Raw genomic sequence first — 144,179 nt, 5'->3', positions numbered from 1 at the left:
CATTCCTAAGAAATTTCTTGGGAACATTTGTTGAGTTAAAAGTGCTGCATAAATGTAAGTTAACATATTGATTCTTTAACTCTGTAGAACCAAAAATTGTATAATAGAGTAGCCAAGGGGCCATATTGTCATCCTGATCATCTGGGCAGTAATCTCAAGAATAAACAATAGCCCTTTATAGATATTAGTCACAAAACAAAACATAGGAGGTGAGGTGGAAATTTTATTTCACTTAGTTTTGGGTCATAAATAACAAGAAAAGCAATGGACATATCTTCCACTGTTAACATTCCAACAAAAATTTGTACCCATTAACCAGAGAGTTTATGAAGAACAGTGTAAGGATTGTTGGGATTGGCCAGCAAGCTAACAAATCAAAAATAGTTAACACTTTAAACTAAACAGTTGAGGGAGGGGACAGTTCTGGTGTGCAGAAATTTAAAATGTGCATAGCAGCAAAATGTTATGTATGCAGAAGAAAGAAAGAGTAATGGCACAAATACAAAATAAGTGGGTATTATCCAATAGCCATTACAGAGTGGATGTAAAATGATCAAGGTTATTTAAATACTCCAGGATACATAGCTTTTAGAGGATATATGTAACAAAGGAAAGGGAGAGGAATATCTCTGGAGAGGGTGGATGTGGAGAGGCTGGTTCCTATGGTGGGGATATGCAGAACTAGAGGGCACAGTCTCAGAATTGAGGGGCAACCTTTTAGAACAGAGGTAAGGAGGAACTCTTTTAGCCAGAGAGTGGTGAATCTGTAGAATGCTCTGCCACAGACTGTGATAGAGGCCAAGAGGAAGTTGATGGTTTCCTGATCGGTCAGGGCGTCAAAGAATATGGCAAGAAGTCAGGTGTATGGGGTTGAATGGGATCTGGGATCAGCCATGATAGAATGGCGGAGCAGACTCGATGGGCTGAATGGTCTAATTCTGCTCCTATGTCTTATGATCTCATAATAGAGGCAGTACAGAGAAAGGATCTTAGGTCATAAAATCAAAGTCAAATTTCCACAGGTATATGTATGCACTGGTGTAATGAAAAGTTTACTTGTAGCAACATCACAGACACATTGCACATATAAGCATCACTTACAAGAAAAGCATAAAGTAAACATAATTTTTACAAGAAAGGGAGGATAGGCAGGTGATAGAGAAGGGACGTGCTCAGACTGATGGTTTGAGTTGTGTCTATTTTAATGTGAGGAATAAAGCATTTTTAATTATGAATAAAGCGTATGAGCTTAGAGTGTGGATCAGCACTTGGAACTACACTGTTGTGGCCATTACAGAGACTTGGATGGCGCAGCGGCAGGAATGGTTACTTCAAGTGCCAGGCTTTAGATGTTTCAGAAAGGATAGGGAGGGAGGCAAAAGAGGTGGGGGCATGGCACTGTTCATTAGAGATAGTGTCACGTTTGCAGAAAAGGAGGAAGCCATGGAGGGGTTGTCTATGGAGTCTCTGTGGGTGGAAGTTAGGAATAGGAAGGGGTCAATAACATTACTGGGTGTTTTTTATAGACCACCCAATAGTAACAGGGACACTGAAGAGCAGATAGGGAGACAGATTCTGGAAAGGAGTAATAATAACAAGGCTGTTGTGGTGGGAGATTTTAATTTCCCAAATATTGATTGGCATCTCCCTAGAGTGGGGGGTTCTGATGGGGTAGAGTTTGTTAAGTGTGCTCAGGAAGGTTTCCTGACACAATATGTAGATAAGCCTACAAGAGGAGAGGCTGTACTTGATCTGGTATTGGGAAATGAACCTGGTCAGGTGTCAGATCTCTCAGTGGGAGTTTATTTTGGAGATGGCACAATTCTATCTCCTTTACCATAACATTGGAGAGGGATAGGAACAGACAAGTTAAGAAAGCGTTTAATTGGAGTAAGGGGAAATATGAGGCTATCAGGCAGGAACTTGGAAGCATAAATTGGAAACATATGGAAGAAAAATGGCATATGTTCAGGGGATATTTGCGTGCAGTTCTGAGTAGGTATGTTCCAAAGAGACATGGAAAGGATGGTAGGGTACAAGATCTGTGGTGCACAAAGGCTGTTGTAAATCTAGTCAAGAAGAAAAGAAGAGCTTATGAAAGGTTCAAAAAACTAGGTAATTATAGGAACCTAGAACATTATAAGGTTAGCAGGAAGGAGCTTAAGAATGAAATTAGGAGAGCCAGAAGGGGCCATGAGAAGCCCTTAGCAGACAGGATAAAGGAAAGCATTCTACAAGTATGTGCAGAGCAAGAGGATAAGATGTGAGTGAATAGGACCAAGCAAGTGTGACAGTGGAAAAGCGTGTATGGAACTGGAGAAAGTAGCAGAGGTACTTAATGAATACTTTGCTCAGTATTCACTATGGAAAAGGAACTTGGTGATTGTAGTGATGACTTGCAGCATGTAGATATTAAGGAAGAGGATGTGCTGGAGCTTTTGGAAAGCATCAAGTTGGATAAGTCATCGGGACTGGTCAGGATGTACCCCAGGCTACTCAGGGAAGCGAGGGAGAAGATTGCTAGGCCTCTGGCAATGATGTTTGCATCATCAATGGGGACGAAAAAGGTTCCAGAGGATTGGAGGGTTCCGGAAGTTGTTTGCTTATTCAAGAAAGGGAGTAGGGATAGCCCAGGAAATTATAGGCCAATGAGTCTTACTTCAGTGGTTGGTAGGTTGATGGAGAAGATCCTGAGAGGCAGGATTTATGAACATTTGGAGAGGCATAATATGATTAGGAATAGTCAGCATGGCTTTGTCAAAGGCAGGTTGTGCCTTACGAGCCTGATGAATTTTTTGAGGATGTGACTAAACACATTGATGAAGGTAGAGTAGTAGATGTAGTGTATATGGATTTTAGCAAGGTATTTGATAATGTACCCCATGCAAGGCTTATTGAGAAAGTAAGGAGGCATGGGATCCAAGGGGAAATTGCTTTGTGGATCAAGAACTGGCTTGCCCACAGAAGGCAAAGGGTGGTTGTAGAGGGGTCATATTCTGCATGGAGGCTAGTGACCAGTGATGTGCCTCAGGGATCTGTTCTGGGACCCCTACTCTTTGTGATTTTTATAGGTGACCTGGATGAGGAAATGAAGGAATGGGTTAGTAAATTTGCTGATGACACAAAGGTTGGGGGTGTTGTGGATAGTGTGGAGGGCTGTCAGAGGTTACAGTGGGACATTGATAGGATGCAAAACTGGGCTGAGAAGTGGCAGATGGAGTTCAACCCAGATAAGTGTGAGGTGGTTCATTTTGGTAGGTCAAATATGATGGCAGAATATAGCATTAATGGTAAGACTCTTGGCAGGATCAGAGGGTTCTTGGGGTCCGAGTCCATAGGACACTCAAAGCTGCTGCACAGGTTGACTCTGTGGTTAAGAAGGCATACGGTGCATTGGACTTCATCAATCATGGGATTGAATTTAGGAGCTGAGAGGTAATGTTGCACCTATAAAGGACCCTGGTCAGATCCCACTTGGAGTACCGTGCTCAATTCTGGTCGCCTCACTACAGGAAGGACATGGAAACCATAGAAAGGGTCAGAGGAGATTTACAAGGATGTTGCCTGGATTGGGAGCATGCCTTTTGAGAATAGGTTGAGTGATCTCAGCCTTTTCTTCTTGGAGCGATGGAGGATGAGAGGTGACCTGATAGAGGTGTATAAGATAATGAGAGGCATTGATCGTGTGGATAGTCAGAGGCTTTTCCCCAGGGATGAAATGGCTAGCACAAGAGGGCATAGTTTTAAGGTGCTTGGAAGTAGGTACAGAAGAGATGTCAGGGATAAGTTTTTTTACGCAGAGAGTGGTGATGTGTAGAATGGGCTGCTGGTTACAGTGGTGGAGGCGGATATGATAGGGTCATTTAAGAGACTCCTGGATGGCTACATGGAGCTTAGAAAAATAGAGGGCTATGGGTAAAGCCTAGGTAGTTCTAAGATAGGGACATGTTCGGCACAGCTTTGTGGGCTGAAGGACTTGTATTGTGCTGTAGGTTTTCTATGTTTCTATGTTTCCAGAGAACTCAATTAGAACAAAGTGACTAAAAGTGGTCAGTGTTACTAAACTATAGTGATTAGTGTTATGCTGGTTAGTTCAATAACCAAATGGCTGAAGGGAAGTAGCTGTTCTTGAGCTTGGTGGTGTGGGACATTAGGCTTCTGTACCCCCTTTCCCAATGATAGCTGTGAAAAAATGGCACGCCCTGAAATGGCATCACCTTTGTGATGAATATTGCATTCTTGAGGAAGTGCTTCCTGGAGATCCTATCTATGAAAGAAGTGGAGTTAAAAAGATATTAGCTGGGTGTGTGTGGGTCGAGAGGGCGATGCTAAGAACTCTCAGGAGTTTACAGAGAGGTGAAGGAAATGAGTAAGGACATGATAGATTATAATGTGGAGAATGTAAGCTTGTGCACTTGGGCAATCAAATTCTATTGAACTTCAAAGAATGAGAAGATCTTGTTGAAACATTATAAATTCTTATGAGTCTTGATAGGATAAGTGTAAGAACGATGTTATTGTGACATATAAAATAAAGGGGTTAATTACTTTCAACTGAAATGTTAAGAAACTTGCTCATTTTGGAGATAGTGGGTCCATGGGATTCTCTGTCCAAGAGGTAGTTCAGTTGGTGAGTAAATTGAAGGCAGAGACTGACCAATATTTTGAATCACCGGATGTGTATTTTTGAGTTTAAAGATCAGTCATTATCTTCTGGAATTATTGAGCAATGCAAGGGACCAAATGGCTTGCTCTTGTTCTAGTCACTTATGCTGAGAAAGTAAGGAGGCATGGGATCCAAGGGGACATTGCTATGTGGATCCAGAACTGGCTTGCCCACAGAAGGCAAAGAGTGGTTGTAGACGGGTCATATTCTGCATGGAGGTTGGTCACCAGTGGAGTGCCTCAGGGAGCTGTTCTGGGACCCTTACTCTTTGTGATTTTTATAAATGACCTGGATGAGGAAGTGGAGGGATGGATTGGTAAATTTGCTGATGACACAAAGGTTGGGGGTGTTATGGATAGTGTGGAGGGCTGTCAGAGGTTACAGTGGGATATTGATAGGATGCAAAACTGGACTGAGATGTGGCAGATGGAGTTCAACCCAGAGAAGTGTGAAGTGGTTCATTTTGGTAGGTCAAATATGATGGCAGAATATAGTATTAATGGTAAGACTCTTGGCAGTGTGGAGGATCAGAGGGATCTTGGGGTCCGAGTCTATAGGACGCTCAAAGCAGCTGCGCAGGTTGACTCTGTGGTTAAGAAGGCGTATGGTGTATTGGCCTTCATCAATCGTGGAATTGAATTTAAGAGCAGAGAGGTAATGTTGCAGCTATATAGGACCCTGGTCAGACCCCACTTGGAGTACTGTGATCAGTTCTGGTCGCCTCCCTACAGGAAGGATGTGGAAACCATAGAAAGGGTGCAGAGGAGATTTACAATGATGTTGCCTGGATTGGGGAGCATGCCTTATGAGAATAGGTTGAGTGAACTCGGCCTTTTCTCCTTGGAGCAACAGAGTATGAGAAGTGACCTGATAGAGGTGTACAAGATGATGAGAGGCATTGGTCATGTGGATAGTCAGAGGCTTTTTCTCAGGGCTGAAATGGTTGCCAAAAGAGGACACAGGTTCAAGGTGCTTGGAAGTAGGTACAGAAGAGGTGTCAGGGGTAAGTTTTTTACTCGGAGAATGGTGAGCGCATGAAATGGGCTGCCGACAACGGTGGTGGAGGCAGATACGATAGGGTCTTTTAAGAGACTTTTGGATAGATACATGGAGCTTAGTAAAATAGAGGGCTATGGGTAAGCCTGGTAATTTCTAAGGTAGGGACATGTTTGGCACAACTTTGTGGGCCGAAGGGCCTGTATTGTGCTGTAGGTTTTCTATGTTTCTATACTTCTTATATTCTTATGTCTTTCTTGCAACATTTAGTCCCAGTATCTAAATCACTTCTGAATGAAAACATGCAACTTGTTCTCCACAATATGTTAACTATTGTTATCGAAGAGTGAACACAGAATGGTTACTTATTGATGAAACAATATCCACAGCATTCTTAAGAGTTACAAAAAAATCTAGGATGAGCAGCTAAGTGATAAAGTTGCACCAACAAGTGGGGTTGTGATCTTAATGGTCTTAGTAAAGCATACCAATATTTTCATACTGCAGCATTACAGGTCCGGGAACTAATGGAGTTCGGTAAGTACGTGGGAGATGAGTGAATGGGATTTTGATATGAACAGAGTGCATGCAGCACTTTAGGATGTTCTCAAAAATTATGGAGGTAAATTGATAAGTTGATTTATTATTGTCACATGTACCAAAGCACAGTGAAAAACTCTGTTTTGCATGCCATTCATACAGATTGATTCAGCACATCAGTACAAGAGAAAAGAAGAATAAGAGAGTGCAGATAAAGTGTTACAACACCACAGAGAAGGTGCAATGTAAACAGACAATAAGGAATCTTGGAATCAAGCAGGATGTTGATGTTTCACTGGTCTGATTTAGCTTCATGTAGAGATCAGGAGTAATGATGGGGTTGATATCTTGGGAATGATTTTATCTACTCAATATGTAATAGAACAATGTTTCTGCCTATCTGAAACTAGATGTCAGACTAGCAGCAAGAAAATCATAACCAGCGAAGTGATCATTCTTGCCTTGAAGTGGTTTTGGGTGTCATTATTGTGCATGATGCAAGGTATCATGTTGGTTGAAAACCGGAAGCTGTCCAAGGATAGATATTTGGGGACTTGAGAGATATTGGTAAGGATATGGGTGCTCCGAACAGGGCAAAGAATAGGCTTACATATACTAGTTGACAAAATGTAACAAGTGATGTTTCACAAGGATTGGTGATGGGGACCTCAACATTTTACAATTTATATAAATGACTTGGATGATGGCACCAATAATATGATTGCTAAATTTGCTAATGGCAGGAAAATAGGTATGTGTAGAAGTTACGAGAAGGACGAAGGTAGTCTGCAGGGGGATCTAGATAGATTAACTTGGCAAAGGTATAATGATCATCATTAGGTGCCATGCCCAGTTTGAGCTTTGATTGCCATGGCCCACACACTCCTGTTTCGGGTCAAGTGGATCAATTCATTGGTATTCATTTCCAGTTCTCTGGCTGCTGTCTCCATCATCATTTGTCTTTGCCTTCCTCTTGCTTTCTTCCCTTCAATCTTTCCCATAATTACCGTGCATACTAACTCCTCTTTCCTAATCACATGTCCAATGAAGTCACGTTGCCTTTTCATGATCTCATACATTATTTCTCTTTTTGTGCTTGCTGTGTTCATGACATCCGCGTTAGATATTCGTTTCATCCATTATATTCTTTGCATCCTCCTCAAAAACCACATCTCTGCTGCTTCAATTCGTTTCCTCATGTTACTAGATATTGTCCAGCATTCTGATCCATATAACATAACTGGATAAATGTAACATTCCAGTACTCTGATGCGGTTTGTCATGTCTAGTTTAGTGTTGGTCAGTATATTCTTCATTCTCGTAAAGGTGTCTTTTGCCATCCCTATTCTTCTTTTGATGTCCATGTCGCACCTGCCATCTGATGTCACCCAGCTTCCTAAGTAGCAAAAGTTCTGTACTTGTTTTATGTCTTCCCCGTTTATTCTCAGCCTGCAGAAAGGATTCTCCTTCTTTTTGGATGTCACCATACATTCTGTCTTTTTGCAATTGATAGATAGACCTATTTTTGCACTTTCTTCAACAACTGTATCAATTATGTTTTGTAATTCTTTCTCCGTACTTGAAATTAACAGTGTCATCCGCATATCTGAAATTATTGATGTTTTCACCACCAATTTGGATTCCCAAGATGTCTCTTATTTTTTGTAATATTGTTTCACTGTACACATCAAACAAATCAGGGGAGAAAACATACCTTTGTCTAACGCCTCTCTTGATTTTCGTAAACTGACTCACTTCTCCATCTATTCTTACAGCAGCAGTTTGTTCCCAGTACAGATTTTTGATTAGGCAAAGGTCTTTCAAATCTAGATCTAGAGTTTCCTGTAATGTTTCAAATAACTTATTGTGCTTCACTTTATCAAATACTTTTGTGTAGTCATTAAAACAAACAAATCTTTTTGCACTTGAATAGCTCATTCTGATAGTATCCTTAACATCAATATCGTGTTTCTTGTACCTTTGTCTTTCACAAAACCACAGCTTGTATCTTACTGTTAACTCTTGTCATCAAAATTCTTAGAAGTATCTTAGTGATATGACTCATTAAACTTCTGGTCCTATGTAATTCACATTCTATTACTCCAGGTTTCTTAGGAAGAGTGATAAATACTGACTTTTCATCTCTTCTGGTATTATTCCAGTCTCATAAATGTCATTGATTAAATCAGTAAGTTTTTCAATTCCATAATCTTCAAGGGTGATAATTTGTTCTATTACTAATTCATCAGGACCTGCTGCCTTTCCTTTCTTCATCGTATTTATTGCATTACGAACTTAAGATTTTAAAATACTTGGACCTTCAATATTCTTCTTAATTTCTGGTTTTTCGCCTCGATCGTCTTCAAACAATTCCTGAATATACTCAGTCCATCTGTTCATAATCTCATCTTTTTCCATGATAATGGTACCATCTTTTGCTTTCAAACATCCAGCTGAAGAACAGAGGGGCTTTTTACCAGATATTTTCTTGATTTGTTGATGTACCCTTTTTGGATCAGTAATAGGGATTCTTTCTAGTTGCTCACATTCCTGGTTTAACCATTCTTCTTTGGCTTTTTGACATAAGCTTTTAACTTTTTTATCAAGAACTTATATTCTATAGGATTTGCTTTCTTCAGTCTCTTCCATTAGATTTTTGATTTCATCTGTCATCCATTTATTCTTTGTGCTTTTTTCTTTTTTAGGAATCACTGACTTTGCTGATTCTACCATGGCATCCTTTAGGGAGTTAAACTTCATTTCTACATGATTACTATCATCTTCAACAGATTCTATTTCTAGACTTTGAAATCCATTCCTTATTTCATTTGTAAATTTTTGTCTTAGGTTTTCTTCTTTAATTAATTGCGAGTAGTCAAGGGATTGTTCAGGATTTTGCTTTAGTTTTTTAAGTTTTACTTTTACATGACATGTTACTGGGTTACGGTCACTATTACAGTCTGCACCTGGATATGTTCTGCATTGAGTCACTGAGTTTCTAAATCTTTGGTTTATAGTAATAAAGTCAATTTGATTTCTGGTATTATCACCTGGACTTTTCCAGGTCCACAAGCGTCTTGGATGGTTTTTAAGGAAGGTATTCATAATGACCTGATTATTCATCTTGCACCATTCTACCCACTTCTCAGCTCTTTCATTTCTTTCCCCTAGTCCAAATTTTCCTATGGTGTTTCCACCTTGTCCTACTTTAGCATTTAGATTTCCCACGACAATAACAAGATCTTGAGATTTGCATCCATTCTTTGCTTGTTCAAGCTCTTCATAGAATTTATCTATATCCTCATTTGTTCCATCTGTTGTTGGTGCATATACCTGTACAATTGCTAAATCAAATGGTTGTCCTCTGAATCTAACAAGGAGCACTCTTTCTGATATTGCCCAATATCCTAAAACACTTTGTGCCATGTTTTCATACATAAGAATTCCTACTCCATTAGTATGGGATGTTCCACAAGAATAAATTAGTGTTTTATTTCTAATCTGACATGTTCCAGAACCTGGCCAATGAACTTCGCTAATTCCCATGTCTTTCCATTTCATTTATCACATTGTCCAATCTTCCTGCTTGATATAGGGTTCTTACATTCCAAGTGGCAATAATTTTCTTTTGATGACGGTCGAGGATCCCCTGCTGCTCAGAATCAACCCTACCGAGCGAAGTATCTTCAGAATTGTCTTGAAGATCCTCTTGACGCTGTTGTTGTGCGATACATTTTGTGAGTTTGGCCATGGTTTTCTTAGCGAATAGATTCTAGGAAACCTAGAATCTAGCAACAGTGGTTTGCTTTTGCCTTCCGATGGGCGAACTAAAGAAATGGCCATTTCTCTTCCCAAATGTTCATCCGCCTGTACTATAGCCATTGTCATTTGAGGTCGTAGCTCATCCGCCTTCTCCGTCATAAGTTCAGTTACTGAATCTGCGGGATCTGCCATTGGCTTTCGCTCGTATCCTGAGCAGGAAGAGGGAAAATGTAAGAGGGAACATGGTTAAAGCATATGACATCCTACAAGATCTTGATAAAGTAGGTATGATGAGGAATTCTTTTCACCTGTGGTAAATTTAAAACTTGGAGCCACTGTTTTAAAATAAAGGGCTGTAGCGGTGTGCTACACGCAGCGCTAAAATAACGACACGGAGTCGGTAAACTGCAATTAAAGATGATTTTATTCGAACTTCACAGCCTTTCTTTAAAGCCTCCCTCATCCTGCCCTCCCCGGGCGCGGATGCTGTAAGGGACACGTATTCACAAACCCCCGCAGGCTTTTTCCCTTTGTTGCAGACCTGGCCTTCGTGCCTGCACGCTGGCTATTTGTGAGCCGGTTCGAGTGCGCTAGGAAGTGGGTCGCCACATAACCCCCCCCCCCCCCCAGAACCGGCGATACACCCCCCAATGTCCACAGTCTGGGCCGGACCCTGTTTGGGAGGTCGGCCTCTGCGCCGCGGTGCCGGAAACTCGACTGGTTGCGCCAGGTCCACATGGGCCGGTTTGAGTCGGTCCACCGTGAAAACCTCCTCTCTCCCCCCAACGTCCAGCACGAACGTGGACCCGTTGTTCCTGAGCACTGTAAATGGCCCCTCGTAGGGCCATTGCAGTGGTGGCCGATGTCCGCCCCGTTGTACAAACACAAACTTACAGTTTTGCAGGTCTTTGGGTATGCAGGTCGGGTTCTGCCCATGCTGCGAAGTGGGTATGGGGGCCAGGTCACCGAGCCTCTCGCATAGTCTGCCCAGGACTGCTGCGGGTTCTTCCTCGTGCCCCCGTGGGGCTGGTATGAACTCCCTGGGGACGACCAGGGGTGCGCCGTACACCAACCCGGCCGACGAGGCGTGCAGATCGTCTTTGGGTGCCGTGCAGATGCCGAGTAGGACCCAGGGAAGCTCGTCCGCCCAGTTAGCTCCTCTCAGGCAGGCCATGAGAGCCGACTTTAGGTGACGGTGGAAACGCTCCACTAGTCCGTTCGACTGTGGGTGGTAGGCAGTTGTGTGGTGCAGCTGTGTCCCCAAAAGGCTGGCCATAGCAGACCACAGGCTGGAGGTGAACTGTGCGCCTGTGTCGGAGGTAATTTGGGCCGGTACACCAAAGCAAGATACCCAGGTTGCAATCAGTGCTTGGGCGCAAGATTTGGAGGTGGTGTCCGTGAGCGGGATCGCCTCTGGCCATCTTGTGAACCGGTCCACGATAGTCAGGAGGTGCCGTGCTCCTCGCGACACTGGCAGGGGGCCCATGATATCCACATGAATGTGGTCGAAACGCCGGTGGGTGGGGTGGAACTGCTGCGGCAGGGCTTTGGTGTGTCGCTGCACCTTGGCTGTTTGGCAGTGCATGCACGTTCTGGCCCATTCACTGACCTGCTTGCGGAATCCATGCCAAACGAACCTGTTGGCTACCAGCCGGACAGTTGACCTGATGGAGGGGTGCGCTAAGTTATGAATGGAGTTAAAAACGCGCCGCCGCCAGGTTGCCGGGACGACGGGACGGGGTTGGCCGGTGGCGACGTCACAGAGTAGGGTCCTCTCACCTGGGCCTACGGGGAGGTCCTGGAGCTGAAAGCCGGAGACTGCAGTCCTGTAACTCGGGATCTCTTCATCTGCCTGCTGTGCCTCTGCCAGTGCCTCAAAGTCTACCCCTTGGGAAAGGGCATGAATGTTAGGGCGAGAGAGCACGTCCGCCACGACATTGTCCTTACCCGAGACGTGCCGGACATCCGTCGTGTATTCAGAGATGTAGGACGGATGGCGCTGCTGGCGGGACGACCAGGGATCAGACACCTTCGTGAACGTAAAGGTAAGCGGTTTGTGGTCCGTGAACGCGGTGAAGGGCCTACCTTCTAAGAAGTACCTGAAATGCCGGATTGCCAGGTATAGCGCCAACAGTTCCCGGTCGAAAGCACTGTATTTGAGCTCGGGTGGCCGCAGGTGTTTGCTGAAAAACGCCAGGGGTTGCCAGCGACCCTCAATGAGTTGTTCCAGCACTCCACCGACTGCTGTGTTAGATGCGTCCACTGTGAGGGCGGTAGGGACGTCCATTCTGGGGTGCACTAGCATCGCGGCGTTCGCCAAGGCTTCCTTCATTTGAATGAAAGCAGCGGCGGACTCCTCGTCCCAGGTAATGTCCTTGCCCGGACCCGACAGCAAGGCGAACAGGGGGCGCATGATCCGGGCAGCTGAAGGGAGGAAGCGGTGGTAGAAATTGACCATACCTACGAATTCCTGAAGGCCTTTGATCGTGGTGGGTCGGGGGAAATGGCGGACCGCATCTACCTTAGCGGGCAGAGGAGTTGCCCCGTCTGTGGTAATCCTGTGGCCCAGGAAGTCAATGGTGTCGAGCCCGAACTGGCATTTGGCCAGGTTGATTGTTAGACCGTAGTCACTCAGCCGGGCATAGAGTTGTCGGAGGTGGGACAGATGCTCCAGACGACTGCTGCTGGCTATGAGGATGTCGTCCAAATAGATGAATGCGAAGTCCAGGTCGCGTCCCACTGCATCCATTAACCGCTGAAACGTCTGTGCGGCATTCTTCAGGCCGAACGGCATGCGGAGGAACTCGAAAAGGCCGAATGGGGTGATGAGAGCCGTTTTGGGGACGTCGTCCGGATGCATCGGGATTTGATGGTATCCCCGGACGAGGTCTACCTTGGAGAAGATCCGTGCGCCGTGCAGGTTTGCTGCAAGGTCCTGAATGTGCAGCACAGGGTAGCGGTCTGGTGTTGTAGCCTCGTTCAGCCTGCGGTAGTCGCCGCACGGTCTCCAGCCCCCTGTCGCTTTAGGCATCATGTGCAGGGGGGAGGCCCATGGGCTGTCAGACCGCCGTATGATCCCCAATTCCTCCATCCTCTTGAACTCCTCCTTCGCCAGTCGGAGCTTGTCCGGGGGAAGCCGCCAAGCGCGGGCGTGGAGGGGTGGTTCTTGTGTCGGCATGTGGTGCTGTACGCCGTGTCGGGGCATGGCTGCCGTGAACTGCGGTGCCAGAACCGATGGGAAATCCGCCAGGACCCTGGTGAAGTCGTTGTCGGACAGCGTGATGGAGTCGAGGTGTGGGGCTGGCAACTGGGCTGCACGCAGGGAGAACGTCTGAAAGGTCTCGGCGTGGACCAGTCTCTGCCTCGGCAGGTCGACCAGCAGGCTGTGAGACCGCAAAAAATCCGCACCCAGAAGCGGTTGGGCTATGGCAGCCAGAGTGAAGTCCCACGTGAACCGGCTGGAGCCGAACTGTAGCTGCACCGTATGGGTGCCATAGGTCCTTACTGTGCTGCTGTTCACGGCCCTCAGGGTGGGACCCGGTGCCCTGTTGCGGGTGTCGTAACTTGTCGGAGGTAAGACGCTGATCTCGGCTCCGGTGTCGACCAAAAAGCGACGTCCCGACCTCTTGTCCCACACATACAGGAGGCTATCCCGATGGCCAGCCGCTGTAGCCATCAGCGACGGCTGGCCCTGGCGTTTCCCGGGAACTTGCAGGGCGGGCGATAGCGGCGGGCTTCTGCGCCCCACCGCTGGTGGTAGAAACACCAGTGTTCGTTGGTCTCCCCACCCCTGCCTCTGGGTTTAGCGGGCTCTGCGGCCGGGCCTGGACTGGTTTGCTGCTGGGAGCGTGGCCCGTTGATCTGTGCAATGGACGCCTCACTCACCTTCTTGGCGTTCCACAGCAAGTCCGCCTGGGTTGCCACCTTCCGGGGGTCGCTGAAATCCGCGTTGGACAGCAGCAGGCGTATGTCCTCAGGCAGCTACTCCAGGAATGCCTGCTCAAACATGAGGCAGGGTGTGTGTCTGCCGGCCAAAGACAACATCTCATTCATTAAAGCCGATGGAGGTCTGTCTCCCAAACCATCCAGGTGCAGTAAGCGGGCAGCCCGCTCACGCCGTGAGAGCCCGAAAGTCCTTAGGAGCTGGGCTTTGAATTCCGTGTACTTGCCGTCCGCCGGGGGAGACTGTACGAACTCCGCAACCTGGGCCGCTGTGTCCTAGTCGAGGGAGCTCACCACGTAGTAGTAACGTGTGTCCTCTGAGGTTATCTGCCGAACGTGGAATTGGGCTTCTGCTTGCTGGAACCATAGGTGAGGTCGCAGCATCCAGAAGCTTGGCAGTTTCAACGAAACCGCATGAGCAGATGTGGCGTCGGTCATCTCCGGTCCAAAAATCGTTTGGACCGTCGGGGTCACCAATTGTAGCGGTGTGCTACATGCAGCGCTAAACTAACAACACGGAGTCGATAAACTGCAATTAAAGATGATTTTATTCGAACTTCACAGCCTTGCTTTAAAGCCTCCCTCATCCTGCCCTCCCCGGGCACGGATGCTCTAAGGGACACGTACTCACAAACCCCCGCAGGCTTTTATCCTTTGTTGCGGACCTGGCCTTTGTGCCTGCGCGCTGGCTATTTGTGAGCCGGTTCGAGTGCGCTAGGAAGTGGGTCGCCACAGGGCCACCATTTAAGATAGGCAAGGTGAAATAATTTAGTTTCAGGGCGTTATGAATATTTAGAAGTCTGTCACTCATAGGGCAGAGAAAGAAGGGTGTTTGAATACTTTTGAGGCAGAGGTAGATAGGTCCTAAATAAGGTTGTGAAAGGTTACCACAGATAAACAGGAGTGCAAAATTGAGACTATGATCAGATAAGGCACATTCTCATTAAGTGGAAGAGTGGATTTCAGGCCAAATGTTCAACTTCTGCTCTTAATTGGAATGTTTGTAAGGAAAGCCATTCCAGGCAACTAGATAAATAAAGTATATAACTAGTTGTTCAGTTAACAAAGGATGACATAGGAGAGGTTTTTGAGGAGGATAATGTTGTTGCGTGAATGAAATCACCGGGGAGAGTTACTGGTCGATACAAAGCAGCTTCTTTATTTGACACAACAAGGTACAGCAAACATCATATGGAGGTGCTTTCAGTGGAAAGTTCTGCTGGTCCAATGTGGGACTCAATATTTATTTGCTAAACGCAAAGGACAATTCCATATTTACAAAGTATAGACAATGTTTACTTTTGAAACTACATACAAACTTCACACCTTCAGATTCGCATCCATCCCACAGATGCCAGCAGCATCTGGACTGGGATCCACAACTTCTAGGAAAAACGTTGTTCCAAATTAAATCCACAATACATTATCAAGAAACAGAAGACTAGTAGCCAAAACCATTTGCTAAATGTAAATGACCTAAAGCCATAAATCACTATAACTATTAATATGGTCAATTGTGTCTAATTCTGCAGACAAGTCAGTAGTTTATCCTGATCACAGTAGCAAATCAATTAATAATTTTTCCTGATCACAGTCACAAAGGTTATTATTTGAAGTGAGGAACACTTCAACATTGAAGGAAGTTTGGAAAAATAAGCATGTATTTGAAAGTTGGCAACATGCTCAAGATCTTGAAGAGGGATGGGAAGTTGAAGATGGGATGGTTGGTAAAGACTAAAGAATCAAGGTTTTTTTTAACAAGAAAATAAGTGATGTCAGATATTTAAAGGGGAAGGAGATGGCCTCTGAAGGGAGAGAAGCATTAAGTCCTGTCAAAGGGTCTCGGCTTGAAATGTGACTGTTTACTCCTCTTCAAATATGCTGCCTAACTTACTGAGTTCTTCCAGCATTTTGACTGTTGCAAAACATTAACAAATTAGCTAACATAAGACTTAGGATGGGAAATTAAATGATAAGCAGTTAGATGGGAATTTAATCAATGGAGCAGTAAATATGTAAGATGAACTCAAAAGAGCAGTAGAATTAATATTGAAGTATCAGGAATATAACAAGTCGAATGTGTAGAAACATAAGAAGCTGCAGAGTGTATTGGATTCAGCCCAATATATCATGGGAATGTCCATCCCCACCATTAGTAGGACATACAAGAATGCAATATACATCATCAGTGGTCCCCACCGTTCAGGCAATGCCATCTTCTCACAGCTACCATGGGGCAGGAGATACAGAAGTCTGAAGCCCCACACCACCTGGTTTAAAACAGCTACCCTTCAACCATTTGGTTCTTGAACCAACTGGCAAAACCCTAATTGCTATGGTTTATCAACACAATGACACTTTGATCACTTTGCACTAAAACTGATTTTGCTTTTGTTCTGTTCTAATTGTGTCCTTTCTCATAAATAATTCATGTTTGATTTATGCCTTTCTTCTGAATGGTGCTTATGTTTCCTTGATGCGGCTGCAAGTAGGTTCCTCATTGCACATTGTGTACATGTACTTGTGCATATGACAATAAACTCAGCTTTCTTTCTCGTTTTGGTGGGGCGTGGACTTAAGGAAAGGAAATCAAAAAGCTGTAGGTGCTGGAAATTTGATCTCTAAACAGGAAGTACTGGAAACACTTGGCAGGGTCTGGTTCAGGTGTGGAAAGAGAAGCATTTCACGTTTCTAACTTTGGACCCTTCAAGTGAAGGGAAGTATCCTTAGGGGAAGCTTAACAACTTTAATGCCCCAGTGAATGCATAACATCTGCTGTTTTGTAGAAATTGATTGCATTGTGAACCTTCGTCAGCACGAGTAGAATCACAGTATGCTTTCTGATTTTATATCTTTGAATGTTTTGCTCCTGAAGCCCAGGGATCTGTTCTTTTTTGAATGGATGTGTTTGCTAGAAGAGTTTGTTCTGTACAATGTGTTCCAAATCTGCTTGCTTCCTCAGGCTGTTATAATTCAACTGAGACTTTGCAGATTGCCAGTGTTAATAACAAAATTCCTGACATTTCATCCTCTTGCATAAACAGACTGAAGTTTGAGCAAGATACATGAAGTTATTTCTATCCTGTGGTCAACAATGCTTTCCTGGTTATTCCTTAACAATGTTTTTCTGTGTATTATTTAGATGAATTATGAATAATGGAAATATGAACCCAAGTAACTGGCAAAAATTTCATAGTCTATTGGATTCCAATAATCCCTGCCCTGTTTTATGCATTTGGGACTCAGGCCAACTGGAACAGCAACTCAAGGCACTGTCTGTGTAAAATCCTCCAAATTCACTAGAGGGAGAAGTGAACCAATATCAGTGGCTTATCCCGTACCAGCAGTCCAACACTGAGATCCTCTGCACACTCAGTGATCTCTGTAGTGCAGGCCATGTCATTCATGTGCTCGGTACCAAACTTTCAAAATATTCTCAGATCATTAATGGGAAGAAATTAATAGGTGGTCATAGGAAAAGATTGAAGTCCTCCTTGACAATGTGAAATATTCCCACTGAGCCCTGGGAATTTTTGTCCCATGACCGCTCAAAGTGGAGAAGGAGCATTCTCACAAACTACACACCCATCCCATCAGGCATTTTCTGGAAGAATCTATAGTTACCAGGGTAGCCATCAGTCATCTCCGAACCCTCGAAACTGGAACAAAGGTCATCCTTAATCCGAAGGGACTCCCTGAGCGGAAGTGCTGCGAAAGTTCTGAGGAAATTTATTGTCATCTGTTGATGACTGGTCATTTCCCTTACTTGGGGCAAGTATGTCTTTTGGCTAATACTTGTGCAGAAATTCAAATGGAAAAGTAAATCCAATTCATTCAATGAGGCTTCATTGTACTGAGTGACTGAGAGAACCAAATGCATAACCCCGCTTGTATTGCCACAGCTTTTCCTTTACAATGGTGATAATTATGATGCAGATTTGAAATATTTGAATGAAAAACAATTATTTGAATAGGACATGCATAAACACAGTTGTACTCACATACATGGATTAATGCATTGAGGTAGATAATTTAAATTTCGTTGTGTATGTATATATATACACACACACACACACACACACACACACACACACACACACACACACACACACACACACACACACACACACACACACACACACACACACACACACACACACACACACACACACATATAAACCCATAGTAACAAAGAGTCTAGGGAATCAAAAGCATAGAGATCATCAGAAGAAAGAGCTATTTGGTCCTCTGTTAAACCAAGATGTGTGGGGGAGGAATATGCAAATAGCCTTGAGATGAGATGATCCCAAATTAATTCAAATTTCAATAGCATAACTAGAGATAAAGATTCAACAAAGAAGATTGAATTTCTTTGATCATTGCTACCCTGCTGGTTGCATGCTGACAGGGTCTCAGAAGCAAGCAGGTTCTATGATTTGCATCTATTGTTTATATAATCTCCATATTAATGACTGTAATTTGCCAAGAGCCAATATGGAGATACTAACCATAGAAAACACCTTAAAGCAGCAGAACAGTAAGCAGTAGGTGAATTATATAAACCACAAAGCATATTGGTGCAGTTCATTTGCTCAAATGCAAACCATTTCTATTCTTACTCTTTCAATGCCACTTCAGTTTCTACTATGCATTTCTGACAAAATCTAATTCACGTATTTAGTACACATAAAACTGGTGCATAGAGTGAAAGAGCTAGATTTCTTTGAAAGCCTGTCTATTCAAAGAACAACATAGGGTAGGCATTAAGTAGCTGAGATCTTCAGCATGGTGAAGTTAATAACAATTATTCAAGAGAAGAACACACCTTCAGCTGCAGAAATGGTGCCAACTGATTTGGCTTGCTAATGTATTCTCTTGAATATTAACACATCCCTTTCATCTGACGTACCTGTAGATCTTGTGACAGCTGTTCACACAATGGTTGATTCAGTTACAGATGAGCTGAAATGTTGCTTTCTTACTGACTGGTGTGAGTTGGATCTCACTGTGTGGCTTGAGCCAATTATCAAGTCGGCACTCCAAACCCTGAATTGATTAGCCACCTGGGACTGCCCCTGCTTTTGCCTGGTGGTAACTATTATAATAAGGCTGTTTTTTCTGTATCATTGTATATAGGCCTGTGTTATTAAAAAATGTACTGACAATGAGGCTTGATGCTTTTATCAGCTGACTGCAGCAGAATAATGATGTGTGTCAACTCAACATGACACTGTCTCTCTATAGATCACTATTTAAAATTTACTATTGGACTATTGGACTATTTAAATTGGACTATTTAAAAATATCATTATTTGGACAGAAACAAGGTGATTTAATTATATTTCTAAAATTATATCATCTGTTTGATGCTGTAAAGAAGAGAAACAGCTTTTTGCAGAATTGGATGCTTTGACCCTGTATCCAGCTCTTTTATGATATGCCTTTATGGAAAGTGACACCCAACAATATGCATTTATATGACCCTTTAATGATGCACTCAAAGTGTTGAACACAAGAATTATCAGACAAACTCAAACCCTGGAGAGCATTGTTGGACAGGTGACCAAAAATGTGACAAATGAGACTGCATATCATTGAGTGAATTTACAGCTCTGGATCCAGGCTGATGTAAATTGAAAGAATGTGTGGCAAAGGAAAATTACAGAGGGAAAGGATGAGTCCAGTGAGGCTTTACAGAACAAGGCACACACTGATTTCCAATATGTTTGAGGAGATTTGGTATGTCATCACAAAGACTCCTACAAATTTCTCTAGATGTAATGTGGAAAACATTCTGGTGGGCTGCAGCCTGGTATAGAGTCGCGAATGCTCAAAATCACAAGAGGCTGCAGAGGGTTATAGACTTGGCCAGTTCCATCACAGGCACAACCTTTCCCATTTTGAGGGACAGTGCCTCAAAAACGACCCTCACCTTCTGGGATATACCCTTTTCCCATTACTATCATCAGGAAGGAGATACTGGAGCCTGATGACTCACACTCATAGATTCAGTAACAGCTTCTTTCCCTTCAGATTGCTGAATGGTAATGAACCCATGAGCACCAGCTCATTATTCCTCTTTATTGCACTATTTATTTACTGTTTATGGTAACTTATAATTTTTTATGTCTTTGCACTGTTGTGTAGTGGATGAAATACATGATACAAATTATTTGGATAGCATAGTTTTGAGTAGGTTTATGTGTGCTAATAAAATACTCACCCTTGGCTTTTGTTTCCTTGAAATATAATGACTCCAGTGCTGCAGGTTTTCCATTGTCCATTCTACATTTTTGCTCTTGTAAAGCTCTGCTGTCCATCTCTTAAATATTACACCACATCAGTCCTGTGCATCTATTAGACTTGTACTTTGGTGATCTTTACGCTTTAAATTTAATACCCACATTATTGCATGCTTGTTTTCAAATCTCTTATGGACTTGTCTCTCCTTATTTCTAAAACCTCTACCAGTCTTACAAGTTTCTATCTTGTCTTTTGAACATTGGGTAGCTTTGACCCTAAGTCTGGAGTTCACTGTCTAAATCTTTTCACTTTTTTAACTCCTATTCCCATTTTATAGCATATTAAAATTCATCTCTGGCTCCATAATTTTGGTTTTCTGTCCTAATACATTTTTCTATGGCTCATTGTCATATGTTCTGATGATATTGCTATTTGACATTAAACTATTATAAATGTAGGTTGTTTTAAAATCAATAATTTACTTGAACTTCTTATAGTTTCCTGCATTCATTCCCCACGATTTGATCTTATTTGAATTGGGAAGGCCAACCCCAAATTAGACATCAGCTTGTTGAATAGTCTTTTAGAATCAGAACCTCTGCTCACAGATTGGGTTAGTTCTCTACCTCACTGCCCTTCTGACATCTTTCTTTTACTTTTCTTCTGACACTTAAGTAATGAAACTGAATGGAAACACTGGGAGCAACATATTAACAATTAATTATGTATTTTATAATCTCTAAGGATCAACTCTAAATTTGGCAATTTCAGATCAGCAATTTTCAGATAACAGCTGCTGGTAGTGATTCTGCTGTTGTCATTAATATCTTTGTTAGGTTCACCTTCTGTTTTTTTTCATTTGTTCAACCCTATTAACATTGTTTTTTGTTGTACCATCATCCTATTTGTTAATTAGACTTCTGTCGCTTCCTCCCACTGATACCTCCTTTTGATCTCCTCCCCTCTCTGCTTTGCATGTTTCTCTAGTTTAAAATCTATGCTACATCTAGCTTTTTCTATATCTGCTGAGATACTGACTATGTTTCACTCTGTCCAACTATTGATTAACCTTCTAAGGATTTTTATCGTTTCATGATTCTTTAAAATTCCCAGCATCCATAGTACAGCATTTTAATTTTACCATTTAATATATTTCCTATAAGGTCAATGATCCTCACAGCTCAGAAAAAAACAGGAATGATGCTGCATTTGGTAGTATCTGCATATATTTTGCATTTATTAACCTATGGAAGGAAAAGCAGAAACTAATAACGACAAAGTTGAATGGGAAATTGCAGGAACAGCTCCTGCCCTGATTTGTGCAGTGGTGAGAAGAACATTTCATCATCGTTGTGCCTCAAGTGCATTGAAACACTAGAAGAGATTTAAAGCGACCTTAGTTGATCAAGGGAAGAGAAAAGCAACAAGCTGGACTCTGAAGTATTTACATGTACTGCTTAAGATCTAGCTGTAATAGAGTGTACAGCATACTTTTCAGGATGGCAACCAAATTATGAATAATTACTACTTACCAGATTGTTGGAAATAGATTTCAGTGTTCCAATTTATGGACGCTTACTTGTTTTAAAATTGGTGGATGTTTAAATTCCCTTCTAGTTTACACTGTTATTGTACTAAAAGTATTTTAGTGTTAGTAATCAATCCAAAAGCTTTTTTTTGCTGCATTGCAAATAGCATCCTTTCATGCTTCATCCTCAATTGCTTCTTTGAAGAATGCAGTGGATACAATATCCTTCTAATTTGGGTGCTACCGAAGTTATTTTGTATCCCAATTTTCTATAATTTTGACAAATAACAACAAAACATTGGACATGCCGTATTTTGAAAATTGAAGGTATTGATAGTGAATAGAGTTAGCTTAGATTACACAAACTGGTAGGATGGCAGGTTCAGGATCAGAATCAGGTTTAATATCACCAGCATATGTCGTGAAATTTGTTAACTTAGCAGCAGCAGAACAATGCAATACCTGATAATATAGGAAAAAAATAAATAAATCGATTACAATAAGTGTGTGTGTGTGTGTGTGTGTGTGTGTGTGTGTGTGTGTGTGTGTGTGTGTGTGTGTGTGTGTGTGTGTGTGTGTGTGTGTGTGTGTGTGTGTGTGTGTGTGTGCATTAAATAGTTAAATTGAAAATAGTGCAAAAACAAATAATAAAGTGAAGTTGTGCTCAAGGGTTCAATGCCCATTTAGGGATCGGATGGCAGAGAGAAAGAAGCTGTTCCTGAATTGCTGAGTGTGTGCCTTCAGGCTTCTGTATCTCCTACGTGATGGTAACAGTGAGGAGAGGACATATCCTGGGTGATGAATGTCCTTAATGATGGACACCACTTTTCTGAGACACTGCGCCTTGAAGATGTCTTGGATACTTGGGTATCTTGAGACTGGTACCCAAGATGGTGCCGACTAATTTTAGAACTTGAATTAGGTTCTGATTTAGTTTTGAAGTAATAGCATTTTGGAGGGGTCTAATAAGGGTCGAACATTCAGTATACCATGAATGATAATGTTCGAGGGCATTTGAACAGCTTGGTGTACAAGTCCAAAGATATCTGATGGTGACAGGATAGGTAGATGGTATGGTGAATGAGACGAACAGGATGTCTGGACATAGAATATGACAGCATGGAATGCTGATAGGATAGGCCATAGATGCAGTACTGCATTCATTTCTGGTCACCAGATTACAGGAAGTGCATGTGCATGTCGTGGGCAAAGGACTGGAGAGTTTAACATCGGTAGCTGAGCGAAGGGCGCTGAGTAGGCTACGGTCAATTATGGATAACTCTGAACATCCTCTACATAGCACCATCCAGAGACAGAGAAGCAGTTTCAGCGACAGGTTACTATCGATGCAATGCTCCTCAGACAGGATGAAGAGGTCAATACTCCCCAATGCCATTAGGCTTTACAATTCGACCGCCAGGACTTAAGAACTTTTTAAAAGCTATTATTAATGCTTTTTGAGATAGTGATTTAGATGCATATCTTATTTTTTTACTGAGTTAAGTATTGTATGTAATTAGTTTTGCTACAACATGTACAATGTATGGGACATTGGAAAAAAGTTGAATTTCCCCATGGGGATGAATAAAGTATCTATCTATCTATCTATGTTGGATCTAGAGAGGGTACAGAGGCAATTCACCAGGATGTTGCCTGGTATGGAACATTTGAGTTATGCCGAGGGATTGGATAAGCTAGATTTGTTTGCCTTGGAGCAGAAGAGGCTGAGGGGGAACCTGACAGATGTACAGAACACAGTAGGTTTGGTTTTGGTTTACAATTGTCACATGTACCAAGGTTCAGTTCATAACTGTCCATACATATCAAATCATTACACAGTGCATTGAGGTAAAACAATAACAATACAGAATAAAGTCTAAAATCCACAGAAAACTTGCACTGCAGGTAAACTAAAAAGTGGAAGATTATGACAAGGTAGATTGTGATATCAAGAGACCATCTTATCATATCTGTTCAAGGGTTTGATAGCAGCAGGGTAGAAGCTGTCCTTGTACGTGGTGGTACATGCTTTCAAGCTGTCATTTCTTCTGCCCGATTGGAGAGGGGAGAAGAGAGAAGCCCGGGGGTGGGGGTGCAGGCCTTTCATTATGCTGTCTGCTTTACTGAGGCAGCAATAAGTATAGACAGTCCTTAGAGCAGGGGGTTCCCAACCTTTATTATGCCATGAACCAACACCATTAAGTAAGCAGTCTGTGGACCCCAGGTTGGGAATCTCTGCCTTAGAGGTAGGCTGGTTGCCATGGTGTTCAGAGCTGTGTCTACAACTCTCTGTAGTTTCTTGCAGTCACTTACAGAGCCGTTGCCGTATAGTGTTGTGATGCGTTCAGACAGAATGCCTTCTCACGTGCATCAGTAAAAATTGGTCAGGGTTGACAGGAACATGCCATATTTCTTTTGCCTCCTGGGGATGTAGAGGCTTTGGTGAGCTTTTTTGACCGTGACATCAATGAAATTGGACTAGGACAGACTATTGGTGAGGTTCATGCCAAGGAACTTGAAGCTGTCAATCACCTTAGCCTCATTAACTGTGTAAAACATGAAAAGGGTAGATAGTCAGAAACTTTTCCCCATGGTAGAAGTATCTAAGACAGATTTATGATGAGGAGTTTGAGGTTTAGAGGGAATATGAAGAAGAATCTTCTTTTCACTCAGAGGATGGTTGAAGTCCAGAAGACACTGCCTGAGTAACTGGTGGAGGCAGCTGCTCTCACAATGTAGAAGAGACATCTGGTTGAGCACTTGAATCGCCAAGGCATGATAGGCTATGGACCATATGCTGGTAAATGTGATTAGTATGAAGTAAAATTGAGTTTAGTGTCATGTGCATGCACAGTGAGACGCAGGCTCTGTGAAAAACTTGCTTAGAGCAGCATCACAGGCATGTAGATTTTGACAACACACAGAACATAAACAAAAGAGCAAAGAAAAAGATTGCAAGACAAGACATTCATGCAAAATATGATAGTTCATGAAAAATAGATGTAGGCATGTAGCTTTTCTTGAATCTGCTGGTGCTGGACTTCAGGCTTCTGTACTTGCTGACAGATGGCAGCAGCAAGGAGAGGGCCTGGTCAGGATGGTAAGGATCCTTGATGATAGATTCTTTCTTTTTCAGGAAGGGCTTTCAATGATGGGGAGAGTAGTTCCCATGACAGATCAGACTGTGTCTTCAACTCTCTGCAGCTGCTTGAATTCCTGTGCATTGGAATTGCTGTACCAGGTCATGATGCAACCAGTCAGGATACTTTCTACGGTCAAAATTAGAGAACAGATACTTGTAGAATGGATAGCCTGGAAAAAGAATACATGGATGGGGAAGACTGAGGCTGTGCAGGGATTTAATAACAAGAAGCTAATGTTGATCGGCTAATTAAGGTTAAGATTAATTTCATGGAGAGTGGAAAGCAGGTTGCAGGCCAAGGAGCATTGGAATTTTCAAGTTCAAGGAAATTTCAATAAGAGATAGCCTGAGGTAGTGAAGAGGATTAAATGATGTTATGTAGGTGGGAGTAGGTTTTCACTGTGTTTAAAGTGCAAATGGCCTGGTTTAACAAGTGGTTTAAAAAAAAGGTGGAGTTGATTACTAGAATTTGAGACAGGGACTGAAGACAGCAGCTTTGTTTCTCTAACTTTTTTATGTGGAAGAAATTTCAGTACTTCCAGTTACTCGATGATAGCTGGCAGTTTAATAATTTAGATATTCAAAAGAAAGTGCCATAAATGATAATGAGTAAATTACAGCCGTAATAAATCTTGTATGATGTCCACTAGAAGTATAATACTATCTGTGGGAAAGAAAAGAAATCTTTATTGAAGGGAAGAATTCATAAAGCTGCACATAAAAGGGAACCATTTTTCTCTCTGAAACTGAGATGACCAAAACTGTGCCTTGAACTGCAGCAGCAGGTTACCCTTCAATTAATACAGGATCAACAAGAATTCAAAATGAATAATCTTCTAGTTAGCAACCAGATCATCTCCTAACACTCCACAAGGATTCTTCAAACCATTTTGCTGCCTAATGCTACAGTTAATGATCTCCTAGAACAGAGATGAGTTATACAGGAGTAAAGAAGTCTTTGCTGAGGATTGAATATATTACAGTATAACAGCCTGCTCATTCAATTATAACTGGGACTTTGCTGAGTGAAATGGATTTCCAACACATCTAAAGGCACCTTCTGGGACACTATCAAGAAGTACCAATGCTGTCTTACAACTTCACTTGGAAAAAAGACACCAATGCTGTGCTATTCCACCATATTAGGGATTAGGGACCTTTAGAGAGAAGTCATTTGGATTTTGACTCACTTGTTTGAGGAGCAATTGGGATAAAACTATTCAAAATGACACCAGTAGTGAGAGTGAGTCCAAGAAGATGAGGAGAACTGTCACCAGGAAGGCCTACTAATTCAAGTTGCTTAGGGAGCAATGCATTGACATATTCAAATATAAATTTATGAGGAAGCTGCTGCATTTTTCCAAGTAAGCTACTTTGGGTATCTTTGGCTTTGTACAAGGTTCAGATCTTACAGAATACCCACGACAGCATTGTATATAGCAATAAAGATCACTGAATTGGTTTGCTTTCAGAATTTTCTGGGCTGACGAAGATGATATAGTCCCTGTGCACTTCAGTTTATAAGGTTCATAAGACGCTATATTCAATGAGGAATAAAGAGTTGTCATTCCCTTTTGCCAGACTTAATCAGAGTCAGGGAGTTTTAGGATTAGAAGCGAAAGACAAAGTGCTGGAAAAACTCAGCCAGTGGAGCAGCATCTGTGAAGGAAAAGAATTGTCAATGTTATGGGCTGAAAGCCTGCACGAGGACTAGGTGCAGACAGGGATGATAGCCAATATAAAGAGAAGAGGGGAAATGATGAGACATAGGCCAGTAGGTGGAATGAGTATAGGTCAGGAATAATGGGCAGAAGGTGCCAGATAGGAGAGAGGAAGGTAGAGAATTGGGAGACAGAAGCAGGTGTCTGGTAAGTGGTTTTAATATTTCAGTAATATTTGAGTGATCTTGTAAATAAATGTTTTGATTAAACATTCTTATTTGGTTAAATAATGAATTATGGGTTATATGTCATCTTGCTGCCATGTAATAGGTGCACGCCTTGCTTAAAGTTAACTCAAACCACACCTGTATTTCCAGCCTCCCATGTCTCCTTTGAATTCCTTTAATGTTTTGAAGTTATGAAACATAACAGAACCAGACAGTGGAAGAAAAAGGGCAGGTAGAGGCGGGTGAGGGGAGGGGTGAGAAGCTGGTGGGTTGTGAGCAGGGACACAGAGGCACAGTCCTCGAGTATGACGAGTAAGAAGGGTGGTAATGGGGAGATCAGCAGATGGAACCTGATGAAGGAGTGACCCGGTGGGGGCAGTTTGTGAGTATTGGATGGATGGAACATCGGTGGGGGGGGGGGGGGAGGTTGGATGTGGTTGTACAAGAAACGGAACAAAAAAAGGATCTGAGTTCTCAAGTTCAGTTACTGAGGGGAACACCATGCCACAGTGACAGTCACAGGTTTCTGTATTATCAGGGTTAATTGACAGAAGCAGAGAAGAAAATTATTCTGGTGGTAAAGCCACTCTGACCAATACAAATGCTTTTGTTTCTCATCAGTATCTAGTCTCTTACTGTTAAAACAGATTCTGGCTTTGCTTCCCTTCCCTCCAAAGTGAATGCTTTTCCACTTCCCTACATTGAAATCCATCCATTCAATGCAAGGAAGTAGGAAGAATTCTTTGACATAATTTTGCCTGCTCTCATGCCTCCATTCATATAACTTTCAAATTTCTTGCTATCAAGTTGATCTGCCTCATATCTTAGTACATCTGTGTTAAATTCATTAAGTGACTCTGTCTGACATAATTTTAGTTGATCTGGTGAGTCATGGAGTGGGAAAAAAACTCATGTTATCCATGCATCACGTAGACAGATAAGAGCGAGTACATCGTTACCTTTCTCTGTTGTCTCTGTGTTATTATCACTATTTCTTAACCACCGGTACTACTTAGTTTAGTGCTGTTCATAATCTAAGGTTGTGAGGAAGCTCTTTACAACCAGAAGACTACTTTTGAAAGATGATCATTTTATAGAAACTTTATTAAAGTATCTTCTCATAAACTTCAATATTTTCCTTTCAGCCCTTTGCCTCTTTCCTCGGAGATGGGAGAAGGGTAGTGTGGTGCAATGAAGGAAGGAAGCTCCAAATCCTTCACTTGGGGTTGGGCTTGAATGGAAAATACGCCTCTCAGTTGCTCTGTTCATTACTCAGTCGTTCATCCCCAGTCTTTTTGACATCGCCACATGGCCAACTGTTGCTGATTCTGCAAGCCTTCACCACAATTGTAACTCTTCATCTACTCTCTCACCGTTAATTATTTCCTCACAGACAGATAGTGAGAGGCCAAAGCCCTGTCTTCAGCTTCCTTCTCAAGGCATTCATCGTTTTCTCAAAACACTTCCTTTGCATTCAAACTTCAACTTTAACAATCTGATATGAAGAAGGAAGTACATTTTGTTTTCCCTGTCTGTCACTGTTCTTCTGCTTTGGTCATAAGAGATGAGAAGCTTTGCCTCAGAGATATAAGCCATTAATGAGGAACTCTGCCATCACAGAACACTTTGTTTAAAAATGCATATTTGAAATTTACCTTGTAAAGTCTTTGATATTTGTCATCTATCCCTTTCTCAACTAATTTTTTGGGGAAAATATATTCTTAGTATAGCCTTCTGATGCACCCTAGGAATTTAAATCCATAGCATTGTTCAAGTTCATGAACATTCTTGATGACCTGTTAACATGCTTCTGGGAAAAGCAGATGATTTCCAAATGTACTTTAATAATTGCTCTAAAATATACGGAAGATTATTTATAGACACATTTAATCATCTTCCTAGGAAATGGGTAGTTTTTAAAGAATTTTTGTCTTATTATTTAAACCCTTAAATTTGCAGACCAATGGGTAGAAATTGGAACATAACCCAAAATTGATTTTATCAGAGATTATTCATTCTCTCACTCATTTTCAAGTGAAATTACACCCAAGTTGAAGTGCCTTTCATGTTAGTGGATGTGCATCTTCCCTGACCTCAGCTGTACACGTAATGACATTGTACCTATACCCTGGATTTAAGCCCATTTTTGAAGCTCTACAGAATGACCATCAGAGAACAGTCTCATCAGGATCAGGAGCATATCACACTCACTCTTAAGTTTCTCACTACTTAGAGGAACACTCTGGAGGTATCAGACGATGCGACCAAGGAGCCTCAAACCTGACCACACATTACTCACTTTCAACTTTCCACTGAAAGTACTGGAGGTAACAAAACTGTTTTGCTGCAGAATAAATCTTTCATTGTTGGTTTGGCTGTCAACAATTCACTAACAGAACAAATAGGCATAGCAGGGCCACTGAAAAATCATGCTGTCTGCAAAATCAAGAGGGAAAGAATTTACTCCATGGAATCTTCAGATGACATCATGGACACAAAAATTAGCCAGCACTGTTTACATCTCTCAAGCTCAGGCAGTCACTGAGTTAATTTATATGCTCAGAAGAGTTCTTTTTAATACCCTTGACATTTCCAACACCAGAAAGCATTTCCACTTCTTTAATGCCATGTTTCCTGACAACAATATTAACATCTTCATCTTGAAGAAGTTAGTGTTGTTGTATACTCTCAGAACCTGGCAACATCCAGAGAGGTAGCAATCTCAATCAGTCAGGATAGGCACCAGAACCTCCATGAATATTATCCTCAATACTGATGCCCTGCAGGGCTGAATCCTCAGCCCCCTATTGTACTCCCTATACTCTCATGACAGCAAGGCTATGTTCAGCTCTAGCATCACAAGTTTGCAGATGATACTACAGTAGTGGACCATATCAGCAAAATAAAAGAACAGGTCATTGATTTCAGGAAAGAGGGAGGTGCACATGCTCTTGTTTACATCAATAGTACTGTGGATGAGAAAGTTGAGACTTCAAGTTCCTGGGAATGAACATAACCAATAGTCTACCCTGGTTGTACTTGGCCATGACCTAGAAAGTTAACCTGTGCTTCAACATCCTCAGGAGGCTAAAGAAATTAATAATGTCCCCTGACCCTCAGCAGTTTTTATCGATGCACCATAGAAAGCACCCTATCCCAAAGTACAGCAACTGCTCTACCCGTGACTGCAAGAAAAAGTTGTGGACACAGCCCAGCACATCACAGAACCAGTCTTCCTTCCATGGACTTGTTGCCTGGGTAAAGCAGCCAACATAATGAAATACTCCACCCACCCAGTCGTTCTCTCTTCTCCCCCCCCAACTCCCATTGGGCAAAAGTCTGAAAGTACCTACCCTTAGGCTGAAGGACAGCTTCTAGCTTATTGTTATAAGATTATTGAATGGTTTCCTAGTACAATAAGATGGTCTCTTATCTTCACAACCCTCCTCAAAGATACAAAAGCTTATTGTCTACAGGCTCTGGACTTTCTATGTAGGTGTAAACATTTATTTTGATATTGTTTTACCTCGTACGCTACATTACACTGTTGTGATTTATTGATCTTAATGAAGGGTATGCAAGACAAGTTTTTTACCGTACCCTGGTACATGTGACGATAATAAACCAATTTACCAATTTAAACACCAGGGCTACACTTTCAGTTACATAGTTCCTTGAAGCGGTTCAGATTCCAACATCAGGTATTATGTGCTGATGCTGTTATAGCACCAGGAGATTCGAATCTTAGTGGAAAATGTTCTTAAGATCACAAGACAATAAAATACAGAGCAGAATTAAGCCATTTGACCTATCGAGTTGTTTTCACCATTTCATCATGGCTGATCCATTTTTCACTAGTCACCAACTAGAAAAGGCTCCCTTCCCACTCTTTGCATCCTGCCAATCAGCCACTGCTTCATCCATGCCTGTATGTTTCCTGTAATACCACGGGCTCTGCACTTGTTAAGCAGCTTCATGTGCGGCACCTTGTGAAAGGCCTTCTGAAAATCCAGGCAAGATTTTCCTTTAAGGAAACCATGCTGACTTCAGCCTATTTTATCATGTACCTCCAAGTAACCCCAAACTACTTCCTTAACATCTTCCCAGCCACTGAGGTCAGACTAACTGGCCTGTCATTTCCTCTCTTCTGCCTCTCTCCCTTCTTGAAGAGTGGAGTAGCATTTGTAATTTTCCAGTCCTCCAGAACTATGCCAGAATACATTGATTCTTGAAAGATCATTACTAAACTCTAGGTTTCATAAAGATAAGGTAGCCCGAGGCTTCTCCACAGTAACTACCAATCCAGTGCAGTCTCTTCATTGTAATGCGTTGCACAGTGCAGAGCTTGGCCAGCATCAACCAGCAGCTGCCCTGGAATAAATGTAAACTGAGCCTGGGAGCCGTGGAATACAGAATGAAGCCGAGAAAGAGTAGGAGGACTAAGTAGGGGATTTTGTCATTTAACATCAAGCATACCATCTCCCACCTCAGTTAACCATATAAATAACCATATAACGCTAAAGAGCGAGGTTTTGATTACGAGGACTATAAGCGACTCATCGTGGGGAAGGACTTTCTAAAAGAAACCTACTAAATTATAGTTCACTGTTCAATCCTTAGTACCAACATAGCACACAAGTTCTAAGCCAGGAGAGCCTGGCTGACATTCATTCACATCCTTCTGTGAACATCCACTTACACTGGTCATGAGCTATTTATGAATGAATCCCCATCTAATTTCTTAAATGGTTTACTACAACGCCTATGTATTTCCTGATGAGTGGCACTTATGTCAATCCCTGTAGCTTCTGTGTAAAATTTATTTTCCTTGAAATAGCTCTATTCTGCAGTTCTAAATATTGATCAAGATCGTGAGACTTCCAGACCGTTGCTTAATGTCAGTGGTGGCCCATCAGCATTGTAGCTAACGTCACTGCACTAACACAATCAATCAATCGGATTGGCATGCAGTGGGTAGGGAAATGCATCAAGAGGCTAACATTTCAAGCCAATGAAGTCCATGCTCAATGACAAAGAGAAATCCATTATGAAACTTTCAGTGAGTTCATTTAAGTGATTGTACCAATTGAACGTTTCAGTGGATGCAGCAGGGCAGAACTGATGCAGTAGCAGCAGTACTGATTCACTCAGCTTACAACAATCAAATGTGATGTATATAGTGTCATGCCTTCCTGCTCAAGCAATCACTTTTCACTAATGCTTTCTCATCTAATTCTGGGATGGCTGCAGATAGAGCATGGGTGAGTGTGCTGCCTGAGAGAATGTGGCAGGAGATGATTAGTGACTTTAATAGAGTGGACATTAATGTTTTGAACCTGCATACCAAGTGAATTTTGTGTAAACGAAGGCGATTTGCTGACACTCAGACGAGATATCATTATTTCAACCTCCAGACCCAGAGATGACCTAGAATCATAGGTATCTCATCCGTGCTCTCTTCTCTCCTTTTCCGAGTTAAGTCTTTGCAGAAACTGTGTGGAACTCTGCCTCTGGCAGAATACAGAAGAGAGATGAGTTGGAACTTTCCAGTTCTCTGCTCTCATAGGAGAATGATCTGCACATGTTTTGTCTATTCTCTGTTCATGCAGGTGGGCAATACTCTGAATTGCTTTGTGCCTCTGCTTTTGGAACAGCTAAATTACCACACTCAGTATCTTTTGCATCACCTAGCAGTGTTTCCTGCCTCAATGCAAACATCCATCAGCTCCTTGGTAGTCTCTCAAATCCCTGAAGAGCTGTAGCTTCTTCTGTACAGTAGAAACCAGACTACATGTTGCATATATTATCCAGTCTGCCATAAATAACGTCATATTTGTGGCCTCTATCTGAGGAAATTTTCACACACAGACCTTCCCTCCAGCAATACTCTATACTAGATTCCCTGCCCCTGATACCAAGTTGCAGTCCATTAGTGCAGAGTGTACCTCCTTGTTAAACCTGTCCCCGCACCTGAAATAAAAACAGAAAGTGCCAGAAAAACTAAGCAAGTCAGACAGCATCTGTAAAAAGACAAACAGTTAACACTTTACATTGAAGATCCTTTTTCAGAACTGGCAAAGAGAGTTGTATTTCCTTACTTTCTCAGTACAGGTGAATGGTCTTTGGCCTGATCCATTGACAGTTTATTTTTTTTCCCAAATGCTGCCTGATCTGCTGAGATTTTCCACCATTTATGTGTTATTTCAGATCTCCAGCATCTGCATTTCTTCTTTCGAACATAAAACATCACAGCACAGTACAAGCCCTTGACCCACAATGTTGTGCAGACCTTCTCAGAGATGGTGTGTATAATTATCTGGATAGACAGGGTCTGGTTAGGAACAGTCAACATGGATTTGTGCGTGGAAGGTCAGGTTTGACAAATCTCATTGAATTTTTTGAAGAGGTTACTAGGAAAGTTGACGAGGGTAAAGCAGTGGATGTTGTCTATATGGACTTCAGTAAGGCCTTTGACAAGGTTCCGCATGGAAGGTTAGTTAGGAAGATTCAATCGTTAGGTTTTAATATTGAAGTAGTAAAATGGATTCAACAGTGGCTGGATGGGAGATGCCAGAGAGTAGTGGTGGATAACTGTTTGTCAGGTTGGGGGCCGGTGACTAGTGGTGTGCCTCAGGGGTCTGTACTGGGTCCAAAGTTGTTTGTCATAAACATTAATGATCTGGATGATGGGGTGGTAAATTGGATTAGTAAGTATGCAGATGATACTAAGATGGGTGGAGTTGTGGATAATGAAGTAGGTTTTCAAAACTTGCAGAGAGATTTAGGCCAGTTAGAAGAGTGGGCTGAAAGATGGCAGATGGATTTTAATGCTGATAAGTGTGAGGTGATATATTTTGGTAGGACTAATCAAAATAGGACATATTGAGGAATGCAGTAGAACAGAGTGATCTAGGAATAATGGTACATAGTTCCCTGAAGGTGGAATCTCATGTGGATAGGGTGGTGAAGAAAGCTTTTGGTATGCTGGCCTTCATAAATCAGAGCATTGAGTATAGGAGTTGGGATGTAATGTTAAAATTGTACAAGGCATTGGTGAGGCCAAATTTGGAGTATTGTGTACAGTTCTGGTCACCAAATTATAGGAAAGATGTCAACAAAATAGAGAGAGTACAGAGAAGATTTACTAGAATGTTATCAGGGTTTCAGCACCTAAGTTACAGAGAAAGGTTGAACAAGTTAGGTCTTTATTCTTTGGAGTGTAGAAGGTTGAGGGGGGACTTGATAGAGGTATTTAAAATTATGAGGGGGATAGATAGAGTTGACATGGATAGGCTTTTTCCATTGAGAGTAGGGGGGGATTCAAACAAGAGGACATGAGTTGAGAGTTTGGGGGCAAAAGTTTAGGGGTAACATGAGGGGAAACTTCTTTACTCAGAGAGTGGTAGCTGTGTGGAATGAGCTTCCAGTAGAAGTGGTAGAGGCGGGTTCGATATTGTCATTTAAAGTAAAATTGGATATGTATATGGACAGGAAAGGAATGGAGGGTCATGGGCTGAGTGCAGGTCGGTGGGACTAGGTGAGAGTAAGCGTTCGGCACGGACTAGAAGGGCCGAGGTGGCCCGTTTCCATGCTGTAATTGTTATATGGTTATATGGTTATACCTTTTAACCTACTACTCTAAGATCAATGTAATCCTTCCCTCCATTTTTCTGTCATCCATGTGCCTATTCGAGAGTCTCATAATTTATCCTAATTTCTATGCACCCACTACTCTTTGACATAACTCTGAAATCCCTCCTATACTTTCCTCCAATCAGTTTAAAATGATGTCCCTTCATATTAGCCATTTCTGCCCTGGGACAATGTCTCTGGTTGTCCACTTGATCTCTGCCTCTTATCATCAAGTCACTTCTCATCTTCCTTTTCTCTAAAGAGCAAAACCTTAGCTCACTCAACCTATAAAACATTTTCTCTAATCCAGGCAGCATCCTTGTAAATCTTCTCAGCACCTTTTCCAAAGCTTCCACATCCTTCCAATAATGAGGCGATCAGAACTGAATGTAATATTCCAAGTGTGGCCTTACCAAATTTGTATAGAGCTAAACCATTACCTAGTGTCTCTTCAACACAATACCCCAAGTAATGAAGGCCAACACACCATTTGCCTATCAATACCCTATCAAATTGCAAGGCAACTTTGAGGGATCTATGTATATGGACCCCAAGATCTCCCTGTCCCTCCAAACTACTGAGAATCCTGTCATTAACCCCATATTCTGCCTTGAAATTCGACCTCAGTCTACCTCTACATCATATCAATGTCCAGTTGTAAACCTTGTCAACCTTCTACACTATCCACAACACCATCAGGGGTATATAGCTGCACTCTTGGATTTGCAGATGCCTACTTAATAACATTTCAAAGGGGATGCAGTGATTGTAATGAAATGTTGTTAACTGGTTGCTAAATGTGAAGCACTGATGAGACCTCATTTATTGCGAGCAGTTTTGGGCCCCTTATTTAAGAAAGGATGTGCTGAAAATGGAGAGTGTTCAAAGGAGGTTCACAAAATGATTCTAGGATTGAATAGCTTGTCATATGAAGAGTGTTAAATTGCTCTGGGCCTGCATTTAAGCCACATTTTATCAGTCTCTTATGTTAGCTCAAGCAAGTCTCTGGTGGATAACCCACCCCTCCCCATGCCAGAAGACATCACTTCTCCCATTCACCAGAACATCCCTGTGAATGTGGGAACTCTCTCCCTTTCCACTGCAGCTTCTCTTTCCTCTATGGCATTAATAATGTGAGATGGTGTTGGCTGACTGCCGTGATGAATCTGCCATTAAAAGCTGACATCTTTCTCCAACTGCTATGTGCAAAATGTTTGCAGTTTGCTCTGAACCGAGGTTCTGTCAGGAGCCAACCGTGCTAAATGTTAAAGCTTCTTTCTGGATTTGAAATACCCTGTTTCAAATCTACTTTTTAACAATGCTGTGAATTTTTGAGGAGGTTTAATTTGGCAGAGGCTTCTCTTTTTTTTGCACCAAATGATAGATGAAATCCAATTTCAATGATAAGAAATTTCTGTTCAGAGAGAGCAAACATAGCATCAGCTTTTATTTTCAGAAGCCATCTGGAAACTCAGTATCTATATTTCAGTCAATGATTAGTTGACATACAAATTTTCTATTATATATGGAATTTAAAGTGAGAAAATGATAATAGTGTAGCAACAGGAAGTCAAGAGATGCAGACAGGAAGTGCAGAAATATTTTTTTATTACAGAAGGATATAACATTCTTACAAATAAAATGATATTCTATTGCACACGTTACTCATGTATAGCTGCAAATAGCAGTCCATACATTAGTTACTGCAATTGATTCAGTGCACAAATGGATGGAACACTAACCAGTCTGTAGAGACCGGTCTGTTTCACAGCAGCTTGTCTCCAATCAATCAAATTGGAAAAAAGAATAACAATGAGCTGCTTTATGAAGAATCATAGATTTCTGTATTGTCCTTTGAAGACTTGATTTCACTAAAAGTACAAACAGGACGACAGAATTACTGTCAGACATTCTGAAGCAAACAGATTGGTTTCATGTACAAAGCTATATTACCATGGATGGTTTGAGATCAAGTCACTTTGAAACATTTTCTCATTTACATAACAATGGAGTGCAGCAACTAATTAATTTCTAAAGATAAAATTGTTTCTACAAGCTGTTACTTTTCTGTACGTTGCTGTTCTGATTTTCTCAAGAGTTAAAGCTGCAAGTCGTTCTTATAACAGGATGAAGCTAAGTGCTGGGGTTCTCAACTGGAACATTGGATCCGGCTGCTCCAGAAGTAGTTCGAGATGCTGGCCGCCTTGGTCCTGCAGTGAAATACAAGCAACAATAAAATTAAGTGAATATTAAAGGACTATTAACAAAGTATCAGACACTAGGAACTTCACCTACTGAGTTTATACACAGTTCTCAAATTGCTTGCCTTATAGTACTGTATGGGCATGATTTAGCATTTAGTTTGTTTCTTTAGAATGATTAATATCTAAAACTGTACATTGTACATTTCGTTATATCCCTGCTAAATATTTGCATATCAATTCAGCTCTTTGGAGTTCATATTGCTTCATGGTTAAACCCCTCAAACCTGTGCACAGTTCTGACTAACTTGTTTCTTCCTGGACTATTCACTTAATGTTCACTCTATGCCTGTAATTTATTTAGAAAACTATTTTGATACTGATTTTTTTAAATTTCTAAGTTCCTAGAACTTTGATTTACTTCAGACTCCGAAGGTAAAAAGACAAGAAGCTACAATAAATACTCTGTGCTCTGTGTTTGTCTGTGAAGTTAATTGTGAAAGTACAGTACGTCACTAGCTGGAGCCCCAGCCTGAACAGTTACAGACTGAAATCACTGCTTTAGATCTCCCAACCAAAACAGGGGTATCTATTATTGGCTCTGTTCATCTGAGCAACTGATTGAATAATGCTGGTAATATTTGTTGAAAGTATCATGATCATATAACAAGAATGTACTGAGAGGTTCTGATGAAGTCAAGCAGAAAGAGGCTGATACCTTGTTTTTCCATTTAGTTTTTTTTGTAGTATAGTTTTATATGTAAAGTAAATGGAAAATTTGACTACTAAATCTCTTAGGAGGCTTGGGGATTCAAGATTCACTTTCTGTAGACATACCATGGTACAGATTGTTCTTTTTCTAATATTGGTTTGACAACGTTCTTCATTAGAAGGTGATATGAAATGCAAGTTAAATTGTAGTGTTCTCAATGATGTACACGTAATAACCTTAGTGCATGACGGTAGAGGTGACTTGCTTGCTGCTGCGTTTCATGTGTGCTTGACATCTGGTGTGTTAAGACACAGAATCTTTCTTTTGCTGTTGGTAATGAGACCGCTTATCTCTGTCCTCATGTTGGTGTACATATATTTAGTACGCAGCAACTATGTCAAGAACTTGATTGCATTTGAACCTTAATCTGTAATTAGCTGATGGTGCATATGAATCATTATTTCTGTGAAATAGTGAACCCTTCCAAACTGATAATGATGGAAGAGGAAAGATTCTATATATACTGTGTTCATGTATATTGTGTTAACTGATACACCTGCTCCTGCTTGTCCCAACTGTGGTGTTTGTAGTACCACAGAGCAGAATATCAGGAGGGTATACTGTGGAGTAGAGACTCTTGAACTGATATTCCATGGGTAATTCAGACTTTAGTAGCCATTCTAACAGAAATTATTAAGCAGGATTGCCAAAGTTGGCAGGAGTTTGTATAGACCAAATTGGTGACGTAATCACTATGAACTTCAGTTTTGGCTAGTGTAAAAACCACAAAATATCACATCTATTTACTGAATGGATTTGATCGCATGAATCAAAATTAATTGATTGTGCTACAGATAATGGTATAAGCCTGATAAAATAGTACTTACAATTTGTTTGTAGATACAGAAACTGGTGGCAATGCTACATCATAAACTAACTCAGCATAGTACCATTTAATTACAAATATTGCATGATTTGTAGCTCAAGACCATGGAGCTGTTGAGTTGTTGAAACCTTTGGGTAGTAGAGAAAGGGAACCTGGTTTGATGGATATGAAACTCTACCCAATACAGTTGTCTGAATGCTTCATGAAACGCCATAGCAAACTGTGGAGTTATATAAAGAATTGGTGAGAAACAGGAATAAAGCATATCCTCACTAGCTCAGGCTTATTAAGGGGAGGCAGTAGTGGTAATCTTTCCAATTTACACCACAAGAACAAAATAAGTACCTTTCATTATAATGAAAGAGAAGACCATAGTTTCCACAGTGTTTCAGTTTTTTAAAAAAACAGAAGTATTTAAAGAGAAGTGGTTAAAACAGTGATGAAATAAAAATCATAGATTGAAAGAAGGAGTAAACTAGCATTTACAGTATATAAAGCATCTTTTGCATTGCCAGGAGATACTGAAGCATTTCACAGCCAGTGAATTGTTTAAGTACTACAGTTGTTTTTAACTCAGTCAGTGTGGCAGACAATTTGTGCATAATTCACATTCATAAGATAAATAATCTGTTTTAGTAGTGTTACCTGATGAGGAAAAAGAATTGTTCAGGCATTGCAAGACACATTTTTTGCCAATATTGATATAAGCTCACTGGTAAGCACAAGAGAGCAAATGGTGTCTTTGTTTAATGTTTTGCTGGAAAGCCAACACTTCTGACAGTGTAGCCCTCTCTCAGTGCATCACTTACAGTGAAGACCTTCAAACTGTAATTCCATAGGAAATCTAGGTATTACGAACAACTACATCTGAACAGAAATAAAATGGATTGCCAAAAATGGACTGGAATCCTTTGTAAACAAGACTGAATTCAGTTAGAGTCATTGAGTTACAAAGCAATACAGTGCAGAAACAGGCCCTTCTGCCCAATGGCTCCATGCTGTTCATGTTGCTCAACCAGCTCTTCCCAATTTCCTGCATTCAGCTCAAATCCCTCTAAGCCCCACTCCTCCCAGTACCTGGCTAAATACTTCTTAAACAATACTACTGTATCTGCCTTGCCAACTTCTTCTGGCGGATCATCCCATGTACTCATCACCCCCTGCATGAAAAAGTTTCCTTTCAGTTCTCTTTTAAATCTTTCCCTTCCCATCCTAGATCTCTGCCCCCTAGTTTTGGACTCTTCCATTACCATTCACCTTATCAAAACAAAAGAGATGGTTGTTGACTCTAGGAGGGCACAGAGCGACCACTCCCTGCTGAACATCGACGGCTCCTTGGTAGAGATTGTTAAGAGCACGAGATTTCTTGGTGCTCACCTGGCAGAGAATCTCACCTGGTCCCTCAACACCAGCTCCATAGCAAAGAAAGCCCAGCAGCGCCTCTACTTTCTGCGAAGGCTGAGGAAAGTCCATCTCCCACCCCCCCATCCTCATCACATTCTACAGGGGTTGTATTGAGAGTATCCTGAGCAGCTGCATCACTGCCTGGTTCGGAAATTGCACCATCTTGGATCGCAAGACTCTGCAGTGGATAGTGAGGTCAGCTGAGAAGATCATCGGGGTCTCTCTTCCCACCATCATGGACATTTACACTACACGTTGCATCCGCAAAGCAAACAGCATTATGAAGGACTCCACGCACCCCTCATACAATCTCTTCTCCCTCCTGCCATCTGGGAAAAGGCACCGAAGCATTCGGGCTCTCACAACCAGACTATGTAACAGTTTCTTCCCCCAGGCTATCAGACTCCTCAACACCTAGAGCCTGGACTGACACCTTACTGTCTAATTGTCTTGTTTATTATTTGTTGTAATGCCTGCACTGTTTTGTGCACTTTATGCAGTCCTGGGTAGGTCTGTAGCCTAGTGTGGTTTTTTTTCCTGTGTTGTGTTTTTTTTAATTACGTAGTTCAGTCTAGTTTTTGTACTGTGTCATGTAACACCATGGTCCTGAAAAACGTTGTCTCATTTTTACTATGCACTGTACCAGCAGTTATGGTCGAAATGACAATAAAAGGGACTTGACTTGACTTATCTGCACCTCTCATTATTTTAAACATTTCTATAAGGTCACCTCTTATTCTCCTACTTTCCAAGAAATAGAGACTTAGCCTGACTTCTCCCTGTAACTCAGGCTCTTTAGACTTGGCAACAGCCTTGTCAATCTTCTCTGCAAGTTTTCCAGTTTAACCACAGTTAGCTTAATCTTTGTGAACCAATTTCATTTTGCTAGAGCTAACCCACAAGCTATCAAACCTATTTAATGATTTATACTAAAACTTTGGATAAATTGCACAGCATTTTGGTTATTTGAAGATTTTCCTGCACAGGACATCATGAGGAAGCAGAGTGAACAGTAGATTGGAGTGAATGGAAGCTCTATCGGTCAGCTGATGAAAAGAATGTGTTAGTTACCCCAAGGTTCTATTAACCACAAAAATGTGGAAATAAATTTTAAAATGAATCTTTAAAATCATTAAGGTTATGTTATACTGTGGTTAGTGAGTGTTTTTGTGTATATATGGCTCTGCTCTTCGATCTTTGTGTAGGTGTACCTCTGCAATTCTGCCTTTCACTATTTGTCTGTGTCTGTGGTCTCTTTATTATAACAGATAAATACTAGGAATGACAGTGGATTCAGTCCAATAAACCACGGGTAAAACCTTCTCAACCATTGACCACATCTACATGAAACGTTGCTGTAGGAAAGCACCACCAGTTTCAAGGACAGCTTCTACCCCTCAACCATCAGGCTCTTGAACAAAAGGGGATAACTACACTCATTCTATTTCTGGTGTTCCCACAACCGATGGTCTCACTTTAAGGCATATATGTCAAACTCAAGGCCCGCGGGCCAAATCTGGCCCGCTGTGGAATTATCTTTGGCCCGCGAGATAATATCTAATTACTATTAAAGCTGGCCCCAGTAATCGAAGCGCCTATGGCGTATAATATGGCTAATGCTGAGTTTATTCAGGTACCAGGTTTTCAGGGTTTTTAAGTGTTTATTCGGCAGTCTTCTTCATAAGAAACGGAATTTGTAAAGGGAAACACTTTGTAGTTATAGCAGAGACTGAGACACATGAGAGCAGGCTGAAAAAACGGAGGCAACGAAAGCTGCGTTCGCACGTGTCCGACTGATCCGGCCCGCATGAAGCTGCATTTTGCTCAATCCGGCCAGTGACCTAAAATGAGTTTGACACCCCTGCTTTAAGGACTCTTTATCTTGTCAATTCATGCTCGTTATTTATTGCTATTTATTTATATTTGTATTTGCACAGTTTAGTGTTCATTGATCCTGTTTACAGTTACTGTTCTATAGACTTGCTTAGTGTTTCCGCAGAAAAAAATCTCGGGGTGGAGACATGTATGCACTCTGATAATAAATTTTACTTTGAATATACTACCTTACCTCTTGGTCCAAAATACTGTAGGTAGCAGTGGCTGCAGTATGGTTTCTCATCATGCTAAGCAAAAGAAACAACAATGAAATTAATTTGGAAAATGTCTTTCATCCAAAAATATCCCTTTTTTAAAAAAACTTGCAACACACACAGTATGCTGGATGAACTCAGCAGGCCAGGCAGTATCTATGGAAAAGAGTACAGTTGATGTTTCGGGCCGAGACCCTTCAGCAGGACTGAAGAAAAACCTTGGCCTGAACATTGACTTTTCCATAGATACTGCCTGACCTGCTGAGATCCTCCTGTATTTTGTGTGTGTTGCTTGGATTTCCAGCATCTGCAGATTTTCCCTTTTTTTAAAAAAAACTTTTCTGCTTTTGTCATAGTCTCATGCTTTAAACATAATGGGTAATGAGCACAGCAAAATTCCACATTCGACAAATGGCAATGAATATTCTGTCAGTCTCTCTTTGGTAATATTGATTGAGAAGGAGATGTCATTAAGAATCTTTGTTTAATAACTGCACCTCCAACAGTATAGGAATCTGAACAAGTGAACTGTCTTCAATGACTGTAGACTCTTGTCAGCAGAAACTCACATTTATCATCCACAGGTTTACAATATGCATTTCTCTGATAATACTTCTCACTCAAAATACCTGTTCAAGCAGTTAATGTATAGCATTTGACTACAGACATGGGGCAGCAGATTTCCGACAAGTATAAATTCTCCTAAAAAGCACCTACAACTATGCTCATGCTTGATGATGGGAGAGAGGTTTGCACAAAGCTGCAGGACTACAGAAGGAGGCTGATTATGGTGACTGCATTTTCAAGGCTCAACTAGCTTCCTGTCTCATTTGGAGCCAGCTATAAAGTTTTTGTAGCAGCTGAAGCCTCCAGTTGATGTAAATGCTGTTTACTGTGGCATGGTATGTGTTAGGAGGATGGCTGTAGCATGTAGACTCAATATGCAGCTCATGATACCATCCATTCAGAGTGCTGCTTGCAGCCTGCACAATTAATAGGCCCACGTCGTGTCTCAAACCTGCTCTCTCATTGGATATCGTGGTCAGTCTTGTACCTTAACTATTTTTCTGCCCTTTCCCCATATTCAATGAACAACCACAATTAATTATGCAGAATTTCAAACAGTAAACCCCGTCAGTAAAGATATTTCTCCTCACTTCACTCCTAACCGATTGTCCAGAGACCAATCTCCTTACATGCCAGAAGAAATAAACTCTGAGCACTCCTGAGCTACCAAGCAAACTTAGTTATTCCGGCTAATAATGTAGCTTTGCTTAATCCAGGAACCTAAGTTTCTGTCAACATTTCTTTATTATTAATTGACCATTAGTCCAAAAACGTATCCAATCAGAATCAGGTTTAATATCTGTGGCATGTACCGTGGAAGTTGTTGTTTTGCAGCAGCAGTAGATTGCAATACATAATAATAAACAACTAAATTACAATAAGAAATATATATAAACAAGTTGTGCAAAAAGAGAGCAAAAATGAAAGTAAAAAATAGCGAGGGAGTGTACAGGGGTTCATTGTCCATTCAGAAATCTAATGGTGGAGGGGAAGAAGCTGTTTCTAAAATGTATGCGTATGTTGAGTATGTGTCTTCAGGTTCCTGTACCTTGATAGTAGCAATGAGAATTATTTCTATAAAATTAATCTCATGTCCTGGGTTATGTTTGTTTACATAATATTTTAATAAGCCTACAGAATATAACATTCTGTATCCTTTTAGGGAATTAGCTCAGAAAACTCCTACATATAAAGTGAAATTGAAATGTAGTTGGATGACAGCAAAAGGAAACTAAACCTTTATGTAGTAGTAGGCAGTGTTGATCCCAGGGGATGATGGGTTTGTGCCTCTGGTGGACTGTGTCCTCTCCAGGGCGCAAGACTGGGTGGGAAGATTTGAAGAACCGGCTGTTGCCCATGCAGCAGATTCCTGCTCTCCACGTCACTGATGTAGTCCAAGAGAAGGGCAAGTGCTGATACAACTTGGCACCAGTGTCATCACAGAGGTTGCCAGAGGGAAACTGTAAACAGCATCAAACTGCCTCAGGGACCCCGGCCATGGATTTCTTCCTCAGGGTTTACACCCGAAGCCTTTCCCACGGGTGGGTATGGCCACAAGGCAGCAGAAGTTTAAGATCGGTTTTCTTTCTCCGAGGCGGGCTGCTGTCCAAGGCTGACAGCTCCACCTGCCCGAAAACCTTTATATAAAGTACATCATAATGAAAAATGACTTTTTTTTATGATGATTCCTCAAAACTGTGCTTGTTGGGTAATTAGACTAATCCCCATTTTAACTACTTGGTGCTTAGGTGCTTTTATATAGCTTCTCCAAGTTGATTTACAGGAATTTTTCTAATCCAAGCTTGCAAATGAACCAAAATATGGCACATCAGTGGAGGTTTGATTTTGGAGTCATGATAGTTGAAACCCAGCAATCAATGTGGGAGCAATGAAGTTAGAGGATGATCATAAATCTAGAGTGAGAGAGATGAAAATATTTTGGATGGCTTTTAGACTGAAGGAAATTAAAGATAAGGAAGGGCAAGATCATAGAGGTGCTAGACAAGGCTGCATACAGTGACATTTGTATAGTCAGAGAGAGAGATATTGGGAATATTCCCCTGACAATCAAAGCCTTTTAAATGACTGATATCAGCTTTACAGAAATAATTTATGTGTAACTACCCTCCCCTCTAATATAATTATAATATAATTAGGCCTCACCAACATGTTATACAATATCAACATACCATCCAGCTCCTGTACCCAATATATTAATTTATGAAGGCCAATGTGCCAAAAGCTCTCTTTAACACCCTATCTACTTGTGATGCCACTTTCAAGGAATTATGGACCTGTATTCCCAGATCCCTCTGTTCCACCGCACTCCTCAGTGCCCTACTCCTCACTGTATTAGCCCTACCCTAGTTGGTATCCAAGGTGTAACCTGGCTACCCTGGCTGCTCATCCAAAGTGCAACTCCACACACTTCTCAGTATTAACTTTCATCAGCCATTTTTCCAGCTTTGGCAGTCTTCCTCACTGTCCACAATACCTCCAATCGTGACATCATCCACAAATTTGCTGATCCACTTTACCACATTATCATCCAGATCATTGATATAGGTAACAAAGAGCAGACCCAGCACCAATCCCTGCAATACTCCACTCATCACAGGCCTCCAGTCAGTAGGGCAACCATTTACTACCACTCTCCAGCTTTTCCTGCAAAACCATTTTACTGCCTCATATTGAAGGTAAGGCAGACTAGTTCAGAGCATGGATCAACGCATGGAATTATGATATTGTAGCCTTTAGTGAGACTTGGTTGCAGGAGGAGCAGGACTGAGAGCTCAATGTTTTAGGGTTACTTTGCTTTAGATGTGATGGAGTGGGAGGGATTAAAGGGAGGGGTGATGTTACTAGTCAGGGAAAACATCAAAGCAGAGCTCAGTCAGGACAGACTGGAGAACTTGTCCAGTGAGGTGTTATGAGTGGAGGTGAGAAATAAGAAAGTTATGATCACATTAATGGAGCTATATTATAGACCATAAAACAGTCCAAGGGATTTAGAGGAACAAATTTGTAGAGAGACCCGCAGGCTGTTGCAAGAAACATAAGGTTGTGATAGTAGGTGATTTTAACTTTCCACCTATTGACTGGGACTCCTATACTGTAAAAGAACTAGATGAGATAGAGTTTGTCAAATGTGTTCAAAAGTTTCCTTAATCATTATATAGAAGTGCCAATGATCCAGTGATCTTACTGCCATTAGTTCAAGGTAATTATGGAAAAAGATAGGTCTGGTCCTTGGGTTGTGATTCTAAATTGGAGAAAGGCCAATTTTGATGGTATTAGAAAGGATCTGGCAAATGTGTATTGAGTCAGGCTGTTTTCTAGCAAAAGTGTACCTCGTAAATAGGAAGCCTTCAAAAGTGAAATTTTGAGAGTTTAAAGCTAGCATGTGCCTGCCAGAAGAAACGACGAGGATAACAGGTTTAGGGAGTTAGGTGCTAAGTTAAAGGACAGGACCTCCAGGGTTGTGATCTCAGGGTTGCTATCCAAACCACGTGTTAGTGAGGTCAGAAAGAGGAAGTTAATACAATTTAACACATGGCTAAGGAGTTAGTGCTGGAGGAAGGGCTTCAGATTTTTGGATCGTTGGGCTCTCTTCCAGGGAAGGTGCGACCTGTGTAGAAGATAAGGTTTGCACCTAAACTGGAGGGAGACTAATATCCTAGTGGGACGCTTTGCAAGTGCTGGATGGTGGGAGGCTGGGGGGGGGGGGGGGGGTTCAATTAGAGTTGCGGGGAGGTGGGAACCAGAATGTCAGAACTATAGTAGAGTGATTGTGGACACAGATGTTTTTAAGACCACAGACAAAGTCAGGAAGCAAAAGATTGGGCAAGGTGTGATAGATGTTCTGATTTGTGTACAGTGCATTTCAATGCAAAAGGTATTGAAGAGAAGGCAGATGAGTTCAGGGCATGGTGATATTGTGGCTACTCCATCTGGTTCAGGTGACCTGTCTACCTTCAGCTTCCCAAGTGCCTTCTCCTCAGAAATAGCGACTACACTCTCCCTGAGCTCCCGAATTTCTGGCATACTCCTAGTGTCTTCCACACTGAAGACTGATGCAAAATACTTAAGTTTATCCGTCATTTCTTTGTCCCCTATTACTATCTCTCCAGCATCATTTTCCTGTGGTTTGATATCCACTCTCACTCCTCTTTATATATCTGGAAAAAAAAACTTCTGGTATCCTCTTTTATATTATTGGCTAGTTTACCTTCATATTTCATCATTTCTCTCCTTACAACTTTTTAGTTGCCCTCCATTTGTTTTTAGAAGCTTCCCAATCGTCTAATTCCCTACTAATTTTTGCTATATTATACACCCTCACTTTTGCTTTAATGCTGTCTTTGACTTTCCTTGTCAGCCATGGTTGTATCATCTGCCCTTTAGATTACTTCTTCATCTTTGAGATACATCTATCCTGCACTTTGTGAGTTACCGGTACAGCCTCCAGCCATTGCTGTTCTGTTGGCATCCCTGCTAATGTACCCTTCCAATCAACATTGGTCAGCTCCTCTCTCATGCCTCTGTAATTTCTTTTATTCCACTGTGATACTGATATATCTGACTTTAGCTTCTTCCTCTCAACTGCACAGTAAATTTTATCATATAATGATCACTGAGTCCTTGGGATTCCCTTACCTTCCCTTACCTCCCCAATCAACTTTGGTTCATTACACTGAAACCACTCCAGAATCACCTTTCCCCTAGTGGGTTCAACCACAAGCTGCCATAAAAAGACCTATTGTAGGCATGCTACAGATTCCCTCTCTTTGGATCCAGTGCCAACCTAATTTTCCCCATCTATCTGCAGATTGAAATCCCCCGTGACAATCGTAAATTTCCTTTTTTACATGCCTTTTCTATCTCCCATTGTAATTTGTATCTCACATCCTGGCTATTGTTCAGAGGCCTGTATGCAACTCCCATCAGAACTTTTTTAACCTTGTAGTTTCTTAACTCCACCCACAAGGATTCTACATCTTCCAAACCTATGTCACCTCTTTCTGCCTACTCTCTGCATACCTGCCTGTCTTTTTGATACAATGGGTATCCCTGGATGTCAAACTTCCAACTATTATCTTCTTTCAGCCATGACTCAGTGATGCCCACAGTGTGATACTGCCAATCTCTAACTGTGCTGCAAGATCATCTACTTTATTCCAAATACTACATGCATTCAAATATAACATGTTTTAAATATATCTGTGTTTTTCCTCCAGTTCAACCTTCAAGGATCTCTGCATTCATCCAATTCTTGCTTCTTCCGCATGCCTGATTTTCCTGGCACAACCAATGATAGCCATACATTCCTAAACCCTATAATCTGAAATTCCTCCCTAAATAGCTTTACCTCTCTACATTCCTCTTACTTTAAATCTACTTTTCAACCAGTCTTTTACTTGCTTATGGTAACATTTCATGATGTGATTTGGTACTAAACTTGCCTCGGGTTTCTTTTTCTATATGTTAAAGACACTTATATAAATGAAAGTTATCAATATTTTCTATAACTATGTAGGTCAAGTATTCACTCTATAAATTAGTGCAGATTATTGGCAACTTGTTTTTGGGTGAAACACTTGATGGATTTCCACCTACCAGACATCTAAACGATGACCAAAATTCAGTCTAGTAATAATAATAATAGTAATACTGATCTGAGCAGATTAGATGTTGATAAGGAAACATCAAATGCCTGGCTCATTGTTGGAGACCTCTTCCCTGAAAGAGGGGTTCCTTGTGGCTATACAAGACCAGATGGTTAATACACAATTGATCAAAAATACATAATAAAAGACCAATAAATTCAAGACAATAAATGCAAAAAATGTCAAGAGAAATCAGAAAGTCCCAACACTTTACAGGATCCTGCAGCACTTAAACATAATCCAATTACTTACACTTGCTCAACCAAGTGGCAACCATCATTCACCAAAATCTTGCTTTAAAATGCAAACTCATAAAAAACACTAAACCTTACTACAAATACAAGCCAGATCCAGTTTTAGATTCAGAGTCCTGCAAATTATATTACAACTAATCCACTATTACCAATCATTATAATCGTTAACTACACAATTAAACAATTAAGGCTACACAGAAATATCTGCGTAAATCTCCAGAAAGCCACAATAATAAACACCACTAGAATTTTCTGAAAGTTCTTCATAACTGAGAAGTGAATGTGCTTGCCTATGCCCATATCTCAGTGTTTACCAGTTTGAGCTGTAAAAAAATAATAACAATAATAACAACTGTCTGGAAATAATATTACAGGATAGACAAGCAAGAACAACTTACTTAATAGATATAACCATTCTACACATATACAATATATGAAAATCAGTCAATGAAAAACACCAGAAATATGCTGAATTAAAAGAGGAAATTGAAAGACTATGGAATACGAACAGGGTATACAATGTCCTGATAATAATTACCTACAACTGATGTCATCCCCAAGTCACTGCACAATAACATTAAACAATCAGGCCTACATAGCATTATCTATGTAAATCTCAAGAAAGCTGCAGTGTTAAACATGACTAGAACAGTCCGAATGTTCCTCACAACTGAGAAATGAGTGTGCTTGGCTAAGCTTGTACCTCAGCTTTTACAGTTCAAATGCAGTTCAAAGTGCTTTACAATAGGATAAAAGGACAAACATAAATAAAATAAAATAAACATGAAAATAAAAGACAAAAAGACGTTAATTAAAAGCAAGATGAAGATGAAATAAATACCATTAGAAATCTACCATCTGAGATGAGTTTGAGTGTTATGACCTCTCTTGCCAGCCCCAAGCAAATTGCTACTGCATCTCTTGCTTCAACAGCTTCAGTATTTCAGACATATGTATCTTTAATCTTTTATTGAAGTCAACTGCTCATAATAAAGATGCACATAAGAAAACAAATGTAAAGCATATATTTGTTTTTGGGTAGTCTTACTTTGTCTGACTGCATTTTAATTGCATTTGTAGTCATTCTGAAGGATTAGATTATGCCACTGATGATAAAAGAAATGTTCAGTCCTCATCTATTCTTTGAAGTTTCTGATTGGCTGGTTCCTTCACTCATTTTTAAAGTGGATTTCCAAAATAGGCGTTTTGAAATTTTAAAGTTATATTTGCATAAAGCATGTCATTACAAAATGTCTCCGAGCTCCATATGGTTTACATTAACAGTCACTGTAACATGTGTAAGGCTATTTTAAAATGTATTAATTTGCTGTCTTGCTTTTACCCTGTAGAGTTAGTCAGTGTGATTTAAATTCATATCCTTTATTTATTCCAACAACCTTCATGCCAGTTACTCATGTTACAGCATTCATTTACACTGATGCACTCACAGCAATGCACACCACACATAATGCAACTGAAACGATCAATTTATCCACTGCTCAAGTAAGCAAGCTTGCTGAGAATCACATTCTCCCTGGTGCTCTGCCATGTAAATGGGGAGAATCCCAGTTGTGGAATTCTAACCCAGATCAAGGCAAAACATAATTAGTTTCATCTCCAGATGTACATGAGGCAGGAGATATTGATGTTCATGATTAAAAAGGAAGCGGCAGATGTTCTGGTTGTTTATAATTCCCACAAGGAGACAAGCATAGAACTAGGTTGATAGGCCAGATTAGAATAATGCAACAAGGCAATAAGACATTGGGGCAAACAGAAAAGGCTTAAGACTGCACTTACGTCTGCATGCTGGCCGGGACTTAACTGACGCTTGCACCGGTAGCATTTCAGACAAAGTGGGTGGTAATCTTTGCCTAAGGATCGCTTTTTCTCCCCTGCAGAAAGAATAGCGTTAATAAAGAATGCTTTCATAACTGGAAAAAATCACTAATACAAACTGAAACACTTTTTTCCCTATAAATGCAAAAATTTTGCCAAGATCTGTTTGATTCAGAGCAACTGAATGGTAGATGAGACATATCCTTTTATCTTTCCCGAACAAGTACACCTTTAATATTGGCCCTAACAGAGATTTCATTATGATACTGATATCCTTTCTGCCTGTTTGGATTAGCTGTTTTATCTAAAAGATTCATTTCAACATGTTTCTTCTAGAGCAGTGTCTGAGGCCGACTTCTAAGACAACTATCACCTCAGTGAGATTTTTTAATGAAAGACGATAATGCGCCCTTTATGCTGTTTTTTATATGCCATTTCTGCAATGACAAATTGGCGTGTGACTGATATGGAGTCCTGCTCCTTATCTACCAACAGCTGTAAGTCGAGTATCTCCAAAGCCACCCTGCTCACCGTATGGTGCACCCACTCTACAGAAAAAGCATCCATTGATGGTTTTAAAAAGAGGGAAGTTAATTATTTTAGTTATACTTAACAAACATTCATCTTCACTCTGTACTAATTAATCTGTTAAGCTCAGGTCTAAACACTTTGATAAATAAGATCACACAGTGTACAATCATCTCATCATGACTGTTCCAGAAATTTCTGTAATTTTTTTGTTTAAAGTCAAAGTAAATTCTCCCTTTAAAATCTTTAGAAGAACATATTATGTCTCTGTCGCCATGTTCTTAAAAAAGCATTCAGTTGAGTTACACAACTCTACCAACTGCAAGAGGGAACAAGCCACACCAACATGTTTACAGAATTAATTTTTCCTTTGGCTAAGTAATATGTTCTGAAGATTTGCACACTCACCAAAATAGACAGGCTTCCCACAACTTGGACAATATGAAAGCATATTTTAAAAATCTCTCAATTCAGTCCTATGGTAGATTAAGATTTTAAAAATGTAAAATAAACCTGACAGGAAAAGCTTGAAATGTGACGTGTTAGCTTTATAGGCAGGATGTGGTTTTCTTCAAGGCAACTATTAGCAAAGTCTCTGAGGAACTTAACTAAAATGCTATTCATCAAAAACTATCAAGTTGCATGGCTCATAATATTTCCTAAAAACTTATTTTGTATTCCAGCCTTTAATATATGGGTGAAACATAAAAACATGACAAAGATCTTTGTCAAGTTTTAAGTAAGTTTGCGTTTATTTAATTACTTATTTTGAAAAATATGTTGTTTGTCAGTAAATGAGAGGTGGCGTTTCTTATTGAATGAGCATATTAACTTTGTTTTCATCTTCCAATATGTGAGCAATTGGCAAGTGGATCATTTTCAGTGGCTTTTTAAGTGAATATTACGTTATCCGGGTGCTTTGTGCTCTATGAACAGGTTGCATCTGTTTGCCCATATATAGTTATCCGGTATACTGCCACTAAGACAGATCACATCTCAGCAGAGGAGCAAAAGAAGCCAGCCCAAAATTATCGAGTAAGAGTGAGAGACATAGATGTGCAGCTGCACTGAGGGCAAACGTACTGAGATGTTGTGTCCCCCTTGCTATTAGCAACTCTCCCTCCACCCACAGAGAAGTAGTTAAAACTCAGAAGTGATGTATCTTGGTATGAAATCCAGGAAGCATTCAGCATTTGCATGCACAGCTGACAGGAGAAGGCTATTTTCAATCTTGTCAGGAGCTCAAACAATGTTGAAGGGAATCTTAATTACACATAACAACGCATTAGATTAAATCTGCCGAGTTTCAGTTCATGATTATCTGCACATAGAGAATAGAATCCTGGATTGATACATCATCAAGGGTATGTTCAGCCCTTCTTCCATGTGCTGCCTCATTGGTGGGTATTTAGAATTCAACCCTTTTTCCCAAATGCCTGCATTTATCTAATTTTATTTCAGTAGCATTCTCCAACAGCTCACTGTATATATGCAAAAAAAAACTTTCTCACATCCCCTCTATGTTCTTTTTGTCTTTATTTTCTGCTTTGTCATTTAATCCTGACTTCTGATGCTGCCTGCGTGGAATTTGTTTTCCTCCAGGTCCTTTGGTTTCCACTTACATCCTCAAAATTGTTAATCTGCTGCTATTGTATCATTTAATTCAAAAATCTGTGAGATCAGCTTGCAGGATGTGGGGCCAGTGAGGGTAGAAGCAGGCTGATTTGGCAGATTAATGCGTGACTGAGAAGCTGGTGCAGGGGGCAGGGCTTCAGGTTTTTGGATCATTGGGATCTCTTCTGGGGGAGGTATGACCTGTTCAAAAGTGACGGGTTGCACCTGAACCCGAGGGGGACCAATATTCTCGCGGGCAGGTTTGTTAGAGCTGTTGGGGAGGGTCTAAACTAATTTGACGGGAGGTTGGGAACCAGAATGAAGGGACTCAGGATAGGACGGATGGTAAAAAAGTGAAGATAGTGTGCAGTCAGACTGTCAGGAAGGGCAGACACATAATGGGACAAAGTTGCAGCCAGCAGGGTGAGTATCAGTGCATTAGAGCTGCCGAATCAAAAGGGGTAGCAAAAATAGCACAGCAAGCATTATATCTCAATGCACGGAGTATAAGAAATAAGGCAGATGATTTTGTTGCACTATCATAGATCGTCAGGTACGATGTTGCGGCCATCACTGAATCGTAGCAGAAGGATGGTTGTAGTTGAGAGCTGAGTGTTCAAGGTCACATGTTGTATCACAGGGATAGCAAGGTAGGTAGAGGGGGTGGTGTGGCTCTGCCGGTAAAGAATGGCGTCAAATCAGTAGAAAGATGTGACGTAGGATCGGAAGATGTTGAATCCTTGTAGGTTGAGTTAAGTAACTGCAAGGGCAAAAGGACTCTGATGGCAGTTATATACAGGCCTCCCAACAGTCGCTGGGATGTGGACCACAGATTACAACAGGAAATAGAAAATAGCGTGTTAAAAGGGCAATGTTATGATAGTCATTGGAGATTTCGACATGTACGTCGATTGGGAAAATCTGTTTGGTAGTGGATCTCAAAAGGATGAGTTTGTTGAACGACTATGAGATAGCATTTTAAAGCAGTTTGTTGTTGAGCCTACTAGGGGATCAGATATACTGGATTGGGTGTTATATAATGAACCAGAGGTGATTAGGGAATGAGGTAAAAGAACCCTTAAGAACCAGTGATCACAATATGATTGAGTTCAACTTGAAATTTGCTAGGGAGAAAGTAAAGTCTGATGTAACAGTATTTCAGTGGAGTAATTACAGTGGTATGAGGGAGGGATTGGCCAAAGTAAGTTGGAAGGAGATGCAGGCATGGATGTCCTGTTCCAACCTCACTCCCTCTGAACGCACTGCCCTCCACTCTCTAACCCTAACCTCACCATCAAACCCGCAGACAAAGGTGGTGCTGTAGTTGTCTGGCGGACAGACCTCTACCTCACTGAGGCCAAACAGCAGCTCTCTGAAACCTCCTCTTACTTACCCCTGGAACAGGACCCCACCAAAAAACATCAAACCATTGTCTCCCGTAATCACCGCCCTTATCAACTCCGGAGACCTTCCATCTTCAGCCAAAAAACTCATAATTCCCACACCTCCTCCCCGAGATCCACAAGCCTGACTGTCCCGGTAGACCCATAGTTTCGGCCTGTTCCTGCCCCACCGAACTTGTATCTGCCTACCTGGACTCCATTTTATCACCCATAGTTCAGTCTCTCCCCACCTACATCCCGGATACATCCCATGCCCTCCACCTCTTCAATAACTTCCAGTTCCCCGGTCCCAACCGCTTCATTTTCACCATGGATGTCCAATCCTTATATACTTCAATTCCCCACCCAGAAGGCGTCAAAGCCCTCCGCTACTTTCTGGACAATAGACCTCACCAGTTCCGCAACACCACCACACTCCTCCGGTTGGCAGAACTGGTACTCACACTTAATAACTTCTCTTTCGGCTCTTCCCACTTTCTCCAGATCAAGGCTGTAGCCATGGGCACTCGAATGGGCCCCAGCTATGCCTGCCTCTTCGTGGGTAATGTGGAACAGTCTATGCTCCAAATCTATACTGGTACTGCTCCCCAACTTTTCCTTCAATACATTGACGACTACATTGGTGCTGCTTCCTGCACCCATGCTGAGCTCGTCAATTTCATCGACTTTGCCTCTAACTTTCACCCAGCCCTCAAATTCACTTGGTCCATCTCGGACACTTCTCTCCCCTTTCTCGATCTCTCGGTCTCCATCTCTGGAGACAGACTGTCCACTGACATCTTCTATAAACCCACTGACTCTCATAACTACCTCGACTATACCTCTTCCCACCCTGCCAATTGTAAAAATGCTATTTCCTATTCCCAGTTCCTCCGTCTCCGCCGCATCTACTCCCAGGATGAGGCTTTCCATTCCAGGATTTCTCAAATGTCCTCTTTCTTTAAGAATCGTGGTTTCCCGTCTGCCGTCATCAATGATGCCCTCACCCGCATCTCCTCCATTTCCTGCACTTCAGCCCTCACCCCATCCTCCCGTCACCACTACAGGGACCGAGTTCCCCTTGTCCTCACCTATCACCCCACCAGCCTCCAGATCCAGCATATTATCCTCCACAACTTCCACCACCTTCAACAGGACTCCACCACTAAGCACATCTTTCCCTCTCTACCCCTCTCTGCTCTTCGCAGGAATCGTTCCCTCCGCGACTGCCTGGTCCACACGTCCCTCCCCACAGATCTCCCACCTGGTACTTATCCCTGCAAGTGTAAGTGCTACACCTGTCCCTACACCTCCTCTCTTACCACCATTCAGGGCCCCAAACAGTCCTTCCAGGTGAGGCAACACTTCACTTGTGAGTCTGTCGGGGTCATCTATTGCATCCGGTGCTCCCGGTGCAGCCTCCTCTACATCGGTGAGACCCGACGCAGATTGGGGGACCGCTTCGTTGAGCATCTCCACTCCGTCCGCCACAACAGACAGGATTTCCCGGTTGCCACTCACTTCAACTCTGCTTCACATTCCCATTCAGATATGTCCCTACATGGCCTCCTCTACTGCCATGATGAGGCCAAACTCCAATTGGAGGAGCAACACCTCATATACCGACTGGGTAGTCTCCAGCCCCTTGGCATGAACATTGAATTCTCCAACTTCCGGTAATTCCCTTCCTCTCCCTTCCCCCATGTCACTTCCCCTCTACCTCCTCCCCCAGCTGCCTATCACCTCTCTCATGCTTTTGCCTTCTCCTACTACCCATAGTGCTTTCCCCTCACATTCCTTCTTCACCTTTCCTGCCTAACCCCTCCCTGCTTCCCCTCCCCCACCCCTTGACCTTTCCTCTGATTGGTTTTTAACCTGACACCCACCAGCCTTCTCCTTCCCACCTCCCCCCACCTTCTTTATCGGCCCCTGCCCCCTCCTTCTTCAGTCCTGACGAAGGGTCTCGGCCCGAAATGCTGACTGCTCGTTTCCACGGATGCTGCCTGACCTGCTGAGTTCCTCCAGCTTGTTGTACCTGTTGTATGGATGTCAGCAAAGCAGCCATGGCGTGAACTTCTGGGGAAAATGAGGAAGGTGTAGGAAAGATATACTCCAAAAATAAAAAAAATCCTACAAAATTGCAAAATAGTACAACCATGGCTGACAAGGGGAGTCAAAGCTAATGTAAAAGCAAAAGAGAGGGCATACAACAAAGTAAAAATTAGTGGGAAGACAGAGGATTGGGAAGCTTTTAAAATCCTATAGAGAGCAACTAAAAAATCATGAGGAGGGAAAAGATGAGATGTGAAAGCAGGCTAGCAAACAATATCAAAGTGGATAGTAAAAGCTTTTTCAAGTATGTAAAAAATAAAAGAGAGATGAGAGTGGATATAGGACTATTAGAAAATGAGGCCGGAGAAATAATAATGGGGGACAAGGAGATGGCTGATGAACTAAATGAAAATTTTGCATCAGATTTCACTGTGGAAGACACTAGCAGTATGCCTGATGTTGAAGGGTGTGAGGGAAGAGAAGTGAGTGCAGTTACTGTTACAAGGGAGAAGCTGCTCAAAAAGCTGAAAGACCTAAGTGTTCATAATTCACCCGGACCAGATGAACTGCACTCTAGGGTTCTGAAAGTGGTAGTGGTAGAAATTGTGGTGGAATTAGTAATGATCTTTCAAAAATCATTGGACTCTGACATGGTGCTAGAGGAATGGAAAATTGCAAATGTCGCTCCACTCTTTAAGAAAGGAGGAAGGCAGCAGAAAGGACGTTATAGACCAATTAGCATGACCTCAGTGATTGGGAAGACGTTGGAGTCAATTGTTAAGGATGAAGTTATGGAGTACTTGGTGACACAGGACAAGATAGGACCAAGTCAGCATGGTTTCTTCAGGGAAAATCTTGGCTGATGAACCTACTGGACTTCTTTGTGGAGATTACAAGTAGGATAGATAAAGGGGATGTAGTGGATGTTGTATATTTGGACTCTCAGAAGGCCTTCGACAAAGTGCCACACATGAGGCTATTTACCAAGTTAAGAGCCCATGATATTAGTGGAAAGTTACTGGCATGTTTAGAGCATTGGCTGATTGGTAGGAGGCAGCGATTAATAATAAATGGATCCTTGTCTTGTTGGCTTCCAGTGAGTAGTGGTGTTCTGCAGGGGTTTGTGTTGGGGCCATTTCTTTTTATGCCATTTATCAATGATTTAGATGAAGGAATAGATGGATTTGTTGCCAAGTTTGCAGATGATACAAAGATCGGTGGAGGGGCAGGTAGATGAGGAAACAGGTAGGCTGCAGACAGATTAGTAGAATTGGCAAGAAAGTGGCAAATGAAACACAATGTTGGAAGTCACCTGGACCTACTTGGCACCAATTTCCATGTTGTATGTGATCATGCATTTTCGTAGCAGAAATAAATATGCAGACTATTTTCTAAACAGGGAGAAAATCCAAAAATCTGAGCTGCAAAGAGACTCGGGAGTCCTTGTGCAGAACACCCTGAAGGTTAACTTGCAGATAGAGTCAGTGGTGAGGAAGGCAAATGCAACGTTAGCATTCACTTCAAGAGGTCTAGAATACAAGAGTAAGGATGTGATGCTGAAGTTTTATAAAGCACTGGTGAGGCCTCAGCTGAGTATTGTGAACAGTTTTGGGCTTCTCATTTAAGAAAAAATATGTTGGCATTGGAGAGGGTTCAGAGGAGGTTCACATGGATGATTCTGGGAATGAAAGGGTTATCATATGAGGAATGTTCGATGGCTCTGGGTCTGTACTCGCTGGAATTTAGAAGAATGGGGGGGGGGAGCTTATTGAGTTCCTTTGAATGTTGAAAGGCCTAGACAAAGTAGATGTGGAATGTATGCTTCCCATAGTAGGGGAGTCTCGGACAAGAGGGCACAGCCTCAGGATAGAGGGGCGTCCATTTAAAATTGAGATGCAAAGAAGTTTCCTTATCCAGAGGGTGATGAATTTGTGGAATTTGTTAGCACAGGTATCTGTGAGATTCATAGGTTCTTGATTGGACATGGCATCAAAGGTTACAGGAAAACGGCTGGGGAATGGGGCTGAGGAGGGGAAGACAGGATCAGCCATGATTAAAAGGTGGAGCACACTCGATGGGTCAAATGGCCTAATTCTGCTCCTATATCTTATGGTCTTATGGTTTTATGGTCTAAATACAATGGGTTAGAGTAGGAGTAGAGTGAAAAATAAGGCTTGATTGTCAACACTCTTGGGGAACTATAGGATGTATTTTTGTATGTTGTCATTATTCTATGGCAATTAATTATCTTGAACACCCTATCAAATCTATAAACCTTCTCCATGGAGGTCCATGACAGTGCTGCAAATCAATTCACATAACATTCCACCAGTGTAATCATTCTACTGAATCTGCTTTTCACCATTTTAAGCTTTTCGTTACAGGGTCAGAATGTAAGACTAATATCATGCAACATCAATATTTAACATTAAATCCTGCTTGCATTACTCTCAGTCAAAATGTGGCCTTGACTTCCTGCCAATAAAACTATTTCATTTCCTGTTTATGACCTTTTCCACAGATATACTTTTAAACCCAGAATCATAATATGTACAAAGCCAATGATTAGCACGTAATTAAAACAGCCAGAAGTTTTACTATCTCTAGTCATAGTCTTTAGAAAAAAATGTAACATTATGATGTGCAGTAAAGATTAAAAATACAGTTGAAATCTCCTGACATGCAGGATTGCATAACCACCATTATAGCCTCAGTAACTTTAGCAAATAACGTCAATCCACTAAGTAATGTGCTAATGCTAATAAAGGTCATCTCATCTGGACCCTCTCACCTGCCCGCCATTTCATATGGCCATGACTGATCTGCCCAAGGCCTCAGATCTTCTATTCCAGTTCCATAGTTCTCCAATCTTTCAAAAAAAAAATCTATCTCCTCTTTAACTTGTTTCAGTGATGCAGCCTCCACAATGCTATAGGATAGAGAGTCACAGAGATTCGCCATTGTCTGCGAGAAGGAATTCCCACCCATCTCAGATTTAAATGACTCTCCCCTTTACTAGTAACTATGGCTACCATCTTAGCATCTACTCTGTTATGTTACTTGGAATCTAACAATTTTGAGTAAGGGCACCCCTCATTCTTCAAAACTGTAACTTTTTAAACCGTTTATGATTGGCAAATGAATAGCATAAACGATGGTGGCTTGCTTAATTTTGTTAGATCTGTCCTTAATATTCATGAGCAGTCATGAATACTGAACAAAACTGAACTAGGCAAATAAGACCATGAAATATAGGAGTAGAATTAGGCCATTTGGCCCTTCGAGTCTGCTCCGCCTGTTCATCATGGCTGTTCCATTTCCCTCTCAACCCGAATCTCGGCCTTCTCCCCATATCCCTTTACATCCTGACCAATCAAGAACCTATCAACCTCTGCCTTATATATGATTTGGCCTCCACAGCTGCTTGTGACAATGAATTCCACAGATTCACCACTCTCCAGTAAAGGAATTCTCCTCATCTCTGTTCTAAATGGATGTCCATCTATTCTGAGTCCATTCCCTCTGATTCTAGACTCTCCCATCCTCCCCACATCCACTCTTTCAAGACTTGCAACATTCAATAGGTTTCAATGAGTTCACTCTCATTCTTTTAACTTCCAGTGAATACCACGCACTTCATATGAGAAGTCTTTCAATCCCAGAATAATTTTTGCGAACCTCCTCTGAACCCTCTCCAATGTCAGTACATCCTTAGATAAGGAGTCCAAAACTGCTCACAATACTCCCTAGTGAGGCCTCACCAGTGCCTTATAAAGCCTCAACATGACATCCTTGCTTTTATATTCGTTTTTTTGTGTGCCATACTCTGCCAGAGCCTTGGCGTCCACTTTTTTTATCGAGTGGTTGTCTTTGGAGGAAAGATTCTGTGAGTAGTCCCCCACGTCCTTCTCACAGCGCAGTGTTTTTTTTTAATGAGGCCGAGTTGCGAGCTCGACACTCAACCCAGCATGGATGCTGTTAGTATGGTGTAACAAACCTGGCTTCTATGAAATTCAGTGTTAGTACCACAAAAGCAAAAAATAAACTCTATCCTTAGATTTTCTAGATGATATAAAGCATTATTATATGTTGCTTCATGACTAATGTGGCCCACACACATTCCACCTGCCTGTACTAATCTTGGCTTTCTTATCCTGCAGGGAAGTGGCATGGCCATATTTAAACAATCTCCCTCAAAGGATAATTGGCAGGTCAGTTTTTTTGAACTATGCTGTGGATCTCAATATCTAAATCTCCAGGGCTGCAGACTCAGATGATACTTGTAAACACCAATGCAAAACCTATTTATTTAACCTTGCTTTTAATTAACATCTTTTTGTCTTTTATTTTCATGTTTTCACTTTATCCCATTGTAAAGTACTTTGAACTACATCATCTGTGTGAAAAGTGCATTACAAATAAGTTATTATTATTATTATTATTTACTCTCAGCTCAAGCTGGTAAAACCTGAGGTATGGGCATAGCCAAGCACACTCGTTTCTCAATTGCTAAGAACTTTTAGTCCATTCTCGTGGTGTTTAGTAGTGTGGCTTTCTGAAGATCTACATAAACGTGCTGAGTAGGCCTAATTGTTTAATGCTATTGTGTTGTGACTTTAGGATGATACTTTACTTTATTGTCACCAAGAAATTGACCCTATATGAATCTTCAAGCTCCTGAACCTTCTCCCAGAGGGAAGTGGGACAAAAAGTGTGTTGGCTGGATGGGTCGTGTCCTCGATTATCCTGGCAGCACTGCTCCAACAGCGTGCGGTGTAAAGTGAGGCCAAGGATGGAAGATTGGTTTGTGTGATGTGCTGGGCTAGGTTCACCATCTTCTGCAGCTTCTTCCGGTTGTAGATATTACTATTGGGGCAATGTGTACCCTATTTATGTTCTATAGTCTTTCAATTTCCTCTTTTAATTCAGCATATTTCTGGTGTTTTTCACTTATCTGTATGTTATGTGTGTTTGGAATGGCCATATATATTAAGTAAGTTGTTCTTGTTTGTTTAGCATGTATTATGGATTGTTATTATGGACAGTTATTAACAAATTGGTCATGATATAATTTGTGGGACTCTGACTCTAAAACTGGACAATGGTGATGATGATTATTATCATCATCACATTTGGGACAAAACCTCAGCCAGCATACCTTTTTATGATTTGCTCCTGAAGTGCCTTGAGAGCTAATCATTGTCAAAGACATCGGAATCGTTTCGAATTATTATCTGATGCTTTAAAAGTTATTCCAAAAGACCTAGATAATTGGCTTAAATAGTCAATTATTGTGTGATTATTTAAGTATGTATACTTTAAAGATAAAGTTTATTTAAAGCATTAAAATACTGACAATTAATTAAAAAGCATCTAAATAAGATAATTAAGTTATTTAACTTTTTCCACAGGGTTGCTGAACCCATTTTAATTAACAGGTTTTCTGTTCCTTTGCTGGTATTCCTGCAAAGTGTATGCACTCTGCCCAAGATGTTCCTAATCAGGCACTGAATCCAATAGAGAGTCCAACAATGGAAAACCAATGTGAAAGCATTAGATTTCCAGCTCATCTCAGACTTCTACCAGCTTCAAATCAGCATGGTTTGGGACCATCACTGATGTTCAATGGGCCCTGGTGTTTCCTTCTATGTTGCAAGTATGAATACAGTGCTTTTCCAAGATTCATGTTCAATATACATGATCTAATAGAAATTCAGTATTGAAGTAATCACCCCTTATACCAAGACAATGTCAGTTGTTATGAAAAACACACAATTCCAGCCAAGAATTTTGTGGTTGGAAAAGTCAATGAGTGTTGCAAAAGATTTTTTAAGAAGCTTGATTGTTTAAGTACAGCTGGTGTGAAGTTTGGAAACACTCCCTAATATTTTGTTTGCTGACTGCAGGATCATTTTGAAGAAACAATATACACCGAAAGATGCCATTTTTAATATAGTCCGGGTTTCCTGGAAGTCTTTGCACAGTATTTCTTTTCTGTTCTTTGTAACTATGGTTAGGGCTCATGAATTGAAGGTAAGTAAAATTTTGGATAGAAAATTAATGTAAAAATAGGAATTAGATCTGATTGAGAACTTGCACACAAACTAGGCAACTATGAGTAGGGGTACTTCAGGGATAAAGTTTGGATCTCTTTCTATCTTTAATTTAATTGGCTTCAAAACTGTCATTGATATAATCATGATTTGGAAGTAAATATTGTTTCAAAAATGGGAAAAGGGAAAATCATGAGCAGAAATGGCAAGCCAAATTTAATGTTTTACTATTGGTCAAGTAGGAGACAAGAAAATTGGTAAGAAATCGACAAAGCATAAGCTATGGGATGATTTCAATGATAAAGGCTGTTATTGATCTAGACAGTGTTGATTGTAGGAAAATTATTGCAGTGCTTAGTGAAAAAATAAGCTTCAGTAGGAGTAAAATCAGACAAGTTTGTGAAGATTCTTAAAGGTCAAATGCAGGGGTTTTAACCTTTTTTATGCTGTGGACTCTTTCCATTAACTGAGGGATCCATGGGCCCCAGGTTAGACTCTAATGCCATCAAGAACACTATATGCAGTGAATTTATTAAAGTCAAAGAAACAGAGAATCATAGACATAGAAATTCTTCAATGCCAGGAAACAGGCATAAAAATGACAGCCTGGGGCAGGCCAACAAATGTGCTTTGCAAAAATCCATTATTGTAAAATTCTGTTGTGCATGAAACCAATGGTATTGTGGGCAATAAAACAGGCCTTATATCTTTGACATGCTCAAAGGTCTTGCAGGGGGAAAAAAAGCTTTCTATCCTTATACTTATGCATTTAAAATGTTATGCATATTATAACCACGTGCTCTACCTCCTTCAGCATACTTTTACTTAAATAGAACTTTATCTTTTTTTCCTCACTAATATGGTGGTTGAACCAGAGGTTGGGAAAGCTTGTTTAGATCTATGGACAGACCATTAAATTGATCCTAGCTATAACAACCTTAAGAATTCCTTCCCCAAATGTATTACCCTCTCTAATAAACACAAAGTACACTGCAGATGCTGTTGTCAAATCAACACATACAACAAGCTGGATGAACTCAGCAGGTCAGGCAGCATCCGTTGAAACAAGCAGTCAACGTTTCGGGCCGAGACCCTTCATTAGGACTGAAGAGGGAGGGGTCAGGGGCCCTATAAAGAAGGTGGGGGGAGGGTGGGAAGGAGAAGGCTGGTGGGTGTCAGGTTAAAAACCAATCAGAGGAAAGGTCAAGGGGTGGGGGAGGGGAAGCAGGGAGGGGATAGGCAGGAGAGGTGAAGAAGGAATGTAAGGGGAAAGCACTATGTGTAGTAGAAGAAGGCAGAGTCATGAGAGAGGTGATAGGCAGCTGGAAGAGGAGGCAGAGTGAAAGTGGGATGGGGGAAGGGAGAGGGAGGGAATTACCGGAAGTTGGAGAATTCGATGTTCATGCCAGGGGGCTGGAAACTACCCAGACGGTATATGAGGTGTTGTTCCTCCAACCATCATAGCAGTAGAAGAGGCCATGTATGGACATATCCGAATGGGAATGTGAAGCAGAGTTGAAGTGGATGGCAACTGGGAGATCCTGTCTGTTGTGGCGGATGGAGCGGAGGTGCTCGACGAAGCTGTCCCCCAATCTGCGTCGGGTCTCGCCGATGTAGAGGAGGCCGCACCGGGAGCACCGGATGCAATAGATGGCCCCAACAGACTCACAAGTGAAGTGTTGCCTCACCTGGAAGGACTGTTTGGGGCCCTGAATGATGGTAAGGGGGGAGGTGTAGGGACAGGTGTAGCACTTACGCTTGCAGGGATAAGTGCCAGGTGGGAGATCTGTGGGGAGGGACGTGTGGACCAGGCAGTCACGGAGGGAACGATCCCTGCGAAAAGCAGAGAGGGGTAGAGAGGGAAAGATGTGCTTAGTGGTGGAGTCCTGTTGAAGGTGGCGGAAGTTGCGGAGGATAATATGCTGGATCCAGAGGCTGGTAGGGTGGGGTGGTAGGTGAGGACAAGGGGGACACAGTCCCTGTAGTGGTGACGGGAGGATGGGGTGAGGGCTGAAGTGCGGGAAATGGAGGAGCTGCGGGTGAGGGCATCATTGATGACGGTAGACGGGAAACCACGATTCTTAAAGAAAGAGGACATTTGAGATGTCCTGGAATGGAAAGCCTCATCCTGGGAGTAGATGCGGTGGAGACGGAGGAACTGGGAATAGGAAATAGCATTTTTACAATTGGCAGGGTGGGAAGAGATATAGTTGAGGTAGTTATGGGAGTCAGTGGGTTTATAGAAGATGTCAGTGGACAGTCTATCTCCAGAGATGGAGACTGAGAGATGGAGGAAGGGGAGAGAAATGTCCGAGATGGACCAAGTGAATTTGAGGGTTGGGTGAAAGTTAGAGGCAAAGTTGTTGAAATTGACGAGCTCAGCATGGGTGCAGGAAGCAGCACCGATGTAGTCGTCAATGTATCGAAGGAAAAGTTGGGGAACAGTACCAGTATAGATTGGGAGCATAGACTGTTCCACATACCCCATGAAGAGGCAGGCATAGCTGGGGCACTCTCTAATCCCTTTCATCCTTTGGAAAATCCGGCTGCTTTTCCTAGCTTTCATCATAAATCCTGATAACTTCTCATATGCCAGGAAATCACAGTTTATAAACGCTATTATGGACAATTACCATGTTAAGTGTGTTAAATAAATACAAGATGCTCCTGCTGTTTTAATGGAGTGTTAATGTCCAGACAGACCTAGGAGTGCGTTCATCTCTCCCTGAAATGGCAACACAGGTGCATACGGTACTGAAAAAGGCACTTAGCTTGTTTTGCCTTCATGGGCACAGATATTAAGGATAAAAGCTGAATCATCATATTGCAGCTGTACAAGATTTTAGTTAGGATACACTTGAAATATTATGTGCGATCTTGGTCACCACATTACAGAATGCATGTGGTGGCCATTGTACAAATGCAGGAGAGATTCACCAGTATGTTGACTGAATTGCAGAGATTAGACAGGCTGGGATTATTCTCAATGGAGCGAAGGAGGCTGAGGGTTGACATAGAGCTATGAGGGGCATAGATGGGTGGATTTTCACAGTCTTTTTCCAAAGCTAGAGGCGTCTTAAACTAGAGCACGTATATTTAAGGTGAGAGTGAAAATACTTAAAGAAGATTTGAAGGGCAAGTTTGTCACGTAGATGACAGTGGATATATGGAACAAGCTGCCAGAGGAGATGGTAGCGCCAGGTGCAATCACAGTGTCTGAAAAGCATTTGGACAAGTAATCGATTAGAAAGGAATAGAGGGCTATGAATCAAGTGCAGGAAAATATGATTAGCTTTAATGGCATCTCAGTCAATATGAATGAGTTGGGCCAAAGGGGTTAGTTTCTTGCCTATGATTCTATGGAGTAGAAAAAAATGAATGAGAAGAATGCAGATGTATTGCAAGGTACGTTTCTGAGACAGTATTCTGTGACCTGCTAAGTGATCGCATTAGCCAGACAGAGTTATTAAACTTATGTATTATTTTATCAGTGTGATATGAACTTTCCCTTCAACATGAAGATGGCATCTGCTCTTCCTTGTTACTGAGGTCAGTTACATTTACTTCCCTGAACAACCAAGTACATCATTAGCTCTTTCCAAACAAGATGCATTTCCAAATAAGCTTCAAGAGCTTCAAAAGCCCGAAGATACAATATTTCAGAAATGCATTTTATACCATTTCATGGCAGCTATTTTTTTAAATTGATATTGGATGGGAACAATAGGTGAACTCTTCCTTTCTACTATTGTAACTTCATTTAAACCCCCCCCCCCCGCCTATAGAGTAGTTTTACTTTTGACAAAGTTTGTGTTATGTTTTGTAATGTCAAAATTTTAAACTAATTCAAAGGGAGAACCAGGAGCCTGAAATGTGAGTGTAACTTCGAGGTTACTTTAATCGAGGCACGTACGTATCAGGAAGTACATGCAGATGTCTGCCATTTACATACCTACACATGTAACCTGTAATGAAATCTTTAAATGAACAAGAATACTTAATGAACCAATACATCTACAAATTTACTCAAATATTACTTAAATATTAAATACACAACAGTATGACTGCAAATCACAGGATAGAATGAGTAGGTTCATCTGCAGAGATTCTTCAGTCACTTATAAACTTAAATAGTTGAAAGTTGTCACCTCATTATTGATCGTGTTGGTTCTGCTCCCTCCCTGCCCTTTTGCATTTCTTATTGGAACTTTGTTAACTTTCTAGCTTAACTTTACTGAAGTTGAGTGAAATGCCAGGCCACAAGGATCCGAGTTGTGTTTGTATATATTTCTGATGATTCACTGTGCTTCATGGATGTCTAGTTTTGAGTTAGCTAATTTTTTTTAAGTCTATACAAACTAGCATGATGGTGGTACCACACAATCCTTTTAGAGGGTGTCTTTAATGTGTAGATGAGACTTTGTCACTCTTACCGGTGCTGTTGTTACAGCTGGACAAGCAATTTTGATAAGAATGAGATTTCCAAGCTTCCTTGAAGCTTATTGCTGATCAACTGTAAAGGAAACCAGGATAATTTACAGGTGTGTCAGCCCAGTAGAGAACTTTGCTTATCAGAGTATATCTTAGAGCTTCCGCACATGTTGATTGCAGCCTTCAGAAAATAGAGGGTAAAATGCAGATTGTTAATCTTGAGAGTGAGGCTGCTCACTAGGAGAGTGAAACTCTTAGGGTGTGTTCCGGAGTTACGGTGTAGAGCAAATATTAATTTCACCTGCAATCAATCTTCAGATCTGAATGTGGATTGTAGACTGAATTTAAAATGCAGCCATGAACAATAGTATCCCTGGAGCTTCAGACTGGAGTTGATTGCAAATCAGACGATGCTAATTAACAATTTTTGGGATGTCTGTTGTGTTAGTGTGAAGATGCAGGTGTTTGAAAATGATATATAATTCAAAGGAGGTATTGTAGATATGTTGTAACTGCAGAATTGTCCTGCTGTTACCTTTGATCCTTAGCATATAAAATGTCACGTAATATCGGGTCAGGCAGGCCTCTGAGTGTCTCAAAGGGTGCCTGTTGCTCATTTTTATTGAATAAAACACTTCCGTATCCGCTAGCATCAGTGTCTCAATAGGGACTTTGTTCATGCCACAACAAAACGATACACGTACCCATGTTTAAAACACTGCAATTATTCCAGCAGCACATAGAACATCCGGAAAATCAAGGACTATTGTTTGAAGACAGATATAGGAAGTTAAATTTTTTTTAAATTTCTGATATTTTCAATGCATTTTTCTGTATATTGTAAGGGATTAAGAAACCAGGTGCATGTAGTCCTTAAAACATGAATAGTAGTTGTATACGTGGACACAAGCTTCGTACAGTATGTATGCACAAGCTCCATACATGAAGTCTGCATGTACACGTGTACAGTGGATGCACCACAGAACCCTGTGAACATACAGACACTGCATGTTCCGGACAGGCTGCATGCAGACAAATTGCAGTTGATTCTGGAATGACTGTAGGAAAGGGGACAGATCAAAGTAAGGTTTGATTTTCATCACATAGATAGAACTTGGAAAATACTGATCAATGGGCCATCAGCAAAAGAAGAAAGCAAAGACTGCAACCACTCATTACCCCAAATTTTATTAGGAAGCTCTTGTATTTCCCAAAATAACTATTATAATTTCCCATAGAAACGGCAGCAGATGATAATAATTTGTGGATGCGCAAATGCTGAAGTTCCAAACTTGCAGACAACTCTTTGCCAGGGTCTCCTCTTCTGTTTTCCACTGTTAGACTAGTTATGGAGTTAACCTTGCTCCAGCAAGCCAGGCTGGGATTAGCTCAGTAACTTGTCTATCAATTTCAAGGAAGAATACTTGTAAGGAAGTAAGTTAAGCATTTTTATATTTTCTTAAATTTAGACCTTATTTAATGTTTTAGTGTGAAATGTAAAGATTACAGTCATACATTCGTAAGTTAGAAGATTAGACTCCCGGAGGAATGAACCACTGATTTAGATACATGAGTTCAAATTCCATCATGGCTCCCAAATGAAACTGCCAGATTGTCAATCAATATATCTGTCCTTCACAGAAGAAAATCTGTCATCTTTGCCAAGCCTGTCCCTGCATGTGGATCCAAGCCCAAAAACTACCTGTTCAGTTGAGTGGAATGAGAGAATCCAGCAGCAGCCACAATCCCACGTTCCATGTTTTATATACACAGATCCTTCCCGGGTTAGAACAGGGTTCTGTTCTTCAAAGCTTTTCATAAGCCAAACAGTTTGCACACTGGAACTGCAGCCTCCTGTTGACATATTTAAATAAAAACAAAAGTCAACCAAGAGAAACGTGTAGTTAAACCAGGGCATTTAACTCAGCCAATCAGGCATTGCCATGAACTGAGTTCCCAAGTACCAGATCCCCAGACTTGCTGACAAAAGTTGCCTGCAGCCTCACACTAACTGGCAAATCCATCCTGCCAGTCTGCCAAATGCCCAGTCATATGTACAAGCTGTGCTTCGGTCAGGTTTTCATCACTTGGGAGAGCCTGTATTTGTTTTTCTAATTTATCAATGTTTTCTTAATTTTTAATCATTTGAAATACATTAATTCAAATAAATTTTAGAAGTATATAATAGCATTTGAAGTTCTTGTGCAGTTTCATCACAGACCTAAAGGACTGTAGAATGTAAATACTGTCATGTAATGCTGATAGCCCGACAGGACACGCCTCTTCCTGTGTTTTTTTCAGTTACCATACCGTGCCCCAGTTTTAAAATGACCACGAGATATAGCAATCATTCACTCTTACATTTTTGTTTCTCTCTTCTCTTCTTTATTTCTTTCTTCCCCAAGCTCACAATAAGGGTTGGTCCTATCAGCTTAGCTAATATTTGGAACTGCACTTGCAAGAACCATCTAATGTGTATGCAGATCTGACCGAACTGAATCTAACTTAGTGCTAAATGTCAAACCTAGTTTCATAAGAGGTGATCAAAATCTCGTTCATTACCCTTTCTAAGCCTAACACCATGCCTTTGTGATGCAGGTGTTCCTGTGGATACTTAATGTTTTTGAGTCTGCACTCCATCATCAATGTTCAGCCCCAGACATCTGACGCTTTTGGTGGGAGTGAAGGGCAGGTGGAAAAGGTACAATCAGCGCAAATTCTTGGATGCAGCCCTGGAGAGGATACCTACTTTTCCAGATTTACTGCTTACAATAATAAATAATGAATGGAATTAACTATGTGGTTATTGGAAAGGATTAACCTCTGACCACATCTGAGTGATAGTAATGATTACTGGAAGGGATTATCTGATGATTCTCAAGTTACTGTAGGGGGATTGACTCCCTGATTGTACCTGAGCTATGATAATGGTTACCAGTGGGATTCATTGTGCCTGCGTTGTAGGGGAGTTCTGACTTTACATGCATTGTGGCAATGATTATTGGTGAGGGTTGATTGACTTTAATCAAGTTATTGAAGGGCATTGGCTGAAGAGTGATGGGAGCACTGAGATAATGAGGGGAGAATGTGTTTGAGAAAAGGATTATGTGTCATATGGAGATAATCATAATGTGACTAAAATTAAAAGAAAGTGTGAGGGAAAAAGGCCATTTGAGTCTAGATCATACAGAGCATGACGCTGGTTCCAAATTAATCTGTATTAGTTCAGCCAGAGTTAAAGGCTGATGTGATCTGTGTATTTCTGACACATTTTTTCCCGGTTACTTGCTGGCAAGTTGGTAACAGTTTTGTTAAACCCTTCCTCCTGTGTTCCAAATAAACCAGCTTCAATTCTTCGTGGCAAATAGCCTGAGAGAGCTTTTCCCCATTAGTCTTCTGCAAAACCACATGTCTGAAACAATAGTCTGAGGCAATGTTGCATATCCTGTCTTCATCATACTGTGGCCACAATATCCTGCTGCGCAAGGCTTGACATCGTTATTGCTGTTCTCCTGTCACAATGTTATGGGCCTCGATAACACTCCAGGCTTGGGATACGTCAATGTGAGTTTTCCCTCTATTTTCTCTCTCCGTTTGTTCAGCTTGATCTGCTGGGCATGTCCCACAGCCCTGCTATGAGCGACACGTAACACGGAAAAAGAGGCATAATAATAATCACCACCTAACCGCCTAGTTAACCTATTTTACTCAGTCTGCTCAATACATATAGTCCTTTCCACACACAATCTTCTCTGCAGTTAAAAGATATCCCTTTTTTATTTCTTTTCCAGTTTTGACACTGCATTAACTCTGCTTCTATTTCCATTGATGCTACCTGACCTACAAAGTCTTCCCAGCATTTTCGCTTTTGTTTCAAGATCAGAACTGCATCTTCTAGAGTAGACACTAAGCTGAAACTTTCTTTGTCTGCTCACTTTTCATGTGATGTAAAATATCCCGGACCCCCAAATGGCCGCCATTCATCTCTCAGGGATTGGAATCGGAATGGATTATAATCCTGAATATACTGAGTTACAGTGACAGCTTTTGTTTCCGAAGATTCAAAGTACATTTATTATCAAAGTATGAATGCAGTGTACAACCCTGAGATGCGTCTTCTCACAGACAGCCACAAAACAAAGAAAACCATGGAACCTGTTGGAAGAAAAATATCAAACCCCACCACCACAACATACAAAAAAAAATTGTGCAAGTGGCAAAAATAGTGAAACAAAAAAAAATAAAACACCAGCCCACAGAAGTAATCAAAAGAGTTCAGCTCAATTCAGTTCAATTTAGCATGGTGTTGTTTGTTATCTGCAGGCAGCCAAGATCAAAATCACACAAAATAGCAACAAAAGAAGTGACCAGAAACCAGACACTCACCATAACGTGAACTACAGAGCTCAATCCATAAACCTCGCCCACGATCCAGTACTCCGCTATCATTCTCCGACAACATCAAGGGAGAGAGAAAGAGACCATTCAGATGCAGGGACCTTCCTCTGAGAACAAAGAGACTCCTTCCTCCGGCAGAATGAGCCAGAGGCTGGTAGACAGCGCTGAATACCCGCTCGCCTTGATTATTTCAATCTCCCTCGACGCTTTAATTGGTGAGATCAGCGAGAAGTGGAGCCTGTCATGAGCTTCATGGCCTCGAGGCTGCGTGCTTCACTCAAACCTCAGCAAATATGCTTGGAGACTGCAAAGCGCCAGACCATTCAACCAGCCCACCACCACATGGATCACAGGCTCCAACAGTAGTAGGACCACATTTGAAAGAAAAAGAAGACTTAAAAGAAGTGAAAGAAGTGGTTTCATGAACCGTCTGAAGGATGTCATGTTGTTCGCTGGCGTCACCTTCCATGCCAGCCGGAGTCAATAGTTAAGTGTATCGAGGTAGTGGAAAAGGAAAACAAGTGTAGAATACAATAACAAAGGGCAGAGCAGATAGACAAGTGAAGTGCAAGGACCTTGATGAATTAGATTGGGAGAAGATCTGTTCACCCTTCAGCCGTTCAGATGTTGTTGACAGAAGGATAGAAGCTATCCTTCAGTCCTGGGTTTTAGTAGGAAGTGGATATCATGGTTTTTCTATGGTTTCTGGGTGGGGAATACTCAGATTAATTTCTTTGCCACACACCTACTGATGAAGTCTGTGATGGGAGTGGCATAATTATTCAGGCTGGCTTGAATATGGATGAGCCTACCAACGAGGCAGTCACACAGCAGTTCATAGGTTTCCTCAGATCAGACTTTCTGTTTATAAGCAGGAAGGAGGAGCCTAGTCCAATGCTCTGATATTGGGGAGGGAGCAGTACGCACTTTTGATGGTTGTACAGCAGTGGTGGAGGGTGTTTGGGCTTTTGGTGGGACAGGAGGTATGCTGATAATATTTTGGTAACAGGCTTGAAGGTGGCCTGGTTGAAGTCCCCAGCTGTACTGAACAAAGCCTCAGGATACACAGTTTCCAAGCTATTGATCAGAGAGTGCCAGTTTAACATCTGCGTAAGAAGTAATGTAGACGGCTGTGTTGGAATAGCTGAAGAGAATTCCCATGCAGGTGGTATGGAATGCACTTCACTTTGGATATTCCAGATTTGATGAGCAGGTGTTCACCAAGACCATAGGGTACAAGCATCATGAGGTGTTAGAGGCAGAACCCTCTACTCCTTATTTTGCCCAAGATCACTACATTCTTTATCTGATGAGTTGAGAAATCGTCAGGCTGTATGGCATAGTCAGCCCGATGGTTGAGCAGGGTTTTTGAATGGATGATTGAAATCAGAGTTTTCCTTCTCTTAGGTGAGCCCCCCTACCACAGCTGGTAAGCCCCATCTGCCCGAAGCGACTGGTTTTAAGGCACCAGTAACCTGCTTTTCCCCCTTCTCCCGTCAGTAGAAACAGTTCCACCTGGCTTAGTAGCTAAGCCACATGTGAAGCCCGGGAGCTGGACTTGGTTGCCAGAGGCTATTTGAGGTGCACACAGTTAGGAGCATTTAATATGTAGTGAGAATTTATCGCCACTACCATCCCCAGCTGTAACAACCTTAAGGAACCAATGTAATTGGTCATTGTAATATACAGTAATTCTGTGGGAGATAATAGCCAGGTTCAAATTTATATCCTATATCAATTTTACTCTGCATGGACTTCAGCTGAATTGAAAACTAAGTGGAATTGAAAATAGATCAAAGATTGTACCACTCCATTGGGCAGCTTTGGTTCAAATGTAAGTTAGTCAGTGTAGATTCACCATCTTCTAGCTGACGGAATTCCTCCTCATCTCTGTTGACCCTTTCATTCCTGTAATCATTCTCATAAGCCTCCCTTGGACCCCATCCAATCAGTTCTTAGATTTAGGACCCAACGCCACTCTCAATAACTCAAATGTATAAATGCCTTATAAAGCCTTAGCACTACATCCTTGGTTTTATATTCAAGTCCTCTTGAAATGAAGGTTAATGTTGGATATTTAGAATGGAGAAAACCACAAAAATATGGAACAGCAGAAAGATTTGGAGCTCATATTTAAAAGACATTCAAAAAGCCGCCTTTTTAGTGCACAGGCAATTGAATGCAGAATTTTACAGTGTTAGGTATAAAATGTGAAATCTGTACAACAGTTAGCTTGACAGCTGTTGGTAGTGTGTGCATAGTTTTGTCATCTGTTCTAAAGGAAAATATTATGGCAATTGAAAGAGAAATAGAAGAATGCCATTCAACTCTGAATCTTTTCTTCCATTCAGTTATGTCTACAGTACTTCAACTGATACAGCATGTATAATACAGATTGACTAGGATGCTGCCTAGCATGAGGAAATACAAATATGAAGGAAGAGTTGAAATGTTTCAAAAGAACTGGAGAGATTAAAGGACAGTTAACCGAGGAAATGGAAAGATTTTATTGAGATTGGTGTGGAATAGGCCTTACCTGCCCTTTGAGCCACGCTGCCCAACAATCCCCAAATTTAACCCTAGCCTAATTATAGGACAATTTACAATGATCATTTAACCTACCAACCGGACGTCTTTGGACTACGGAGAAACCGGAGTACCCAGTGGAATCCCTCATGGCCACAGGGAGAACGTACAAACACCTTCCAGGCAGCAGCAGGAATTGAACCCAGGTCACCTGTACCGTAAAGCACTGTGCTAACCACTATGCTATCGTGCTGCCCTTTTAGAGTACAGAGGCAAGGGAAAAGACAGACAGTACCACAGAGGGGAAAACTTGCAGTCTTAGTGACAATAGGGATTAGTCAAGTCAAGTTTGAGGATGTGACTAAACACATTGATGATGGTAGAGCTGTAGATGTAGTGTATATGGATTTCAGCAAGGCATTCGATAAGGTACCCCATGCAAGGCTTATTGAGAAAGTAAGGAAGCATGGGATCCCGGGGACATTGCTTTATGGATCCAGAACTGGCTTGCCCACAGAAGGCAAAGAGTAGTTGTAGACGGGTCATATTCTGCATGGAGGTCGGTGACCGGTGATGTGCCTCAGGGATCTGTTCTGGGACCCCTTCTCTTTGTGATTTTTATAAATGACCTGAATAAGGAAGTGGAGGGATGGGTTAGTAAATTTGCTGATGACACAAAGGTTGGAGGTGTTGTGGATAGTGTGGAGGGCTGTCAGAGGTTACAGCAGGACATTGATAGGATGCAAAACTGGTCTGAAAAGTGGCAGACGGAGTTCACCCCAGATAAGTGTGAAATGGTTCATTTTGGTAGGTAAAATATGATGGCAGAATTATTGGTAATGGTATTAATGGTAAGACTCTTGGCAGTGTGGGGGATCAGAGGGATCTTGGGATCTGAGTCCATATGACACTCAAAGCTGCTGCGCAGGTTGACTCTGTGGTTAAGAAGCATATGGTTCATTGGCCTTCATCAGTTGTGGGATTGAATTTAGGAGCCGAGAGGTAACGTTGCAGCTATATAGGACCCTGGTTAGACCCCACTTGGAGTACTGTGCTCAGTTCTGGTCACCTGACTACAGGAAGGATGTGGAAACCATAGAAAGGGTGCAGAGAAGATTTACAAGGATGTTGCCTGGATTGGGGAGCATGCCTTAGGAGAATAAGTTGAGTGAACTCAGCCTTTCCTCCTTGGAGCGACGGAGAATGAGAGGTGACCTGATAGAGGTGTATAAGATAATGAGAGGCATTGATTGTGTGGATAGTCAGAGGCTTTTTCCCAGGGCTGAAATGGCTATCACAAGAGAGCACAGTTTTAAGGTGTTCGGAAATATGTACAGAGGAGGTGTCAGGGGTATGTTTTTTTACACAGGGAGTGGTGAGTGCATGGAATGGGCTGCGGGCAATGGCGGTGGAGTCTTTTAAGAAACTCTTGGATAGGTACATGGAGCTTAGTAAAATAGAGGGCTAACCCTAGGTAATTTCTAAAATAATTACATGTTCAGCACAGCATTGTGGGCCGAATGGCCTGTATTGTGCTGTAGGTTTTTCTATGTTTTTATGTTTTCTAAGTCACGTGTATTGTCATCTAACAGTATACATGCACTGTATATAACATATAGAACCATATAACAAATATGAAAATGAGACAACATTTCTTCGAACCAGGGTGTAAAGCACAGTAGTACACATAACACACATACAAATGATAACTTATGAAGGTAAGGATAAAATCTACACATGAATCACACATAAATAACAAACTAAAGTGCATTAATATTAAATATTGTAAGGTACGGAACATTTTAACTTTTTGACACTTTGAATACGATGTTTGGAAGCCTAATGGCCTGCGAGAAGGAACAGTTTTTCTCCTTTATGCTTCACTGTCTCCTGCCTGATGGTGGAAAGTGAAAGGGGATGCTGGATGATGGGTGAGAGCCTCAACAATACTAAAAGCCTTGAGTGTACAGCACTCCTGATAAATGTCCCAATGGATAGTAGGGAGACCCTCTCAGCTGTTCTCACAGTCCTTTATCGGGACTTACGGTCTGATGCTCGACTACTCCCTTACCAGATGGAGATGCAACTTGTTTGGACGCTCTCAATGATGCTCCTATAAAACTTAAGATGGAGGGGGGAGCCTTGCTTGCCTCAATCTTCTTATGAAGTGGAGGTGCTGCCTTCTTGTTCAAGGAGGTACTTGCTGAGGGGGATGGTTGGTCTGCATGTTCCTGAAGTTCACAGTGATTTCCTTTGTCTTCTCCACATTCAGGCCTAGGTTGTTCTTCTCACACCAATCCACCAGCCACTCCACCTCATCTCTATACTTCATCTCGTCATCATTCTTGATAAGGCCAACTACTGTTGTGTCATCTGCAAACTTGATGACACGGTTTGATCTGGATCCTGCGACGCAGTCATGCGTCAACAGTGTGAACAGCAGTGGGCTGAGTGCGCCAGTGCTCAGTGTAATGGGACAAGAGACTTTGCTGCCCATGCGGACTGACCGTGGCCTCACTGTTAAGAAGTCCAGACTCCAATTGCAGGGAGAGGTGTTGAGACCCAGCGAGGACAGTTTCTGGGGTATGATGGTATTGAACACCAAACTGAAGTGTATAAGCAACAGTCTGGCAGATGAGACCCCATTTTCCAGATGGAACAGGAGAGAGTTTGAGGGCAGAGGCCATTGCATCATCAGAAAATTGATTTGAGCGATAAGTGAACTGGAAAGTATGATCCAGAGTTTGATATAACTGCAAGGATGTGGAGGGAATGGTTTAGAGCAGGATGGAATCATTGATTAGGAAATGGAAATTGTACTGGTGACAGAAGTAATGTCATCCCAGTAATGCAGTGGAAAACAGGTTTCTGTTCATTTAATGCTGAATGTTGATCAAACAGTATGACAATGTGATAAGTCAGAGATGGTGGATGTGTCAATGAAGGAAATTGCTGTCAGCTGCAGAAATTGATGGTGCATTTTCAGATGCTGTTAAGGGGTAGTATATGGTTGAGAATTAGGAGGAAGCTACCTAACCTTTTTAACAACAATGTAGCAGTTTCTGTCAAATATTGTAGAATATTTTGAGAAATGCTCAAAGATCAAAGAAAATTTGTATTCAAAGTACCGGTACATATATATCACCATACACAACCTGAAGATTAATTTTTTTGTGGGCCTACTCAATAAATCTATAGAATAATAACAATAACAGAATCAATGAAAGACTGCCCAATGTGAGCGTTCAACCAGTCAGCAAAAGACAACAACAGTACAAATACAAAAGGAAAGAAATAATAACAATAAATAAATAAACAATAAATATCGAGAACATGAGATGAAGAGTTCCTAAAATGGAGTCCATTGGTTGTGGGAACATTTCAATGATGGAGCAAGTAAAGTTGAGTGAAGTTATCCTCTTTGGTTCAAGAGCCTGATGGTTGAGGGGTAAAAGCTGTTCCTGAACCTGGTAGTGAGAGTCCTGAGGTTCCTGTACCTTCTTCCTGATGGCAGCAGTGAGAAGGGAGCATGTCCTGGGAGGTGGGGGTCCCTGATGATGGATGCTGCTTTCCTGCGACAGCTTTTCATGTCGACGTGCTCAACGGTGGGGAGGATGGACTGGGCCGTATCCACTACTTTTTGTAGGATTTTCCATTCAAGGGCATTGGTTTTTCCATACCAGGCTGTGATGCATTCAGTCAATATACTCTTCACTACACATCTATAGAGGTTTGTCAAAGTATTGCATGTTATGCTGAATCTTCGCAAACTCCTAAGGAAGTAGAGGCACTGCTGTGATTTCCTCATAATTGCACTTGTATGTTGGACCCAAGACAAGTCCTCCCAAATAATAATACTGAGGAATTTAAAGTTGCTGAGCCTCTCCACCTCTGATCCTGCGATGAGGACTGGCTCATGGACCTCTGGTCTCCTCCTCCTGAAGTCAATAACAGCTGCTTGGTCTTGCTGACATTGAGTAAGAGGCATCACTCAGCCAGATTTTCAATCTCTGTCCTATATGCTGATTCATCACCACCTTTGATTCAACCTACAACAGTAGTGTCTTCTGTAAACTTAAATATGGCATTGGAATTGTATTTAGCCTCACGGTAAAGTGAGTAGAGCGGGGGGCTAAGCACACAGCCTTGTGGTGCACCAGTGCTGATGGAGATCGTAGAGAAGATGCTGTTGCTAATCCAAACTGACTGGGGTCTGCAAGTGAGGAAACCTGGGATCCAATTGCTCAAGGAGAGATTGAGGCCAATGTCTAAGAGCTTATTGGTTCAGTTTAAGGAGATGATGGTATTGGATGCGGAGCTGTAGTTGATAAAGAGCACCATGATGTCTGCATCTTTGCTGTTCAGATGTTCCAGAGTTGATTCAAGAACCAATGAGATGGCATCTGCCACGGACCTGTTGCTCCAGTAGGCAAATTGGAGCAGATCCAAGTCGCGTCTCAGGCAGGAGTTGATGTGTTTCATCACCAACCTCTCAAAACACTTCATCAGTGTGGATGTAAGTGCTACTGGATGATAGTTGTCGAGACAGGTCACCACAGTCCTCTTGGGCACTGGTATAGTTGAAGCCTGTTTGAAATAGCTGGATATCCAGACTGCTGAAGTGAGAGGTTAAAAATCTCAGCCAGTTGATCAGCACAGGTCTTTATTACTTGGCCAGGTGCCTGTCTGGGCTGGATGCTTTTTGTAGGTTCATGCCCTTGAAGGCTACTCATACATCAGCCTCAGAGACTGAATCATAGGATCATTGGGGCTGTGGAAGTTTGCGATATCAACATCAAGTTCCTCCATGTTTTGGTAGTTGAAGTGAGCATAGTAGGGATTGAGTTCATCTGGAAGTGAAACTCTGCTTTCACCTTTTTTGCTTGATTTATCTTTATAAGGTGATAGTATTCAAGCCGTGCCACAGCTCTTGAGCATCCTCGATGATTCACATTTAGTCTGAAATTGCCACTTTGCCCATGAGATGCCTACCTGGAGTTCTTGTAACTTTCTTGGTCACCTGACTTGAATATCTCTGATCTGGCCCTCAGCAGACTGTGGATCTCATGATCCATCCAAGGCTTCTGATTGGGGAAAACTCTACAACTGTTTTAACAAAATCCATAATAAGCATGGTGTATTCATTGAAATGCACAGATTTGTTCTTGGTCACGGCCCAGTCAATTGACTCAAAGGAATCCTGTAGCCATTCCTCTTCCTCCCAGGACCACCTCTTTGTTGTTCTAATCTCTGGTGCTTTGTCCTTTGGCCTCTGGCCTGTTTGCAGGTAGTCTGGGCATGCTCTGGGCTTACACTCAGAGGTGAAATCAAGGCAAGTGAGTTACATCAGGCCATTATCAAACACCAGTGAGGTATTGGTGATGCAAAGAACAACTTTGTTAGTGATGTGATTGTACCAGTAAGAGATTTAAGTTACTTTCATCCCTGGACCCTGTCATTCCATTCACAACCCTCTGGATCAATAACAGCACAATTTCCAAATCCAGGTACTCACCCTTGGCTACACTTCCGTTTTGACAAAATTCTCAGAAACTGCTTATTCAGGAACTGCTCATTCAGTCTGTGAGAAGTTAGCTGATTCCAGACCTGTATTGGCTTGGCAACTCAGGGAAAAAAGTCATAGTTGTATTACAAGAAACTAAAGCTAAGATGAATAAACACAAGAGATTCTGAGTTGCCTGGAATCCACAAAATGCTGGAGGAATTCAGCAGGTCAGGTTTCATCTATGGAAAGGAATAAAGTGTTAGTGTTTTGGCCTGAGATCCTTCATCAGTCCTCATTCATCTAGATAACAATTTAATCACAGAGAGGTAACAATTTCTTTCCTTTCAGATAAGTATTGGAAGTTGAGAATGTATCCTTTGAGCAAACAAAGATGGGAATTGGGGAACGGGTTGAAGCCAGGAGATCATTGCTGTCTTACCCAAAGCAATCTGTCATCTCCCCTAGCTTCACGGTGGAAAAATTAAGTAAGATTTTCAAACCTGGTGGCCACCAATGACGTGCTGAGTTCTTTATTTTTGTTTTTTTTTCTGATTGTGTTTCATTCTGCACCTCCCATTTCCCCTTTCCATAGGTTCCCCATTGTCTGTCTGCTCTCTGCCAAATTGAAGACAAGCCAGGGAGGGAGGGGCCCTGTTCCAGGGTTTGACTACATTGCTTAAGCTCAGCCACAAGGGGGCATCTGAGAGCAATAGTCATTGCATTCTGCCAGGTGGTAATGTGCATGACTTCACTCAGTTTACCACCTGCTGGCCTGGATGTGTGGGGAACTCTGGCCTCAAATCAAGATCTGCTGTGATGTGTCGTATACTGAAGTTATGTCCTCTCAAAATAACATGCAATTTACAGTTTACTGTGGCAGAGTGAAAAGAGTAATACATGCAGGCACAATAGCAACCCAACAGCTGTTGAAATAGCCTTAGTGAGTACCCAATATGTACTTTATAGCTGGTATTACCAGTCTATGGTGAAAAGGTGTTCTATATTCCCCTTAACTTTTCATCATCATATTTTAATTGTCATTTAAAATTGCAGAATCAAGGAGGTATCACCCGTTAAGATGCAGAGAACAATAACATTGAATGTGGAGGCTAGCAAGGAGAGTGGTGAGGACAAGATGAACTATCATGGTTCCAGGGAGGAGGGAAAAGCACGGCAGCAGAATTATGTGAAATGGCAAAGGCCTGTCAGTTATGATGGAAAATAAATTCCAGTTGAGGGAAAGGAAAGGCTTGCCAGAAGGTGGCACAGAATCTGATACGATCGGAGCAAATTGAATAGCGATGAAGATAATACAAGAAAACAAAATTGATAGCATGAAGCATGTGCAGTAAAGGCAGCCCCAGGGGTCAGTAGGCTGACAATGAATGTTCGTCTTTAGCCTAACACCAGGAATGACAAATCAGAGATGACCATTCAAATCTGAGGGAAGAGTAGACATTGGCAGCACAATTCAGGACATTTACCAATTCAGGGTGAGACCGATACAATTATCCCTTCACAAGAGTGACAGAGTGGGCCTGAGTCAAACGGGAAAGGTAACCGAAGCGTCCAGCTAATCCTCGAAGTGACTGGCCTCACTGGGCCCCATCTCTATCTCCAAAGCAGCTCTTTCTACTTGAAGATAGTGAACAGATTTCAGATTTCCAATCTCTGCAGTAGTCTGTAATTTTGTTCTGAAGGCTGCTCACTTCTGAGGAAAGGCTAATGGCCTGATATGTTTCTCCTCACATGAATGAAAAATAAATAACTTGCCCATATATCAGGATTCCCAGTATCTTGGTCAACATTTATCACGTCAATTATTGTCACCAAAAATACAGTAATTTTTGCCTATGAAGTTGCACATTAAGTTTGAAAGTACTTAAATTTATGAGGTTAAGTGATAGCTACTGTAATAATTATGACAAAGTGGTAAGGCATATTTCTTTGCCAAACCACATCATTTGGTTAATAATATTCCAAACTGACACAAAGGAATTTGTTTATTATTAAATGTTTCCTTGTTCTAGTTACAATAATTAAATGTATGCATTTTTATCTTAGAATAAAATCCAAATTGGGCGTCAGCCTGAAATGTTAACTTTACTCTCTTCCATAGATGCTGCCTGGCCTGCTGAGTTCCTCCGGCATTTTGTGTGTGTTGCTCCGATTTCCAGCATCTGCAGATTTGCTCTTGTTTGGTTCACATTTTTTTTTGCCAGTCTATTCTTGTGTGACTAGTGCTTTGGTAATTTGAATCCAAATATTCAATAAAATGTAATGATAGTAAACAGTCCCAATGGCTTTGCTTTTATAATAAGAAATTCTTTATCAAAGCTGGCAATTTTTAAGAAGGGGATCTGGTGATATTATTGGCTGCAGTGTACATGAAGTTCAAGGGTGTGAAGCTTCTGTGGGCGATCTCACCGCTCCCCCGACGGCACAGGAGTGCCTCCCTCATCACCGTGCACCCACTTGTGTCACTATCTCACAGGAGCCATGTCTCCGGTCTGTAAACCGTGCATCTGCCTCCTGCTTGTCTGCTATTTTGTGACGTATTTATTAAGGTAAATGTCACGTGGGTCGGGACGTGATCGAAGCAAATGAGGAGACGCTATTGGTTAGTTATTAGCCGGCGAGAGTGAGCCTCGGGGTATGATGTTTTTTGTTGTTGACTGCTTAAATACACCAATTTCGCTGATTGGAGCACTAATTTAGTTCGACCGCTAATTAGAATATTTGGGTACGCTGATTTGAGCGCTAAGATCACTACATTGTTCATTTAGTTTCGTTAGTTTTTTTTCCAATAAAAGATCGTTCGACTTTGCTGGTTTCGTAGCTTTCTCGATTTGGAAGTCCGCCACACAGTGTGGAGTACCCTGGCTTAGTCTCTCAGCGATTTCGGTAACCGCAGCAGATGTCAAACCTTGATTTAATGTCAATGTTATAAAGTACCTCACTTCGAGATAACCATATAGGGTAGCGTCACGATTAAACTAAGAAAGGATGAAGGGCTGGGCTGACAGGAACACTGGATAAAGAGAGATATTAAGGCGCGGTTATGAATCTAGCTGGCAAGGTGAGGGATCCTGTAGACTAGTAAGAGTAAAAAAGTGCGGGCCGGGGAAAGAATAAATCCCTTAAAGATCAGGGTGAAACCAAAGGAAACGGATGAGAGAGATGCTTAACAAATTTTTCACTTCAGTTTTTTACCATGGAACAAATGATGGGTGCTAAAGAGAAGGGGGAGATGAGTGGTGTTGTCTTGGACCACATTTGAAATAGCAGAAAGGGGGAAAAAGTGAGGTAGTGTTCATGGGTTCAGTGTCTGTTCAGAAATCTAATGGCAGAGGGGAAGAATCTATTCCTGAGGCGTTGAGCTTGGAGATAGTAATGGGAAGAAGGCTTGTTTTGGGTGATGGAAGTCCCCAATAATGCTGCCTTTTTGAGGTATGGCTCCTTGAATAAGTCCAGGATACTGGGGAGGCTGACTGACTTTTCCGCAGCTTATTTTGATCCTGTGCAATGCCCCCCCCCCACCCCCCCCCCCCCCAAGACAGTGATGTGGCTAGTTAGAATGCTCTCCACGGTATATCTTTAGAAATATGTGAGTGTCTTCCGTGACATACCAAATCTTGTCAAACTACATAAAAAGACTCAAGAAGCAAGTTATAACATGACCCAGAAGAAGAAAAGTCACACAGTTGGTGAGAACCTAACAATGCCAGAATGTAAAATTACAGTGAGTAGAATGCTCGGACAAGATGCTGCACGAGAAATTGAAAAGGTTTCACTCTCAAACAGTACAATAAGTCGACATATTGATGACATGTCACAAGATGCTGAAGAAGTTTTGTGTGATAAACTGAAAAGTAACAGCAGCTCTGTCCAGTTTAATGTGTCAACAGATTTCACCAATAAATGTCACGTAGCATTTGTGAGATTTGTAAATGATGGTGAAATTCAAGGAAACTTTTTCTCTTGCAAAGAGCTGCCCAAAACTAGCAAAGGCCAAGATATAATTAATGTTTGGTCTTCATATCTGGAAAAGAAAGGTCTGTCTTAGAGGAACTGTGTTGGCATGAATAAATATTCATGTTGTAAATAGCATTAAGTAAATCAATTTACAACCTTTATTTAAATTAAATCTACTGAGCCTACCTTCGGAAAAAGTAAATCCCATTTTGGCTTAAGCCAGTTCTTTAACAGAAACTTATTATGTTTGCCTTATGAGTTTTAAAAATTTATGTAATGGGAAGAAAGAGATTAATTTCAAGAAAGGTAAGCCAAGCTTAACTACCTGTTTTTGTTTTCAAGAAAAGGTCGGCTAAAAATTCATTCTCTCCTCAAAAGAGCATTGACAATTATTTTTGGATTATTATATCTACAACTTACTGATCATGCCAACATACTACGAGTTGTAGGTATAATAAATTTGCGCAAGGATTCCCTGAGACCTGAAAAGTACTTCAAGGGTTCCTCCAGGTCAGAAGCACTAAGAATGGCTGATGTAGAGAGTAGAGCAGTGGGCTGAGCACACATCCCTGAGGTGCACCGGTGTTGTTTAATCTCTGCCCACAGGTGACATTCCGGAGAACTGGAGAGTGGCTGATGTGGTAGCAATGTTTAAAAAGGGTAGCAAAAACAAGTCCGAAAATTACAGCCAGAAAATCGGACATTGGTGGTAACTAAATTGCTGTGTGTGTGTTGGGGTGGGGGGGGGGGGGGGTTGGTATTCTGAGGGACAGGATCACCAATATTTGGAGAAACGGGGTGTGATTCAGAACAGTTAGGATAGCTTTGTGCGTGAGAAGCCATGTCTGACAAATCTTTTGGAGTTCTTTGAAGAGATAAACATGCTGGTAGATGAGGGTAGGACAGTGGATGTTGTGTATATGGACTTTGACAAGATCAGGCTAGTCCGGAAAGTTTGATCGCTTGGGATCTGGGGGAGGTAGTGGATTGGATTTATAACTGGATGAGTGGTAGGAAGCAGAGGGTGATGTCGAGGATTGTTTTCATAGACTGTTGGCCTGTGTCTAGTGATGTGCATAAACTGAGACCTTTATAACAGTGATTTGGAGGTGAATGAACAAGAATGGAAAGCTTAAGTTTGCAAATGATGCTAAAATAGGTGGTGTTGTCCATAGATAAGAATGTAATAAAAAATTACAAGGGGGTCTTGATCAGCTAGATATGTGGGCTGAAGATAGACAAATGACTTTCAATCCAGACGATGCATTTTGAGAGATTAGACCAGGATTGGACTTGGACAGCGAATGGTAAGGCTCTGAAGAGTGTTCTGGAACAGAAGGACCTGGAATGCAAGTACATCCCTCGACTCTGTTTTATGTCCCTACTTCACTGCCTTCTACCTATATCACCTGCTCTGGATCTTTTCAATGATCTCAAGTCCCCTGGCCCCTAACTTATTTTTACTATGGATGCCCAGTCTCTATACAGCTCCATCCCCACCAGGAAGGCCTCAAATCTCTCCATTTCTTTCTGGACACCAGACCTAACCAGTTTTCATCCACCTAGTGGAACTTGTCCTCACTCTAAATAATTTCTCCTTCAGCTCCTCCCATTTCCTTCAAACTAAAGGTGCGGCCATGGGCACTCGATTGGGTCCCAGCTATGTCTGCCTGTTTGTCGGTTACGTGAAACTCTCCATGTTCCAAGCCTACTCTGGTAACTATCCTGCACTCTTCCTATGTTACGTCAACAGCTGCATTGGAGCTGCTTCCTGCACCCATGCAGAGCTCGTCGACTGCATCCACTTTGCCTTCAGCTTCCACCCTGTCCTCAAGTTTACCTGGTCCATTTCTGACACCTCCTTCCCCTTTCCCAATCTCTCTGTCTCTCTCTGGAGACAGCTTATCTTTTGTTGTCTGTGACAAACCCACAGACTCTCACAGCTACCTTGACTGTACCTCCTCCCGCTCTGTTACTTGTAAAAGTGCCATCTCCTTCTCTCGATTCCTCCATCTCTGTTGCATCTGCTCTCAGGATGAGGCTTTTCATTCCAGAACAAAGGAGATGTCCCCCTTTTCCAAAGAAAGGGGCTTCCCTTTCTCCACCATCAACGCCGCCTTCAACCGCATCTCTTCCATTTCACGCATGTCTGCTCTCACCCCATCCTCCTGTCACTCTACCCGGGATAGGGTTCCCATTGTCTTCAGCTACCACCCCACCAGCCTCTGTGTCCAGCACGTAATTCTCCACAACTTCCGCTATCTCCAATGGGATCCCACCACGAAGCACATCTTCCCCCCCCCCCCGGTCACTTTCTGCTTTTCACAGGAATTGCTCCCGACACGATACCCTTGTCCATTCATCCCTCCTGGCAGGCGCAAGAAGTGCTACACCTGCCCTTTCACCTCCTCCCTCACTACCATTCAGGGCCCTAAACAGTCCTTCAGCTGTGAGTCTGTTGGGGTCACCTGCTGTGTTCAGTGCTCCCAGTGTGGCCTCTTGTTTATTGGTGAGACCCGACGTAGATTGGGAGACCACTTTGCCGAGCATCTACTCTCTGTCCGCCAGAGGAAGCAGGATCTCCCAGTGGCCACCCATTTTAATACCACGTCCCATTCCCATTCCAGTATGTCCATCCATGGCCCCCTCCACTGTCTTGATAAGGCCACAGTCAGGTTGGAGAAACAACACCTTATATTCCGTCTGGGTAGCCTCCAACCTGATGGCATGAACATTGATTTCTCGAACTTCCAGTAATGTCCCCTCCCCTCTTCACCATTCCTTTCCCCTTTTCCCTCTCTCACCTTATCTCCTTGCTTTCCTCTGGTGCTGCTCCCCCCTTTTCTTTCTTCCATGGCCTCTGTCCTCACCTATCGGACTCCCCCTTCTCCAGCCCTGTATCTCTTTCCCCAATCAACTTCCCAGCTCTTTACTTCACCCCTCCCCCTCCTGGTTTCACTTATCACCTTGTATTTCTTCCGCCACCTTTTAACTCTACGCCTCAGTCTTCTTTTCTCCAGCTGCTGAAGGGTCTCGGCCTGAAATGTCAACTGTCCTCTTTTCCACAGATGCTGCCTGGCCTGCTGAGCTCCTCCAGCATCTTGTGTGTAATGCAAGTGCATACGTAGTTCCCGGAGGGTAGCGACACAAGTAGACAGGAGGGTGAAGAAGGTGTTCAGCATGCTGGCCTCCATCGGCCGGTCGGTTTAGGAGTAGGGATGTTCTCTTGCAGTTAAATAAGTCATTGTGAGATGGAGGATAGTAGACAGTTCTGGTCACCCTGTTATAGGAAATACATTGTTAAGCTGGAGAAGGGGAGGAAGAGAATGCCTGGACTAGAGGGCCTGAGTTAGACAAAGGATTTGGCCACGCTGGATCTTTATTCCTTGGAGCATAGGAAGATGACAGGTGGCCTCATAGAAGTTTATAAAAGTAATGAGGGATATGGATAAGTTGGGCAGTCATAGTCTTTTTCCCAGGCTTGGGGAGTCCAAAACGAGAGAGTACAAATACCAGATGAGGGGGGAGAGATTTAAGAGGGCTGAGAGGTAAATTCTTTACAGAGAGGTTAGTGAGTGTTTGGAATGAGCTGCCAGAACAGGTAGTTGAAGCCAGTACAATTGCAGCATTTAATAGGTATGAGGAGGGCAAGGGCAAGGGCTTGGAGAGTTATTGGTCAATCATGGACAATTGGGACTAACAAGGAGGATGCTGTGGTTGGTATGGGCCATTTGAGCCAGAGGGCCTGTTCCTGTGCTCTGTGGCTCTACCACCCAATCGGGTATTTAAGATCATGAGGGGTATTGACAGGATGAAAGCACATAGTCTTTCTCCGAGGGAGGGGGCACTATAAACAAGAGGGCCTAGATTTAAAATCAGAGGCGAGAGATGTCGGGCAGCTTTGTTTTGTAAAGAGTGCTGCCGATTTGGAAGAAGCTGCCAGAACCCATTGTGGAGGCAGGTGCTTAGCAACGTTTGTTTAGAATACAATGCAGAGCAGGTTCCTCCAGACCTTCGAGCCGTGTCACCCAGCAAACCCAGCCCAATCACAGGACGATTTACAATGGTAATGACTTACTAATCGGTACTGTGGGAGGGAACTGCAGCACCTGGAGGAAACGCACACGCACACAGGAAGGAACATACAAACTTGTTTACGGAGGACTCCCCGAGCTTGATACTGTTGTACTAACCACTACGTGACTGTGTCTAGCTACAGGCTTTTGGCGAAACCACGTTTGGAGTCCTGTGTGTGCGGTATTTGTCTCTATATGTGATGCAGTACAGTTTCACTGGATTTCTGAGACAGGGAGTTCTGTGAGGAGGGGTTAAGCGAGATTGGATTACACTTACTGGAATTGATAAAAATGCAAAATTAGCTCATTGCATTTGATGTGATAGATCTTCAAAAGCTGCTAACTAGCTAAAAAATCGTAAACCAGGGGTATAGTCTAAAGGTAGTGGTTGGCCATTTATGAGTCAGGTGGAAATTTTCTCTCATAGGTTATAAGTGCAATCCTAAGATTGATAGCTTCTTAGTCTTTCAGGAAATTTGTGGAGAATGGGTAAGAAAGGGAAGTTGAAGCACTAGTTTAATAATAATCATATTAAATGGAAGCTTTATTCCATTACTTTTACAAATCTTATATATTTCAGGGATGGGCAGAGTTTATGTAAACACTGGTCAACAGGATAAAATATACAAATGGGTCAACAGGAGATCACAAGTCATAGTCTTAGGCCTTTTAGCCTGACCTTTCTATGTGAATTGCATTGGCCAACAAGTAGTCCTCTCTGGCCAATAAACTTCTAAACTTTTCCTATCTACCTATCTAGATGGCTTTAATGACAGCTGGGATCAGAATTGAATCTGGGTCCCTAGACCTGTGAGGCACTCCTGTAGCTCACGTGCTTAACCTGTAGCCTTTACGGCCTTATTGTGTCCTCTAGGCTTTATCAGTTAGTCTTGTATCGTCAGAAAACTTGGATACCTAGCACTGTTCCCTCTAAACTGCGCAGCTGGGCGGCCACACTAACTGAAATGCTCCTGTGCACGTAGCCTGCGTTCCCGCGCAGCTGGAGTTTTCTTTTATATAATGTCTTATTAAAGTGCCGCGCCATTTTCAGGCCGTGTAAAAATTTCCTTTTCAGAGCAATGGCTGGTCTGCACAGTTGTAAAAAACTAATTTAAGGGAACATTGACACCTGCTTTTGTGCAATAGCTGGGAAAAATTCCCCATTAAGATAATTTAACAGTAATGGAGAGCCAAACAGGAGAATATAGATTTAATGGGGATGCAAATGCTCTTGAATCCTATTACTGAAACTTTCAAAATGCATTTGATAAACACAACCCTTTACAGCAGAACAGATCACTGTTTCGTGTTTTATCCTCTCAGGCAGTAACGAGGTTAACTGGAAAGTTCCACTGAGGAGCTAGCAAAGGGAGGATGGGCCTAACAGTCTCCTTCTTTTGCTATAATAACTTGCGTGCTGCAGGAATTTGTTTCAGCCCTCAGCTCCAAGCCATGTCCAGGACTGCCTGTGGCTTTTTTCTGTTTTGCATCCCATCTGGTTTTAATGCATCTTGGAGTAAGATTGGCCAATTGGTCCCAATCATCGCTGACTAATGAGCAACTGTGCACTGGAAATTCATGTTCATCAGGAGCCCCACTGGCCCAGACATTCCAGTCAGACCCTTCTTCTGGCAGGATTTTGACAGCAGCATTTTCAACCAATTGATCCGGCTGGGATGTAACTTCCATTTTCGGAACCAAGTACAGTGCCCTGTCAATATTCATTCATTTTTTTCAAAACTATCTTCTACTGAAAAGAATGCTACAAATCCCTTTTATTTTTATACTTCAGATTCAGAGTAGTCCTCTGAAGAATTAAAAACAATAACTGAAAACTGTTGGACTTTGAATAACTGTGAACCTGTGTTTCACTGTGTTCTCCCAATGCAGTTTTCCTGTCAGCTCAAACAGTGTAAAATTGGATTCATTGTGATCCTTTTGCCCCGGAGACAAACACAGATTGAATTTATGTGGCTCATGTATGCAGATAAAAATCATCTGATGTGTACAGAATCAATGCTGGGCCTCCTTGGCAGCAAGGTTTGGTGGCCTCCAGTAAGAATGAGTCAATCTTTGAGGCAGATCAACACAGAGACCTGTCTTTAAATGAGTTGAATCAGCACTTAGTTATGAGACCCTAAGGCAGGGCCATTTTAAGCATCTGCATAAACACAGATGGTGAGGAAACAAACCAGTAATAAATTTAAGCACAAGGAGCAATGAAAGGATGAGGAAAAATCAACAACACAGTGAGGCATGCTGGAGCACATTACGAGAAAACAGACTTGTGCTATCATTTTTTTTGTGCAATGAATTGATTTCCAACAAACAGCAGGCCAGAATTAGGCATTACTCATGGAGATAGTGTAATGAAAGGAAAAGCAGAAATGATTGAAGTTCTCTGTTTGAACTTGTGGTTTTAATTTGCCATCACGCATGTTGGTAATGCATTAAGTGGGCAGTAGTACTGTGGTCGGATGCTAGACAAACTGGGTGTTAAATTCAGCTCTCGTGGTTTTACTGCTGGTTAACTGTTTTGTGCACTGTTGATGTGCTGATCTACTACTGCTTACTTTGCACATTTAAAAAAAATACAGCAGAAAATAAGCTTTGCTCAAGATTCTCCATTCCAATTTCCTTTTTGAAGTTGACTTTAAAAGACAGTGGGGAGTTTGGCAGGGTTCCTTAGGTGAACAAGGCACAACATGCGTGGCCAAAGCAGAAGTCTGTTGCCAATCCCTGTAATGTGGATGTTAACTCCGCACCTATCAACACTGACAATTTGCTGAAAGAGAAAAAGACGAGAAAAAAAACCACAAAGCACATGAGGTGGTGTTAGTACAAATCCATGCTCTTTGGGTTTCACAGAATAATGTGTCATGAGGAACTCATCTGAGAGCTCTCAGCAGCATGCAGACGATCACAGTTACCACATATACTACTGCTTGGAAGTGACATTAACAACAGACAACTGACAAGTCATTGAGTACATAGAGCTGAACGAAGTTACTGATGTTCCCCTTCTACCATTTATTTCCATAAATCACAGTTCACAATAGTGAGTGAAATCAATATTAGCAGCTGTAAGGCAATGCATGAATACAAGAGCAGTGATATGAGGGCAGAATCTCACACCTGTTCCTACAGTCAGTGCTATCCCATTAAAAAGATTCATCAATGCACAGCAGGGAAGTGAGAAGAACTACCGTAATTGACCTTTAGGTAAGTTTGAGTCTGTTGGGAGAATTTGTCATCCCATTGAATGTTTAAATGTTTGTTGGCATGTGTGTGAACACCAGCAAATTTCTGAGTTGAGGCCATTCTGATTTCCTACAGTCTGCTTTTATACCTTAAGTGAACTAAGATTTCCTCAAAATAGTTTAGTGGGGATATTGAAATGCAACACACACTCAAAGAAATCATTGCAGCCGATGGCATGCCAGCATGATCTGAATCTGTAAGCAGGTGTTTTCTGTAATGCCTATCTGACAGGCAGGGAACATGGAGCGAATTGATGGCCCCCAACTATCAACCCCTACACTGGTGATGCCTGACAAATGCAGACAGAGCAAAGAGTTAAATTGTACCACAGGAAAAGCTAATAAGGCGAAGAATGCAGGATGGAAGGTGCTGTATTTAAATGTGCATAGCATTTGGAATAAAGTGGATGAAATCGTGGCGCAATTAGGGATTGGTCAGTATGACGTTGTGGGCATCACTGAGTCGTGGCTGAAAGAAGATCATAGCTGGGAGTTTAACATCAAAGGATATACTTTGTATTGAAAGGACGGGCAGGAAAGTGGGGCTCGATTGGTAAGAGATCATTAGGAAGAGGTGACATAGGGTCAGAAAGTGCCAAATCTTTGTGGGTGGAGTTAAGAAACTGCAAGGGTAAAATAAAACATTATGGGAATCATATATAAGCCTGTAAATAGTGGCCAAAATGTGGGGTTGAGTTTGCAAAGGAAGCTGGAAAGGGCATGCAATAAGGGGGACTTCAATGTGCAAGGGGATTGGGAAAATCAGGTTGGTGTTGAATCACAAGAGAGGATTTTGTTGACTGCCTACGAGATGACTCTTTAGAGCAACTTGCGTCAAGCCTACTCGGGGAAAGGTTATCTTAGATTCGGTGTTGTGTAATAACTCTGATCTTATTAGAAGCGTAATATAAAGGAACCCTTAGGAGGCAGTGATCATAATATGATTGAATTCATACTGCAATTTGAGAGGGAGAAGCATGACTCACATGTATCAGTATCACAGTGGAATAAAGGGAATTACAGAGGCATGAGAGAGGAGCTTGCTCAGGTGGATTGGAGGAGGATACTGGCTAGGATGATGGCAGAACAGAGGAGGCTGAAGTTTCTGGGAATAGTTTGCAAGGCACAGGATAGATACGTCCCACAGAAGAAATTGTTCTCAAATGGCAGGGCTAGGCAACTGTGGCTGATAAGGGAAGTTACAGACTGCATGAAAGCCAAGGAGAGGGCATAGGAGTGGGAAGCTGGATGATTGGGAAGCTTTTAAAATCCAACAAAAGGCAACTAAAAGCTATAAAATGGAACACATGAAATATGAGAGCAAATTAGGTGTTAATATAAAGCAGGATACTGAATATATAAAGAATAAAAGCAAGCTGAGAGTTGATATTGGATCACTGGAAAGCTATGCTGGGAGGTAGGAATGGGGGACAAAGAAATGGCAGATGAGCTTGTAAGTACTTTGCTTCAGTCTCTACTGTGGAAGACACTAGTTGTATGCCAGAGGTCAGTGAGTGTCAGGGAGCAGGAGTGAGTGCTAGGCAAACTCAAAGGTCTAAGGTGGACAAGTCATCTGGACCAGATGGACTACATCCCAGAGTCCTGGGAGAGGTTGCAGAAGAGATAACAGATGCATTGGTCATGATCCTGCAAGAATCACTTGTTTCTAGCATGGTCTTGGAGGACTGGAAAATTGCCACTCCACTCTTTAAGAAGGGAGGAAGAGAAAAGAGAGGAAATCATAGGCCTGTTAGCCTAACCTCAGTGGCTGGGGAAGTGTTGGAGTCCAGTATTAAGAACAAGGTATTGGGGTACTTAGAGACTAATGATAAAATAAGTCAAAGTCAGCATGGTTTCTATGAAGGGGAATCTTGCCTGACAAATCTTTTGGAATTCTTTGAAGAATTCAAAGGCTTTTTCCACTGAGGCTAGGGGAGAAAAAAACCAGAGGACATGGGTTAAGGGTGAAGGGGGAAAAGTTTAAAGGGAACGTTGGGGGGGGGGCTTCTTCACACAGAGAGTGGTGGGAGTGTGGAATGAGCTGCCAGATGAAGTGGTAAATGCGGGCTCACTTTTAACATTTAAGAAAAACTTGGACAGGTACATGGATGAGAGGGGTATGGAGGGATATAGGCCAGGTGCAGGTCAGTGGGACTAGGCAGAAAAATGGTTCAGTACATCCAAGAAGGGTCAAAAGGCCTGTTTCTGTGCTGTGTGTAAGTATGCTGTGCTATGGTAAGTAACAAGCAGGGTGGACAAAGGAAAGGCAGTGGATGTCATTTACTTAGATTTTCAGAAGGCATTTGATAAGGTGCATCACATGAGACTGCTTAACAAGATAAAATCCTATGGTGTTACTGGAAATATAATGGCATGGATAGAGGAATGTTTGACAGGCAGGACAGAGAGTGGGAATAAAGGGGGCCTTTTCTGGTTGGCTGCCAGTGACTAGTGATGTTCCTCAGGGTTATTAGGACCGCTACTTTTCACATTATTTGTCAGTGATTTAGATAATGGAATTGAAGGCTTTGTGGGAAATCTTGCAGATAATATGAAGAAAGGTGGAGGGGTAGGTAGTGCTGAGGAGGTAATGCAATTGCAGCAGGACTTAGACAAATTGGAAGAATGGGCAAAAAAATGGCAGATGGAATATAGTGTTGGGAAATGTATGATAATGCATTTTGGTAAAAGGAACAATACTGCAGACTATTATCTAAATGGGGAGAAAATTCAAACATCAGAGGTTCAGAGGGACTTAGGAGTCATCGTGCAAGACTCCCAGAAGGTTAATTCAGGAAGTCTGTGGCCAGGAAGGCAAGTGCAATGTTAGCATTTATTTCAAGGGGTATAGAATATAAAAACAAAAAGATTATTATTATTACTTTATTGTCGCCAAACAATTGGTACTAGAGCATACAATCATCACAGTGATATTTGATTCTGCACTTCACGCTCTCTGGAGTACAAATCGATAGTAAATATAATAAAAATTCAAATTATAAATCATTAATAGAAAATAGAAAAGAGAAAGTAAGGTAGTGCAAAAAATCCAAGTGACAGGTCCGGATATTTGGAAGGTACGGCCCAGATCCGGGCCAGGATCTGTTCAGCAGTCTTATCACAGTTGGAAAGAAGCTGTTCCCAAATCTGGCCGTACGAATCTTCAAGCTCCTGAACCTTCTCCCAGAGGGAAGAGGGACAAAAAGTGTGTTGGCTGGGTGGGTCATGTCCTTGATTATCCTGGCAGCACTGCTCCAACAGCGTGCGGTGTAAAGTGAGGCCAAGGACGGAAGATTGGTTTGTGTGATGTGCTGGGCTATGTTCACGATCTTCTGCAGCTTCTTCCGGTTGGACAGGACAACTTCCATACCAGGTTGTGATGCACCCTAGAAGAATGCTTTCTACGGTGCATCTATAAAAATTAGTGAGGGTTTTAGGGGACAGGCCAAATTTCTTCAGCTTTCTCAGGAAGTAAAGGTGCTGGTGGGCCTTCTTGGCAGTGGACTCTGCTTGGTTAGACCAAGTCAGGTCATTTGTGGTATTCACACCGAGGAACTTAAAGCTTTTGACCTGTTTCACCTGCGCACCACTGATGTAGATGGGTCGTGCGGTTTGCTACTCCTTCTGAAGTCAACAACCAATTCCTTCGTCTTGCTGGCTTTGAGGGATAGGTTATTGTCTTCGCACCATGCCACCAGGTTCTTAATTTCCTCTTTGTACTCAAACTCATCATTACCCGAGATACAGCCTACAATTGTGGTGTCATCAGCAAACTTATATATTGAGCCTGAAGCTTTATTAGACACTTGTAAGGCTACACTTGGAGTATTGTCAATAGTTTGGGGCCCCTTATCTCAGAAAGGATGTATTATCATTGGAGAGAGTCCAGAGGAGGTTCACGAGGATGATTCCAGGAATGAAGGGGTTAACACATGAGGAGCGTTTGGCAGCTCTGGGCCTGTACTCACTGGAATTTAGAAGAATGCGTGGGGATCTCATTGAAACCTACCAAATGTTGAAAGGACTAGATAAGGTGGATGTGGAGAGGATGTTTCCTCTGGTGAGGGTATCCAGAACTAAAGGGCACAACCTCAAACTTGAGTGGCAACCTTTTAGAACAGAAGTAAGGAGGGTTTATTTTTAGGCAAAGAGAGGTGAATTTGTGGAATGTTCTGCCGCAGACTGCGGTGGAGGCCAAGTCTGTGGGTATATTTAAAGCAGAAGTTGATAGATTCCTGATTGGTTGGGGCATCAAGGGATATGGTGAGAGGGCAGGTGTATGGGGTTGAATGGAATCCTGGATCAGCCATGATGAAATGACGGAACAGACTGGAAGGGCTGAATGGCCTAATTCTGCTCCTATATCTTATAACATTAAGGATCAGGCAGGTAATGCCATTGTGGATGACATTGTCATGGCTGTCCCAACAGCAGTGTGGAAGAATATTGGAAGCCCAAGTAGCTGACCACCCTGATCCAGGATGAATGGACACATCAGCAACTACTTTAAAAATATACAGGCACATGTAAAAAAAACTAAAAGAATTTTTCAGATCTTGAACTTTCATATTGTTAAAAGACTGATGTGCTTCAGAATTCTTATCCTAAACACCCTTGTGAAGGAGTATTTTGGAGTTATGTGAATATAGCAGATATTAATTCATACCCAAACCAATCTTGAGTTCTTTCTATCACCAGCTTCAGTTTCTCTCTGGTGACTTCGATCACAATTCACAACATCCCTAACACTCCACCTCACCCCTTCCTTCACTTGCCTTGAAATGTATCCATGTCCGTCCCTACATTTATAACCATATAACAATTACAGCACGGAAACAGGCCATCTTGGCCCTTCTAGTCCGTGCCAAAAGCTTACTCTCACCTAGTCCCACTGGCTCGCACTCAGCCCATAACCCTCCATTCCTTTCCTATCCATATACCTGTCCAATTTTACTTTAAATGACAATACCGAACCTGCCTCTACCACTTCTACTGGAAGCTCATTCCACACAGCTACCACTCTCTGAGTAAAGAAATTCCCCCTCGTGTTACCTTTAAACTTTTGCCCCCTAACTCTCAACTCATGTCCTCTTGTTTGAATCTCCCCTACTCTCAATGGAAAAAGCCTATCCACATCAACTCTATCTGTCCCCCTCATAATTCTAAATACCTCTATCAAGTCCCCCCTCAGCCTTCTACGCTCCAAGGAATAAAGACCTAACTTGTTCAACCTTTCCCTGTAACTTAGGTGCTGAAACCCAGGTAACATTCTAGTAAATCTTCTCCGTACTCTCTCTATTTTGTTGACATCTTTCCTATAATTCGGTGACCAGAACTGTACACAATACTCCAAATTCGGCCTTACCAATGCCTTGTACAATTTTAACATTACATCCCAACTCCTATACTCAATGGTCTGATTTATAAAGGCCAGGTTAATTTTATTAACCTCTTCCCATTTCTTGTATTGCTTTGCAGCCATTCTGTCTGATTATACGTGTGTGGTGTAGTTCAGCAATTCTTTCCACATTAAGTACAGTTTCAGTATTAGTGCGTGTTAATGTGTAAAAATTGCTGTCTGGTTAAACCTTGAAATAGTGCAGTGTATTCTTTCCCCTGTAGAACTCCACCTCTCCGCCACACTTCCACCTCCTGCTAACATCCTTGGAAGCAGTATCCACAGGAATGTTAGCTGAGGATCTGCTTGCAGTGTTGCTGGTTGCTTATATTTATAGATTATTTGATCCATGTTCTATGTGTTTCAGCAAGGGCTTGCTTCACAGCGTTCCTCTTGAGACTTGTTCTAGCATGGGATTGGAGGAAAACCAGAGGAGCCAACACATTACCACAGCCACTCAGAGCCTTTGCTGCTATGTCTGTTTACCTCAGTGGCACCCTTCAGAAGTTCAGACTAATCTTGAATGAGTCCCAGGTAAAAATCTGAATGTCATCAGGGACGTTTGGGGTGAGTTTCCCATTGAATTTTCCAGTCATCGATGAAATATAATATGTCGGGCAATAATGCTGAGAACCAACAGTTCATGCAGAAGAACTTTGCCCAGCTGAAAGGAAAAAAATTCAGTTGCTTTCAGTTCCACACATATCATCTTGCTCAGTGAGGCAAATCATTTTCTAGCCAATTAGTATTAATGAAGGACCGTCTTATTAGATGTGTTACATTGGTCCTAAGCTGACTTATCACTGACCAGGTGCAGCACTGAGTAGCATCAAGGTTGCTTCTATTAACCCTTCTCTGCAGATCAATTGTTTTGTCTGTTCAAATTCACTAATATTCTTCTCAACTTGCTTTAAGTGATGTAGGAATAGTGAAAATATTCAGAATCAGAATCTGGTTTATTATCACCGGCATGAAATTTGTTAACTTAGCAGCAGCAGCAGTTCAATGCAATACATATCTAGCAGAGAGAAAAAATAATAATTAAAATAAAACATAATAATGAATAAACAAGTAAATTAATTATAAATATTGAATAGATTTTTTAAAGGGGGCAAAAACAGAAATACTGTATATTAAAGAAAGTGAGGTAGTGTCCAAAGCTTCAGTGTCCACTTAGAATCGGATGGCAGAGGGAAAGAAGCTGTTCCTGAGTCACTGAGTGTGTGCCTTCAGGCTTCTGTATCTCCTACCTGATGGTAACAGTGAGGAAAGGGCATGCCCTGGGTGCTGGAGGTCCTTAATAATGGACGCCGTCTTTCTGAGACCCCGCTCCCTAAAGATGTCCCGGGTACTTTGTAGGCTAGTGCCCAAGATGGAGCTGACTAGATTTACAACCTTCTGCAGCTTCTTTTGGTCCTGTGCAGTGGCCCTTCCATACCAGACAGTGATGCAGCCTGTCAGAATGCTCTCCACGGTGCAACTATTGAAGTTTTTGAGTGTATTTGTTGACATGCCAAATCTCTTCAAACTCCTAATAAAGTATAGCCGCTGTCTTGCCTTCTTTATAACTACATTGATATGCTGGGACCAGGTTAGTTCCTCAGAGATCCTGACACCGAGGAACGTGAAATGCTGGAGGTATTGTGAAAGATTCACATGCCTAGGCTATTTTTCGTGTAAAAGAAAGGTGATAGCAGAGGCCTGCGACCTTCAACCTGTGGAAGAAGATCTACTGTCTGCTGAACACAAAGGCTTTTTGTGTCCAGCAGACATGGTACGTGTGGTTTCGGGAGTTGGGCTGGAGTGTCAACAGAGCATGTAGTTTTCTCTTGACTACTCATTAAATATATAAAGTATATACTTCTGCTTATATATGTGTGTGTTAAATGTGCCCCTTCAAAAAGTATCAGCCTAGAAACTTATCTAGGTCATTTTTCAGCTTTAAAAAGTCTCTCTAATGTTTTAAAATGCCGTATAAACATCACAATACTTAATAGCACCAGTTGAAGTAGATTATAGAATATAAAACAGGAATAAGCCCGTGGTCACAATGTCTGCACCAAACACAATGCTGAATTAAATTAATTCTCTTCTGCCAGTACTGTAATGATCACTTCCCTCCAATCTCTACATATTCGTGTCTCTTAAATGCTACAGCTGTGATATTTCTCTACCCGTATCTATAACTAATTTATATTCTGCTGCCAAGAAGCTGGATGAACTCAGCAGGTCCGGCAGCATCCGTTGAAATGAGCAGTCAACGGATGCTGCACGACCTGCTGAGTTCCTCCAGCTTGTTTGTACGTCTTGATTTGACTACAGCATCTGCAGTGTACTTTGTGTTTTCTATATTCTGCTGTGTCCTTTGAAAGCCCTCTACATCCTCCATAGCTTCACCAGTCTTTGTGTCACCAGGATGCATCACACCATCTACATTTTCATCCGAGTGATTTTTATATTTCACAAACAACAGAGGCCACAGCAACAATCCCTGCAGAACACAACTGGTCACAGGCCTCCAGTCAGAGTAACATCCTCCATTACTACCATCTGTCTTCTCAGAGCAAGCCAATTCAGAATCGAAACTCCCTCATCACCATTTATTCCATGAATTATAATTTTCTGAATCACCCTTCCATAAGGGACCATGTCAAATGCTGTGATAAAATAGATGTAGGTAATACCCGCTGTCCTACCATCTTCAGTCATCTTGGTCACCTCTTCAAAAAACTCAGTCAGTTTTATAAGACATTATTTGCCCTGCCAGCTGACAGCCCCTAATTGGGCCATTTTTTTGTCTTTGTAGTTGGTTTGTAGAAATGCCATATTTTCACAAATGCGTGCAAATCCTATTCGTAAGATTCTTGAGATATGGTAAATATGGCCTCTAATTTCCTAGATTATTCCATTTTCCTTCTTGAGCAAAAGAACAATATTGGGTACTCTCCCGTCCTCCAGGACCTCGTATGTTACTGTTGAGGATACAAAGATCTTCATCAAGGCCCCATCAATCTCCCCTCATGAATCATTCAAAAACCTGGGATATATCCAGTCAGAACCTAGTGAATTGTCCACCTTGAAGCCCTTCAAAAGATCCAGCATTGCTTCCTTCTTGATCTCACCATGCCCTAGCACAAAAGCATACCCCACACTAATTTCACTATCAGTGTTGTTGAGCTTTCTAGTGAAACACCAGGCATCAGCGCTAAGCTTCAGCTAAATTTCTCACCCTGTTTGGCAATACGTAACAATGGAGAGTTTATCAACCAAGACTTAAGGACACACATACACAATAACACCAGCACTCTTTAGCTACTAAGCGGTGCCATTTACTTGAAGGTAACAGGACTACTGATTACGGAGAGGTAGCCTGAAGGCTGGTGGATCACATGGTACAGGAGGAATGTCCTCTACCTCCAGACTTCCTCTGTGATCATAGGATCATAGCCAGGTACTTTTGGCAGGAAATTGTTAGGAAACCTCTGTATGTATGTGAATGCAGTTTATGAATCCCTGCACTTTGTGGAAACCTAGATATGGCAGCATTTGTCTGTGCCTCGTCTGCTGGACCTCATGAGCTAATGGAAAAGTAGATGGCTTGACTCTGTGGGGTAGCCAACATCAATGTTCCCTAACACAGCAGTCGTCAGCAAACTGATGTGTGGAATATATCAGCAGTCGTGGCTGGAATGATCCTAAGGCTGGCAGCTGAGCGTGAGGGTAATTTTGACTTTCTGTGTAAGATTTATCTAAGCGGTCGTATAAGCTTGTACTCAGATTAGGAAGCCGCTGATGTGCGTGAGGACTGCTTTGTGCAAAGCCTTATCTGCTTTAACATTGCTTTTCTGAGAGATGCAGCTAAGCATGAAGATCTCTCTGAAGCCTGAGTGGATAAATGTCTGGGTGACATTTCCTGGATGTTTCTTGCAGTATAGTTCCCATGGGTGCCTGTGGAATTGTACTGCGGCTTTTGTGTGGCCACGTCACCCTTAACAGTGTTCGGTGTGGACAGCGGCAGAGTAAGTTTCTAGTTACCTGCCTACAGGAAAGATCAATAAGATTGAAAGACTGCAGAGAAATATGCAAGGATGTTTCCAGGACTTGAGTTACAAGGAAAGACTGAATAGGTTAGGACTTGACTTCCTAGAGTGTAGGAAAAAGAAGAGAGATTTGACAGAGATATACAAAATTATGAGGGGTATAGATAGGGTAAATCATGCAGGCTTTTCCTGCTTTTGTTGGGTGAGACTAGAACTAGAGGTCAAATCACGAACAAGAGAAAATCTGCAGATACTGGAAATCCGAGCAACACACACAAAATACTGGAGGAACTCAGCAGGCCAGGCAGCATCTATGGAAAAAAGTATAGTTGAAGTTTTGGGCCGAAACCCTTTGGCAGGACTGGAGAAAAAAAAGTGGGATCTCCCAGTGGCCACCCATTTTAATTCCATTTCCCATTCCCATTCCGACACGTTCATCCACGGCCTCCTCCATTGTCGTGAAAAGACCACACTTAGGTTGGAGGAATACCACCTTATATTCCGTTTGAGTAGCCTCCAACCTGATGCCATGAACATTGATTTCTCAAACTTCTTGTAATGCTTCCACCCCTCCCACTTCCCCTTGTCCCTCTCTCATGTTAACTCCTTGCCCTCCCATCACCTCCCTCTAGTGCTCCCATCCCCTGCCCCTTTCTTCTTTTTTCCATGGCCTTCTGTCTCTTTCATCAATCACTTCCTAGCTCTTTGCTTCATCCCTCCCCCTCCAAGTTTCACCTATCACCCGGTGCTTCTCTCTCCCCTTTCATATCTACTCCTCAGCTTTTTTTCTCCAGTCCTGCCGAAGAGTTTCAACCTGAAATGTCAACTGTGCTTTTTTTCCATAGATACTGCCTGACCTGCTGAGTTCCTCCTGCATTTTGTGTGTGTTGCTTGAACTAGAGGTCATAGGTTAAAGGTGAATGGTGTAATGTTTAAGGGAAACTTCTTCACTGAGTTGGTGATGAGAGTGTGGAATGAGCTGCTAGTAGAAGTGGTAGATGCCGGTTCAATTCCAACATTGAAGAGCTACTTGGATAGGTACATGGATGGGGGGGGGGGGGGGTTATAGAGGGCGCAGGTGCAGGTGGATGGGACCAGGCAGGTTAATAGTTCAGCATGGGCTATGCGGGCCAAATAGCCTGTTTCTGTGCTATAGTGTTCTATGACTCTATATATAGACTGGTATGCATCTGAATATCTATGAATATAATGTGATTGACCCTCCAGATAAGTGTTATTTCTAAGTTTCAACTTTAGTAAAAGCTGATTACTCAATAAGTGATCTATGATGTGGAAAAACCAACTGGTGGATGAACTCAGCTGGTTAAGTAGTATTTGTGCAGACAGCTGGATTGTCAATGATTTGGGTCAAGGACTGAGTGTGGAGAGGGAGGCAGTATAGAGAGAGAGGGCTGAGGCAATGGCTGGTAAGTGATTGATGGAACAGGTATGGTGGGGTTGATGGGCAGGTGGGTTTAAGGGGAGAGAGTGGGATTAGAGACAGGGCCAGATGGTGATAAGTGGAGACTAAAGAGGCTGCAGATGCTGGAACCTTGTAAGTAAGGAAGGTGATCAGTGTAATCTGAGAATTGAGAAATGATTCTTCAATGGAACCAGTTGGTGGAGAGAATCAGAAACCCATTAGATAGCTTGTGGGTGATAGACAGATGGGATAAAGTGGGGAAATTAAATCAACCAGAACTGCATAGAGTGTTACAAGTGTGATCATCCAACATCTCATACAACTCAACAATTCTTGTCACAACTCCTACGCTCAATACGAATCACGTTCTTTAACGCCCTGTCTACTGCGTGTCTCCGCTTTCAGGGAACTGTGTACTTGTACCCTAAGATCCTTCTATGCTAAATACACCCCGAGGCACTACCATTCAACCTGTCCTGCCTTGTTTTAATTTACCAAAGTTCAACACCTCGTACTGACATGAATGAAGTGTCAAGATCTGGATTAAATGTAAATGTTCCATGATCTTCTGCTAACTGCATGACAAATATTCAGGCTACGTCCACACTAGACTGGATAAATCCATAACCAGAGCTTTTTCTCTTCGTTTTTACCCTCCGTCCACACTAAAACGGCGTTTTCGTCCCCCGAAACCAGAGCTTTTCAGAAATGCTTTCCAGGGTGTGTAATTTTGAAAACGCCGCTTGGGCAGCCTAATGTAACATTGTATGGAAATACAAGCTAATACTGATGCATACATGTTTTATACATTTAACAAGGGGCTTTATTAATGCAACATAGTTCGGCAGTTTTTCAGTGTTCATCGTCAGCCAGGTCATACTGTCGGTGAACTCCCTGTCGGTTGCCTCCATACGCTCCGTTATTTGTTTTTTTTTTACTTTTAAGTCCTCCTGCATGAGAGCCAACAGCTGTCCATTGTTTTAAGTTTTTCTGGTCTGTAACTGTACAAACACACACTGTCTTTCACAGCGAGATTCGACACCAAACATGTTGCTTGTTTTTGGTAGATGTGTCCTGCGCATGCGCAGTAGGAGGAGATTCGCTGAAATATCCATTTCAATGTGGACAGAGATATTTTTAAAAAACAACTAGTTTGGATGCCAATCGTTTTTATGCGAAACGGACGTTTTCAAAATGATCTGGTCTAGTGTGGATGTAGAAGGGCCGCCATGGGAATTCACTGGGCAGTGAGTGACATTGAACTTGGACCTCTCTCTTGCCGTTAGTCAAGCTGCAGCCTCACAGCTTGAGACCAGGCTCAATCCCGATTTATGGAGCTGCCGATATGGAATTTGCACTTTCTCTTTGTGATCATGGGAGTTTTCTCCGGGCGCTCTGATTTCATCTGCCTCCCAAAGACCTACGAGTTTGTAGGTTAATTAGTCTGTAATTTGCCCCTGATGTGGATGTGGGTGATAGAGTCTGGAGAGCGTTCACGAGATTGTGGGGGAATAAAAAGTTAGGATTAATGTAGGATTAGACTACATGGATAGTCAATGGTCTGTGTCATCTTGATGAGCTGAAGGGTCTTGTTTCTATGCTGTATCTTACTATAACACTTATCACTGTACACAAACATGTTCAAAGTGGGTGTTCAGTGTTGTATCGTTTGGCTTGGTCTGGTATCTCATAGAGTTCAGACACTGAATTAGTGAGGATGAGGGCAAAACCGAAAGGGGAGAAGCCAAGGCTGACTGTTATCTCAAGAAATCTAGTGGGAAGAGTCCAAGAACTCCAAGAAATCGTCACAAATAAGTAACGAAATTTTGAAATGTAACTTTGTTATATAAGGTAGCCAATTTGCGCATAGCATGCTCCCACTAGCAACAATGTGTTGTTTCCTGATGGTGTGTCATTGTTTAAGGGATCAATTATTCTCTACAATTTCTTACTTCTACCTGAAATGGCCAAAAGATCCTTGGATCAGCATCTCATCCAAATGGTGGCACCTCAAACAAATAGCCCTTCTTCAGTAACTGTACTAACTTGGACTATGAAGTGGAGCTTGAATTTGCAAACAGACTCAAAGCAGAAAGAATGGTTAATATCCTGCATGCCTAATAGGCATTAGGAATATTGGGAACTACTGTATGTTTCTTACTTCCCGTACTACTGCACAGATCAGAGTTAATGGATGGCCTTGATTTTTATATACATAACCATAAACCATTAAACCCCAAAATTAACTACTGTGGAAAAGGCATGTTAGGAAATGGAGAGAAATGTTATGATTTAAATGTTGGTAGTTATTGCAATCAGACGTGGTAAAAAGAGCTGTTAACATTTATACAGCACTGTGAGTTGTCAGGAAGGAGTAGGAGTTATCTGTCAGGATATGACTGAGCTTTTTTGTGCAAAAGAAAAAGAGAATTTGAGTGCCTGTTTAGGCGGAGTTCAATGATAGAAGAATTACAAGTAGGAATCTGCTCCAGGGAACTTGGAAACGATAGGAAGGGAGAACAGGAAAAAATTAGAGCTGGGGCTCCAGTTGCAAGAAGAGATTTTAAATCTTCACAGCACAGAATGTGGCGTACACCAGGGAGTATCTTAATGTGTGAGCATGTTTATTTTAGTAGTTCAGAAATCTTTTCTTAAACACTAGGCCAGAAGCCCAAAAGGGGGGAGGGACTGGTAACAAAACACGAATCAGTGTTTGCAGGAAATAAAAAATTAGGATCAAGTAGTCAGAGAAATATAAACTTTACTGAGACCTAACATTAAAAGCACTATTCAGAAAATGGACTTTTGTAACGTATCAAGTGTTGCAAGGGGAATAAAATGGGAGGGAGAGACAGCATATTTAAGTATTTATTTATTCAGAAACAGCACAGAATAGGTCCTTCTGGCCCTTCAAGCCATGACACCCAATGATCCCCGATTTAATCTGAGCCTAATTACGGGACAGTTTACAGTGACCAGCCGGTACATCTTTGGACTGTGGGAGGAAACCGGAGCATCCGGAGGAAACCCACCCTGTCACGGGGAGAACATACGAACTCCTTTCAGGCAGGGGTGGGAGCTGAACCTCTACAGTAAACTGTTGTGCTAACCACTGTGCTGGAAGGCAGAACGTTAATGGGAAGGGCTGATTTTAGAACATTCCTCAGTATGAGTAACATGATCATGTCTTGAAATTGAAGGGATTAGCATACATCTCTATACCACTGGCATTTGCCAAGAAACCCTTAAGTGGTTGAATTCAGCCTTGACGCCATCTGGGATTCCGGTAAAGGGGTCAGATGTTGCCAAACTGTTCACCAGCTAATTTTGAGTTACAATGATTTCTGTGACTCATGAATGATCTGCCTCTTGATTTGTACACTCTATGTCTATCTACCTCATGACCACTCCTCATCAACCCATCGTCTATCCCCTTTCTGTCCACCTGTTAGAAATCCACGTTTCCCCACCATGCGCATGTCCACCCAGACAATTTTCACCCTGCAAAGTTAACTCCGAGATGATACCGCCATAATGACCATGGCCAGCCCCCTGAGGCTGGATATGAAGTGTGCAGATTCCACAGTAATGTCGAGGTAGAGATACAGCACTGAATAGGCCCTTCTGTCCCTTCGAGCTGTACAACACAGCAATCCTCGATTTAACCCTTAATTAATCATGAGACAATCTACAATGACCAATTAACCTATTAATTGGTATGGCATGGGAGAAGACCAGGTGAAAACTCAACTCATTCCTTGAGGAGAACATACAGGCTCCCCACAGCTCCCCACAGGAAGAGAACAGCCCCTCAGCCTTTCGCTGTGATACAGTCGCACTAACCGCTGCATTACCATAGCGCCCACTCTATTACAAAGCCCAACGCATTTTAATATTAGTAACACCATGTATAGAAAGTGCCTCTAATGGAATGAATTGCCTATCCCCATTCTTCTTAGATGATTATGTATCAGTAAAAGTTGAGGTAGCACAGGAACTCCGTGGGTCAGGTAGCATCTGTGGAGGAACATGGATCTTGAATGTTTTGGGTTGAAACCCTTCATCTGGACTGGAAGAGTAGAGGGAAGATAGCTCGAGGTAAGAGGTGGGGTAAGAGCTAGCAAGTGAGAGGTGGGTCCAGATGAGGAAGGATTAGTTGGCTTCTGCGGCATCTGATTTTCCATTATACATTTAATGTTGAACTGCAGAAGCACTGTTTAAATATGTAGAGAATACTGTAGAATACTGTTTAATAGAGAATACTGTTTAAATATGTAGAGAATACTGATTAAATACGTAGAGATCACAAGATTCAAAGCATGAGAGTAAACTTCTAACAGCAGCACAGGGCAATAAAATGGCGTTGTTATATAAGAGAAAATCTGAAGATGCAGAAAATCGAAGTAGCACACACAAATGCTGGAGGAACTCAGCAAGCCATCTATAGAAAAGAGTAAACAGTCAACATTTCAGCCGCGACCCTTCATCAGGAATCTTGTCCATGACCCTACCACAGATGCTGCCTGGCCTTTTGAGCTCCACCAGCATTTTGTAGTGTTGCTACATCCTTTGCCTGCATGACATAAATATACCACTGTGCCCTAGAAAATTCTGTCCATTTTGGTGAGTATTTGATTCTGTACAGCAGCTCGGTATAGGAGTATGATCCCTTAATGGAAGAAATAGGAGGTGAAGTGGAATAAATGGCCCATTGTTCCTGCTCTGCCGTTCATTAAGAATGTGTCTCGTCTACCACAATTCCATTTTGTGCACTAAGAAATAAATGGCAACACCTCGTTTGCTTTACTGATCTGTACGCAGGCTATCTGTGACAAGCTGTATGCACCAATCGGTCTAAGCCCCTTAATGTCCAGATTACCTAACTTGGCCACTATTTTAAAAAATCATTCTGGTTTACTGTATCTTGCACCAACGTGAGTAACTTTATATTTCCCCGTTACATTCTATCTGTTGTGTGGATGCCCACTCACCCAGTTTGTCGCTATCTCCTTACATCTTACTTACATCTTCCTCTTCACTCACAATCCCATTTGATTTTGTAAGTCTTGGAAATATAACATATTGTTCCCTTTCCAAATTGTTGATATAAGCATCTCATAAGTCACAGGTTTCCAGCCTGAGTAGGATTCATTTGTTTCCCATACTTTGCCTTTTGTCCATGAACCAGTTCTCAAGTCATGTCAGTACATAATCCCCAGCTCCCTAGGATCTAACCTTGTTAACCAAACTCCTGTCTGCCTTCTTATCAAAAAAAGCTTCTGAATATTGAAAGACATAATGTCCACTAGTTCCCAGTTACCTACTTTACTTCCTAAAACAATTTTTTACTCAGGTTTCCTTTGATCAATCCATGCTGAACCTGTTGTCCCAATTTTTTTTTAACCAGGTGATTTGTTACAAGACGGTAAGACATAGGATCAGAATTAAGCCATTTGGCCCAATCGAGTCTGCTCCTCCATTCATGCATAGCTGATCATTTTTCCCCTCCTCAACTCCATTCCTCAGCCTCCACCCAGTAACCTTTGATGCCATGTCCAGTCAAAAACCTATCAATCTCTGCTTCAAGTACACCACACACAGTTGCTTGTGGTAACAAATTCCACAATTTCACCACCCTCTGGCTAAGGAAATTTCTCCAAAACTCTGTTTTAAATGGATGCCCTTCTATCCAGAGTCTGTGCACTCTTGTCCTAGACTCCACCTCTATGGGAAACATCCTTTCCACATCTACTCTGTCTAGACCTTTCAACATTTGAAAGGTTTCAATGAGATCCCCCTTCCATCCTTCTAAATTCCAGCGAGTACAGACACAGAGCCATCAAACATTCCTCATATGATAACCCTTCATTCTTGTGAACCGCCTCTGGACCTCTCCAATGCGAACACATCTTTCTTGGGTGAGGAGCCCAAAACTGTTCACAGTACTCCATGTGAGGCCTCACAAGTGCCTTATAAAACCTTGGCCTCACATCCCTGCTCTTATATTGTAGAACTCTTGAAATGAATGCTAACATTGCATTTGCCTTTCTCACCACTGACTCAAAATGAAAATTAACCTTTCTGATGTTCCTCACAAGGACTCCCAAGTCCCTTTGCATCTCAGATTTTTGGATTTTCTCCCCATTTAGAAAATAGTCTGCACATTGATGTCTACTACCGAAGTGCATGGCCATGCATTTCCCAACATTGTTTTTCATTTGCCACTCTCTTGCCCATTCTCCTAATCTGTCTAAATCCTTCCGCAGCCTAGCTGTTTCCTCAACACTACCTGCTTCTCCACCAGTTTTCATATCATTTGCAAACTTGGCAACAAAGCTGTCTATTCTATCATCTAAATCATTTATATACAGTGGTCCCAACACTGACTTGTGTGGAACACCACTAGTCACTATCAGCCAACCAGAAAAGGATCCTTTTATTCCCACTCACTGCCTCCTACCAATCAGCCAATGCTCTAACCATGTTAGTAACTTTCCTGTAATACCACGGGCTCTTAACTTGATAAGCAACTTCATGTGTGGCACCTTGTCAAAAGCCTTCTGATAGTCCAAATATACAACATCCACTACATCCCCTTTATCTATCCTACTTGTAATATCCTTAAAGTACTCCAACAGGTTCGTCAGGCAAGATTTTCCCTGAAGGGAACCATGCTGACTTGGTCCTATCTTGTTCTGTGTCACCAAGTACTCCATAACCTCATCCTTAACAATTGACTCCAACATCTTCCCAACCACTGAGGTCAGGGTAACTGGTCTATAATTTCCCTTCTGCTGCCTTCCTCCGTTCTTAAAGAGTGGAGTGACATTTGCAATTTTCCATTCCTCTGCCACCCTGCCAGAGTCCAGTGATTTTTGAAAGATCATTTCTAATTCCATCACAATCTCTAACGCTACCTCTTTCAGAACCCTAGGATGCAGTTCATCTGGTCTGGGTGACTTATGAACCCTTAGGTCTTTCAGCTTTATGAGCCCTTCTCCCTTGTAATAGTAACTGCACTCACTTCTCTTCCCTCACACCCTTCAACATCTGACCCACTGCTAGCATCTTCCACAGTGAAATCTGATGCAAAACACTCATTTAGTTCATCTGCCATCTCCTTGTCCCCCATTATTATTTCTCTGGCCTCATTTTCTAACAGTCCTATATCCACTCTCATCTCTCTTTTATTTTTTACATACGTGAAAAAGCTTTCACTTTCGTATTGTTTGCTAGCTTGCTTTCACATTTCATCTTTTCCCTCCTCATGATTTTTTTAGTTGTTCTCTGTAGGTTTTTAAAAGCTTCCCAATCCTCTGTCTTCCCACTAATTTTTACTTTGTTGTACTCTTTTGCTTTTATACTAGCTTTGACTCCCCTTGTCAGCCACGGTTGTACTATTGAAGCCTTTATTTAAGATTTCAGTATTTTGCCGAACGACTGACATTAGGCTAGCAGATCAGTGGATCGCTGCTGTCATCCTGGCTCCTTTCTTATTGTAGGGTCACGTTTAAAAAAACTTCATTCTACAGGAACCATTTCATGATCCACAGAATTTTGGAAGATAATAGCCAGTACGCTCACTATCTCCACTTTCACCTCTGTTAAATGTGGATCATAAAATCATCTGCTTTTAGTCTCACCAAAATCTTGAATTTGTTTTTAACTAATGCTAATTTCCGGCATTCACTCATTCTCGCTGAGCACTAGCTACTCTGTCATTGTTAACTCATCTGTGACTTCTTCCATAAGACAGATGCAAATATTTAATTTACCTGCCATCTCCTTATATTTATTTATATATATTCGGTATTTAAGGTGTTTCTGATTACCCTGCTAGTCCCTCCCCTTTTGTATACTTATAGAAACCCTTTGCTTATTTTCTCATATTCTACATTGCCATTATTTATCAGCTTCTTGGGTTCGGAAAAGCTGGCAACCACGAAGGCTAAGTTTGCCAAAGACTTGGAATTGTATGCCGGTTGAATAACCCCTCCCTGTAGTCCCTAAATCCAATGGTTGTTGCCGCCCATGTGGCAATTACCGACGCCTTAATGAGGTCACTGCCCCTGATCATTACCCAGTTCCATACATCCAAGAATATTTGGCATGGTTAGCTGTAAAGTTAATCTTTTTCTATAGTGGACTTACTTAGGGGCTACCATCGGGTGCCTGTGTGCTCAGAGGACATTCCTAAAACAGCTGTGATAATCCCATTTGGCTCTTTGAGTTTGTGCACACTATTTGGACCGAAAACTGCAGCAGAGACTTTCCAACGGCTGATGGATTCTGTATTAAAAGACTTAGATTTTCTTTCTGTTTACCTGGATGACATACTTGTCTCCAGTGCATCCAAATCCAAACACGTAAGTCACCTCCGCACACTTTTCAAGCTCTTAAGCCAAAACAGGTTAATTATTAACCATGCTAAATGTCAGTTCGGGTTGTCAACCATTGACTTTCTCAGCTATTGCAACTCCACAGAGGATGCGAAACCCAAAAACGTCAGAAGTCATCACCATTATAGATTTCCCTTTGCTCTGCACAGCGAAAAAACTACAGGAGTTTCAATTGGATTGAATGGAATCCTTCATATATATGAGGAGTAAAAATCTTTATGTTGCAACTCCCTCTAAATGTGCAACGTGCAAATTATAGTAATTTGTAATAAATAGTATGTTCAGTAAGATATACAATGGAACAGTCAATACTACGTAGAAATAAAATTGTGTCAGCCTAAACTAATCAGTCTAATCGGCTGGTGGAAGAAGTTGTCCTGGAGCCCTTTTGTCCTGGCTTTAATGCTGCGGTGCTGTTTCCCGGATGGTAGCAGCTGGAACAATTTTAGTTGGGGTCACTCGCGTCCCCAATGATCCTTCAGGCCCTTTTTACACACCTGTCACTGTAAGTGTCCTGAACAGTGGGAAGTTCACAACTACAGATGTGCTGGGCTGTCCACACCACTCTCTGCAGAGTCCTGCGATTGAGGGAAGTACAGTTCACATCCAGCCAGTCAGGATGCTCTCCATTGTGCCCCTATAGAAAGTCCATAAGACCATAAGATATAGGAGCAGAAGTAGGCCATTTGGCCCATTGAGTCTGCTCCGCCATTCAATCATGGGCTGATCCAATTCTTTCAGTCATCCCCACTCCCCTGCTTTCACTCCATACCCTTTGATACCCTGGCTAATCAAGAACCTATCTATCTCTGCCTTAAATGTACCCAATGTCTTGGCCTCCATAGCTGCTCGTGGTAACAAATTCCACAGATTTACCACCTTCTGACTGAAGTAATTTCTCCACATCTCTGTTCTAAATGGACGTCCTTCAATCCTGAAGTTGTGCTCTCTTGTTCTGGACTCCCCTACCATGGGAAATAACTTTTCCATATCTAATCTGTTCAAGCCTTTTAACATTTGGAATGTTTCTATGAGATCCCCCCCCCCCATTCTCCCGAACTCCAGGGAATACAGCCCAAGAGCTGCCAGACGTTCCTCATATGGCAGGGGTGTCAAACTCATTTTAGGTCACGGGCCGGATTGAGCAAAATGCAGCTTCATGTGGGCCGGATCAGTCGGACGAGTGCGAACGCAGCTTTCGTTGTCTCCGTTTTTTCAGCCTGCTCTCATGTGTCTCAGTCTCTGCTATAACTACAAAGTGTTTCACTTTACAAATTCCGTTTCTTATGAAGAAGACTGCCGAGCAAGACTGCCGAATAAACACTAAAAACCCTGAAAACCTGGTACCAGAATAAACTCAGCATTAGCCATATCATACGCCATAGACGCTTCGATTACTGGGGCCAGCTTTAATAGTAATTAGATATTATCTTGCGGGCCAAAGATAATTCCACCGCGGGCCGGATTTGGCCCGCGGGCCTTGAGTTTGACATATATGTCATATGGTAACCCTTTCATTCCTGGAATTATTCTCGTGAATCTTCCCTGAACCCTCTCCAATGTCAATGTATCCTTTCCAAAATAAGGAGCCCAAAACTGCACACAATACTTTAATTGTTGTCTCACAGTAGGAGACCACAGGTCTCCTTAGGATTCAGGGACTCATGCTGAACTTCTTCAACCGTCTGAGGTGAAAGAGACTCTGTTGTTCCTTTTTCACCACACAGCCAGCATGTACAGACCATGTGAGATCCTCAGTGATGTGTATGCCAAAGATCTTAAAGCTGTTCACCTTCTCAACCCCAGATCCATTGATGTCAATAGGGATTAGCCTGTCTCCATTCCTCCTGTAGTCCATAACCAGCTCCTTTGTTTTTGCAACATTGAGGGAGAGGTTGTTTCCTTGACACCCCCTGTGTCAGGGTGATGACTTCTTCTCTGTAGGCTGCCTCATTATTATTTGAGATTAGGCCAATCAGTGTAGTGTTGTCAGCAAATTTAATTAGCAGATTGGAGCTGTGGGTGGCGTCACAGCCATGGGAATACAGAGAGTAAATGAGGGTGCTTTGAACACAGCCCTGTGAGGAGCCAGGTCAGAGGAGCAGAGGTGAGAGAGCCCACTCTTACCAACTGCTGGCGACCTGACAGGAAGTCCAAGATCCAGCTACACACGGCAGGGTGAAGGCCGAGGGCTCTGAGCTCTAGGCTTGTGTCGAGCCTGGAGGGAATTGTGGTGTTGAATGCTGAACTGTAGTCCAAGAACAGCATTCTCACATAAGCATCCCTCTTCTCCAGATGTGTAAGGATGGTATGTAGAGCTGTGGCTATTGCATCATTTGTCGATCGGTTGTGCAAATTGTAGGGGGTCCAGTGTGGGTGGTAGCATGCTGCAGGTGTAATCCTTGACCAGCCTGTCAAAGCATTTGCTTATTATTGATGTGAGTGCGACAGGACGCCAGTCATTCAGACATGTTACTTTTTTTAGGTACAGGGACAATGGTGGATGTTTTGAAGTAGGAGGGCACTCTACACTGGGAGAGGGAGAGATTAAAAACATCAGCAAACACACCTGCCAGTTGTGCCAACCACACCCTGAGTACCCGCCCTGGGATGCCGCCCGGTCCCGCAGCCTTACGGCTGTCCACTCATTGGAAACACCTACGTAATTCAGCCTTAGAGATGACCAAGCTGCAGGCCACATCAGTGGCTCTTCTCGGGGGCTCAGTGTTGGCAACATCGAACCCAGCATAAAAAATACTTAGTCCATCTGAGAGAGAGGCAGCGATGTTGGCAGCACCATCGTGCTTATCTTTGAAGTCTGCGATAGTGTGCAGACCTTCTGTGTTGGTGGAGAGTTGTGTCTAGATCTTGTCCCTTTACTGTCACCTCGCTGCCTTGGTGACTTTGCATGGATCATAGTTGCATTTCTTGAGTACATAGTGGTTACCGGCAGTGAAAGCTTTGTCTCGCGTGTGGAGTGCAGTGCGCAGGGAACTGTTGATCCAGGACTTCCGGTTTGGATAGACCCTGACTGATTTAAGGGAGACAACATACTTGAAGCACTTCTGGATGAACTCATGAACCCTTCTGTGAACCTGGAGGCATCCTCATCACGAACGACATTCCAGCTGACGTCATCAAAACAGTCCTGTAGCATGGAGACTCGTTAGCTGGACCAACAGTGGATGGATTTAACTATAGCCGCTTCTTGTTTCAGCTTCTGGCTGTGCGCGGGCAGAAGCAGGATGGAGGAGTGATCAGACTTCCCAAGCAGCGGACAGAGGAGCGCTTTGTAAGCGTTGCGGAAGGGAGAGTAGCAGTGACTGAGTGTGCTCACCTGGACCTGTTGACAGAACTTCGGAGAGACATTAGTCAGCATCGCTCGATTAAAGTCTCTGGCAATGGTGAAAGCAGCCTCGGGGGCTGATTATCTTGTACATTTCCTTGATAGCCAGATCAGTATCAGCCTGCAGCGGAATATACACAGCTGTGATAATAACAGCTGTGAACTCTCTAGGCAGCCAAACAGGTCTACACAGCAGAACAAGGTACTCCAGATCCAGGGAACAAAAGGATTTGAGGGCATGCACATTCCGGGGGTCGCACCAAGCATTACTGACCATGAAGCATGCCCCACCTGCTTTACTCTTCCCAGTGAAGTTTTTAGACCGTCCGCCCAGAACCCAGTGGCGTGATCCGCTATCTCCTCCATTGACCAGGTCTCAACAAAGCACAAAACATTGTATTCCTTTCTCTCCCATTGATAGGAGATTCTAGTTCTCAGTTTGTTCAGAGACTGAACGTTAGCCAGGAGTATGCTAGGGAGCGATGACTGATTTTTAGGGGTGGTGAATTTCTCTCACCACTTCATTCCACGAGCTGCTGAACTTGTGCTCCCCCTGCATACTGCCCTTAAAGCCAATGCCCCTATCACATACTTAACTGGTCAGCAGACATGACCAGGGCATTTGATGACACCAAGCGAGATCTTCCCTATGCGATTCTGTTGGCCCACTCACTCCTCAATGCACCCATAGCCATTACTACCGATGCTTCAGGCTACGCTGTGGGTGCTGTGCACGAACAGTGACCCTGTTGGCACACTCACTCCTCAATGCACCCATAGCCATTACTACCGATGCTTCAGGTTACTCTGTGGGTGCTGTGCACGAACAGTGACCCTGTTGGCACACTCACTCCTCAATGCACCCATAACCATTACTACCGATGCTTCAGGTTACTCTGTGGGTGCTGTGCACGAACAGCTGGTCGGAGGCGTGTGGTGGCTGCTCAGCTTCTTCAGCCAGCAGTTCTGCCCCCCGGAAGGAAGTGTGGCGCGTTTGACTGTCAGCTTCTCGGTCTCCATCTGGCTGTCCACCATTTCCATTTTCTTCTAGGAGGCCGCCATTTCACAGCGTTCATCGATCACAAATCCCTCATGTACACGATGGCCAAAGTATCACACCCTTGGTCTGCACGGCAGCAACACCTCCTGGCCTACGTATCATCATTCACAACTGATATACAACATATCATGGGAAAAATAATGCCGTGGCCGATTGCCTCTCACAGCCAGCCATTGAGTCCGTACCCATTGGGGTTGACTATGCCGGCATGGAAGTTGATCAAGCTACCGACCCAGAGATCCGGGCTTACCGAGCAGCAGTCATGGGGTTGTGGGCTGACATTAAATTTGAGTAAACTGGGGCTTCTCTATGTGCAATGTCTCATCCGGTTCCCCTCGCCCCTTAGTGCCTGTAAACAGGAGGCATACTATATTTAACTTCATTCATGGTTTCACACATCCGGGCCAGAGGGCCTCACAGAAACTGGTTCCACTAATGTTTGTGTGGCACGGCGTCAGAAAGGACGTGCGTGATTGACACTGCAGCCTGTGTGGAGTGCCAGTGGGCAAAAGTTAACCGTCATGTTCAACGCCATTGGCACCTTTTGAGATCCCTGAACATGTTTGACCACGTCAATGTGGACCTTATTGGGCCTCTGATGCCCTCCCCTGGTTTCACACACCTTCTTACCATGGACTCTGGTGGACCATACCATCAGGAGGCCATAAGTCATCCCTCCAGCATCAACGATGGCCACAGACATGGCTCGGGAGTTCAGTAGCATCTTGGTTGCTGGGTTTGGCGCCCCCTCTGATATTTCTCTGACCACAGTTCCCAATTCATTTCAGACCTCTGGTCTGCAATGGCCCAGAACCTCAACTTTAGGCCACATCACAGCATGGCGTATCACCCGCAGTCCAATGGCCTATGTGAGCGGTTTCACCGTTCCTTAAAGGCTGCTCTGAGGGCTGCCCTAATGGATGAGTGTTGGCATGGTCGACTCCCATGGGTCCTGCTGGGGCTCAGAAAAGCTCCAAAAGAGGACCTGCAGTCATCCGAGTCGGTACATGTTACACGTGCCAGGTGGTTTCATTCCTGATACCATGACCACCTGGTTGGCCCCAGTGAATTCAATTCCTCTGCACCTATTCCTACCTTCCATCTTGGCATACAGCACTCTTGGATTCCTGTTGACCCACATTCCACCTCGTTTGTTTTTGTGCACAATGATCCACAATAAAATCCACGTAGGCTCCCTTACAATGGCCCGATCCATGTTCTGGAACCGAGACAAAAGACCTCATAGATAGAAGTAAACCTCAACATACTTCAGTAGATTGCCTTAAACCGGCCCACCAAGATTCGGAGGATTCCGCTGCCATGCCACTGGCATCAGGACATCACCATGTGCGTGTCGACACACCTCTGGACAAGCCAGAGGCACCTGCTTCTCCTCCACCTGTGGAACACCGTATCCGAGCTGGGTGGCTTCTCTGAGCTCTGGACAGCCTCACAACGCTGGTTTTAGTGAGTTCCTGGGGGTGCTTGATAGGGTAATGTAATGGGTGGAAATCAATGCATAATTCACAGCTACTGACATTGAGTTGTGGTTCAATTTAAGAGGCTGGTCTGACGTCATGATAAACTATGTATACCTGTCTGGACACGCCCCTCTGCTGACTGCTCCTGTGGCTCCTCCCACAGACCCCTGGATAAAGGTGATTGGGGCACTGCTCCTCCCTCAGTCTTCGACATGTCGTGCTCCCTTTTGCTGCTAATAAAAGCCTATCGTTCACTTCCAGTCTCCGAGAGTTATTGATGGTGCATCAATTTTATTAACAGCGATTTTAAAACATGGAGAGCATTTTACGACCCGACAGATTGGATCTCCACCCTCAATCCCAGGAAGCCGGCGACGCTTTCGAACTCTGGCTAGCATGCTTCGAATCGTACCTGGAGGAGATTCATGTGACCGATCCTGCCATGATACGCAGGGTTCTCCTCTCCAGGGTCAGTCCACGGGTCTACTCCATGATCAGGGACCAACCGAGCTACCAGGGCGGGATGGACGCCCTCAAAAGACAGTACCTGCAGCCAGTGAACACTGTCTACGCAAGACATCGCTTAGCGACACGGCAGCAGCGGGCAGGAGAGTCGAGCACTGAGTTTGTCCGGGCCCTACAGACACTCGTGTGGGCCTGCGATTGCAGCTGGCTGACGTCGGAACAGCATGTGGAGCTCCTTGTAAGAGACGCCTTCGTTACGGGGATCAGGTCAGTGTACGTGCGCCAGTGGCTGCTGGAACGAGTCGATCTTACCTTACATTCGGCGATCGAGCTGGCCAACACGCTGGAGGCTGCTCTGCACAATGCTGACGCTGTCCAGGCGCGCGATCTCCCGCTGGCCCCATGGACGCCACAGACCCCACAACCCGCCGGTGAATCGATCTCGGCTGCTGCCAGTCGCAAGTCTGTGAAGTGTTACCCCCGAGCAGCACCCCTGAAAACACAACCCGGTCCAAGAAGCTACCTGCTCCAGCTACAGAAAGAAGGGCCACTTCGCCAAGGCCTGTAAGTCCAAACTGCGAGCGGGGTCGAGCAGCGCCACGTGCGAGGCATGGGGGCAGCCATCTTGGTCGGCACCACCTTGCACCGCCTACGACCCATGGGTGCTTACCGTGCACCCCACCGCGCCGGACCAAGACAGCGATTCAACTCTGGCCTCCGTGACCCTTGACCAAAGCGCTCCATTCCAGCTCGCAAGGTCAATGATGGACATCCTGGTGGAGGGGCGCAGGACTAGCTGCCTGTTTGACACGGGCAGCACTGAGAGTTTTATTCAGCTGGACATGGTGCAACGCTGTGGACTTGTGACACGGCCGGTAAGCCAGAGGGTCGCCATGGCTTCTGGGTCACAGACAACAGACATCCGGTGGGTTATGTAACGACACTAGTGGTGCAGGGCACAGAATATTGAAACTTTACATTACTGGTCATGCCTCAACTGTGTGCCCCTGTGCTATTGGGGCTTGACTTCCAGAGCCACCTGAAAAGTGTGACAATGGAGTATGACGGGCCCCTCCCACCAATCACTGTCAGAAATCCTCAGTTCTGTAGGAATTCGTCACATACCCCGCTGCTGCCCCCACACACACACCAACCCACACATCCCACCCAACACCATGCCAACAGCCGCGCTACTGACACCACTTGCAGCCCCTCCACCCTCAAAATCCCTCCCCCACCACTGTTCGCCAACCTGACCCCCGACTGTAAACCTGTGGCAACTAAAAGCAGGAGGTACAGCGCGGGGGACAGGGCCTTCATTCAGTCAGAGGTGCAGCAGCTGCTCAGGGAGGGGATCATTGAGCCAAGCACAAGCCCTTGGAGGGCCCAGGTGGTCGTTGTTCAGACAGGGCAGAAAAATAGGATGGTCGTGGACTATAGCCAGACCATCAATAGGTTCACGCAGCTTGACGCGTACCCCCTATCCCGCATCGCGGATATGGTCAACCAGATAGCTCAGTACAATGTGTACTCGACCATAGACCTGAAATCCGCTTACCATCAGCTCCCCATCCGCCCGGAGGACCACCCCTACACCGCCTTCGAGGCGGGCGGCAGGCTCTATCACTTCCTGCGCGTCCCCTTCGGTGTCACGAATGGTGTCTCTGTCTTCCAGAGGGAAATGGACCGGTTGGTGGACCAGTGCCAACTGAAGGCCACGTTCCCATATCTGGACAACATCACCATCTGCGGTCACGACTGACAGGATCACAACACTAACCTCCAACGATTTTTCCAAGCAGCTAAAGCTCTTAACCTTACCTATAACAGGGACAAGTGTGTGATTGGAACCACCCAACTTGCTATCCTTGGGTATGTCGTGGAGAATGGGGTCATTGGCCCTGACCCTGACCGTGTTGGAACTCCCTCTTCCCACCACCCTCAGAGCCCTCAAACGGTGCCTGGGCTTCTTTTCCTATTACGCCCAATGGGTCCCTCACTATGCAGCCAAGGCCCGCCCCCTGGTCAAGTCCACCACATTTCCCCTCTCAGCTGAGGCCTGCGCAGCCTTCAGCTGCATTAAAGGGGACATTGCCAAAGCAACGATGCATGCGGTGGACGAGACCATTCCCTTCCAAGTAGAGAGTGATGCCTCCAACTTTGTGCTGGCTGCTACCCTCTATCAAGCAGGAAGGCCGGTAGCATTCTTCTCTCGTACCCTTCAAGGCTCTGAAATTCGGCACTCCGCGGTGGAGAAAGAAGCCCAGGCCATAGTGGAAGCTATTAGGCACTGGAGGCACTATCTCGCCAGCAAAAGGTTCACCTTGCTGACCGACCAGTGCTCAGTTGCGTTCATGTTTAGCAACCAACAGCGGGGCAAAATCAAAAATGATAAAATTTTGAGGTGGAGAATCGAACTCTCCACCTACAACTATGACATCCTGTACCAGCCTGGAAGGCTCAATGAGCCCCCTGATGCCCTATCCTGGGGAACATGTGCCAGCACGCAGCTTGTCCAATATATGCCCTCCATGCAGATCTTTGCCACCCGGGGGTCACCCAGCTTTTCCATTTCGTGAAAGCCCGGAACCTGCCTTACTCCCTTGAGGAAATCAGGACAATGACCAGGGACTGCCAAGTCTGCGCTGAGTGCAAACTGCACTTTAAAATGTCTCTGCTGTTTTATTTACAAAAACCTACACTTACATTTTGACCACACCTAGATGACCAGCATGTAGCTCTTCCAACACTTTAGATCTCAGTCTGAACTCTCAATCCCCACATAACGCAACTCCTGTCAACGGAAAGTTCATTAATGTGCTGGTAAAAATGGGGGAACTGGAATTTCTGCTGCACATTCCAGCCATTTTGGGTGGCTATGTAGATCGAGGCTGAGTGGAGTCTTTTCTGGTTTCCATTTGGATCATCTTTGCTATAATAGGGAACTAGCAATTTGCCTTGGGGGAATACGTCAGAAGAAGTGTCTTTTTTAATTTCTCAGGTATTTCCTTTTGCAAAGGTAAACGATAAGAGCATAAGATATAGGAGCAGAATTAGGCCATTTGGCCCAATGAGTCTGCTCCACCATTCAATCATGGCTGATCATTTTTCCCCTCCTCAGCCCACTCCCCAGCCTTCTCCCCATAACCTTTGATGCCCTGTCCAATCAAGAACCTATCAATCTCTGCCTTAAGTACAACGGGCCTGCGCAGCTGCCTGTAGTAACAAATTCCACAAATTCACCACCCTCTGACAAAAGAAATTTCTCCACATCTCTGTTTGAAATGGACTCTCCTCTATCCTGAGGCTGTGTCCATTTGTCCTTGATTGCTGTACTGTGGGAAACATCCTTTCCACATCTACTCCGTCTAGGCCTTTCAATATTCAGAAGGTTTCAATGAGATATCCCTTTTCCTTCTGAATTCCAGTGAGTACAGACCCAGAGCCATCATATGATAACCCTTTCATCACAGAATCATTCTTGTGAACCCCCTCTGAATACCCTCCAATGCCAGTACATCCTTTCTTGGATGAGGAGTCCAGAACTGTTTACCATACGCAAGGTGAGGTCTCACCAGGGCCTTTTAAAGCCTCAGCATCACATCTCAACTCTTGATTTGAGACCTGTTGAAATGAATGCTAACATTGCATTTGTCTTCCTCACCACCATCTCAACCTGCAAGTTAACCTTTCTGATGTTCTGTACAAGACTCCCAAGTCCCTTTACATCTCAGATTTTTGTATTTTCTCCCCATTTAGAAAATAGTCTGTATATTTATTTCTACTACCAAAGTGCATGACCATGCATTTTCCAACATTGTATTTCATTTGCCACTTACTTGCCCATTCTCCTAATCTGTCTAAGACCTTCTGCAGCCTACCTGTTTCCTCATCTACCTGCCCCTCCACCAATCTTTGTATCATCTGCAAACTTGGCAACAAAGCCATCTATTCCATCATCTAAATCATTGATATACAGCATTAAAAGAAGTGATCCCAACACCGCCCCCTGCGGAACACCACTACTCACTGGCAGCCAATCAGACAAGGATTCTTTTATTCCTCCTACCAATCAGCCAATGCTCTAACCATGCATGTAAATTTCCTGTAATACCATGGACTCTTAAATTTGTCAGCAGCCTTGTGTGTGGCACCTTGTCAAATGTCTTCTGCAAGTCCAAATATACAACATCCACTGCATCCCCTTTATCTATCCTACTTGTAATCTTCTCAAAGAATTCCAGCAGGTCTGTCAGGCAGCTTTTTCCCTTGAGGAAACCATGCTGACTTTGTCCTATTTTGTTCTGTGTCACCAAGTACTCCATTACCACATACGTAACAATTGACTCTAACATCTTCCCAACCACTGAGGTCAGGCTAACTGGTCTATAATTTCCCTTCTGCTGCCTTCCTCCTTTCTTAAGCATGACAATTTATCAGCATTTCTATGATTAGTTGTCTTCATGAATTCGAGCTTGTAAATGTGTCCTCCAAGAAACATGGCCAAAATCTGCATTTGTGTTGCTGCTGTTAGTGCAAAAGTGTTCTGTAAGTTGAAAAAGGACACTAGTAGTTGGTGATCAGTAATGAGGGTGAATTCTGCAAGTACTGATTGAAGTGTTTTACATACCAAACCAGACTCAATGCCTCTGTCAATCTGTGTACAAGTTTTCTCTGCAGTGGTAAAGGAACATGATGCAAAGACTATGAGTGTTCACCTCCATCACTCATAATGTGTGTACCTATACCATAAGACAAGGTGTCACGGGCAACTTTCACTGGACAGTGTGGAATGTAATGTGTGAGTATAGTGTCTGATGTCACCATTTCCTTTCTCTTTTGGAAAGTCACCTCATATAGCTTTGTCCATTGCTATTTCTTCCCGATCTGCAGTAATAAGTTCAAAGGGAGGAGCACAGTAGCCAGGTTTGGCAGCAACCTGTCATAGTAATTGATGAATCCTAAACAGTACTGCAACTGGAGAGGAAGTGGAGTGATAATGGTGCTAAATGGCAACTGCTTTGCTTGCATCTTCAGAAACAGCTATATTTCCCTCTTTGGTATCTTTATTTTTCCCTTTCAAGACCCTGACCTGGAGTTATGCGCTGAATACGGTTCTTTGCGGGAATGGGACCCGCTTTCAGGGTTTCACAACTGGCCGTTGTTTGGCACGCCAAGGGCTCGGCCTAAGAGTCCGGGATCTCGGGGCTCTGGAGACGGGCGGATCGAGGATTGGTGTCACGGCAGGAGACCCGTGTGTCATTGGGGGAGTCGGAATATCTGTGGCTGTGTGCCCAGAGATTTGTGATCTTTAGGCACAGAGTTCGAAAAAAAGTGATGTGGCGGACTTTTAACATCATAAACCAGCGAGTTATTTATTATGTATCCCTGCTCACTGTGAAAACGGAGACATCTCTTTCTCCCTTATCAGGGAGCGAGAGAGCCTGTGGTATGTTGAATACCGGGTGAACGAGTAGTCTTTGGGGTAACTGCAAGTCTGGGTCTTTGCTGTTGCTTTGCTCACACTTGAGTGCTCGGTGGCGGGTGCCGATGCTTTTTATTTGTAGGTGGAGGGGAGAGGAGATTGTTGCTCGCCGCCACTTGTGCACAGGAGGGGGGAACGGGGGGGACTTTGGGGTTCTAACATTTAACTGTCATTCATTCTTGGGGCACTCCTCTGTTTTCATGGATGGTTGTGAAGAAAAAGCATTTCAGGATGTATATTGTATATATTTCTCTGACATTAAATGTAGCTTTGAAACCTTTAAACTGTGACACTTCAGTTGGCCTTGGGGCACCCATCACTGATTGAATTTTATCAGCACACTTGTGTAATCTTGTGTGTCAATGTTGTGACTACGTTAAGTTATGCTTGGTTTAAAGAATTCACCCTTGTTGCACCGTGTTCTAAGCCCATAATTTTCTAATCTTTTTAACTTTGTTTTGAGATTTTGGACATGATCCTTGTCATTCTTACCAGTAAAAATGTGTCATCCAGGTAACACTGAGTCCCTGGGCACCCTTACAGCACCTGGTCTGTAGCTTTCTGACAGAGTGCAGGTGCAGTCGCTACTCTAAAAATAAGCTTATTACAACGATAAAACTCTTTGTGTGTGTTTATGGTGAGAAAAACTTCAGAATATTCTTCCATCTCCATCTGTAGGTAGGCATCAAAGTCCACTTTGCTGAAGTGTTTCTCTCCAGAAAAGATATCGTCTATCCTGGGCAGAGAGTATTGATCTACATTCAGTAATGGGTTGCTGTTGGCCTTAAGTTCACCTGACAGACCCATCCTTCTTGCTACTGGGAAAACTGGCATTGCCCATAGACACCAGTCAACCTTGGACAGAATGCCTTCAGCCTCCATGCGATCCAGCTCACTGGCTACTTTATTACAGATGGTGTAAGGAACCACATGGGCTTTGTAAAACTTGGTATGGCATTTTCATTTAACACTATTTTACCCTTAATATAATTGTATTTTCCAATCCATCCTTGAACACTGTTGTGGCATCATCCAATACCTTTCTCAATTCAACTTCAGTTGACTCTTTTGCAGGAGATGTGGCATGGAAATGGTGGATGGATCTCCAATCAAGTTGGAGGTGTCTCAGCCAATCATGGCTTCATAACGCAGGCCCTCCTGTTTTATCACATACCACCCAATGTGGTCTGCTGGCTGTTGTATTTCACTGTTATGAATGCCATTCCCACAGGAGTTATCTTTTCTCTGGTACAGGCTCTTAGTTAGATATCTGCAGGCTTCAGTTCAGTATCTTTGAAATGCCATTCAAATTCATTTTGTGGAATGACTGAAACAGCTGAGCCAGCGTTCAATTCCATTTTAATAAATTTGCCATTCATTTCTGGTGTAAGCTATGTTTCTTGTCTCTTGCAGTTTTCACACTTTAAATGTTAAGGTTACTCAGTCCTGCTTCACATTCATTGTTATCAGATCTTTTATCAATAGATCAGAGCTCTTTTTGAAACTGCAATGATTTTTATCTTTTTCTTTTCCCTGTGCAAGCCATTTTTTGTCTGCCCAACATGCTCTTTGTAAGTGCTGTACTTTGTTGCTCTTCCTGCAAATTTTGCCTTTACACCTGCATTGGTCTGGCGTATATGAGCCGCTACCACAACAGTAACACAATTCATTTAGTCAGGCAAGTTTCTGTTTAGTCATTGCAATTTTCTTCATGGTCAATTTCATGACACCCTGCAGCTCAATTGCATCTCTATCTCCTGTTTCCATTGATACAGTGATTTCATCTTCTCTTTTAAATGTGAGTTGTGCTTCAGTTAGGAGCTGTTTCTGAATGCTTTCTTGTAGGATTCCACAAACTCAGTGGTCTCTTAGGTCCCTGAGCCTATTACTGAACTGACAATGCTCAGATTATCTCTTCAATTCGGCCATGTATGCTGAAGTGGACTCCCTTTCCTTTTGATTCCATTTATGAAACCTAAAGTGTTCTGCAATCAACAATTATTTCAGTCTAAATATTCCTGCATTTCTTTCACAATATCAGCAAATTTCATTGTGGATGGTTTTGATGAAGGAGTTAAACTTCTGAGCAAACTGTATGGTCCTCCACCTATTGCACTCAGCAAAACTGGCACTTACTTTTCATTGGATATTTCATTTGCTTCAAAGTAGTTCTCAATTCACTCAATATATATCAGCCAGTTTTCTTTTGTGCATCCAAGTGTGTCTATCTTGCCAATGTAGCCAGCCGTCTTTGTTTTGTTTTAGGTGATACTATCATCACCCAGTACTTACTGTTTATCATCCCAAGAATTTCGTCCGTTTTCTGCCTTTTGTTTATCTTGACTGATTCTGTCCCCTTCTGAAGCAACATGTGCTGTGTTCTTTCTTAAAACGCGAATGTCTCATTCTCCCCTTGCAAAGAAATTGTGCTGCACTCCAACAGGTAGGGAGTTGTCTCGGTTTCATTTTGAAACTTGTTCATCGCCACTGTCATATTTTGTAACTCCAGCAACTAATTGAAAGAAAAACATAGGGAGCCCAGGAATATACATGTGTACTTTTTTTTACTTTAAGTGAGGCACTCACTTATGACGTGGTGGCGTGATATTGTACGCCATTCATGTACTTTTACATATAACCTGCAATTAATTATTAAACAAATAAAGAATTCTTAATGAAGCAATATATTTACAATATTACTGGAGTACTGAATCAATACCACTCAGGAATTTTCCTCATTAATCACAGCCAACTCTTCCCTTGTACTTTCATCTTTGTTTAGGTTGAAGATCCAAGTTTTAGATTAAACCACATAAATTTAAAGTTCATACTGATTTTAATGCAACTTGTTAATCACTAATGATGATTTGTATTAGTTTCATGATAGCTTGTTTAAAGTATCAAAAATTTGCCCTTTTCTCCCATTTGTCCTTTGACAATCCCATCAACTTGGCAGAAGACAATAATGATTCTGTCAGAGTGTATGCCAATCATTTTGTAGTTCATGGTTTTATCCTTTGAAGATTTTTGAAAGGATTTAAGTAAAAAAATCCTACTCTAATTTTTATTTCCTACCTGCATATGATGCACATACAGATAAACAATACATTAATGGTGTAAAAATCAAACTGCTGAAGACCTCTGTTATATTATGATCATAATTACCTTAAGGACTCTATACAAGAAGATTATTAATTACCATTTCCTTATTGCAGAAAGAGAAATCTATAATTGCCTTTTCCCAAAATATATGTAATAGTTGTGGTGGCCCTGAAATATGTTCAGCTCAGTGTACAAATCTTGGGATGCCAGCAAGGGATATCTCAGCTCTCTTACTTACAGTTACCTTGTAATTGCCACAAACCAGCTCATTTTATCCCTCTTAGGTATGAACATTATTGGAGTATCCTACTTAGAGTGAATAGCGGTGACCTGGATTCCAGTTTCTCAAATTCTCTGCAGAAATGCAAATTTAGTGGGTATGGAGTCAGAGCTAATTGCTGTGATAAAATTCATTCCTTTATTTCTGTCCCTCACTCCAATGTAAGTGCCTGTGCATTCTTGATATGGACTCACAGTTCTAGAATATTATTTGCCATAAAAACATTTCCATCCTCTCCAGATAAGAGATGAATGATTTATGAGTCATGTTACTTGCCTCTAGGCTACCCTTTAGTCCTGTCAAGACAGCGCCCTTAAACTCAAACTGTTTGAGTTTTATGTTTGTTCCCTACACCCAGTGTTCTCCAACATGTTGCAGACTAATACTGCCTGTCTTTTGCACGTAGGTGCTGTGATTTAAGATCAACAGCTACTGCCTACAGTTCTAAGAACTATTGCAACCACTTGCAATAACTTTGCTTTCATTAGACTATTAACTGCAGCTGCCAGCATGTTTCTTCCCTCCTTCACCAAGCTAACTCATCGGTATCCAAAACAATCCTGTGATTCACACCATACTCAGCAGTTCTGACCTGCTGGCAAGTTCTAAATTAAACTACAGCATTTTCAGTGCAACAACTTCAGATGAAAATTAATCCTTTAGAGCTGCAACAATCTTAACAACTCATCCTGCCAATGCTGATCTGCACCAGGACCAGACACTATCCTTGTTGCATAATGTTTACAAGAGAAAAATAAAACTAGAACAGAAAATATAAAGACATTCCATTTGATTGCAAGGTAATCAGAGTGGTCATACAGTTACTGAACTGTAGTGGTGACTAGGGTTTTGCCACTTAGCTCAACACCGAATGATTAAAGGGAAGTAACTGTTCTTGAAACTGGTGGCGTTGAAGTTGAAGCTTCTCTTCCCCCTGCCTGATGCTAGTGTGAAAAGAAGGCAGTGTGTATTTAATATTTCAGTAGTATTTGAGTAATACTATAAATATATTGCTTACAAAATTCATTACGGGTTATATGTAAGAAGTGCGTGAATGGCTTATGTTATTTTGCCAGCACGTCATATGTGCGCACCTCACTAAAATGAAAAATGGTGCATACATGTTTATCTCTGGCTCTTTGTATTTCTTTTGATAAGTTTCATGTTTTGGGGTTACAAAACATAACAGAGGCAGTGAGCAAGTTTTAAAAAGAACCGGATATGACGACCTACCAGTTCAAGCACAGTGAGACAGTCATGTTTTTTTAAAAAAATGCAGCATGATTTCTTCACATGAAGAGAGAAATGGTTGAGTTAAAAAAAAGTGCAGCAAGTAGTTTCTTTGGAAAAGGGGAGAGATGGTCAAGATAAAAAAAGACAGGAAACCAATGAAGTTCACGTAAACAGTGAGTACCAGGCAATAATAATAATAAATAAATAAAAAGTAGAGATGGCTGGCTGCATTGGAAAGATCGATGCATTCAATTGCAGGAAAGATAACTGGGTGATGTATACTGAGCAAATTAAACTGTATTTCTAAGCAAATGAAACAGCCAATGGAAAGCAAGTGTCAGTTTTGCTGAGTACATTGGGTGGAAAGGAACACAGTTTTCTTTGTAAACCTTTCTGGAGGAAAACACTTCCGCAAAGTGTAATTAGCTGAGGTCTACCTACAGATGGAAGATGTGTCCAAAGTATTTCTCACCATAAACACTCACAAAGGACTTTATTGCTATATCGCTATAATAGGCTTGTTTTTGGAGTAGCCTCTGCAGGAAGCTATGCACCCAGGCACTCAGTGTTACTTCATTGTTAACAGTAATGATGACAAGGGATCATCTCCAAAATTTCAAGACAGTGTTAGAAAGATTAGGAAATTATGGGCTCAGAGCACAACACAACAAGTATGAATTTTTTAAACCAAGCCTCACTTGCTATGGTCATGCCATTGAAACACAAGGATAACACAAGTTTACTGAGAAATGAGAGATGGAAATGAACAAAGGAGCGTGAGGTGGCTTTCCCAAAGGCAAAGGAATTAGTGATGTCAGACACTGTACTCACACATTATGATCCACATTGTCCAGTGAAGCTTGCCTGTGACGCCTTGCGTTATGGTATAGGTACAGTCAGTGGCCCATAGCCTTTGTATCACATTGTATGGGAGAGAATTTACCCTCATTACTGATCATCAACCCACTGGACACTCTTCAATTTGCCTATCGCAGACCAGATCTCAGTGGCTCTTCATGTGGCCTTAGGTCACCTGAACAATGCAAACACCTATGTCAGGATGCTGTTCACTGACTAATGCTCAGCATTTCATCATTCCTATAGTCCTGATCAAAAAGGTACAGAACCTGGGCCTCTGTACCTCCCTCTGCAAATGGATTCTCTTCTTTCTAACCGGAAGACCACGATCTGTGAGGATCGGTAATAACTTCTCCTCCTTGCTGCAATCAGCACTGGTGCACCTCAGGGATGTGTGCTTCTCCCACTGCTCGACTCTCTCTACACCCACAACTGTGTGGATAGACATAGCACAAATGTCATCTATAAGTTTGCTGATGATACAGCCATTGTTGGCAGAATCTTAGATGGAGACAAGAGACTGTACAAGAACAAAATGTAAGACCATAAGACATACGAGCAGAATTAGGCCATTTGGCCCATCAAGTCTGTTACGTCATTTCTTTTTCCCCTCCTCAGCCCCACTCCCTGGCCCTCTCCCTGTAACCTTTGATGCTGTGTCCAATCAAGAACCTATCAATCTCTGCCTTAAATACACCTTATCATCCACCTTATTTGTAATACTCTGTGCATTGAGATATAACACTTTGAGTACTGTATTTGCTACCCCTTTTTGATTCGGCATCCCTAGTGCATGATACTCACCCTGCTGGCTGCAATTTTATCCTGTCATCTACCTGCTCTTCCTGACAGTCTGACTGCACGCTACCTTTGCTTTTTCACCATCCATTCTATCCTGAGTCCCTTCATTCCGATTCCTATCCCCCTGCCAAATTAATTTAAACTCTTCCCAACAGCTCTAACAAACCAATCCACAACAATATTAGTATACCAACAGGTGGAGTGGTGCTGCAGCAACAACCTTGCACTCAATGTCATTAAGACCAAGGAGCTGATTGTGGACTTCAGAAAGGGTAAGATGAGGGAACACCAACCAGTCCTCATAAAGGGATCAGAAGTGGAGAGAATGAAAAATTTCAAGTTCCTGGGTGTCAACATCTCTGAGGACCTAACCTGGTCCCTACATATTGGTGCAGCTATGAAGAAGGCAAGACAGCAGCTGTATTTCATCAGAAGTTTGAGGAGTTTTGGTTTGTAACCTAAAACACATTTGAAATGTCGACAGATGTATTGTGGAGAACATTCTGTGCGGGAAGAGCTATGCACAGGACTGAAAGAAGCTACAGAAAGTTGCAAAATTAGTTGGCTTCATCATGGGCACTAGCCTCCATAGTATCCAAGATATCTTCAAGGAGCGGTGTCTCAGAAAGGTAGGGTATACTATTAAAGGCCCCCATCATCCAGGACATGTCCTCTTCTCATTGTTACCGTCAGGAAGGAGGTTCAGAAGCCTGAAGGCACACACTCAGCGACTCAGGAACAGCTACTTCCCCTCTGCTATCTGATTCCTAAATGGACAATGAACCCATGAACACTACCTCACTTTTTTAACAATTTCTGGTTTTGCACTATTTTTGATTTAACTATTTAATAAACATATATGTACTGTAATTGAATTTTTCCAATATTTATTATGTATTGCATTGTAGTGCCACCACAAAGTAACAAATTTCACGACATATGCTAGTGATATTAAACTTGATTCTGATTCGGATTGTGATTTATCAATCACTTGTGTCCATTTTCAATCCACAGAGGATGTTCCACTAACAGCAGCAGCACAAATGCAGAGACGGGCTCTGTTTCTTGGAGGACACAATTATAAGATCAAATTCAAAAGGATGGTTAATCATGGAAGTGCTGATGGATTGTCCCATTTGCCATTGGAAAAGGAAATACCTGAAAAAATATAGAAAAGAGGACACTTCCCTTGACGTCTTCTCCGTAATGGAAATCTAAAGTCTCCCTATGACGGCAGAGATGATCCAAAGGGAAACCAGAAAAGACCCCACACTCTCTCAGGTCTAAGTAACAACCCAAAATGACTGGAGTGTGCAGAAAATATTCCAGTTCCCCCATTTTTACCAGCACCAGGATGAACTTCCCTTGACAGAGGTTGCCTTATGTGGGGATTGAGAGTTATTATACTACCCAAGCTGAGAGCGAAAGTGTTGAAGGAGCTACAGGCTGGTTATCTAGGAATGATCAAAATGAAAGCATTGGCTTGAAGTTTTGCCTGGTACCTTGGGATAGATCAGCAGATCAAGCTGCTTGCCATGCGATATCTGGCATGCCAACATGCCCATCATAAAGGTGCCCAGAGCAGCCAGACAACTTTCTGCAGTCCCAGCATCAACTTCTCCAACCACCATGGAGGAGGTCCCAGAACCTGAGATGGTTTCTCAGCCACAAGTCATACTTACCCAGTGGAATGACTCTCTTGTCAGGAAAGACATTATTCCACAAAAGTAAAAAGTCCTCCACAGCGATTAGATCTATAGGCCTGGATGGAACAATTGAAAATTTACTATGCTGTGGATGTCTATATATTAGTTATATAGTATACTGTAAATATAGTTCAGATGCATTCTATACTGAGTTGGAATTTATAGCTAAGCAGGGAGAAGTGGTGTGTATTTAATATTTGAGTAATATTGTAAATATATTGTTTGATCAAACAGTCTTCAGTTTTTACATAATTATGGGTTATACATAAGGAGTGTGTGAATGGTGTATGTCATTATGTCACCATGTCATAAGTGCGCACATCACTAAAATAAAAAATGAAGTGTTCAAGTCTATAAGACCATAAAACATAGGAGCAAAATTAGGCCATTTGACCCGTCGAGTCTGCACTGCCATTCAATCATGGCTGAACATTTTTTTTCCCTGCCTTAGAAACATAGAAAACCTACAGCACAATACAGGCCCTTCAGCCTACAAAGCTGTGCCGAACTTGTCCTTACCTTAGAGCTTCCTAGGCTTACCCATAGCCCTCTATTTTTCTAAGCTCCATGTAGCCATCCAGGAGTCTCTTAAAAGACCCTATCATTTCTGCCTCCACCGCCACGCAGCCCATTCCATGCACTCACCACTCTCTGTGTAAAAACCTTTCCCCTGACATCTCCTCTGTACTTACTACGCCCTCTTGTGCTAGCCATTTCAGCCCTGGGAAAAGCCTCTGACTATCCACACGATCAATGCCTCTCATTGTTTTGTTCATCTCTATCAGGTCACCTCTTATCCTCCGTCACTCCAAGGAGAAAAGGCCAAGTTCACTCAAGCTATTCTCATGAGGCATGCTCCCCAATCCAGGCAACATCCTTGTAAATCTCCTCTGCACCTTTTCTATGGTTTCCACATCCCTCCTATAGTGAGGCAACCAGAATTGAGCACAGTACTCCAAGTGGGGTCTGACCAGGGTCCTATATAGCTGTAACATTACCTCTTGACTCCTAAGCTCAATCCAACAATTGATGAAGTCCAATGCACTGTGTGCCTTCTTAACCACAGTGTCAACCTGCATAGCAGTTTTGAGTGTCCTATGGACTCGTACCCCAAGGTCCCTCTGATCCTCCACACTGCCAAGAGTCTTGCCATTAATACTATATTCTGCATCATATTTGACCTACCAAAATGAACCGCGTCACACTTACCTTCTTCCCATAACTTTTGATGCCACGTCCAATCAAGAACCTATCACTCTATGTGTTAAATACACCCAACAACCTGGCCTCCATGGGTGCCTGTGGCAACAAATTCCACAAATTCACCACCAGCTAAAGAAATTTCTCTACATCCCTGTTTTAAATGGACACCCCACTATCCTGAGGCTATGTCCTCTTGTCCTGGACTCGCCCACTATGAGAAACATCCTGTCCACATCTACTCTGTCTAGGCCTTTCAATATTTGAAAGGTTTCACTGAGATCCCCCATCATTCTTCTAAACTCCAGTGAGTACAGACCCAGAGCTCTCAAACATTCCTTGTATAGTAATCATTTTATTCCCAGAATCACCCTTGTGAACCCCCTCTGGACCCTCTCCAATGCCAACACATCTTTTCTTAGATGAGAAGCCCAAAACTGTTCACAATACTCAAGGTGAGGCCTCACCAGTCTCAGCATCATATCCCAGCTCTTGTATTCTAGAAATCTTGAAATAAATGCTAACATTGCATTTGCCTTCCTCACCACTGACTCAACATGCAAGTTAACCTTTAGGGCAGGGGTGTCAAACTCATTTTAGGTCATGGGCCGGATTGGGCAAAATGCGACTTCATGCGGGCTGGATCTGTTGTGCACACGCGCGTACTCCCACAGCTTCTGTTGCCTTCGTTTTTTCAACCTGCTCTCGTGTCTCAGTCTCTGCTATAACTACAAAGTGTTTCACTTTACGCATTTCACTTCTTATGAAGAAGATTGCCTAGCAAGCATTATTTTTTATGATTGGTATTAACTTACTAGGCTACAAGAAAGTTGTGATGAGAGAGAGAAAAAAAACTATGCTATTTTGTCTAAGATTGTTTTAGGAGCCACACCCTTTCCATTAATAAATCATTTGAAAATGAACAATCGGTAGACACAAATGTAGACCTAACAAAACAAATTGTAATGTAGGCTACACAGCTGCACCTAATTTTTATTAGCCTGCTTCCAGCAATCAAACTCAGACAATGAACACAGTTAGCCTCTAATTTTTATTGAAGTGATCACATTTACAATAATAGAAGTCAGAAAATGAATGAATCACAATATTATAACACTCAATATTTCATAATGCATTTCACTTACATGTGGCAGTGCATGGAACAGTGTCACTCATTTTTCACCTGCTGCTTCCAGACACCTGACATCTCTTGACGTTAACCAGCCTGTCAACATCAGGGACCAGTTTCTGGGCAGTTATGATTTTCATATTGACATTTAGATGTCTGTGTGTCAGCTGCGAGTGCAGTCTGGATTTGTTAATGTTCATTATGGAGAATGCCTGCTCACAGAGATATGTTGTCTCGAACATGCAAATGATCTTTGAGGCAAAGTCTGTCATCTTGAGGTACATCGGTCCCAGGTATTGATAGAATGAGTCCAGACCTACAGTCTCAAATTTATATTTCAAAGCTCAGTTACACTGAATTTCAATTAGTTCCATTTGGAGTTCCTCCGGCACATCTGATGTTGACGGCAAACGGCGAGCAAATTAGTGAGAATTCCTTTTCGAGCTGAGTGAAGACTTGGAAATGATTCTGAAACTCACTTTTCAGCCGTGATATTTTGTCCTTGTACCTGTCCATGTTGTCATTATTCCCATGAGTGACACGCACAGACTGCAAAGAGGGGAAATGAGCTGGGTTGCTCTGGGATAGTTGCCTCTCCCACAGGCCTAATTTAATTTGAAAGGCACAAATGCATTCTGTAACAAGTTTGTTGCGGCCTTGCACGTGAACATTAAGCACATTCAAGTGCTCTGTTGTATCCACCAAAACTGCAAGATCATGAAGCCAGTCTGGGTCATCCACCTCTGCCACTGGCTTCCCTTTCTGGTTCATGAATAGTCCAATTTCCGCACGTAATCGAAAAAAAAATGTTTGAGCACAACCACTCTGCTCAACCAGCGGACTTCAGTGTGGTAGGGTAGGCCATGTCCAATATTACTTTCGGACAAAAGAGTGTCAAATTGCCGATGGTTGAGTCTTTTGGCTCTAATAAAATTAACTGTTTTGATTACTACATCCATGACATTGTGCATTTTCAGGCTCCTGCCTCTTGGTGTATAATACAATGAAAATTCCAGAATTCCTGCTCTGGATTCTCTGTCTGAACTTTCTCTCTGAGTTTGGCAACAACACCTGCCTTTTCCCAACCATGGACAGTCCGCCATCTGTTGCCACGCTTAGCGTGACTCCAGTCAACCCCCAGTCTGTCCAAGGCCTCAACGACACTGGAGAAAACGTTGTTCGCCATTGTGGTGTTTGTCATGGGCACCATCTCCACAAACTCCTCGGTGACGGTCAAAGATGCATCAACACCATGAAGAAATATTCCCAATTGAGCTACATCAGTCACGTCGGTGCTCTCATCAATTGCAATAGAAAAGGCAATAAATGACTTCACTTTGTCTTTTAGTTGACCATTCAAATCTCCTGCAAGGTCCCAGATTCTCTCTGCCACAGTATTTCTTGAGAAGCTGCTATTACCAAAAGCCTGTCTCTTCTCAGGGCACAACAGCTCAGCCGCCGTCAGCCTGCATGCTTTGATGAATTCCCCCTCTGAGTACGGTTTCGACGCAGCAGCCATTTTGTTGGCAATAATATCACTGGCCTTGCCAGCTCCAACATCAGCCTCTCGACTTTTGGTGAACACTGATTCCTGTTTTTTCAGAGCTGCTTCAAACGCGTTTACCTTTTGTGTTCTGAGTCGTCCTGCGTATTGTCATATTTTTCTCCATGTGACGTCTCATAGTGTCGTTTGATATTGTACCCTTTTGCCACAGCCACTTGTTGCGAGCATATCAGACACACAGGTTTGCTGTTGACCTCGCAGAAGAAAAAAAAACATCTTTCCAATTATTGTTGAATATCCAACCTTTGATGTCAACTTTTCTTTTCTTGGAAAGCATTTTGAACCACAGCAGCGAACAGTCTCAGCCTTGCCTAAGGTGTTACTGACCCGAGTACTCTGTGTGTTGACACTGTGTCTGACGATGTACGTGGGGCCCTAGTGGTCTTCAGTGCAGGGTGGTAGGTGCTTATGCACAGCGGGTGATTAACTGCTGCCTATTGTATGGCTGTCATACTGATACATAATAAATGGTTGTGAATATACTCCCCCCCACCAAATCATCCCGCAGGCTGGTAGTTCGACACCCCTGCTTTAATGTGTTCTGTACGAGGACGCTCAAGTCCCTCTGCATCTCAGAGCTTAGTAATTTCTCCTTTTTAGAAAATAGTCTGCACATTGATAATACCAAAGTGCATGACCATGCATTTTCCAACATTTTATTTCATTTGCCACTTTCTTGTAAATTCTCTTAATCAATCTCAGTCCTTCTGCATCCTACCTGTTTCCTCAATACTACCCGCCCCTCCACCAATTTTCGTATCATCTGCAAACTTGGGAACAAGGCCATCTATTCCATCTTATAAATCACTGATATACTGCATAAAAAGAAGCAGGCCCAACACGGACTCCTGCGGAGCAACACTCATCACTGGCAGCCAACCAGAAAAGGATTCTTCTATTCCCACTTACTGCCTCCTACCAATCAGCCAATGTTCTAATCATGCCAGTAACTTTCCTCTAATACCATGGGCTCTTAACTTAGTAAGCAGCCTCATGTGTGGCACCTTGTCAAAGCCCTTCTGAAAGTAAACATATACAACATCCACTGTATCCCCTGTATTTATCCTGCTTGTAATCTCATCAGGCTCCAAGGGTAGTCATAGCCGAAGGGTGGTGGTGGGGACGAGCTCCCACTGCTAAACAAACGCTCTTCATGGTGTGCATCTCAATCAGCCTCTGACAACCAAGTCCAACTCCTGGCCTTCATGTGTGGCAGAGTTCTTATGCCCAGCGGAGCTGTTCTCACTGACAGGAGAAGGGGTGAAGGCGGGCCACTGGCGCCTTAAAACCAGTTGCTCTGGGCAGGTGGGGCTCATTAACCACGGATGGTAGCTCATCTAGGAGAGGGAAAACTCCGATTTCAAACCTCCGCTGCCTTGCGACTATACCTGCTCATGGGAAAGACTTTGGGAGTAAACCCCGAGGAAAAGTCCGGAGTCGGAGTCCCGACGGCGGCTGACTGCTGTACCCAGCATCGGCACGGCAACTCCAGCGATGCTGCTGGCACCAAACCGTATCGACTTCCGTCATTCCCTTGGACCTGTCATCAGCATGGAGAGGGGTGTCCCACTGCATGGGCAACAGACGGATCTCCATATCAACTCTGCCCTGGCTTGCGGCCTGGAGAAGCCACTCCCAGTGCCTACTAGAGGCCCAGTACCCATGGTCGACCACGACCGACGGAGGCCACACACAAATCTCATCAAAGAATTCCAACAGGTTTGTCAGGCAAGAAGTTCCCTTAAGTTCCCATGCTGACTTTGTCCTATATTTTCCTGTGTCACCACATCTTCCCAACCACTGAGGTCAGGCTAACCGGTCTATAATTTCCTTCTTCCTTTCTTAAAGAGTGGAGTGACATTTGCAATTTTCCAGTCCTCTGTCACCATGCCAGAGTCCAATGAATTTTGAAAGATCATTACTAATGCCACCGCAATGCCTATAGCTACCTCCTTCAGAACCCGAGGGTGCAGTTCATCTGGTCCGGGTGACTTATGTACCCTTAGGTCTTTCAGCTTTTTGAGCAGCTTCTCCCTTGTAACAGTAACTGCACTCACTTCTCTTCCCTCACACCCTTCAACATCTGGCACACTGCTAGTGTCTCCCATGGTGAAGACTGATGTAAAACACTCATTTAATTCATCTGCCATCTCCTTGTCTCCTGTTGTTATTTTTCCTGCCTCATTTTCTAGCAGTCCTATATCCACTCTCATTTCTCTTTTATTTTTTACATACTTGAAAAAGCTTTTACTATTTTGCCATTTGGGTAATTCTTCATTTTTGGAAAACATCTATCCTGCACCTTCCTATTTTTCCCAGAAACTCGCACCATGGCTGCTCTGCTGTCATCCCTGCCAGAACCTCCTACCAGTTTACTTTGGCCAACTCCTCTCTCATACCACTGTAATTTCCCTTATTCCACAGAAATACTGCTACATCAGACTTTACTTTCTCCCTATCAAGTTGAATTCAATCATATTGTGATCACTCTGTCCTAAGGCTTCTTTTACCTTAAGCTCCCTAATAACCTCTAGTCCATTACATAACACTCAACCCTATATAGCTGATCTCCTAGTAGGCTCAATGACAAACTGCTCTAAAAAGCTATCTCGTAGGCATTCAACCTGAGATCCATTACCAACCTGACTTTCCCTATCAACGTGCATGTTGAGATCTCCCATGACTATCATAACATTTACATTGCCCTTTTGATACACCCTTTCTGTTTCCCATTGTAATCTGTGGTCCACATGCCAGCTACTGTTGGGAGGCTTGTATATAACTGCCATCAGGGTCCTTTTACCCTTGCAGTTTCTTAACTCAACTCACAAGGATTCAACATCTTCCGATCCTATGTCACATCTTTCTACTGATTCTTTTTCAGTAGAGCCACACCTCCCCCTCTGCCTACCTTCCTATCCCTCTGATACAATGTGTAACCTTGGACATTCAGCTCCCAACCACGACCATCCTTCAGCCACAATTCAGTGTTGGCCACAACTTCACACCTGGAAATCTGTAATGGTACAACAAGACTAGCCACCTTATTTCTTATACTCCTTGCATTGAGATGTAACATTTTGATTATCGTTCTGCATCCCTAAAGTACTGATATTCACCCTGCTGGCTGCAATTTTGTCCTATCATCTGCCCGCCTTTCCTGACAGTCGGAATGCACACTATCTTTGCTTTTTTACCAACTGTCCTATCCTGAATCCCTTCACTGCAGTTCCCACCCTCACCTGCCAAGTTAGTATAAAATCACCCCAACAGCTCCAACAAACCTGCTGGCAAGAATATTGGTCCCCCTTGGGTACAGGAGCAACCCGTCACTTTTGAACAGGTCACACCTCCTCCAGAAGAGATCCCAATGATCCAAGGACCTGAAGCCCCGTTCCCTGCACCAGCTTCTCAGCCACACATTTACCTGCCAAATCGTTCTGTTTCTACCCTGACTGGTGCATGGCACAGACAGCAATCCAGAAATTACTACCCTAGAAGTCCTGCTTCTCAGCTTTCTGTCTAGCTCTCTAAATTCTCTTTTCAGGACCTCTCTGCTTTTCCTTCCTATATTATTGGTACCAATATGTACCAAGTCATATGGCTGCTCTCCAAAATGCAGTGGACGCAATCCAAGGCAACACACCGTCTGGGTGTCCCGTTCATGTCCACAGGATCTCTTGTCTGCTCCTCTGACTATTGAGTCCCCTATCACTACCGGTCCCCTCTTCTCCCTCTTTCCCATGGCCAGTGCCAGTAACCCGGTGTCCTTGGCATTCCCCTGGGAGGTCATCCCCCACAGCCCCAGCTCCATGTATTTTCTTTGATCAGTTGTATGTTTTGAAGATACAGAACCTGGCAGGTGGCATGGGTGGGGTTGGGGGAGGTGAGGGTTTGCTTTCTTGATGCAGCACTTCCTGTAGATACAAACAACGGTGGGGAGGGGTGTACCTGTGACGTCCCGGGCAGAGTCCACTGCTCTCTGCAGCTTCTTATTCCTGCACATTCAAATTGCTGTGCCAGACCATGATGCCAATGTTCAGGATGTTATTTCTTTCAGTATTTAAAATTTACTGTGACTGTTGCTTCAATTGAATAAGCTTTGAAAGCAGAGAGACCACAAGACCTTGGCAATTGTAAGGTAAGTAATGCCCCTTCTGCTTGGATGAGTGATCATTCTTTTCTGCTGCTGAGAATTCTTTGGCATGTGATGATTTTTGTCTTTACATGTATTAGAACAATCACTGCTTTCCAAATGTAATTCACAGGGGAAAGTTCTTCAAAGCATATAAACACATGTCCTTTCTCCAGGAGGCTGAGATGTATATGGTGTTGTAGCACATTGAACAAATAGAGCAAAGCATATAAAATGGCTCCTGCTTCAAAGACCCATTTATTAAACAAGTATTCAGTGAAACTGTTAATATCCATTCCTTAGGAGTTATGTTTTGGCTTGCACTTTGCACCTTGGCCTTGCAGCATGGTTGAAATTGATAACTCTCATTTGGTTTGCGTTGAGCCGGAATCTGTCACTCTGCAGAAAAATGCCTGACTTCACAATGCACCACTCGGCTGGCCTTACTGAATTTCAGTGTTTTCAGGTGGTAGATTGCTGTGTTTCTGTGCCTTGTGCCGTTGATGAGAGTAGAAATCAAGAGTACTGGTGCCCGTTGGCCCTCCTGGTGCTGCGTAGTCTGTGGAATTGTGTGAATTCTCTGCATATCCTAGGGAAACAGGATTAAGCACAGTGGCTGTTGGTATCCTGGGCACTGTAATGTGCATTTTTCACCTTTGATTTCCGTCAAACTCTCTGTCAATTGACACAAACAAGCATAGTGTAATACTCTTAAGGATCAATATGCCTGGAGACTTGTTTATGGTTAATCCCATCTGATTTTTATTACCATAGACAATTATTGTAGCCAAGCAGATTGGCCAATAATCTATGGAGTGTAAATCTATCCCCTGGAGTTTGAATTCACTTTGGGGGGGGGGGGGGGGTAGCGGGGGAGAAAAAGACTGTGAAAATTATCACGTCTGTTAGATTTGTGTCAGATCCCAAAAGATGCACCTGCCCTTACCTAATCAGGTCTGTATGTGACTCCATTCCCACAGCACTGAAGTTGATTGCACACTATCTTCTGAAGCGCCCAAGCCTCATAATTGTATCATATACTGTCAACATTTCCTCATGTATTTACGAATGGAAAAGAAATCCTGGTAAGAGCAAGAATTTATTTTCATTTCAAAGCATTATGAAATGATTAACTGTGAGTTACTGCTTACAATCCAAACTCTGTCTCACACTAATTGGAACAAATACTGAAAACAAAGATAGACGTTATGTGTGGCTGTGAAGGTGCACATGAAATTCCATTGGCTTTCCTGCTTAAATCATCCACCTGCTCACCTATTGGTGAATGCTTTCCTATTGAGAGTTATTAAAATTCTCCCTCAGAACCACCATGAAACTTTTAACGGAATGTTTGTATCTGATTCTACAGGAGTATTCTCTTTAAGCAAAGACCTGCTAACCTATTCAAGTCTTTTGAATTTTGCCATGAAACAATTTGGGAAATTAGCGCTGAAACACAAATCACAACCTAAAAATGTTGACTGAAAATGTTGGGCTGGGAAAGGACACTGAGATTAGATTGCTTTTCGGTCAGTTTGGGGGTTTTTGCTGAGTGGATTGACAATACCCATTTTAGTGTTTTAATGCACCAGGTTTCTGGAGCAACCAGGAGGGGAGAGGATGGTTGATAGCTTGCAGCTCAGTCTTCAAGTGTGTATGCTTTACAGAGGCAGCAGGCAGAGTCCATTGAGAGGAGATTGGTTCCTGTGATGAGTTGAGCTGTGTCCACAACTTCCTGCAGTTTATTGTGGTCATGTGCGGTCACTTGCCATACAAAGCCATTATGCATCCAATCAGAATGCTTTCTACAGAGCATCAAAAATAAGTAAGAGACGACAGGGACGTGCTTAATTTCTTTAGCCTCCTCAAAGTTCAAATGTTCAAAGTAAAATTTTTATCAGAGTACATACTGTACCTGTCACCACATACAACCCTGAAATTCTTTTTCCTGAGGGCATACTTATCAAATCTATAGAATAGTAACTGTAAACAGGATCAATGAACAATAGACTGTGAAAATGCAAATATAAGTAAATAGCAATAAATAACGAGCCAAAAATAACAAGAAATAGAGTCCTTAAAGTGAGACTATCGGTTGTGGGAACACCAGAAGTAGAATGAGTGCAGTTATCCCCTTTTGGTTGAGGGGTAGTAACTGTTCTTGAACATGAGGTACTTGTACCTTCTGCCTCCTGAGGAATTAGAGGCGTTGGTGAGCTTTTGTGGCCGTGACATCAGCATGGTTGGATGAGGACAGGCAATGGTGGTGCTCACACAAGGAACTTGAAGCTCTCTCCGTCTCAAGCTCAGCAGCTGATTTAAACAGGAGAATGTACATCGTCACCCCTCCCCCCAGTTTCGGAAGATCAAGTGTCATCTCAGAGGGTAGAGTGACCTTGGTTCTAAAGTGCAGTCCCTGAAGGTTGAAATACTTTCCATTACTTCTGAGGAGATGCTCTGTTTGGAGGTATACTTTTGGAGTGCAGAGTTTTGGTGAAAAAGATTGTAAAAATAAAATACTGGGGCAAAGACGCAGACTAGTCTGGCTCTGCTTTTCACTGGGATGATTCGGTTGTAGATGAGCTGGTTAGGTAATAGATGCAAGTCATGATGAAGCAAGCATAAAATGGAAATAAATTTCTGTCGGTCATCAATTTTGACGAGAGTGCTCCCAAGTTCAGGGAGTTCTCTGTATTTATTTTTTGGAGCTGCCTGTGAAGAAGATCATTTTAACGATGACTCTGTGTGGATTGAACACCTGGGATTCTTACCATTGGAAGGAGTCCCTTGTGATGACATTCCCTATTTCAGACTGCAGGGATGAAAGGTCCTGATGAAGGGTCTTGGCCTGAAATGTTGATGGCTTTCTTCTTTCCACAGATGCTACCTGGCCTGCTGAGTTCCTCCAGCATTTTGTGTGTGTTGCCTCAGACAGCAGAGAGATCTATCTGTATTTACTACCGCTGAACTTGCTTCCTTTCTTAAAGATGATCATCGTTGAGGCCTCTTGGTCTGTGCTAACCTCCCCAGATGTGTAAAATAAGATGGTGCATTTCTGACTGAAGCTGTTCTCTGCCAAACTTTGGAACTTCATAGGGAATGCCATCCGTTCTCAAGACCTTGAAACTTTTTAATAGGAATCCGTCTTTCCAACTTCTTATTGATCAGGAATGGTAGCAAGACTTGACTGAATAACCTGCTGTGGGTTAGAACCAAGAATTGTTACATTAAGGACGTAATTGCATTTAAGGAAGTACTATTTCTAGGTACTACTTACAGCAGGAATCAACCATCTATTGTCCTTGATAGGTTCACATCCATTCGTGACTCTCAGTGGCAAGGCTGTGATGTTAGACTTTAATGACCCACCCATGTCATGGATACCTGCAAACTGCTGGGGCTCCATAGTACATAGTTGTACATAGTTTTTTCCTTTTGCTTGTTTTTTCTTTCCACTCTTTTCTATAAGTGTATACCTCAGATAAATATTATGTGGAGATTTGTGACATATATGATTATATGATATGTATGTACAATGTCTGAAATACATCTTATGGAAATGTTTGTTTGATGATGAACTTCAATAAAAAAATAAATTACAAAAAAAATAATTTACAAAAACAAAGACTGACAACCAATGTGTTGAAGAAGACAAATTCTACACATAAGAATGACTGAGAACATGAGTTGTAAAGAGTTCTTGCAAGTTTGTCTGTTGGTCTTAGAATCAGGTAAGAGTTGTGATGAGTGAAGTTAACCATGCCAGTTCAGAAGCCTGATGATGTGGGACCTAAGGTTTCTGCTCCTCTTGTCCTATGTTAGTAGCAAGAAGAGGGCTTGGCCTGGATGGTGAGGGTCTTCGATGATGGATTCTGTTTTCTTGTGGCAGCCTTCCATGTAAATATACTCAATGGTGGGGAGGGCTTTGCCTATGCTGGCCTGGGCTGTATCCACCACTTTCTGTCGTTTTCCCATTCCTAGGCATTGGCGTTTCCAGTTTCAGGTCACGATGCAACCAGTTAGGATTCTCTCCACTGTGCATCTATTGAAGAATGCCAAAGTTTATGGTGACATGCCAAATCAATACAAGCTTACAAGAAAGCTGAGGCACTGTCATATCTTCTTTGTGCTGACACTGGTGTGCTAGTCCCAGAACAGACCCTCTGATGGATTAACACCAAAACTTCTGACTCTCTCCACCCCGATCCCCTAATGAGGACTGACACATGGACCCCCGGCTTCTGCCTTGATAATCAGCTCTTTAGTTTTGCTGATGATGATTGAGAGGTTGTTATTGAGGCACCACACAGCCAGATTTTCAGTCTCCTTCCTTTATGCCAATTCATCACCACTTTGATTAAGCCAACAACAGTGACATTAGAGCTGTACTTAGCCACACAATCACAGGTGTAAAGTGAGTACAGCAGAAGACATAAGTACACAGCCTAGTGGTGCACGTGGTCTGATAGTGATTGTGGAGGAGACATTGCTGCCAATCGGCACTGACTGGGGTCTACTAGTGAAGAAACGGAGGATCAAGTTACACAGTATCTTGTGTACGGCTTTGTGTAAGTGGCCCAGGTCTTGTAGCTTGGTAATGAGTTTCGAAAGGATGATAGTTTTGAATGCTGAGCTGTCATTAATGAAGAGCATCCTGATGTATGTATCTTCCTGATGTTCTGGGGCTGATTGAAGAGCTAGTGAAATGGCATCTGCTATTGATCTGTTGAGATGGTAGGGAAACTGGAGCTGATCCAGTTCTCTCCTCAGGCAGGAGCTGACATGTTTATGACCCATCTGTTGAAGCACTTCATCATGGTGGATGTAAGTGCTACTGGACAATTGAGGCAGGTTATCACATTGTTCTTGGCCATTAATATGACTGAAGCCTGCTTGAAGCATGTGGGTACCTCATGCAGCTGAAGCAAGAGGTTAAATGTGCCTGTAAACACTCCGGCCAGCTGACTAGCACAGGTTTTCCGTACTTGGCCAGGTACACTGTCTGGACCAGATATTTTCCCTGGACTCGCCCTCCTGAAGGATGCTGTCATGTTAGCCTCAATGACTGAACTCACAGGGTCATCAGAGGGTTCATGTTCTGTCATTCAAAGCGAGCGTAAAAGGCATTGAGCCCATCTGGGAGCAAAGCTCTGTGGTCACTTATGTTGCTTGGTTTTGCTTTGTAGGATGTGATAGCTTTCAATCCCCGTTGAGCATCCCTCTGTGATTCAAGCTTAGTCTGGAAGTGCCATTTCTTGCCTTCTGGAGGTCATACCCAAATCCCTTGTACTTCCCTAGATTGTCAGTCCGGAATGCCACTGATTTTTAGCCCTCGGCAGATTTCGAATTTCATGGTTCATCCAGCATTCTGGTTGGGAAAGACTCGGAATGATTTTGTGGAGACACACACTCATGAATCTCTTTCTAAAGCCTTTCGCAGCTGTGGTGTATTCATTCATGTCCTCTGATGCGTCCTTGAAATATGGCCCAGTCTACCGACTTGAAGCAGTCCTGTAGTCACTCCTCCGCCTCGTGTGACCACCTCTTTGTTGTCCTTACCTCTGGCAGCTTCTTCTTTAGTCTCTGCCGATATGCAGGTAGGAGGAGGACAGGCAGATGGTCAAGTTTCCTAAAATGCAGTCAAGGGATAGAACATCAGGAAAACTTGATGGTAGTGTAGCAATGGTCGAGTGTGTTATGTCCTCTGGTGCTGCAGGTAGTTGGGCAGAGATTTCTTCAAAGCAGCCTGACTGAGGTCCCCAGCAAGGATGTGAAAGGTATCAGGATGGACCATTTGCCTAAAACTCAGATGATTAGTTGCAGGCGGGGGTAGGATGTAAACCAACCCCATTATGTGTGAATATCTCACCGGCTGTCAGTCAGAGTTCAAAGCTGCACTCATTCAGATATTCCAGAGTGGAACTTGATTACTGAATCTTTTGATTTATGCAAAAACACTGACCCCTGAGGCAAAGGCTCGATCTATTGTAAATAACATGCAACTAGTCCTGATGAAGGCACTAAGTATTATTCAAAGTTTTCAAGGTATCAGCGATTTATACCTGTCAGTTAAATTCTCCGCAGAACAAAGCTACCCTATCAATTTTTTTGAAATAATATTAAAATACCACACAAAAAAGAGATTTATTTAAAGATTGATGGAACAGTGCATTTTGTTTAAAGCTTTGTCCCTCAATATTCAGCTTTAAACCTATCATTGGGAAATGTTGAATTACCCCCAATAAGACATATTGAATGTACTGTGAAAATACTACCATGAAAATTTCTCCATCCCTATCAATATAATTCACTGAGGCGTTTTATTGTCTTATGATTATCAGGACAGGCAGATTATCCTCCTGAGCCACTTCGTCACGCACCAACCTGATCAGTTCCCAGTCTGATGAGCAGGTGACTTCACACTGGAGTAGAATGAACTTGTTAAGTACTAGACTAAATGCTGGGTCATCAAAGTACAACATGAAATAACATTTTCATTATAAGTGTCATTATGTTGTAGATTGTATGTCTAACACAGAACAGCAGGCTCTGTGCACATTATATTAAGTAATGATTGCTTTGGTCACAGAGTCATGTAACATTTGACACAGCTAGCTCATTACACTAATGTTAGTTCTCTGAACCGATCTATTGTCTTAATTCCCTCAATTTTTCTTTGTTCTGAAAAAAATCTTAATCAAGCGTTTGTTGAATTACCTTTTAATTCAACTCATTATACACGATAACTCTTTGCTCGAAAATAAAATCCTTCTAGTCATTGTTTCAGCTTTTTTTGCTATTTATGCTCATCACTGATGTGTTAATAAATGAAAATAATCTGAGTACATACTATTCTGAAACCTGTTCTCTCAGAGCTTCCTATAATTTTAAACTCTTCTTCAGACCTTCTTTAACCTTCCTGTCCGTAAGAACAAACTTCTTCCCATATCTGCTGTTGCTACATAGAGTCATAGAAAAGTACAGCGCAAAGATCCTTCAGCCCATCTAGTCCATGCCAAACCATTTAAACTGCCTATTCTCAATAACCTGCACCAGGACCATATCCCTCCATACCCCTACCATCTATGTACCTATCCAGACTTCTCTTAAAACATTGGAATTGAGCTCATATGCACCACTTGTGCTGGCATCTTGCCCCACACTCTCACGAGTGAAGAAGTTTCCACTCATGGTCCCCTTAAGCTTTTTACCTTTCACCCTTAGCCCATGACCTCTGGTTGTAGTCCCACCAAATCTCAGCAGAAAAAGCCTGCTTGCGTTTACCCATCTATGCCTTTCATAATTTTGTATACCT

General features: G+C 42.6%; 1 protein-coding gene and 1 long non-coding RNA gene across 4 annotated transcripts; one reads left to right on the top strand and one right to left on the bottom strand.

The window, feature by feature from the left end:
• Positions 1–35,962: 35,962 nt before the first annotated feature.
• LOC140713619 (cysteine-rich protein 1) lies at positions 35,963–51,024 on the bottom strand. Of its 2 annotated transcripts, XM_073023957.1 has the most exons (4): positions 50,895–51,024; positions 49,920–50,014; positions 41,611–41,665; positions 35,963–36,549 (listed from the first exon to the last, which is right to left on the bottom strand). In XM_073023957.1, exons 1-4 carry the CDS (start codon positions 50,935–50,937, stop codon positions 36,473–36,475), a joined length of 270 nt encoding a protein of 89 aa, XP_072880058.1. In that variant the 5' UTR covers positions 50,938–51,024; the 3' UTR covers positions 35,963–36,472. The 2 variants fall into 2 exon arrangements, with proteins under 2 accessions (XP_072880058.1, XP_072880066.1); XM_073023965.1 differs by lacking the exon at positions 41,611–41,665.
• A 10,403-nt stretch (positions 51,025–61,427) lies between these two features.
• LOC140737516 (uncharacterized) lies at positions 61,428–129,000 on the top strand. 2 transcript variants are annotated; one of them, XR_012101187.1, is made up of 3 exons: positions 61,428–61,567; positions 68,617–68,719; positions 128,145–129,000. It is a non-coding gene; the product is annotated as an uncharacterized lncRNA (long non-coding RNA). The 2 variants fall into 2 exon arrangements; XR_012101183.1 differs by lacking the exon at positions 128,145–129,000 and adding an exon at positions 80,568–80,692.
• Positions 129,001–144,179: the final 15,179 nt, after the last annotated feature.

This window comes from Hemitrygon akajei, chromosome 2 (assembly GCF_048418815.1).
Source record: "Hemitrygon akajei chromosome 2, sHemAka1.3, whole genome shotgun sequence".
Lineage (NCBI taxonomy): Eukaryota > Metazoa > Chordata > Chondrichthyes > Myliobatiformes > Dasyatidae > Hemitrygon > Hemitrygon akajei.
This window is presented reverse-complemented; position numbering and strand designations above follow the sequence as displayed.

Excerpts from the sequence above, each read along its gene's own strand:
- LOC140713619 (XM_073023957.1), bottom strand. The coding sequence starts at position 50,937 with ATGCTTTCATATTGTCCAAGTTGTGGGAAGCCTGTCTATTTTG. Across the intron at positions 41,666-49,919 it reads GTCCCGGCCAGCATGCAGAC|CATGATGAGAAACCATACTG; the intron begins GTAAGTGCAGTC and ends TCTTTTGCTTAG. Across the intron at positions 36,550-41,610 it reads ACAGTATTTTGGACCAAGAG|GACCAAGGCGGCCAGCATCT; the intron begins GTAAGGTAGTAT and ends ATTTCACTGCAG.